This window comes from Nannobrachium achirus, assembly GCF_963921795.1.
Source record: "Nannobrachium achirus genome assembly, chromosome: 8".
NCBI lineage: Eukaryota > Metazoa > Chordata > Actinopteri > Myctophiformes > Myctophidae > Nannobrachium > Nannobrachium achirus.
The window spans coordinates 12,345,161-12,489,339 of record NC_137817.1 but is presented as its reverse complement, the minus strand read 5'-3'; the positions used below and the strand labels follow the sequence as shown (position 1 = coordinate 12,489,339).

General features: G+C 42.6%; 3 protein-coding genes across 5 annotated transcripts in view; 2 read left to right on the top strand and 1 right to left on the bottom strand.

Annotated features, from left to right (window-relative positions):
• The window catches only part of LOC308289925 (cytochrome c oxidase subunit 6B1-like), a gene marked incomplete at both ends in the record, with an annotated part of 2,157 nt that extends 1,364 nt beyond the window's left edge, over nucleotides 1-793 (top strand). Inside the window, 2 exons of the mRNA XM_080731706.1 lie at nucleotides 168-268; nucleotides 740-793. Of these exons, the coding sequence (XP_080587832.1) occupies nucleotides 168-268; nucleotides 740-793 (155 nt within the window). The remainder of the gene's footprint in view (nucleotides 1-167; nucleotides 269-739) is intronic.
• A 34,534-nt stretch (nucleotides 794-35,327) lies between these two features.
• On the top strand, nucleotides 35,328-138,564 carry mark4b (MAP/microtubule affinity-regulating kinase 4b). Of its 3 annotated transcripts, none has more exons than XM_080732394.1 (17): nucleotides 35,328-36,415; nucleotides 64,915-65,112; nucleotides 70,037-70,090; nucleotides 108,009-108,057; nucleotides 108,376-108,441; nucleotides 110,523-110,593; nucleotides 111,545-111,601; nucleotides 112,159-112,395; nucleotides 113,366-113,485; nucleotides 113,861-113,960; nucleotides 115,346-115,455; nucleotides 116,608-116,803; nucleotides 117,179-117,399; nucleotides 119,101-119,204; nucleotides 124,715-125,002; nucleotides 132,500-132,544; nucleotides 134,987-138,564. In XM_080732394.1, exons 1-17 carry the CDS (start codon nucleotides 36,365-36,367, stop codon nucleotides 135,321-135,323), a joined length of 2,304 nt encoding a protein of 767 aa, XP_080588520.1. In that variant the 5' UTR covers nucleotides 35,328-36,364; the 3' UTR covers nucleotides 135,324-138,564. The 3 variants fall into 3 exon arrangements, with proteins under 3 accessions (XP_080588520.1, XP_080588519.1, XP_080588521.1); XM_080732393.1 differs by having other exon boundaries at nucleotides 117,179-117,405; XM_080732395.1 differs by having other exon boundaries at nucleotides 117,179-117,405; nucleotides 132,508-132,544; nucleotides 134,987-135,061.
• A 2,221-nt stretch (nucleotides 138,565-140,785) lies between these two features.
• ckmb (creatine kinase, muscle b) overlaps nucleotides 140,786-144,179 on the bottom strand; it is a gene marked incomplete at both ends in the record, with an annotated part of 4,124 nt that continues 730 nt past the window's right edge. Inside the window, 7 exons of the mRNA XM_080731578.1 lie at nucleotides 140,786-140,964; nucleotides 141,713-141,902; nucleotides 142,454-142,577; nucleotides 142,694-142,865; nucleotides 143,113-143,245; nucleotides 143,365-143,519; nucleotides 143,920-144,016. Of these exons, the coding sequence (XP_080587704.1) occupies nucleotides 140,786-140,964; nucleotides 141,713-141,902; nucleotides 142,454-142,577; nucleotides 142,694-142,865; nucleotides 143,113-143,245; nucleotides 143,365-143,519; nucleotides 143,920-144,016 (1,050 nt within the window). The remainder of the gene's footprint in view (nucleotides 140,965-141,712; nucleotides 141,903-142,453; nucleotides 142,578-142,693; nucleotides 142,866-143,112; nucleotides 143,246-143,364; nucleotides 143,520-143,919; nucleotides 144,017-144,179) is intronic.

Here is a 144,179-nt window from a genome sequence, read left to right as displayed (position 1 = left end):
TCTGTCCTACACCTACAAACACTCTTCATTCTCTCAGCTATCAGGCTATGCAGTGAGGGGGTCATAGTTGTCAAATTATTGGGTTTTACTTACAGACTTATTGCAGAAGAATGGCTTATTTGTTTGTGTTTACGTACGTTCATGTTTTTATTTATTGTTGTTTTTAGACTATCACCGTTGCCAAAAATCTCTGGACGCCAAAGGAGTTGACACCGCCCCCTGTGAATGGTATAAGAGGGTCTACAAGTCACTTTGCCCAATGTCCTGGGTAAATGCTTCCCACTTCTGGACTTTCACAACTTAATCTTTTTCACCAACAGCATATTAATAGCAACACATTTTGAGCTGGCCATATGAGGCCTAACTTTGTTGTTTAGCAGAAGTCAAACAAGTGAATCTTAGTGTTATTAGTGTCCATTGTGCAAGATGGGTTCTATCCACAACATGGGTTCTTTAAGACACATGGGCCTGACTGGGTGTTGTCCATTTCTATAAACAAAATATAAACTACAGCCAATTCAATATGTTACTAAAGCTTAGGGCTGAAATAAAATACCATTTATTCCCCTTGTGCGTGTGACCCAAAGGCCCATTGTGAGCTGATTGTTGGTAAATTACTGTACATAAAATAACAAATTATAATAAAGCATCACAGTACTTTCCCGTCAATTCAAATGTATTATATCAATTATTAACATTCAGGCAAATTAACTTGATTTTGTACCGGTTTGCTCTTCAGATTCAGAAATGGGACGACCAGAGAGAGGAGGGCACCTTTCCAGGGAAGATCTAAAGGAGCAGAAAACTCCATTAACCCTCTTGCATCCCTATATTGTGGTCAAATGTTTAAAATGTTTCATATATGGATATACGTTTTGAAAAGGTTACCATACAGGTACGCTGTATATTGCCAGTACATCAATAAATTATGATAGACTATAATTTGCAAATTCATCGTTTTTCAATTTCATTCATAATTAGAGTTTTATTTTGAAGGCGAATGAATCAAACCGGAAGTCTTGGATTTGGCTTCTCTAACACCGGATATTCTATATTTGCCAAAGGAACACACCTACCACCATAGATACCACCGCATTATTGTGGATGAGGATTTGCAAGGCTTTTAATAGATTTATATCGTTTTTTAAAATCGATTTCTCTGCGCTTCTCACACCTTTTCATGTCATGCCATGGGCCCCAACTGTATTTGACTGAGAACTAATAATAATTAGTTATTTGTTGTTGTGTTATTACTATGGTTATTACACTATATCCATATTTTTCTCAGTTTTTCAAAAGCAGATCGGCTACCCATGTATCCAGAGGTGAACATAGTGGCAATTTAATAATTTAATATTCAGGCCTATAAAGTGCAATATTAGTTTTTATTTTATTTGGGGAGGTGAAGAGGGTTGACTCAGGAAGAGAAACGCCGTGGCCCGGAAGAGAAGATTGTTCGGTCATATCTTTGGCAACAGAGAGGTTCTACACAACGAAGATCTCATCTCATGTTCCCTTCCCCTGTAATAAAGTCTGATTAGTTTGATATAAATAATGGATTGTAGATTTAAAAGTGAGACCGCGGCGATCGTGGAGGCCGCGATGCGAGCGACTCTGCGCGTGTTTGAGGACGCGTGGCTGCGGGAGGCGCGGTGGGAGGACGCTGTGTTTAACAGCACCATCCAACACACACAGGTGGACATGGTCGTTCAGATAAACCAGCTCTTCAGGGACGTCTCCAGCGAGCTGTGGGACGAAAACGAGGCGCTGAGGACCAGAGTGGAACACCTGGAGTTTGTGTTGGAGAGTAAAGTGGGACGTGTCGAGAAAGAAATAGTTACACGAGTGTCCCAGCTGGGGAACGAGCTGGTGCAGCTGGAGAAGGAGCTGAAGACTCTTGTTAATGGTAACACCAGTAATAGGTCTCAAAGAGACAATGCACCGACTCATATTCTGCTACAAAATGGAAATGGGTCTCTATTGGGTGAGTTTTGTATTTTTTTTTAAGGTGCCAATGTAGGTCTAACACAGGCTTACACAGCCATACATTATAACGCTATAGAGCACTTTTATTTCGTAGACATTGTTCACCCTTACTAGCCTTATAATAACGACTGGAGTTAATAGTGTTGGAGAGACTGTACAAATGTACACATGTACAAATGCAAAATATAAGGTACTTATCGTCATGCCCCAAGTGTAATCTATCCATCAGGAAGCTCTCCTGAATGTGTCAGTCCATATTTTTTCAATATAGAAGTGTCACATCTTACTCATGCTACAATCCCTAGTCCTACTATCCTTATGTTATTTGCAGTTGAGTGCTATGAACTTTAATGATTCTCTCTCTCTCTCTCTCTCTCTCTCTCTCTCTCTCTCTCTCTCTCTCTCTCTCTCTCTCTCTCTCTCTCTCTCTCTCTCTCTCTCTCATATTTCATGGTATGGAACAACACAGGCACCGGTCCATTGCTGTTACTGAAACCCAGTCAAGCCACAATCCCCAAACTTGAGGCACCATCAGCAGCCGCAAGTAAAATCATCCTCACCCCTCCTCCACCGGCTTCAGTGGCAACGACTGAAGCTGTCCCCAACCCCACATCCTTGTCAGTGGCCGTCCCAAAACCTCCACTGACCCCACTGGTAGTTGTCAAGCAAGTCTCACCCACTCCGCCGATGCTTTTGATGAGGGGTGGTAATGTTGTCACCAACCCTCCAACCATATCAACAGTGATCCCCAGTCCTGCAGAAGTGCAGATGATTCTCAAACGTGCAGTCGTACCACTGGCGACGCTTCCCAAGACCAATGTTAAAGACAGTGTTGATGACAGTGGGGTTGATTCAAGTAAACATAAGGTATGATATATGACTAGCATTGGATGGTTTCAGTACACGTGACAAAACCCAATCAATGATAATTCAGCAATGTTTAAGGAATAGTTCACTCAACTGAAACATGGAAATCCATTTGGAAATCAAGGGCGTGTTCATTTGGTTACATTTGTACACTCTTGACCGTCTATTTACTTTGTCCACACAAGTTTTGGCCAGATAAAGTGGATACCAGCTTTCTACAAGACCGTGTAAAACAGCCATTTCATTAAAAAACAGAGCTCTTTCTGTTTGTGTGATATTAAATAAATATCAGATAAACCTGAATAATGCTGCATGGGCAGCAACAAAGTTCCCTTCCGTGTTACCGTCTGTAATTAAAGCAAATGTCTTGTATTACAGAAAAACTGGAGCGAACCACCTTCAGACAAAAGGATGAAGATAAGTGATGGAAACTCTGAAGTTGTAATAGGTATTATGCTAAGTTTAATGTTCACTAGTTTCTGGTACCTTTGGAATCAGTGTGGATCTTGTGTCAAATAATTAAATGTCAGGTACCTTTTTTAATCTTTTTCCTTAAATCCCCAGGCACCCCTGAGAACCAAATTCAAGGCAGTTCGACTGAGCTGGAAAAACAGGAGAAACAACTGGGTAGAAAAAAGCTACGGACTGTGAAGCGTTTCTTTTGCAGTGTCTGTAACCTTGGTTTTCACTGGAAAGGCGAACTGCAAAGACACATGATAGTCCACAAGAAGCCTTTCCCGTGTAATCAGTGCAACAGAGGATTCCGGAAGCAGAAATCTCTGGAAAATCACCTTTTATTTCACCAAGGAATTAAAAAACCCAGGCCTTTTTCATGTAGTCAATGTAACAAAGGTTTCCTAAATCAGCAAACACTTGAGAATCACCTGTTGTATCACAAGCGTTTTCAGCAACCAAGGCCGTTCGCCTGCGAGCAGTGTGACAAAACATTCAGGCTAAAGAAGTCTCTGGAAAACCACCTTGCACGTCACGAGGTGTGGAAGAAGACCTACAAGTGTCAGATCTGCGACAAGACATTCAAGACCGCAAAACTACGGAAAAGTCACGAGGTGGTCCATTCCGAGGAGAGACCGTTCAGCTGCACTACGTGCGGGAAGGAGTTCAAGAGCAGAGACACTCTTCGCTTCCACCAGACCGTTCACAGCGACGAGAAGCGCTACAAGTGCAGCATGTGTGACAAAAGCTTCAAATACTCCAATGTTCTGACCGTCCATATGAGGAAGCACACAGGCGAGCGGCCGTTCAAGTGCGACGTGTGCCACAACACTTACAGGACGGGCGTCTCTCTGAAGACACACATGCTGGTTCACACTGGGGAGAAATCATTCACCTGTCACGTGTGTGGAGCGAGGTTTGGTCTGATCAGCAACCTGAAGAGACACATGCGCCTTCACACGGGTGAGAAGCCTTTCCGGTGCCAGGACTGTGGCGAAAGCTACTCCGATAGCAATAAACTCAAAGCCCACATGCTTGTTCATGGCGCGACAAAACCATTCATGTGTGACCTCTGTGGAAAGACGTTCCTCTTCAATTGCAGGTTACTGATACACCAAAGGATGGTACACGGTGAGAAGACGGAGGCTGGCCAAACGGTAAGGAGACAATGGAAAAATAAGATGTTAGACAAGCCGTTCAGTTGCAGAATATGCCTGAAAGGTTTTTGCTCTGCCGCTTCTCTGAAAGCCCATGAAAAGGGCCATGAGGAACCATACAACTGTGACGTGTGTGGAAAGACTTTCCTTAACAAATACTCGTTCAGTTACCACCAGAGAAGCCATTCGGGGGAGAAACCCTTTGTCTGTGAGCTGTGTGGGAAGAGGTTCATGCAAACCAGCAGTCTGAAGCTGCATGAGCGAATACACACCGGAGAGAAGCCATACGAATGTGAACAATGTGGGAAAAGCTTCAGAACGGACGGGAATTACTACAGACACCTGCGGATCCACACAGGAGAGAGGCCTTATGAGTGCGAACGATGTCACAGAACATTCAACCAATCCAATCAACTGAAATCCCACATGCAGATCCACACCGGCGTCAAGCTATACACATGTGACCGCTGTGGACGGGGCTTTTCTGATTCAAGACAGTGGAAAAAACACAACTGTGATGATGGTTCATAGGGCAGCAGGCCTTTAGAAGTGGCAGAAACAATATGTATAAGTATTTCAGTCTTAAGTCGTGTGGTTTTTGTGTGAGGGGAGCCGGTAGAATTACATGTGTGAAGACATCAGCAAATTTCCCATTTTCACATCAGGAATTTAAGTAATTCCATGTTCCTATGTTCTTGCAATGGATCTATGTGCCTTTACAGGGCCATAACCCATGCTGTTTTGTCATCAGAGTGAAGTTGAACTTGTTTTTCATTTGAATACAGAAAAGGTTTTGTATAAATATGTTCTTCATACAGTTCATTTTTTCAGGCCAGGAACAACATTCTATGGAACATTGGAAATGTTAAATAAATAAAATGCTTATGCTATTTCAGTCTATGGTAATGTTAACTCAAATGTTATGTTACAAATATTCAGCCACTGACTTAGGAAACAGTAGTGGCTGACTGGGTCATGATGACAAGGACCAAGCCGATCAGGAATGTACAGGTGGGTGTTATTGGTAATTGTATTAAATAAATAACCATGATAGGAAGTTAAGCCAGACAAAAGATCCAGTAGAACAGTGCCTGGCTGCCTCATTTCACCAGCAGATGGCAATCACGTACTGTGTAAACAAAATGTTCTGAAAAAGAACATTTGAATATTTAATTATATGATATACTACATTTAATAAATACCATTTGTTTAGCCGTTTTTTGTTTTTCTCTCAGAATCAAAGGTTGTATGGTCATGATTCATTCACCAGGTTCCTGGTTTGATTGATTGAAGAGTTTATTAGCAGTTTGCCAGAGAAAAAAGTACAGTTTCATGACAGCACAAATCACTGGTACAAGGTCAACTAAAAAGGAGATCCTAGTAAGCTTTACGGCTTATTTACACAGGAACCACTTTATGTATCTCATATAACATTGAAAGACAGACGGATAGAACAGAGTACTTTCACATAGGATAACATTAATTACAAAATGAGAAAAGGGGACGGGGGGGTAAATGATAGGTGGCTTGATATTGGGTTTGAAATAATGTATATAAATATGTTTCAATTCTGGTCATATTGACCATGGCCCCATCTAAGCAGTTGGATGACTTGGATCAGAAGATGCATTGTGCAAAAAAATAGATTGATTGGCTTGGCACACGCCTTTATTTTGAAAGTTGTATTTTGTGAACCGGAAATAAAATAGATCTGAGACAAAAGGGGTTGGAGTTGTTTTGCCTTGTTCGGGTCGTCGTTATTCCAGCAATAACAATCGTTGATCTTTAATCTAACGTCCCATGTTCAGCTGAACATTAGCTCTTCCAGCATGTCGGCATTGGAAGAACAAGTAAGCTCCATATTGGAGACGATGGTCAGTGCCACTGTGACACGAGTGACCAAAGTTATCATCGGTGGATCCGATGCAACATGTCCCGATGATGAGCCATCATCCACGACTGAAAACACACACGAATCCCCCAACGAGAAGGTCTGTTGAAGCGGTTATTAGTGATCCACCATGATGTTTAGGTTGTCCCTCCGTTTAGGTGTCATTTTGACTTATTGTAGTTGGCAAACTCTGGCTCGATCCTGCACGACTCGCGTTCCATGTTGTGAGTTATGCTCTGTCCACACCGGCGAATTAGCGAAAGCGACGTGAATAAGCGAACCAAAAAGGCGAAGAATTCGCCATTCGCCCTTTTCCATACACACCAAAAAGCGACGCGAATATGCGTATAATATTCGCTTAATTCGCCTAAAAACGAGGGGGCGATATCTGCCTGCATAGCCACAGGAGAAAGGAGAAGGAAGGAGAGAGGAGGAGAGGGGAGAACGGAGACAGGGAAACAAATAAAACAATGGAAACTACATCCGCAAGTGATGATGAGACCTGGCCGTGGTTGTTAGCCTATTAAATAAGAAAAAGAACAGAAGACACAAGTGACAACACGCGTTCTCCGTTCCCCCTCCCCTCAGCTCCGGCCGGGGGCAGAGTAGACAGGGTCGGTCAGTGTTTTATCATAGCCGGGTCGGAATGGCCGCATCACCCTCGGAATACGGGGCTGTCAATCATTATGTGTATTACTACCCGAGAGGACCCGTACTGTGTGTGTACTTTCTACTTTTTATGCAAACTGTAAAGCAATCAATCAATGTGTGTGTGCGCGCTGGCGTGCGCTATAAGGACTGCTGGAGTTCTGTTTAACGTGTGTGGTGTGTTTAGGCTGGCCTGACCTAGGATCATGGTCTGTTAGCCGTGAGGCAGCGAGATGAATGGCTGTGTAACAGTGAGATGATAATGCTGGTCTAGGATCAGTTTAACAGCAGGGGGAAAAGATCAATTGGTGCGTGCGTAATGCATGCGTGATGGTAGCCTGCTGCCAGGATGATGAGAAAGCAGACAAGCAGCCGCGACCGCGTACAAGTTAAACCATGACTTACCTCTCTGTAGTTAGAAAATAGCCTAAAAGTATTCCTTTTAATCTCTGGCTTTTGTTTCGATCTTAATATTATAGATTCCTTGGTAGACTTCTTCTACCTGTCAATCAGTTAACAGCGCACGCTGCACGGCTGCAGTGAGTTGCATAAAAGAGGGTTTTAATAATGATTAAATGATCGGGTCTCTCGGAAATGAAAGGATTTCGGGACAACATGTCACGGGTTTCGGTCTGTAAAAAAAGACAGTGTAAAGTAACTAAAAGTAGCCTACATTTACTTGAGTAGCCTGTACTTGTAGATGAGTCCAATTTCCAGTAGCCTACTTTCCTTCTACTCCACTACACTTCGGATCCTTTTGTATTTAATACCCAGCGATTTATTTTAAAACATTAGTCTTTTTGCAGTTATAAATTAGCCTAAAACATACCATATGCTTTTACCAGTAATACATTCGAGTAGTTTTTACAAGCTGCTTGTAACAAGCAGCCACGCTGCCACACAGAGAGAGACACGGAAAAGGAGAAAAACACCGTTCCCCTCGGCCTCAATGTAACGTGAAGGTCCCTCCACCATTCTCTCTCTCTCTCTCTTGAAATAGGGTAGAGTGAGCTTACTTTGATACAGAGAGAGAGAGGAATTCGCCTTTGAACGTTCGCAAAATTCGACACAAGGGCGAATAAAAAACAGACGCCTTTTCGCTTTTTCGAAATTCGCGTTTGGTGTGGATGCTTCCATTGACTTTATAAGGTTTTTAAAAAAAGGCGAATTATACGCTGATTCGCTATTCGCCAATTCGCCCTCTGTGTGTACGAACCTTTAGCCCTGAATACTTGACCGTCATTTCCCCACCTCAACTTGGCTTCTAGTGAGGTAAACAAAGAGCAACGGTTTGAGCTACAAACGTCAGATTTCAAAAATAAAGTGCTTACCCAAGTCTCATTTCGGTCAGAAATGATGCCGTTCAACCAGAATTACATGTCGCTCCCGGATTGTTTAATAAAAAGCATTTTTATCTGACAGATGTCTGCTTTCCATTGTATTTCCTGGTTTCGCCAGAGAGCCCTCTAGTGGAGAGTCGCGTCATCTCCATTCAGGAAATACAAGGGAAAACCGAAATCTGTCGGATAAAAGTGCTTTTTATTAAACAATCCGGGGGTGGCATGTAATTCTGGTTGAACGGCATCATTTCTGACCGAAATGAGACTTGGGTAAGCACTTTATTTTTTAAATCTGACGTTTGTAGCCCAACCCGTTGCTCTTTGTCCACCTCGCTAGAAGCCAGATTGAGGTGGAAACATGACGGTCTCAGGTACTCAGGGCTTGTTTTGAGTGTGACTCCCTCCCTTCTTTGGCGTCTAGACAACCAGCTGATCATAGAAATAGAATAGCTAGCAAGCTAGCAATATTATAGTATGACTACTACTACTACCGCAGCTAAACAATAGTTGTGACAGCAACCCAGCGTTCATGCTGGATCAAACATTAATTTCTACTTTGGTTGATCAAAACGAGACCATTTTAGTAGCCTGCCTACGCCATTTTGAAACGTGCGAAAGGCCTAGGCCTATCTATTTGTTGTATGTCTATCTATGGACATCAAGTAGTCTACACGCTTTCACATAACGTTACCGTGACATTGATTGATCCCTGATTCCTTCACGTAATACACATTGATCGTGATTTATTGATTGTTCACATAATATACTCATACTGCAAAAAAAAAATAGTATGTGGCAGCGATGGACACCCAGCCTTTCCCCTTTTGCGCAGGCGGTTGTGCTTTTTCACAAGTTGTCTTTTTGTTCATTGGTAATAAATCATCATCACACTCATTCAGCCCAGCATGCATCATCATTCACAGATGTGATGTTCAACACAGTGTTTTACTGCATTTCTTTCTAAAATACGGAATTGTGTATTAGTATTACTCCAAATAATTAATTGAATTAGTCAAAGTTCCTAAAAAAAAGCAAAGTTAAATCGTCTTTTCTGTTTTATTATCCAGTTATTTGATGTATTTTATTTTCATATTGGCCTACTACTCCCTGTTCCTGTGAGTGTAAACTATGGTATTCCCAACAGGTTATTCAGCTAAGTGTCTTCATGACATCTCTGGCCAGAGATGCTGTTCAGAAGATCTGTGAACTGTTCCACAACAGCTCTTCTCTCCTCAGACTAGAAGTATGTCTCTTCACCAGCACTGCTGTAACATTTTAATGCATTATATGGTCTAAAAAAAAGGGAGCAACTCACCGTAAATACCTCTATAAGAGTCAAGCAAAAGGAATGAATGACACAATGTTTTGTTTAGTCTGTTCATCACATTGCAAGTAATTACTATTCTTTCTGATCTAAATGATTTACGGTTACAAACAATTAAATTACTTGAATTTGTGCCAACAAAGTAAATCTAAATATGTTCTTGTAAAACTGAAGAGTAAATTGAACAAATGCATAACATAACGATTGTTTATTTTGTTGGCATTTTATGTACACTAAGATCCTGATTGTTAATTTAACCCATGAGATTATATGAATGTTTGTTTGATTGATTGAAGACTTTATTAGAAGTTTGCATAGGAAAAGGTACAGTTTCATGACGGTACAGTTCACTGGTACAAGGTCTACTAAAAGGAGATCCATGAAAAGACTAAGCTTATTTCCACAGGAAACCATTTAAGTATCTCATATATGTAACCAAATGGACCACTGTATGTAATATTTGTATACCCTTCAGAGTTAAATTAACCAATTAAAGTTTAAAGGGGTTATGTCATGTTACGAAAATGATGACACATTAGGCTACATCACATGTTTTTTTTTCTAAAAACTGGAAAATGGGGCGAGACGAATCACAGATGTATTGCTGAATTCCTCACTCGCACTCCCACAATATCTGAGGAAAATGAGGAAATGACCTCAATATAAATTGTCTTTTATCTGTAAATATGTGCATATAAAATTAAAATATACTGTATATCCTCTTCAAATACCTTAGCTACCACAATCATTTGGGGAACTCTGGTATGTGTGGTTAACGATCCGAATCTTTATGCGTAGGTGACACAGGGGGTTTCAGAGAATGATGACCTGAAGAGGAGACTGGTAGCAGCTGATATGCAGCTCAGACTGCTGCTGGAGCACCATGAAGAACCACAGGAGATGGAGGGAAGTGTGGGCCATGAGCAGAGCCACACGGTCCCAGCCAATGAGAGCTCCTGTGAGGGAGTGCCCCAGACCACTCAACGCTCTGGTAGGAAGGAGAGAGGTGAAGAGTGTTATTATTCTTGTGTTCCTTATTTGGGATTTTTTATTTAGCCTATTTAATTTGAATCCAGCCTGCATTTTTGCTGAGGTCATTTAACATTGTCCACAATGTGTTGAGGTGGTTTGCGTTAACTTTTAATTCGGTCAAGGGTCTTCTGGGGGACCAGGTCACAGGTTTGAATTCAGCTCATAAAACACTTCTTACGCAAATTGTGACTACTATTTTGAATCCTTTTTTTTTCTCCACTCATAGCTATCAGTGAAGAGGTGAAGAGCTCCCCCATACTTCTCTGGAAGGGCAGAGATTATGAGGTAAATTGCAATTTGCTACGGTTATATTCATATAGTAGCCACAATACTGACTTCTTCTCCCTTTCTGAAAACAACAAAAATGGTGGAGCTTGCACAAAAAAAAAAGAGTTTCACCCTCTTCTTTACACCTGTAAACCTGTGATGTGACAATAAAGTAAATTAATATCTTGTGTATACAAGGTGAGGAGAAATAGTTTCAGTTACAGAAAAAAAAAGATCAGTCGCAGGCTATGACCTAGCTACTGATGAGCTATTTAAGCACATTTTCCAATAGACCCTATTCACGGCCCGCACGCACACTCAGCTAATTTCTCAGCATGTTCCTGGTGCTGACGTCAGCTTTAAAGGGTAAATTAATACAGAAATTGCTGGACTTAAAGCCAACAAATCATTATTTCGAACGGTAAAGTAAATTATAACGCTTTGTGCCTTGTGTTCTTGATCATGCTAGCCGTATTTTATACTGTACTATTCGGAAATTGCGTTACATTTGCGATTTCTGTGTTAACTCTATAGGCTTTTAGTAGGGTTTTCCCGTTCAACCGTGACGTCAGCACCAGGAAGTTGCGTAACGTGAATTCGGTCAATTGATCCTACCTTTAGCTTGTAGCGGTTGTTGAGAAAGCAAGACCATACTGGTATAGAATTGTTTAATATTTAGGCTTTTGAAGTAAGAGCTTTGCTCAAGGGCACTCTCAACTGACTAGAAAGCTATCTTGATCAAAGAGATGGACAAATACGTCAACAATACTTATCATTCACTCTTCTCTCGCAGGACAGTGGTATCCAGACTATGATAATAAAAGAAGAGGGGCTAGTAGAGGCCTTCCCTGACCAGGCTTCTCTAGAGGCTGTTCAGTACGCTGATGATCTGGGACAAGACGATGACAATGGTCAGTACGCTGATGACCTGGGACAAGACGATGACAATGATTCAGACTACCAGGTTGACATTCTTTATTTCATCTCACTCTTTATTGTATGTAGTCAGGGGATATTAATACAGTCTGGTAATACATTCCTTACCAAGAAATGTCTTCACCAATATGTGTGTAAAGGTGTCCAGTAAACACATCTAACAAAGTTTGAAATTCAAAATCCCTAGGAGAATCTTTTACAGCTGCTGAAAGTTGGGCTCCCATTGACTTTCTATACACTATACTACAGGAAGGAAATATCTTAGAAAAATAATCTGTTTTAAGTAGCATGTGAGGGGTCTAACTAGGGGTTTGTCATGATTCTTAATCCATTGCATAAAAAAACATTCCTTGGGCTAAAAACGTTTTTTTTTTTTTTTTTTTTTTTTTTTTTTTTCCCACTTCACGGTTTTGTGTGGGCCATTTTTAGCCGAAGGAATGTTTTTCGTGCAAAACAAATGGCCATTTTCAACTGTTCTTATTATATTTTGAAACTTGCTTTGGCAATATTAACATATGTTTTCTCATGCCAATAAAGCTCCATTGAATTGAATTGACAATTATAACAGTATAGTAGCAATGTAGTCTTGTGATAACATGATATAACCTTCATTCAGCTGGATCTAGAAGAGGATGCAGAAGAGCGTGACCTTGCATCTCCAGCCGGACCCAGACGGGTAGTGCAGCCCAAGGCCCGCCGTGGCCAGGCAAGGAAGGAGCTGAGCTGTAAGCACTGCAGAAAAACATTCACCAAGCTGGTCCAGCTCAAAGCCCATCAGGCTGTGCACGGAGCAAACGCAGAGAAACCTTTCCACTGTTCGCAGTGTGGCAGGGGCTTCAGCTTCGAGCGCAGCATGAACGCACACATGTTGCTGCATACAGGTGAGTAGGGATGGGACGATATGAAAATTTCATATCACGATTATTGTGACAAAAGAAATCGCGATTTACGATATTATCACGATAATCAAAATCCATTATCCTGGGGCGGAACATTTGCCAAAAAATAGCTGATCTACAAGCTCACAACGTGAGCTTGTAGATTTCAGCTATTTTTTCGCAAAGACATCTGATAGAGAGAAAAAAAGACTGTATCAAGTACGTATTATTATAAGTAGCTTTTGCCAATTCTAGAGGGTTGAAGTGGTACCACATATAGACGGGTTTCTTGTTTACAAACATTGAGACTAAATGCACAGCTGACTGTATCATGTAATCAATTCCGTCCAATCCCCAAACCTGTTGTTTTGGGGAGCGCTGGTTTCATTGGCTAATTTTGGTACGGACCCTGCGCACGCATCTAGTTTTATTAGTGTAACGTGGACCAGAAACCCGTCTATGCAGCTTGGCAAATAAAAGGTGAATTGATCCCAGTGCATGATGGAGGACGATATCGCGATGAATTAAATCTCCACGATACAATTATTGTAGAGTGTTTTTTATCACGATAAACGATAATATCGTGTATCGTCCCATCCCTACAGGTGAGAGGGATAATGTTCATAGCTCAGTTGAATTATTTACCCCCAAAGTCGTCAGTGTACTGAATATCAGTGTATACGCAATTGCGGGTTGGGGTTCAGAATGCAACATCCATTTAGCCTTTTGCTGGCATGAAAGTATTATTCTAACACTCTTATACAAGGCTGTGCAGCACCACCTGAGAATTGTAATTTCCTCACTAGGTGAGATGAATCTGGAAAGATTATACCAGCACACTGCCACTTGCACGTTCAAGAGAAGTTTGTATTTCTCTCTCTGCACATTTCTCAGAGTTGGTCAAAAATGCTTTCCAGTCGAATATCAAAGCACAATTTACTTCTAATTAATAATTATAACAGTGATTGCAATGCATTATAACAGTGATTATAATACATTATTGCGAACGAAGGTCGCAGTATACCATGAGAAATGTCGCAGCTTGTATATCACTGGCCAGATGGTCAAGAATTGAAAGGGCGAGGTTGCATGTCGCCCTGAGGCGTCTTACTACTGTACTTATAATGTATTACAACTATGAGGATTGTGCTAAATTCCTGTCTTTTATAATGTTTCACCTTATTCATAAGAAATCATAACATGCTCTATAATGTGTCATGATTAGTTGTTTTAAAGCATTTTGAGTATTTATGTGTACTTCTAACTATACTTACAGAGTGTTATAAGCACTTCATGCATTATAAGTATGTTCATAACACATTGTAGACGTGGGATGCATGGCGTGTGTGTGTGTGTGTGTATATATGATACACAAACACAGATATAATATTTTTCTATTCCACAGGTGAGAGGCCCTATACCTGCGATATATGCGGGAAGGGCTTTACGCTGAAACAGCTGCTTAAGAACCATCAACGCCTTCATGCCGAGATCAAGCCATTTAGCTGCGAGCAGTGCGGAAAGAGCTTCTACCGTGCCCACGGTCTGAAGATGCACCAGAAGGTGCACACAGGCGAGCGCTCGTACAACTGCCAGTTCTGCGAAAAAACCTTCACCATCCAAGGTAGGGCTGTCACGATGATGACATTTTACATGACGATTAATGGTCCCTCAGATAATTGCGATTAACGATTTAATTGTGTATTTGTCGTTGACAATTACATTTCTGTTTGGCTTTTAGGCTTTGAAGTTGCACATGGCAATCATGACACATAACTTAAATATACTGCAAAGAAGTTACTGACATATTTGACAATTACTTAAAAAAGAACATTGATGGGGCGCCCGCTGGCCTAGTGGTCAAGGCGCATACCACATATTGGGCTATGATGCCTGCTGGCGTCGCCGGTTCGATTCCCGATCCTGACGACCTTTGCCACATGTCATTCCCCATCTCTCTCCCCATTTCATGTCAGTCTACTATCCTATCAAATAAAGGCATAAAAAGCCCAAAAACAAATCTAAAAAAATAGCCGACGCGTTGTGAGCTTGTAGATCTGCTATTTCCACTACTTTTTTGAAAATGTTTGTAACTATATTAACATTTCTCAACATGGAAACGATTATGACGATTATGCAAAATAATTGCGATTACCTCAAATCATTGCGATTAGACGATTATGTAATAATTATGTAATAATTATGTAATAATTGTGACATCCCTAATCCAAGGTAACCTACAGCGGCACCTCCGCATACACACTGGAGAAAAACCTTTCCGCTGTGAAACGTGCGGCAAGAGCTTCAACCAGGCCGACACGCTCAAAGGTAGGAGTGGGCGATACGGTGATAAATATCGTTGAGACTCAGATGATACAATGTCTCCACAATATGCCTTTTCAGAGTTATCCTATATATTGTGATACAATGAGGGAGAGCCTTGTAACAAAAATCCTGTTGAATTGTTAATAGAGACATTCATTACAGAATCCATTTAAACCTGCATGTTGGTCTAAATCAGTAGTTCTCAAACTTTAAATGTCAAAGTCTCCCCTTAACTCTGACAGTATACAAATGAAACCAAATTACGGGTCCATTTGGTTTCATTTGTATACTGTCAGAGTTACATACTTGTAAGGGTCAATTTAATCCCTGGACCCCACTTTGTGGACCACTGGTCTAAATGGTCTGTTACTCCTTTTTCTTTTAGTTTTTGTTACTTTATATACTGTATAGGAGGTTGTACTGTTAAGTAACTTGAAAAATAACCATGAAAACCAACATGGAAAAAGAATCGCAATAAGATCGCGTATCGTGATAACAGCTTGGAAGAATATCGTGATATTGTATTTTTCTATAATATCGCCCACCCCCTACTCAAAGGCCACCAGCGGATCCACACGGGCGAACGGCCCTTCGGGTGCGAGACGTGCGGCAAGTGCTTCATCCAGAAGAGCGCCCTGAAGATGCACCAGAAGACGTCGCACCTGGGCGACAACGCGCGGGCCTGCGTGGTGTGCGGCACCAGCGTGGCGTGCGTGGACTCGCTCCGCACCCACCTCCTGCAGCACACGGCCACCATCCCCTGCGCCTGCATCCTGTGCGGCTGCAAGCTCAACTCCATCACCGACCTGCGCTCGCACCAGCAGCACCACACGGTGGCCAGGCCCCACAGCTGCGTGCTCTGCGGGAAGAGCTTCAAGTCGTCCAGCTACCTGAAGATCCACATGAAGACGCACAGTGGCGAGAAGCCTTTCGCCTGTGACATCTGCGGTCGCATGTTCACGCAGCACAGCAGCCTCAAGTCACATCAGGTGCTTATTTTTGATTGTGGATCACTCGATACTTTATTTGTCTGTTATTGTTTTGATTTTCTGTTGGTTTCTCTTGCCTAATATAACTAAGTCCGATATCCTAACTCATTAGAGGTCCGCGACGTGTCAACACGCCAAACTCTTTGATGTCTCTGTGTGCCCGTTGACGCGTTTGCCGCGTTTTACAGTAAACTATACTGTACTGTAGCTACTGTACCAGGCTACCACGGTAACAAAAAAGACTCGAAATGCAGCGCGAGATCATGTGACCGGGAAGTCTGTCTCCCTTGTTCACTTCAGTGTATTGCTGCTGCACAAACATGCAGTTTTCTCCTAATCTAACTTTTAAATCACCTTCATGTTTAAAACGCGGCCTTCTCTACCGGCTGTTACAAAAGCTCTGTGGCCCGTGATTGTTTGTTGGGGACTGCCCATTAGTCCGAAGGTTCATTAGTCCGGAGGTTCATTAGTCCGAATTTAGTTAGGGTTACTGAGGTTAGGTTTAGGGTTAGGGTTAGAGTTAGGCATAGTATTCTTAACAAATTCGGACTAATGAACCTTCGGACTAATGAAGATTGTTTAAAAATGGTCCTGACTGAAAGAAAATATTATCGTGAAAATAAACAGGACATACTTGGATTACATTTACTCTGATTACTTTTTTGCCAGGACCTCAAAGGTACGTAGAATGGCGGGTTGCCATGGGCACCTGCCGATTACCGTAAATATTGAATAGTCCTGGGCACCCTAAGTGTTAATCTAACCTGGCCTAATTTAACTAAATGGCCCTACAGTAACTATAACAAATCTGTCCTATGCTTTGGGATATTGAGGGACAGCGAATGCATTTTCCGGCAGCGGCACGTGCCCCGACGTCGCCGGACCTGCCGACAATAGCCGCGGTAATGATTCCTATGCCGCGGCAATTATACCTAATCCGTGGCACAGCCGGACAGACCGTCAATGGAGCCGCTTTTGCCGAACCTCCCCCCCCCCCCCCACACACACACACACACACACACACACACACACCACACACACACACGAAGGCACGCACGCGCACGCATGCACACCCACGCACGCAAGCACCATAATCAGCGTGCTCATATCAATAATGTATAAATAAATGAATAAAGTATTAAAACAGTCACGTCTGCTCCGGTGGTCGCTTACCGACCTTCCGGATCTGCTGGGGGACCACCGGGATCTACCGCGGCAATGTCGCACGTGCCGGGACCGCCGGAGCCGGTGCCTCCGCCGGTGCCTCCGCCGGCCGTGACTCTGGACCCACCGCCGGGCCCTCCGGAGCCGCCGGTTCAGAACCGGAGCCGCCGCCGACAGTGTTGCGCTGACAGAGATGGATCTGTCTGTCTGTCTACTCTGTACCACCCTTAGCCTATAGTAAACCTAATAATCAATGTCTATCAATGTCCCTCCCTCCACCTCGCTGTTTTGCATGCTGCTGGCATCTACCATCTATAGGCTCAAGAACACATTGTCAAATTACAAGGGTCACAGTGACATGGCTTAAATAAATTCTAATCAAAGCTTTATAGTATATGGCTTTGGGTAGCTCACCAAAAGATCTGCAAACTCGCAAGCATGTTGTGTAGAGTCTGTAGACACACCTTGTTGTGAGCTTGTAGATCGGCTATTTTTCGCTGTTTGTGACCAATCCCGACCCTCCGCGGGTCGTTCTGGCTGCAGGGGGTCTGTCATGTTATCAAATGATATCGCCGGCCCAAAACTAAAGGACATGGAATATAGGCTACTGACAAGGCGCACATTCGCACAACGCTATAGGCTCTTATTAATCAGAGGACATAATAGAGAAAGGTGTGTGCGTGTGGGGACTGAACTGGACCCTCCTGTCTATATACTTTCCTGTGCGTCTTTGACCTACTGTACCAACCACAACAGCACCGCACCAGTGCTTATTACTGCCAATTTTGCTTATTTAATGTGCAATGAATTAATTAAACGGACATTAGGGATTAATGGCATCAATGGACTGTTACTGTATCATACAGTATGGACACAAGCGGAGGACACATTTCTTTATGATTGCTTTTGGTTAAAATCGACTGCTTTTGGTTAAAATCAGAGAGACCCACCCGTTAACTGTAAGCGTAAAATTAATTGATGGTATAGCTGGCACGGAGCGCGACGCGTCTGTCTGTCTGTCTGTCCATGCATCACGGCAGCGCTTGCACCCCCCCCGCCCCCCCCCCGCGCGCTATCTATCCATCGGCAACAGCGGCAGACGCAGTTCCATTGGTGCTCGGTCTGTCCGGCTGTGCCACGCCATAGGAATCAATTGCCGCAGCATAGGAATCATTGCCGCGGCTGTTGTCGGCAAGTCCGGCGACGCCGCAGCAGACGCCGGTGCCGGGAAGTGTATTCGCTCCTTCTGGGGATATTTATAAATAAAGAACATAGGATTATATTTTTTTTAAGAAAACCTACTGCATCAGCCCCTTGTTTGCGATCTCACGTCTGATTTACCTTTTTTTAATTTTCATTCCCAAGGTGGTGCACACGGGAGAGAAGCCCTTCCCTTGCGGCACGTGCGGGAGACGTTTCAGCAACACGGGCAACCTGAACCGACACCAGCGCATTCACACAGGAGAGAAACCATTTAGCTGTGAGCAGTGTGGGCGCAGCTTCAACCAGGGCAACAGCCTCAAGGCCCACCAGCAGATACACACCGGGGAGAAACAGTTCATATGCGAGAAGTGCGGCAAGTGCTTCTCCTACCTGAGAAACCTGAAGGATCACAAGTGTATTTATTGCGACCGTCAGGTCGCAGTTACTATCAAAACCTCCACAAACTGTGAGTCCGTCAGTGAGTCCGTCAGTCATATATAAAAATTCTTTATTAGGATAACCCCTTGAGATGTATCATCTCGTTTTCGAGGAGCTCCCACAGGTTTACAAACATCGTACATTTTATACATATACACAGAACTTTCACGTATAGGTAAGACAACATCATCAGTCCGTCCGTCAGTCTGTCTGTCACACGTCACATGTCACACTTTTGCCCTGCTCATATCTCCACAACCGTTGCCCCGATCCATGCCAGATTTTGCACACACACTCCTTGCCTGCCAAACTACAACCTCCAAGGACCCCCGGAGCTCCAGGGACCCCCAGGTCCCTGGGGGACCCCCAGATGTAAAAAATGACCAAATGTGCAAAAATGACCACCCCAACGGGGCTGCTCACGGGGAATTCCCGGGGACCACCGACTCCTGGTGCTCCAGAACGGATGCAAAAGTGGTGGCGCCCCCAGTGGAGGACCCCCTGCCACTGCAGCGCACATAAAATGCCGTAACTCGGGCTAGGAGCGACCGGGAGAGCCGGGGCCGGTACCTATTCGTCCGCCTCGGCGGCGCGGAGACCCCACCCCTCATTTCTCAATGGCCCTCTTCTAGCGCCACCATGTGGCGGATTCTTGCAAAACACATTTTTGGACACTGCTCCTACAATTTTTGCCCTAAAATCACTCAAATCGGTACACAGTATGTCTACACTCATGTCATCAACATGGATCTGTCCCATATAGCGCCACCTTCAGGCCGACTTTTTAAAACACATTTTTGGACACTGCTCCTACACATTTTGCCCTAAAATCACACAAATCGGTACACACTATGTCTACACTCAGCACCACCATCAGGCCGATTTTTTTCAACCACATTTTTGGACACTGCTCCTACACATTTTGCCCTAAAATCACGCTGCGACCTGACGGTAGCTTATCTCCCGATTAGGGAGTCTTACTGGTTCATGACTGTGTGTGGCTCAAATTGATTTACATTGTTCTATCCCAGGAGTCTTCAACAGGGGGTCCGGGACCCATAGGGGGTCCTCAGAGTTACTACAGGGGGTCCTTCCATCCATATTCTGAGAACTTTAGCCGAAAATAGCCGATCTACAAGCTCACAACGCCTCGCGCTGCGAGGCGTTGTGAGCTTGTAGATCGGCTATTTTCGGCAAAGAGGTTTGGTGTAGAGGAGATAAAAGAGCACACTAAGTACAGAGGGAAAGGTCACGTTTATCAAGTATTGACGGTTCAAGTGGTTACATATCTGATAACACAAATTGACATGAATTCAAAATACACTGATGATTGTTCTGTCAAACCATGAAACTATATGGAATCTGGGGGTCCCTGCTTCATATCTCTCTCAGCTAAGGGGTCCTTGGCCTGAAAACGTTGGAGACCCCCGTTCTATATCCAATCAGTGGATGTTTGATAAGGTTCATTGACAGTAGGGCTGCAAGCGAACCTTCGGGGATTCGAACGTTCGTTCGTTACGTTGGCAATCGAAGTTCGAAATTAATGGGTTCAGGTTTTTTTCTTTTTTTTTTGTTCTTTTTTTTTACACGATATTCAGAATATCACAGTAGTAGAGATAGCCAAATACGAAATAAGTTAGGCCTACCGGTAAACACTAACAGTTAATGGTGACCGTTATAGTAGTTATAAAATGCACCAGAACAGCTTGGAGCGATCAAAGAGCGTCCTCCGCTCCAATTCCGCTCCTGTTTGGGGCCGCGAACCATTACAGCGCCTCGCTGACACACGCTTTGTTGACAGTAGAGTGAGAGCAGCTGTGTGTGTGTGTGTTGGTGTGTGCTCTGAACAGCGAACACCCAGCTATCCACGCACCCAAAGATTAAACAGCCTTTCTCCTAAGCATGAGCAAAGATGGATTTCATTGCAACCCCCGGCCTAAAGGATCTATAATGCGATTTCAGGGGTTGTTACATCGAGACCAGTTTAGCCCGAACGAGACGCGCTCCGACGCAGTCACCAAATCTAATCATCATCCGTGCAACTCCGCTATACATTGAGCCTGTTCGTCAACAAACTGCGCAACATTTTCTCCGATTGGGTTGGATTTTCCAATTGTTAGCCTAGGTGTTAATGCGGCCACGCATCCACGCGTTTTCAATGGATAAAACAGCGCATTTAAAACATTTCCTATGCTGTTTTAGCTGGTTAAAGGTACAGTACGTTCGATGGTTCGAACGTTCAAACGTTCGGTTTTTATTCAATTGAACGAACCATCTAAGGTTCGATGGTCCGTTCGGAAAATCCCCCCGAAGTTCGAATCCCTAAAACAGGGCTAGATTACAGCCCTAATTGACAGGCTTGTTGTAAAAGTAGTGCCAGTGGTTGCCGAGTGTTGTCTTTCAGGTTAAGAAAGTGAGACTGGCAGTCTAGACTACTAATAGAAGACATGACTGTATGCTATGTTGTGTGGTGTTTCACTGGTGGGATACATGAAATAATGAATTATTGATTACTAGCTACAGGTAGACCTTCTTAGGGATAGAAATCAATGGCATGTCTAGAGGTGGATCACTAGAAACCGATTGGCACCCCATTACACAATTTGTGCATTTAGAAATACAGCCTGAGACCGCTGCTTGGAGCATCAGCGTTTGAAAATGCGGTGGCGCCTGACCTCTCCAAGTGAAAAGCTGTGTTTTCTGAGTCTATGATCATTTGTGACAACACAGACTGTCGGAGGAAGTTATTGCAAAATGCGATGGTTGTGGATTCTTTAGTAGGCTACTATATCAAATGCCCCACTTGGGCCACCGCTGTCAAATAGGTCTGGACACGCCACTGATAGGAATCATAGACTTTTTATCTAACCCCCCTATTTTGTCTTTTAAGATTTGGATTACATTTATGAGCATTTATTTCTTTTACTTTGCTTGTCTGTCAAAAAATGTCAAAACATCCTGCAGCACATCAGCTTACTACCTTTTTTCAAACTAATTTGTTTTCTTGAGCATAATATGTACAAAACAGTACAATAGAATATCAAAAAGCAGTTTGGCGCTCATTGTGCTGTGCAATGACTCAAGATCACGTGTACCTAATTTGTAGTAAAGAAATCATGTTTCTGTCATGTTTCTGCAACAAACGGTGACATTTGCGTTGTATAGAATCTATTGTATTATTGAATATTGAATCAATATATTATTCAAATCACATAATTCCAGAAATAATGTGTAGCAATTTGTGTGACGTATGGACAAATGGAGTAGCACTAAAAGTGTGTTTTGAAGAAAATGATAAATGACTAAAACTAAAGAGTTCAAGCCAAAATGTAAAGTAGGCCAAAATGTAAAGTAGCCAGGTCACCATGATATGGATAAAAACATTTATTTGAGTGTTTTCCATGGCCTAAGTTCAGTTAGAATTCATGGAGCGTGTTAAATTGATTAACATTGTTCTATCCAATCAGTGGATGTTTGACATTAACAGGTTTGTTGTAAAAGTAGTGCCAGTGGTTGCAGAATGGTGTATTCAGATTAAGAAAGTGAGACTGTCAGTCTAGAAGACTATACTATAATGGACTGCATGCTATGTGGATTGTCACTGGTGGGATACAGGTCGATCTTAGGAAAGGGTATAGTGACATCATGTGGCGGATTTAAACATTTTATTTGAGTGTCCTACCTTCAGTTACATTTCATGGCGCGTAAACAGGACAGAATTATACATATTTTTTTGTCCACCAGGTTCACCATTACATTTTACAATCTTTTACAATAAAATAGCATCACTGATCCAAGTTTGGTTTCCTCACAAAGTGACTGCTAGAGTTTGTTTAGTGGTTCTGGTTGGTGTTTATTTACTGCTTGGACTAGTCACACTAAGACTGAATAACTAACTACATTTGGAGCTTTGAGTGAATGTTGAGCAATGGTTGGACTTACTGTAAAAATGGTTGGACTGTTACTGTGAGGAAAACGGTGAACCCCCAATCTTATGTGACTGTTCTAACTTGAAGTAAGTCTTCATTTTTGTTGTGTGGTTTCATAACCACTGTAGCTATAGAGCATCGCAGCGGAAGTGGTTTACTGGTCCCACTAAAAAAATCTCCCATTCATTTTCCCCGTAGACTTTGACAAAAATATTTATAACAATTATGTTAAGCCTAGAACCAAGCCATCCAGGATTGCAGTGAATCATTACCATAAAACCTTTGATCCTATGTGAAAACATATTTTAATATTAAATTATTTGATATAATACATTTAATAACTACCCTTTGTTTAGCGATTTTCAAAATGTTCTTTTCATAGAAACAAAGGTTTTATGGTCATGATTCACTGCAATCCTGGAGGGCTTGGTTCTAGGCTTAACATAATTGTTATCAATATTTTCATGAATGTCTATGAGGAAAACGAACGGGATATTTTTTAGTGGGACCAGTAAACCACGCCCACTGCAATACTCTATATAGTAACTGAGTTTATGAAGATCTGTGGATTTAACAAGTTGCCTTGTGGTGCTGAAATGGACTGCTTTTTGAAGATACTTTAAAAAGATATATTATTTCTGTAATGCCTTTCATCAATTTATGTTCTTTTTGATATTGATGTATCTCAATATTGTGACTGAGCCAAACATTGAATATAACCAATGCCATTGAAATTGTTTTTCTGATCTTTGTTCTTTTCTTTCCTTGAATTCATTGATGCATGTGATTGAGAACATACAGTATCAGGTAGTTAAATACACACACAACATCTGTGAGAGCATATAGAGGCTAATAATGGCTTGCACAAATACTTACAGACTCTCATCAAAGTTCATGGTATTTATTATTGTCATGCCACAAATACAAACATAAACATAAGGGCAACACCTGTATAGAAACCTAATGCAGTATAGTTAAAAACAAAAGCTAATACATAGAATAATTGCTTAAAAGAATATTATAACCGATCCGTGCAGCATTAGCTGTCTAACAAATAACATTTGCCAATATAATTGAAATGTATTTGGATTGTACTCAAACAAAAAACAATGCACACTGGCCATTGAAGAGAAACAGTCTGAACAAGAATAACTCCATAAGCTGCAGTACAAACCTGATGTCATTAACTATTGACACTCCCTTACACTCCCTAAGGCTAGACACTCCCTAATGTCAATGAATTTGAGATGTACTGTAAAGTTTCTGGGCACCCCAATAGCTGCAGAAATGAGAGCGATACAGAACAATGACACATCTTTAAATAGGACGGAAGAACAAAAGGTAAAGAAATAAATGGCACTAGCTGTTACAGTATCCTGGAAGCTATAGCCAAGCTGGTGAGCAAGTTCAACATTTTGAGGGGGAATTCCGGTGAGAAGACAACAGCGAGGCTCCTAACGCAATGTTCTGACAGTGACTGCGGAGAGAGAGATGGCTGTGCGAGGGGTATGGCCCTGGTGAGAGATGATTCTGCAGAAGAAGAGGTGACGCAGGTGGGTTGGTCCCCTAACCTTTCTCCATGGTTCCTGACCCATGAACTAATATAGAGAATGGACACACAGCTACAGTCCCAGAGATTCCCAGACAGATAAATGGCAGTAAGGCCCCGCAATGGATCTAAAGTCCCATGTTCCACTTCTCTTAGCTGGTTGGATTGTAGCCACAACATCTGGAGACTTGTAAGGCCCTGAAACACACTAGGGTGTAGGTTATTCAACCGATTGCTCTCTAATTTAAGTTCTGTTAGCTTTGTTAATGGGGACAGGAGCCGGGGTTGTAAAACAGCCAAGTGATTGTTCTGTAGCTGGAGCCTGCGTAGGTGAGAGAGGACGAGGAAAATGTTGTCAGGGAGGTAACTGAGCTGGTTGAAGCCTAGATGAACCTCTGTCAGTTTGGTCAAATCCACAAAGTCTTCAGGAGACAGTTCAGAGAGAGCATTATTATTTAGATACAGTGTTTTCAAACTCCCAAGCTGAGCAAACGGCCTCGATGGGAGCCCCGATATGTTGTTGCCATCCAGGTGTAGCTCTTTTAAATTGATGAGGCTGTCAAACTGGTCCGAGTGAAGAGAGGAGAGAAAGTTGTGAGACAGCTTCAAAGAACGCAGAGTCTTCAAATTGTGGAAGACAGAATGATGCATTGACCTGATGTAGTTATTGGCCAGCAGGAGCTCTCTGAGGTGTGTCATTTTGTGGAAGAGGCCTTTGGGAAGCTGGACTACAGCATTATTTTCCAGGTAGAGTTTCCGAAGGGATCCGAGTTTGGAGAACATTCCTGGACGAAGCTCTCGGATATGGTTGCTTGACAGTTGGAGCTCCCTGAGTTTGGTCAATGAGTCGAAAACCCCAACTGCAACAACAGAGATGTTGTTGCTGTCCAGGTGCAGTTCAGTCAGGTGGGTTAGGTTCAGGAACACACCCACAGGCAGTGATGTCAGTGCATTGTGGTACATATCAAGGTGTTCGAGGTTAATCAGGTTGTTGAAGGCCGCAGAGGAAAGCAACTGTATGTGGTTGGAGCTCAAGTCTAGTTTTTTCAGTGAAGCCAGGCCTCTCAATGAGCCCTCAGTAATTGTGGTCAGCTTATTGTCGCTAATATCTAGATCAACAAGCTGTGCTAGAGAGGAGAACGAATCTTTTTCAAGTACTGTGATGCTGTTTGTCTGCAGGTACAGACTGCTGAGGTTGGTGACTTCTTTAAGCGCCTCAACTGGGACAGACGTCAACAAGTTGTTACTCAGATCCAGGTGTTGGAGATGGGCCAGTCCTCTGAAACTGCCCTTCCTAACTTGTTCAAGCTTATTCCGGGACAGAGTTAGTTTCTCTAATGCAGTCAAGTTCTCAAACACACCATCCTCTATTTGTGATATACTGTTACCGTTGAGGTGCATGTCGATGAGAGCAGGGGCTCCGTCGAATCCACCAACTTGTAGCTTTCGAATCTGGTTCCAAGTCAGAATGAGTGTCTTTAAACGACCCAGTCCGTGGAGGAATCCGACTGGTAGATCTTCAATGTGGTTGGAACTCAGATCCAACATGGTTAGGACGGGGAGGTTCTGGAACACACCTTGTTGTACTGGCCCCACTTTGTTCCCAGTTAGGAAGAGTTTGGACAGAAGGGTCATATTGGGCCATATTGGATTTAAGAAGAGGGAAAAGTTTATATGATTACTGGTGAGGTCTAGTACCTATAGACGAGAAAAACAAAAGCAGAGCACCAGGAGTTGTGAAATGCATACTTCAATATATTATTTTAAAGTACAGTATATTGTAATATGTACCTTACCATTTGAACCTTATTCGTATTATATATACTTGTTCATCAAATACTACGTACAAAGCATACTACATACTTATGTACTTGTAAATCAAATAGCAAAAATAGCATATCTACAAGCTCACCCGTGCAAAACATTGTAGATCATTTAAAATGTCTAATAATGTTTGCCTACAATGATGAAATAGGGAGGGACCTCAAGTTGAAATAAAGTGAGTTAATGTATGTTTCACACCTGCAGATGTTCCATCCCAGTCCAGGGTAGGTCCTGTATCTCATTGTAGGAGGCATAGAGCTTCTCTGTGCCTTGTGGAAGCTCTGGTATCTTGTCCAGGTGTTTCTCTTGACAGAGGATGGTAGTCAGGTTGTCCCGACACCGGCAGGGTGGAGGGCAGAGGGCTGACACCGACACCAGCAGGCCCAAGAAGGTCAGGCTTAGAAGCTTTAGCATGGTTCACAGCTGAGTTCATATTGATCATGGAAGTGTGGACATGGACACAGGCACATGGAATAGAAATCAAGTAAATGGAAGAGTTCACTTCCAAAGGGATATGGAATATTCAAGGATGCGAGATAACTAATATTAACCCATAATCAGTGGTGGAAAAAGTACTAAGATGTTTTACTTAAAGTAAAAGTATCAATACTGCAATATAGAAATACTCTGTTACAAGAAAAAGCCCGGAAATCAAAATGTACTTGAGTAAAAGTACAAAAGCGTTGGCATCAAAATGTACTTAAAGTACCAAAAGTAAAAGTACAAAATGTTTGGCAATAGCAGATCTACAAGCTCACAACGCGTCTTTGTGAGCTTGTAGATCAGCTATTTTCAAATAGCCAAGTTATGAAATAGGGCTAAAGTGTTTTTTGTATTTTTTATAATATTATAATTTGTATATGCAAAGTAACTAGTAACTAAAGTTTTCAAATAAATGTAGTGGAGTAAAAGTACAATATTTGGATCCGAGATGTAGTGGAGTACAGGTAAAAGTATTGGAAATTGGAAATACTACAAGTACAAATACCTCAAAATTGTACTTAAGTACAGTACTTAAGTAAATGTACTTACTTTACACCACTGCCCATGTGTAACCAAACAGAGCATAGAAAATATTAAGTCCTTCTTAAAATGTCCTTCATATGGTTAGATTCACAAGATCAGCGTATTTCATAGAGTTAATAGTAATATGTCTGCACATTGATCTAATACAATTTAGAAATGATCATTTTCCATCTTGGATTGGTAATAATTAATTAGCACACATTAATTAGCACACATAATTACTTCCAATCAACACTTACCATTGATGAGGAGGCTATGGTTTAGTTTAGAATCTACTTTGCCACAAACTGCAAGTGCAAAACAGCAGAAGGTATGCAATGATAACCCCTCTTATATTTGAAGGATGTGGTGTATATGTACATGACATGCAACAGGAGAAGGTAACTTCCTGTGGTTAGAACATCTGTTATATCAGACATCAGCACTTTCACATTATCACTATAATGTACTGTATGTACTGAAAAATTCCCAGAATAACTGTCAAGCCACATCAAAAGCTCTAGTTCTCTGTATGAAACTTTGTCTGCATGTTTCTCACACATCTAGACTCCCTAAACCACAGGGACATCTAATGTGTTTGTTACCCACCTAAACTAGCTTATGTTTTCTAAAATAGCCAATGTACAAATAATTGATCCACAGATAAAGACCATGAGGTTAAAAAGAAAATGCTGTGTGAGCATTTTTCTTCCTTTTTCTTTCTTTAATTTACACTTTTGTTCAGTATGCTGTTTTCAAGAAGTCACAATGTAGAAGTCACAATGTAGTTGTGAAGAAAATGCTGTTGAATGAATTATCTCGTGCTTGAGAGATCATATGCAGGCTACACTAATCTGGCATATGGCAGATTATCCATTTCTATGGCAAAAGCCAAAGTAAGTGCCAGCACTTCATGATTTAAGTTTAGGACTGCTTCTTAAGCAAATGTATTTGAGAAGACATCTCAATTTAATTCTGACTAGCCTTGTTTGTCTGCCATCTAGAAGTTACAGTTAACACTCCTGGTTGTAGCCTATAGATGCGGAAATAGTGTTGGATTTGTTTGGAAGAAACGTGATATAAAGACAGTTAAAAACAATTCAAAGCTTTACATTATTAAAAATAGTTCTGAAATGAGTTGTTATTATCTAAATTGTTGATACAGTATGGCTCAAGCTAAAATCACCAGGAAATGCCAGTTTATGTTGCTGTTAGATAGCAAGTATACCCCTACACCACCAGTAGATGGAACTCTAACATTACAACAGGAACACATCTGGGAAACAGAATTTATTTATTTACATTTTAACCTAATTTAGTACAACATTAGGCTATATTAATAAGCACATCAACATTGCGAACAAATTGAAGAAGCAAATTAAGGGGAAAGTTGTCATTCATAATAGGCTACAAAGCAAAGGATTATATTGTTCTTGAATCTATTCTCTCAACCAAAGGCTTTGATTTCAATTTAAGTCCTGTAACATCATTAGTATACCTTGTGTGAGAGATGTTACTCTACACAGAGATGGAAATTTTCAGCATTGATGAATGATGATGATACACACACACACACACACACACACACACACACACACACACACACACACACACACACACACACACACACACACATATATATTTGAAAGGACAGTAGGAGAGAGATGGTCATCAGGATGGGGACTCGAACCCGCGACACGCTGTCATGCATCAGAGCCTATCTGGTATGTGCCTGGACCGCTAGGCCAGCGGGCGGCCCCTCCTATAATTTCTAATAAGAGATTAGCTGTATCTCACTGTTTGTTTTAGTTTTTTTTTAAGGCATTAGTTCTCAAAGTGGGGTCCAGGGACCCCCAGGGGTCTTTGAGGTAGTTCCAGGGGGTCCCCAGCTAAATTACTTTTATTTTTCCTTCCCTTTTTTACATCCACTATATTATATTTGCCAGCTGGTTAGATGTCAGACCTGATGACTGGCAGGCTGGCTAGACAGCTGTCTGTCTGCATGTCTTTCTGTTGGTCAGTCTGGAGGTCTTTAAGCTGCCCCACTAGAAACCTGGCTGAAGGGCTGATAGGTTGAGCGTCTGGCTAGAAGGCCTAACAATCATAATCCCTTCCAGATTAAATCTTAAAACAGCGTGGGAGGAAGTGCGGGGGTTGGCATAGAGCCATAGACAGCTATTTACAGCTGCTTCTCTGTTATAAGTTACAGAGGAAAAGATGGTGTGTGTGTGTGAGTGTGTGTGTGTGTGTGTGTGTGTGTGTGTGTGTGTGTGTGTGTGCGCGCGCGCGTGTGTGTGTGTGTGTGTGTGTGTGTGTGTGTGTGTGTGTGTGTGTGTGTGTGTGTGTGTGTGTGTGTGTGTGTGTGTGTGTTTTAATGTCCTCAGGGTTAGCATGTACCATCACATAAGCTCAATCAATCACTCCTGTCCTGTTCAGAGCACAAATCACTACTACCACACACACACACACACACACACACACACACACACACACACACACACACACACACACACTGCCAAATGTGGAAAACTGCATCAAGCACACCCACCCCATTCGTTTCCATAACCCATTAGGCTAAATGTATTGACTACACATCAAGTTTTGTTTTTTGTTTTTTTGTATTGTTGTTGCTTAAATTGGTTTAACCACAGATGGGGATGTTTGGTCCAGGAACTGTGATCCTCTCTTGCTGTGTGATGTTTGGGATGATTGTCTGATCTCACCAGGGGGCAAACATTAAGTCAGTTGGTGTGGTGCTGACTTGCTTTTTAACAAATAACCCTTTCATTTTCTGGAATTTGGATCAGTGAACTCCACAGCCAGGACTCTGTATGTGACCAGATAGCAGGGACGTGAAGCTACAGGATGAAGCCGTGGTTCTGTTCCACCATAACCAAGACAGCCCAGGAGGTAAGACCACTGTTTCTTGTGTGTTATTTTCTCTTATGTTTTCAGTTGTATTGTAGGAATGGTATACATGTTTTACCCAAACTTCAAATAACTGCTGAAGGAAAATACGGTAAGTTTATACTAACTAACCCTCCTACAACCAATTATAAAAAATCAAACCTCGGTTCGAAGAGAAGCGGCGAACTTTTATTATATGTGTTCTTATGAACTCTGTGATCTACATTCTTTATATGCTGAATGAATGAATGAATGTTTTTATCTGGAGGGCCGAATTGTCATGTGAAGCTTGACCAATCCTCAAAGTATCCAATCATCAGACCGGGACAGACACTACACACATATTCTGGACGTACGGGACAGAATAAAACCTGTTCATTCTGGACTGAAATGACCATATATGGACATGAGGTGACAGACATTTTGTTTTTGATAAAACCTGTTCATTCTGGACTGAAAGATATGGACATGGGACACACAAAGCCACTCCTTGGAAGAGGCTTTCGCCGCTTCAAAAACTAAAATGGATAAAACAACAGAGTAAAACACTGTAAAGTATACAAAAACATTCCTGTGTCCCTGGGAAACGAGAGCATCATCAACAACGCAAGTAACATAATTGCTAGGTATGAAAAGCTGAGTCATACTGTACTATTCTATTTCCTCTGATGCACTCTTCCTTTAGACATTTTCTCTCTTCTGTCTGGCTGTCTTCATCAGAACAACTTTGTTGTTTTCACATCTATTGACTCACTACCTTTGTTGCTATACGGTATATTATTGTTGGTCATATATTATTGTTAACCCTGTCTGCAAAGCATTTGTTATTATTGTAGTTGTTTTGGCCATTCTCTATGTGTCTAGCATGTAAAATAGGTTTTTGAGCGGTGCTCCTGGAACAGGAGCTATAGCTCCAACATCTGGCTTTGTCCGGTCAAAAACCGAGGGGAAAATCTGTTCAAAAATGTCCGGGGCTTAATTAAACTGAAAAGCGCGGCTACATCAGGTCCAGATATGGCCTACATCCTGGCACAAACGTCTCAAAGTTTGTTGTGTGTTCAAAATGTCTGGGGCTCAAAGTTTGTTGTACGCTAGGGTCCCATTGGCCAAGCTTTGCAGGACGCACTGTGATTGGCTAGTGGGACGCTTGATGAAATTAACTCATAAAAAGCACCACTCACTCCACACTAGGTGTGATTTCTAATATCAGTATGACTTCCTGGGGAAATAAAGGTCATATATAAAGTGAAATGGAACTTAAATACTTATTTATGGTAGCAATGAGCTCCAGTCCAGAGTAGACCACACCACAGTGCAGTTGTGTTGTGGTTGATAAAGCCATGGGCTTAACAGTGGGTGGCACTGTATCAATCTGTTGTTATTGTTGTGGGCGCGCTGAAAGCGAGCACACGTATGTTATCTTCATTATTTATCTATCAAGTTCTCCTCAAAATGACGTAATCTATCAGTCAGGTTCTCCTTAATGATGTAATCTATCAGTCAAGTTCTCCTCAAAATGACTTAAGACACTGCCTGTACAGACAGTATAAAGGCTCTCCACAAAATGACAAACCCTTAGGGTCGATTCATACCGTTATAAGGAGCCTAACTAATTTCGGTTCGGCACTAGGCGAACCCAAATATGGTTCGCATCCCCCGGTTCGGGGGGGCGTCAACCGACTAAATTCGGCTCCACGGTGCTGGAGAAATGTTGTGACCTCCCGACTTAATTTCGGTACTCAGCGGTGTCTTCTCATTCATTCATCCCGGCTCCAAGTTCATATTCTCGGCTGTGAAGCCAATGAAACAGCGGTCGTTTGGGAGGGAGGCACGCCGACTTCCAATGCTTGTCTGGCCGTGTATTGATCGTCGCAGAGCGGATACATTGTCAGGTTCTCGCTGGGAGGCGTGCGCGCGAGACACACACACACACACACACACACACACACACACACACACACACACACACACACAGCTTTGCTGCGTGTATCGCTAACGCGTCGCCGACCGTTTTAAAGACAAAAGAAGTGCTTAAACACAACTTTGCTAATTGCTAGCTAGTGTTCCGTGTTGATAGGTTTTCCACTACGAGTTGTGACTGTGTGATGACATGCATGCAGCAAGGAAGGCGGCACGTCTATAATGTGAGCTTGTAAATTAAATGTTTTTGACAGAGCTCGTTTGTGAGTGAGAGAGAGAGAGAAGAGACCCCGCTGGTGCTGCTGCCTACTGGAGCTGCTACTCACTGGACCTCCAGAGTCATTCAGCGTGCAGCGCGAGGGCAAGTCAAATATGTATCCGCCCTGCAATGCTCATTCATCGGCCACAAACGTTGTCATGCCACGGACCTCCAATATTTACAAGCGACTTCGGCACTAGCCGTTAAGAAAGTATGGATGAACTCCCCCCGAACCTAAACAATTTCGGGTCGGGGAGCCCTCCCGAACCGAAATTAGTTAGGCTCTTTATTAGAGTGTGAAACGACCCTTAGCCAATGAGGTGCAGCCAAAGGGTAGATCTGTGTGCCCATATTGGTGTTACATGCGAGCCCACACTGTTTCGTAGGAACAGTATTTCTAGTTATTATAGATAGATTATAGGCCTACCTAAACTGAGAAAATATATCCATGTTTTTTCTCCCATGCTGTTAAATGTCACAACAGAAGTGGATAGCATGTCGCTGTATATATTTATAGCCTACCATACTGTATGTCAAGTGTAAACCATGCCCATGCATGTTAAAAATACACATGAAGTTACAGTTGTATTCCTTATAGCATGATGTACTATGTAGAGTTGGTTATCATCCAAGTAATGGCTTCTGCAAGAAATATCAATATTGTGTAAAAAGAACTGCCACAATTGGCAGTGTTTCCAAAGAGAAGCTGGTGAGAGATGTCCTTGTTGTAGGTGGTGGTACAACACTGACCCACCAATGAATCAGAGACCAGGGTTCCATTCCCGTAAGCAGTGACTGAGGCCTGGGCCGCTGGATGCTCCGAAGGACACAGAGGGTGGGAAGGAATCTGGCAGGGCACCTTGTCTTTGTCATTGCACTAGAGGACTACACTCATATGACTATACTGTAATGCTGTTTCATGCAAGGAACAATTGAATCAAACATCTAAAACCTTTATATATTGTTGTCACATAGACCAACAGCCTACTACTTTACAATTACTATTCTAAAGTAGAAAGAATAAATAAATTACTTTAATTAAAATAAATAAAACACATGCATATCACTGAGACAATACAATAGGTTTTCTTTGTAGTAGGCCTATTAGTAGTAGACAGTAGACCAGGCTTTTGGCAATATTATAATTACACGCACGGACGCATGCACGCACGCAGGCACGCACGCACGCACGCGCACACACACACACACACACACACACACACACACACACACACACACACACACACACACACACACACACACACACTAGTAGTAGTCTTCTACTACTACTGCGACTCTGCTGGCCTGCTGGCGGCCTGAATCAATGGTGTGATTGTGGCTTTAAGAACATGGGGGAAGGGCGCGCGCGCATATGTGTGTGCGGCTGTGTGCGCGCCCGCGTGTATGAGAAAGAGAGAGAGAGCTACCGACGCAGCAGCCCTGCCTATTATCCCCATTCTGACGTCCTTCCCCTCTCTCTCTCTCTCTCTCTCTCTCTCTCTCTCTCTCTCTCTCTCTCTGGGACTCCCTCTTTCCCAGGGGTTTCGCCCAGGTGGGCGTGGTTATTTCCCTAAACCTAGCCCTTACTAAGCTTATTTCCACTGGAAACCATTGAAGTATCTCATATAACATTGAATGACAGACAAATAGAACACAGTAGGCTACTATGCAGTAGATATAAAGAAAAACAAAAAAAAAACAGTAAGTCTAAACAAACAGTATACAAAGAAGGGGCAGGGGAGGGGAGGGTTGGGCTAGGTTCATTTATTTACCAGTTGCGAACGGCTGCTACCTGTAAGTGGTTTTTCAGGGCAATTTTAAAGGATGCCAGTGATCCACACTCCTTTATGGCCTTCGGTAAGGCTTTCCACATTTTGGTGGTATAGCAGAAAAACGAGTTTGACCCTTTGTTGGTTTTGACTCTGGGTTGGAAGTGATCTGTGGCGCTTCCTCTGGTGTTGTAGTTATGGACATCTAATCCTTAATGTTTATAAAGTATTTTGACAGGTACTTGGGTATCATAGTGGTGTAGTGTATCTTGTACACCAGGCCCATTGCAAGTTGCTGTACTCTGTCATCTACTCTGAGCCACCCCACTGTTAACTGGTGAGTAGCGGTGAGGTGAGTCTGATAGGGAAGGGTAAGCAGGACCCTAATTAGTTTATTTTTCATGATTATTCATGATGTCAAGGACCCCCAAATTGACAATTACTTTCAACAGATATGCCAGACTTGTATAATTCTGCTTTTTGAAGAGAGATTTTTTGCTGCTCTAGCAGTGCTTCCCAACCATTTTAATTTCAAGAACCCCCAGCCCAGTTTGACATGCATTAAGGCCCATTCCCACTGGGCCAGATAACAGATAAAAAAATCTCTTTCTCCAGATATTTTTCCATTCAAAGTGGATGGTAGATACAGATAAAAAACAAATATCTACCACAGATATTTGCCACAGATACTTTTATCTGTGGTAGATATTTTTGTATCTGTATCTACCATCCACTTTGAATGGAAAAATATCTGGAGAAAGAGATTTTTTTATCTGTTATCTGGCCCAGTGGGAATGGGCCTTTAGGCAGGCCGGACCCCCATTTAATGGCATTTCTATCTCTGAGTGTGAGACCCCAATTTATATTGTAAAATCAATATTAATTTAACTTGGAGAGTGTACAAATGGAGCCAAATGGACCCATTAGTGCCTTTAGGGTCCATTTGGTTAAATTGGTTCCCATTAGGGTCCATTTGATTCCATTTAGTACACTATACCCATATAAGGGTCCATTTGGTTCCTAACTATAATTTAGCTGGAGACCCCCTGGAACTCCCTCAATGACCCCTGGTTCACTTTGAGAACCAATGCCTTGCTCTTAACCTCAGTAAAACTAAACCAACCAACAGTATGCCTAAACCTAAGCCTAACCCTCAAAACCACGCCCACGCGGGCGAAACACCTGGGAAAGAGGGAGTCCTCTCTCTAGCTCTCTTGTCATAGACGACAGTTTGGGGGGGCTGCCTAGTGCCTGCCTGCCGCTTTCAATTCTGACGGATTCCAGTAAATCGCAATGTTTCCGAAACAAGGGATGCGTTTGTTCCTCTCTCAATGGTTTACTTTTTGTTGTAATAAGTTTTAACAACAAGACAGTGAAAGAAAGAAAGAAAGCAAGCAAGCAGGGCGATGGGATTGCTACAGCGGAGAGAGAAGAGAGGGTCACCCGCCGCACATCCGTCGCTCCTTTATCCGCAATTTGCCATTGATTTCTCAACAAGGCCTATTGCACTTTAACTCTGCACTGAGATGTTGGTTTCCACTTCTTTACCGGGTGTCCTCCTCCTGCCGGTGGTGTTTCTGGGAGACTCGATGTCCTCGTCAACCTGAAAATCTTTTCTCAACTACGGTATACGCGTCCAGTGTGCATGGTCGCGGTGGCGAGGCGCTGGGTAATATTGCTGTGCTGTTTTTTTTGTTTTCATCGATTGTTTTAAATCGGTTACTCTCTCGATGACGATGATGTAGCCCCCCGTTCCTTCTAGGCACACTGAATGAAGATACACCCATGATCATCAAGGGTCGAAGGACAATAAGGACTGTTTTCTGGAGGATATACTTAAACGAGAACTGAGATGATACGATAAGAGAGTCTGTGAAAAGGAAACCTTATTATTTGGGAGTATCTTTTTCATGTTCCAACCAAGATGAGGCTTGGTTGGTCTTCTCGAAAGCCTCTCCCAGCTACATCAACATCATCAGACAGACACGAAGAAGTGGAAGTAAGCAGGGTGCTGCTTGTCCAGCCAGTTTCACACGTCTAATTTTTGCTGTATCACTTGTGACAATGTGGAATGTATAAGACATAATAATAATAATTCCCTAAAAACAGCAACCCCGGGTTATATGTTTACCGGCTGGAAGAAGAGGCAGACCTGATACTTTAGTGTGACTGTTGGTGCGGCCACCGCTGACTGTTACTTAGGGGGTAGAATTTATAAACCCCGCTGAATAGGACAGTATAATCCCATTTTTATTGTCTGTATTGTTGTTGGCTGGACAAGTGAAGACCGACATCTCAGGGACCATGTCTTCACGCGCAGCACTGCCTGGTGGGAACGAGCGGAATTCGGACCACGTAAGTATATAAAACTGGGCGTTCAAGCCTCGACCACATCCAGTAACATTGCTGCTTTATTGTCCCTTTAAAATCTCTGCTGCGGCCCGGGGCTTTAGTCTGCCCTGCCATGATGCCATGTGTTAGAGAGCAGCTGTAATCAAGAAAGAAAGCCCACGTACACCCGTTAATCTCCTCATTTGGGACGATTGCAAATGGGCAGAAAGGCCATGGGCTACCCTTTAGTGAATGTGCATTGATGCACGTTCACGCTGTGAAGAAGAACGTCCAGTTTTCCTCGGCATTTCATCATCCTTGAAAAACTAGCACACGCACAGAGTACATATTGTTCATGAATGTGTGTCTTAAAAAAAACAGCAGACCACCACAGTCTACCGGTGTCCCCAATGCGCATGCCTGTCTTCACTAAAACGAGTAGCTGTAACTGCCACCAGGGCGATCAATAATTAATGCTTTTGATGTAAGAAATACCCATCTCTATCCACTCGTCCATTCCTCCCCCTCCACAAGCTTTCTGTCAATACATCCACCACCCATCCATCCTTCTTCTCTCCATCGATACCCCCACCCTTCCCTTCCCTCGACCTTCCTCCCTCTCTCTAGGTGCCTCCACCCATCTCTTTCCATGCTCTGCACCTCTCCATGCCACCCATCCCTCCTCACACACCCACCATCCTTCCTATGGACATTCACCTCATCTCTCATCTCTCTGTACATCAATTTATCCACGTATCACCTCTTGATGCAGACCTTTCATCTCTCCCTCTCCCTAAACCACCAATCTGTTCTGGTTCCTTCCGCCTGGTAGCCTCCATCTTTTCACCTCTTGTTGTCACCCTCACCATTCTCCCTCCCCCTTTTCCATTATCTGTCTGACTGTCCTTCCATTTGCCCAACTTATACAGACATCCTTCAATTCTTCACTTATTTTTTTTTTGATGATTCCACAAATGCATGGTCTACCTCAGTGGGGAAACAACGCTGCACAATGAATGTGCTGTGTCTGGCTAGGCCAGTTTGTCTCAAGAACATCTCTATAATCTGCAACAGAAATGGGACTTTTGGTTGATCACTGGCCTAAGAATTTATCCAAACAATGCTGTGTTTTATCAAACTCAGAACAATGACGTGTTTTATGAAACTCAGAACTGAACCTCACACATCAGTGGATGCCTGTTAGTGTTATATGCATACACCACTCCAGCCAAAAATGTTATTTTGTAGTATTAACACTTTCATTTTCATTGACTTGAAAACGAAACTGTATTGGACCACTGACCCTTAAAATACATGGGAATGTGTTACTAACTGCAGTGCATTGGTAGGGCTGTACTGATGATGCAGACTGAATGCTATCACGGTCAGATGTTTATTTCCTATGATCCTGGCATAAACCCAGAGCCATAGCACTTATAGATGTGGCAACATCCAGAAGATATTTGATCATCTGATGTGAATCCGGGGGGAGGCCTGTTTTGGTCAGTCTGTGTCAGTATCCACCCAGATACAGCACGCACTATGTTCTAACATCACTCAGCACCATTGAGGGTGCCTAGGGCTGTCACGATATGACATTTTACATGACGATTAATTGTCACTCAAATAATTGCGATTAACGATTTAATTGTGTTTATGTCGTTGACCATTACATTTCTGTTTGGCTTTTAGGCTTTGAAGTTGCACATGGCAGATATGACACATAACCTAAATACACTAAGAAATTACTGACATATTTGACAACTTACTACTTAAAAAATAACACTGATAGTGGAAATAGCCGATCTACAAGCTCACAACGCGTCGCGATGCGACGCGTTGTGAGCTTGTAGATCGGCTATTTCCACTATTTCTGAAAATGGTTGAAAATGTATTAACATTTTTCAACATTCACGATTATGACGATTATGACAAAATAATTGCGATTATGTAAAATAGTTGCGATTAGACGATTATGTAATAATTGTGACAGCCCTAAGGGTGCCATGGCATTGGTCCGACATCCCATTAGTCTGACACTGGTGAATGCTAACCTGGTGAATTCTAACCCTAACCAATGTAGGACTAATGAGATGTCTGACTTATGGGCAGTCCCCCCCATTGAGATGTTCTTTGTGACTTTGTTACGTGTATGTTGTGTATTCTATTTCTAGTCTAGTCTAGAAGTTGATTCAGATGAGCCAAAATCAGTTTTCCAGCAGCAGAGCTGGTCTTATAGTGTGCAAGTGTGGTGCATTGTAAGAGAAATGATATGCACAGTAGTTGTCCAAGTCAGTAACATGGGAATTCTTTATAAAGCCAGTAGGGGGAAAAGTAACATTAAGCTCTAAAGTCAGACAGCAGAATGATTGCTTTGCTCTCTCAGTCACAAGCCACTCTTGTTGGCAACCTCTCCATGGCAACAGAGGGGGGTCTTGAACACACCCACTTGCTCCCTCCAGCAAACACACAAAATTGTTCCCTTTCTTACATCTCTCTGGCACTGTCTCTCCCTCCAGAGAGACAGACAACCAACCAGTCAGGTACACACACACACACACACACACACACACACACACACACACACACACACACACACACACACACACACACACACACACACAGTTCACTTCACATTGAAAAGAAGGGGGTCTGAACAGGAGGAAACTGACACTCCTCTCCCGCCTGGGTCAGCCTATCACATTGCTGTGCATAGGCCTCCCAGAAGGCCTCATTGACATGTGTGTAATTAAATGATGCTAGATTGTATCGCGTTCCTCGTGTCTTGTCTCTGTGGGGAAGACGTTAGTGGATGAATGTATGGGGAATGAATGTGGAGAATGTGCTGTTCTATTCTGGATTTCAACTATAACTTAAACTTATTGTCACATCAGTATTATTACCTGTGTAAAAGATGTGCGTGCACATTTTTCAAAGAAGGGAATAACAATAGAGAAAGAAAGAAAGAACAAGGAAAACAAGTCTGATATTCCTGATATGAGTAGAGTAAAAATACTGTATGTACTGTACATACGGTGCATGCTTAGAAGAAATGCCAATGAAATGAGGCAGATGTATACATGAGGTGACCGTGCAGAAATAGAATTGCAACAGATATAGAACATAGTATGAATGAACAAAGTACTGGAGCTAGTACGGAAGCAGTCGTCTCTTGATGGCACTTCCATGTACATCTTCTGTGGACTTGGGTGGGAAAGGTTACACATTTGCTGTAGCACACTTTCATAGCCACATTTGTGAGATAATATCTGTGGTTGGATGAGGGACAGGTGTGTGTATTTGGATGTGCCTGCTTGTATGTGTGCGTGTCTTTTCCCCCATGTAACACAGAAAGTAAACATTCTGTTTTGTAGCATTCCATTGCATAAACTCCTTTCCTCAACGGCTTTCTCCTCTACTCGTTACACCACTCCTGTGCTTCCGGCATGGCTTGAAGAGCCGAGATCAAAGCCAGACCAGACATGGATTTCTATTCCAAAAACAAACTCTTGTATTTTTCTGTGTATTCTCCCCTTTCTCACTTAGTGATCCCCTCTGCATCTTCCAGTGGTCAGTGACTAAGCATAAGCGTTAAAGATGAGCTAGAAAACCAAATGGAACTCATAGTTAAAGTTGTACCATGTAACTTTTTTTATAAAACAAATCTTAAAATTGTCCTAACTGTTAAATCGCTAAAGTTTTAGAACACCCACTCCGTGAATTTCAGCCTGTAAAGCCTTCTCTATATATGTAAACTGCGATCCTTGCCGGGGACCGGATCTCGCGCCAAAATTGCGTCATCACACTACCGGCCAATCACAGCGAGGGTTATACAACTGCCGGCCAATCACAGCGCATCTTGAAGTGGGGTCGCTATGGCAGCCATATTTGTTGTCGCCCGTTTGTACCATCCCTTCTCTAGGTAATTTCGCTTACCAGGCAGGGTGAAGGAGTCCGTATCTCTGGAATTACTGAACGCACAGGAACAAGGGACCCCTCAAAAGATAGATCTCAGCGAGGTGGAGGCAGACGCGGGGGTCTGAAGGTACGAAAAACGGCCGAAAGACGCGGACGCGACCGCGGTTTGCTATAGGGCTAATGACCACTAGTTGGGCATCTTACACAGTATAGCTTTAAGGGATGTAAGATGCTACACCCTTGTATACCACCTGATTGCAGCTAAGAAAATACCTCTCATCCACATTTTGTATAATGTGTAGGGTTCCTAGCATGTAGGTTACTAATGACGGCACCTTTTAAACACTTAAGCCCTATATACTGATACTAATGTATGACATATTGTGAAAATAGACTGTCTTCAAGCTCGACGTGAAGCTCTGCTGCAGTATATCTACTATACAAAGTGTAATTAGTGTTGATGCATTTTCCATGTAATGATATGCCCAAAAATAGGGACGCCAGAGCTAGTGTGGTTAACTGCTTCCCAAGTGTCCCTATTTGGTGAAAATATGCAAGTTCAACAACTTAAGCTTGTAGATCGGCTATTTTCACCGTGTATAGGGTAAAAAGGAGCAGACGTAGTATAGAGCCCCAAGAGTTTAAGTCGTTAAAAAGGCTGAGCTTTATAGACATCAAATACGTAACATTAGGGGCACTGGCCAGTGACTTATTTCCATAGCTGCTCCTCCATCTCTGCTCTCCTGCTTCTCCCCTCTGCTTTGTCATAACCTTTGACCCCTGACAGCTTCAGGTCCTGATATGATTGCATGGTGCTTGCTTAAAATAGTCATGTGTCATAACAACCCCATGAATCAAGTAACTGAACTGTCACTTGGATTGTTTTTCGATTTAGTGTGTTCCTTTTCGTCCAGAGTCCACGTTTCCTCTCGCTTGTGATTGTGAAGCTGTTTGATTACTGCTCACAGGACATCACTGTTCATAACCGGCCGATCCTGCAGCAGCAGTGCCGGCTTAATGCAAGGGCTTTTAGGTGCTGCAGCATAGGACACCAACCTTGAAGGTGGCCCAAAAGTGAAAGAAGACTTAATTATCGCCGCAAGAGTGCCAAATCTTTGAAGCAATGGCTGCTGATGGAGCGCTAAACCGAAATGACATTTAGATGATTGTGCAACTACTTGTTTGTGTGTGTGTGAAAAATGAAAAGTGTGTGCTTGTACACACATGTACTACTGCGTGGATTTGTCAATAAACCAACAGGTCTTTCCTGGTGGAGCAAGACTATTGTGTACCCCAACAACAGTGACAGGTTCATTAGCGCGCTGCCCTGACTTGTTAGTCAAAACCTGGCAGCCGTTTCTGATCGCCCTGGTGGCATTCAGTCGAGTTCACCTTTGAACACGGCAGGTAGTAGTTGGTACAGTTATAAACAACTTGGAGCATTTAATTAAACGGCTCAGTGAGTTGAGTTTAACCTTGTATGATCTGCATGGAATGAGCGTAATAGGTGACACTTGCTGGCACACAAAGCCCAGCTTCGGTGCATTGTTTGCAAGCCAGCCAGTTCAACTGAAGTGAGAGTGAGTGATGGGTGTAACGGTAGCCTAAAGGTTGGAAAAAGGAGATTATGAATAGAAGGTCACCCTTTTGCATTCCTGGATTGCTGGGGAAATGAAGGGGGGCGATGGCGATGCACTGCCTTCGGCAGCTACTTGTTTACTGTTTGAACAAGGCACGCAAACCCTTAAGTTCTCTAGTGGAGCTACTCTGTAGCCTGTTCTAAAATCAGTTGGGCACATCACAGGGGTGGATCTGTATAATTGTGTGTGTTGCTGAAAAAGAGCAACCAAATCCATGCACTTTCCCTGCACAGATTAGCAGTGGATGCATGCACAGACACGTTCCGTTTTTAAATGATTGTCATTAACAGTGACACTTATTCACAAAGCTTCTTTGATTTGCATGACATTCAGATGGTATGCGTTCTGTCATAACGGGCTGCTTTCCTGGCAACAATTATAGAATTGCCAACAAAATGTTCGAACCCCTTTAATAATATAGATGTCGGTACTAGTTTGTTTTATATTCATTTTATCGTTAATTAGTGAAAATCCTTTACAATGAGGTACATTAAGGATTGGGCATTAGTGGAATGAGCAACACAGCTTAACGTGTGGGTAACTCCCCAAATATCCCCTGCAATATTGCTCCATTGGTATTCACCCTTGTTTTGAGTTGCTTGGTGAATTGGATGATTGCACTCTCCCACAGTAGTAAGGAAAAAACAACACACACTGGCCATTTTTACACTATTAATTTTACTCTCGGTGTCAGGGACCTCAGTAGTGTGTGGAGGATCCATATACAGCCACAACAGCTTGGCACCACCTTCTTTTCAGACAACATGGTTCTGTTGGTCACAACTGTTCATTTGGGTTAAGGTCTGGACTCACCTCAGGTCATTCCACCACCCTCTCCACTCCCAAGTTCATGGGACAGCCACTTCACGGTCTGTCCTTGACTTCACCAGTCTCACGGAACTTGGTCCTAAGTTTGGGAATGGTACCAGTCCGGGTTGACAACAAATAATGCTGCCACTCTGACTCTGTATGCTGGAACACCAGCTTCCAGTTGCCCTATTGCGCGGGCCTTATCCTGAAGGGACAAACGTGGCATCTTTCCACCAGCGTTGCTGCTTTGAGCATACAATACACAAACTCAACAAAGTTGCAGGAGCCATGCTCAAGGGGCCAGGCACACACCTGTGACTGGCACGCACATGCTCAAAACGAGAGTGAATGCCAACAGAACAATATTGCAGGGGATTTTGGCAAAAGATTTTGGGGCCGCTACACCGCTACCCCCACGTTTAGCTGTGTTGCTCATTACATGGATGTCTGATCCTTATAAGCTGTACCTCATTTTAAGGTGACTAATCAACGATAAATATATATATATATATATATATATATATATATATATATATATATATATATATATATATATATATATCAGTGATGTTACTAGGTTTTCAATGTACAGTAATGGGTCCCGGGACCCACAGGTGGTCATTCAAATGGGTCCCAGAAATGTTTTATGAGTCCTCAATACAATGTTTTCGAGCGATGTGAGCTTGTAGATCGGCTATTTTCAAAATGTTGCCTATTTCTTATATTTATTTTACAATTTGGCTAATGTTTGAACTTAGAACTACTAAAACTACTAAAACATGTGCCCCTAATGAATTCGGGCGCGCATAATGGCGGTGGACGTCGGTGGAATCAAAACATTTACGTTTCTATCGCCTGTTTAAGACTTTCTACGTGGATTTTATTTGTGTTAACGTAGGGTAAAGTAGGATGCTTTCACCCATGAACAATGGTGGTGTCTGTGGAATTTTAAAATGTTTTTGCTTTTACCGCGACCCGGTAAATTATTTTTACATGGACTCCAATGGAGGCGCATCCCCGGGACCCCAGGACCATGACATGAATGAGTCCCTGGGCGACTTGAATGAGTTTTTGATGCGGGATGCGCACGTAATGACATCATATATATATATATATATATATATATATATATATATATATATATATATATATGTATGTATATATATGTATAAAACACAATACCAATTGGTATTATTCAAGGGGAGAAAAAGTCAATATTCCAAACTTTGTGTGGGCTGTTTATAATTATAGAGACTGGGTGATATTGTTGTCAGTTCAGTTCACACCCACTGTCGCATAACATGTGGACAAGCACATACAAGCAAATACGAATACGGGCAAAAGCAAATCACACAAAAGCCACAAATATACAGACAGGCTGATCAACGGGATCAAACATAGACTCATACACAATACACATACACTGTTACACACAAAGATATAGTAGGTGTGTCTGTGTGTGTGTGCGTGCGTGCGCGCGTGCAATGTGCTTTGCGTAATGGGGATCTTCCATTCCTTAGGCTCCCAGGTGTCACCTTACTCTGTTGTGTCTTCACAGGCATAAGTTACAAACGTAATCATGACACAATATCCGTGTTTGTGTGCATTTTTGATGAATGTATGTATGCTGAAGCTCCCTTATGTATGAATAGATATGCAAAAGGTCTGCTGACTTAGTTATTTTCATTGTTTGTTCTGTGTTGAGAATTTCACTCTGTACTGTAGTCTGTAGAGGCAACAGTGTTAACTTTAACTCTTGACGGTGTAAATACAGTATGTTGTGGGTCCATATAGTATGTGGAATAGGCCTATATCCTATTTTATTGAAACTACCCACCACAAGAAGAACCTAATAAAGGGGAAGAGGGACGTAATAATTTGTTTGAAGTTCTTTGCTTGAAAGAACACATTTTATCAAATTTGCACATTGTGAGTGGAATATTGATCACAGACACATCCACATCAGGAATGTGACATCCATGGTGACGGCTTAGGCTCACAATACTTGGGAATCTGGAATGTCCCTTTGTGGAACTCACTATGCTGGGTAGTTATTGGCCGATTGTGCCAGTTCACCATCATCAAAGAAAAGGCCTCAGTGTGTGTTGACCTCTGAGTTATGGGTCTGTTATCGATGCAATGTCACATTAGTAGCAGGAGCCACTGTTTTGAGCACAGTCTAGAGATAACTTGACTCTGAAATAAAATGAGACTAGGAAGCTAAGGAGAGATAATATTTATGATGCTATATGTATTATTTAGCATTAGGAAGTAAATAAACGGCTGGAAGATGAAAAAGAAGGACAACATAGCACAGGACATGATGGTAATACACTTAAAGGAGTAGTTCACACCCAAAATGACTTTATTTCTATCAATTACTCACCCCATGGAGTTCAATAATATATTTTAGTTTTTGTCGCAGATTTAGATTTTAACGGATTTACTGTTACTGACTGTCAGGACGCGATGGGTAGAGTTGGGGGGGGAATCAAGCGTCACTTTTTTGCGTCGTTCACGCCGTGCCTGGTCGCACATCGTCTCGTCTTTGCATTCACTGTATGTAATCGCGCCGCTCGATCTATCCATGTTTGAATGCAACATAAGAATGGGGCTCATAACCAGCCAACCACCAATAGGCATGGAAATGTTTTGTGAAATCAAAGATAAACATACTAGTCCCTTTAAGTTCTTGTTTCTTTTTCCAGCTGAATATGTCTGGTATGGAAACCCTTTGTTTCAACCAATTCATCACATTGCCAGTGCTAGTCTCACAGTAGCCAGAGGATTAAATATTAGACATTTAGCGACCTCTGGGTCACAACCAGGCCTAGAATTTCATCATTTTAGGGGCAAGGCCACTTGGCCTTTGAGGTTTTCAATTTTTTGAGGGCACAAAGGCCAAATGCCAGGGCAGGAAGGCCATTAAATAAAACAAGATTTTAGTCCATTGAAATAATGAATTGAATTTAAGGGTTACATTTAATATGTAGAATATCTGCTGTGAAATAAATGGGTATTTACAATCTGATGCTCAGCCCTGCACAAATCAAAGATACTGGATTGGTTTAAAAATGGGGACTCAAAAGACACTGGTGTCTACATGACAAGAAAGACACTGGTGTCTACATATTGACAAGACAGAGACAGAAGAGAAAGTAGTACAGTCAGCAAGGCTGGGTCATTAAGGCCACTGTGGCCTCAGGTCATGCCATTGTTTTGAGGGGCACAAGGCCAAACTGAGGGGCAACGACGGCCATGGCCTTCATGGCCTCCCTGAAATTCCTGCCCTGGTCACAACTGTAAAAAAAAAAAAAAGAAAGAAAGAAAAGCTTGACAAGCCACAGAATTCCATTACAGCTTATATGCCCTAGCTGATCAGAGGACAGATTGACATACTGACTGACTGGAATTGAAGATGTAAGACAGTGGGTTGTGACCACATGAGACTAGGTCAGTGCTAATCCTTGTAACATTCACATGTAGACACACACAAGCTCATAACGCATCACATGATTCTTCTACAGTAACATGGAAGTAGATGTGTGATATAGCCTACAAACTTAACACTAGATTATTCTGTGAGCTTTTTCTGCACTTTTTTGTCTTGTCAAACTTGTCCCTCTTAGTGAAATTGCCAGCACGCAACTTGAGGACACGAAACATCTACTGCACGCACACACAACCAGGTGTGCACTCACTCGCACAATTGTTCGCTCTTCCCTTTGGAATCAGTAGCTAGTTTTGTATTTTTTAACATTTAGAATTGCCGATTTTGGAAAACAGTAGTTTTAGAACATGTATGAATCGGCCAATAAATATGTCTCAATTTCTACTTTTGGAGTCGACTGGAGCACAAGTCCAAAGTCAGTTGTTGAGTCGACATATTCTTCATATTCCTAGTCTGGATGTGTTTTTTTTTACAGAGAAAGCACCTCTAGATCTGTATTGTTGTTGGCTTTTTCCCATGCGTATTGCTTTTGGAATGAGGAAAAGGAATCATTGAGGAAGGTTGTGGAACATGCAAACCTTGCCTAGTCATGTTGCGTGAGACAGACAGGCGTGGTAGAAGAGTGAGGGGGAGTGAGATAACACAATCAGTTTGTCTCACAGAGAGAGGTGAAGAGAAAGACATACACGGGGGCAGAGAGAGTGACAGACAGGCAGATGGAGAGAGAGAGAGAGAGACACACACAATGAGTGACTCATCACTTTAATCCATTGCAGCTGATTTCAACAAAATAAATCTGTTTGTCTGGTCTGATGACCGAAGCCCTGGGGTGAGGGAGATGCTGAATAACGTGGCAGACCTCCAGAGATACAGTGAAAGTAGCACTCTGTCTGTGTGCCCGCATTTTAGCTTTAGTCTGTCTAACAGTTGAGCTCTCTATTTCCCTGTGTACAGTGCATCTCTCTATCTGTCCTCGTCTATCGCTGTTCAATCAGGACAGTTTTAGTCTGTATGCACCTCGGCTCTGTGCTAGGACGATCCTGTTGCACTTTGCATACTGGAGTCAGACCATGCCAGGCCAGCCCAGGGGAGGGCAGTTAGCTTTTGACCTATGGTGTCAGGTGGTTGGTTGTCCTGACATCCCCATGTTGGCCATAGCACATTAGATTTAGCTATAATTATAAGCCAGAAATACAGACTCCTCTTGACTCCTCTAAGTCTCCCCACATCGTCAGAGGTCCAGGAGGTGGGGTTACTGTACATGCCCATTACTGAGGAGATCATGGAGGCTATTTAACATCTCCCTTTTGGTAAGCCCCAGGCGCAGACTGCTTCAGTGCAGAGTTTTATAAGGTATAAGGGGCTTGCCTTTTTACATTTTATTATGTATTATGATACTTTAGAAGAGGGAAGCCGAGCCATCATCTCTGGCTGTCTGTAATATTTCTTTAATGATAAAAGACTGGCAAGGATGTGCTGGAATCAGTGGTGTGATATGGATTTTAGAAGTGTGGGTCATCTAAATTCATGACGTCATGCGTGCACGCTGTTTTTATTGTTAATTAGTGTGTGCATATGAGACGTGCGTGCGTGCAGCAAAATAAGTCACGCGAGCCCATGGCATCTCACCCCTGGCTGGAATACAATAATTATAGACCTATTATAGCTTGATTGGATACAATAGTAAAAATTCCTTGTTTTAAATGAGAAAAACTTGATATTGGAATTTGTATTTATCTTTTGTATTAGTAGCCTACACAAACAAATGAATAGCCTAATGAGCACTCAGCAGAAATGTTTCTTATAGACATTATTATTCTTTAGTGCCTTGCCTTATTAGTTTGCACATCAAGCTAAATTTAAAAGCTGACGGCTAAATAAGAGCCGCTGAGTAATTGTGGCATTCATAATCTGATTAGTCAGAATAGTTAAATTCAATAATCAGTGAATTAATCAACTATCCAAATACTTGTTGGATGCAGCCCTAGTACTGTAGCTATGCCGCCGACAATATTAGATTAATATCATGTGGCATTCTCGGAATGAGTCAGCCCCTTCAGCAGACCTTTCTTTGGATGCAGAGAAGGCCTAAACGGGGTGGAGTAGCAAAATCCTTATACCCTGGAGTCGTTTGATTTCACCTCAAAGTTTATTGGAGGACTAAGCTCTTATACCAATCCTAAGGCCTCCATGAGAACAAATGGGGTTATTTCGCAGCCTTCTGCGCTGCATAGGGGCATATGCCAAGGCTGCCCTTTTTCATCATCATCATCTTGGTGCTTGGGGAACAATATAAAAGCTCTTAAATCTTTTAATGATGATCTGAGGTGTCATCATGACCTATCTCAACATCGTTTGTTGAAGTTTACAGCTTAGACACTTGGTCTACTCTAAATCTTTTGGGTCTGTCCTAACACCTCACCCTAGTATATCTAGTATAGGCTTGTACTGACACAATTATTGGATGGCTCTGGTAAAGGGCTTGTGGCTGAAAATCTCAGACAACAAGGCCCCATCCAATCCTAGAATAACTTGGGAGACAGAACTTCATGTATCACTCACAAAGGGGGAATGGAGTAGAATTAACTTCAAAAAGATGTCCAAGGAATTGCCTGATTCAATTCAAGATTTTAAACAGGATTTAATGGACCCCAACCAAATTACATGGGAGTCTAATTTTCTAATGTTCTGGGTTTGCCCCAGAAGAATCCAAGATTTTTGGCAAGAGATGCGTGAAAACGTTTTGCAAGTTGTTGAACGTGATATTCCTTTTCCCCCCTATCATATCTTGGGCTACCCTGTTCCTTTGGCTGACGAACCATCGCGGGATGCATTATGGGTACAGACGTCATTAATGATGCACTGTAAACTCTGCCCCTGCTGTGAAGTGTGAACCTAGGGGGAGATTAACTGCGATGGAAGACCTACTGTAATATTCAGACTTGTGACTTATTTTGTGTGTGTGTGTGTGTGTGTGTGTGTGTGTGTGTGTGTGTGTGCATACAAATAAATTACGTAAATGAATATAAATAATCATTATTTATTATGGGAGGAAGTCTCTGTGTTTCCATGTACAAATATATATATATGTCAGCATGGATGTGAACAGACAACTTGGAATAATGGAATAGTGATCATAGTAGTATCTCACTGATTCTGATGGCAGGATTACTCTTGTTTTGAACACATCAGTCCTGAAGCCATACTTACAAACACCATCGTTGTCATCTTTCTGTCAATGCACACTTCCTGGTCTCGCCTACCAGGAAACGCCTCTGGTGCTTTGTTAGGAGAGCATGTGACCATCTCCAACGTCAGTGCAGGAAATGAAGCAAGTCAAGTTTGCACAGTTTCCTGCAGATTTCACTCTATCCTAAAAGCTAGCAAGCACAGATAAAAAAAAACAATAAGGCTTATTTCTTGTCTGATTTGAATGAAACCACCCCAAATAAATAATGAGCTTGAGCACTACTCTAAACGTTGCATTTCTTCTTTATTGAGACAGTGTAGTTGGGAAGGGTTAAATCACAGGGGAGGATGTGACCATATGACTGCAGATACTATTAGAAATAATTACAACGCTGAGGAAGACCTACCAGGTCGAAACGCGTACGTTGTCCTGTCCAGAGAGGTAAATAAATTATGTGAAAAGGATTCTTCTGTGCTGGTGACTTCTTCTTTGGTTCATGATACTGTTGAGCCGTGCGCCAAAAAGATTTTATTTAATTTGGAGTATGGCGTGCTGTCTGCTCTGTTGCAGTCTCCTCTCTAAGTGTTAGAAATAATGCCATCACCTCCAACGGCTTAAGTGCTTGTTATTTTTATTTAAATATATATATACATATGATTTATTTAATTGTTTAATAATAATTTGCACTGCACAGGTTTTTCATCTAGCTTGTCAAAACACAAATCCAAGTTGCCAGCAGCTGCAACTTGAGTAAAACACTGATACACTGTGTGTGCCTCTCCTTGTCCATTTGGACAACACAGTAGCTACTGTAGTTTTATTTTGAACATTTCAGAAAACATCTATTTAAAGCAACACACACTTTTTTTTAAAGATTCTGCTTTTATTTGTAGGTACAGTAGAGATGGACAGGAAACGGGGAGAGAGAGAGATGCGGAGAGACATGCAGTAAAGATCGTCGGAAACAGGACTCAAACCCGTAATGCACTGTCGCTCCTGCGTCTTTCTTGAGTACATCCACGTATGTTAGTGTGGGACGTCCTCGTGACCGGTGCCCATGTGTTGGTTCCCACAGCACCAGTTTGCTGGCTGGCAGCTCCTGGTGTCTTTAGGCAGTCTTCTGCAAGTCTCATTCTCCTGGCTGCTATTTTGTCGCTCACCCTTAATATTCCAGCATACAGATTTGTGTTGGTAACATGATGTGTACTCTTGCTGATGTTGAGCACTACACATAACATTCTGGTGTAGCACCCGTCTAGAGACTTCCATTATGGTAGAGCAGACACCTAGGGGTATGGCACGCAGATGTACTACAGGGAATATGTGAGAGAAAGTGGAAAAAGTCAATGTGCCCAGGATGCTCTGAAGTCTTTCACTCCTTTTCTTATTTGTAATGTTATACTCTTCAATATATTCTTCAAAGGTGCGTTATTGTTCATTCACACAGCATCGGGTATATACTGTATACCGGTATGTCCAAAATGGCTACTTTTCAGTGTTCAAATTCATATGATACATATGGTTCATATGTAGTATGGCAAAGTAGGGCATTCATTTACAAAAAGAAAATATGCTAGATATCGTTTTCTCTTTTTCTAAGCAACATGTTGTAGTCGGGTAAAGGGCGTACTTTGATCCAGAAATCAGGAGAAGGGGGTACTGAAGTCAAAAAGGTTGAGAACCACTGGAATAAACCGTCACGGTGTAGCTATACAGTGTTGTTTCTGAGTTGTGGTGTGGTAATATTGTTTTAAGCGGTTGTGCTAAGGTGAGTGACATTTTTAAGTGGTGGTGACGTCGTGTTGGATTGACAGTGTGTCAAGTGGTGTTGTGTGATGGCAGTGTGTTAGGTGGTGTTGCTGTTGCCCCTCTGACATCATGCTCTGATGTCACTGTGATGTCAGGGGAACCACTCTAACAGAATGGGTTTGCCTCTCTGACATCACACTCTGGCTTCATTGTGATGTCACACTAACAGAGTTCCCTGATGTCATCAATATTAAGCCCATATCTGACAGGACTTCATATGGGAAGGCCCATATATGGAGGCCACATACTACACTAACAGAATCCATATATGGCCAAGACAGCCCATATCCGTGAGGCTGGTTCTACAGACAGGGATCTCCATGTATGGGTATAAAAGGGTATGATGTCCGATGGCATAGACGTCATAGGACTTTCACATAACGAATAGTAAGCATGTTTGGGCTCTCACAGCATATCTCCATATACAGTACATGGATCTCCATATATGGGTACCTGGTGGTCCGATATACATCACTGGCCAGATGGCCAAGAATTGGTGCGGCATGTCGCCCTGAGGCGTCTTACTAGTGTCGTGTGATGACTGTGTTAAGTGAAGTGGTGTTGTGTGATGATGACGGTGTTAAGTTTTGTGGTTTTGTGGGGTGACAGTGTGTTAAGTGGTGTTGTGACAGTGTGTGTGCAGTGGCGTTGTTAGGGTGACAGTGTGTTTGTTGTGCGGCGTTGAGAGGACCAGTGCTGCTAGCCTGGGGGCAAAAGAGGTCAACAGTCAGCACAACTGGAGAGAGGAAGAGGAAATGGACTGGCGCTGGGGGGGGGGGGGGGTGTGTGTGTGTGTGTGTGTGTGTGTGTGTGTGTGTGTGTGTGTGTGTGTGTGTGTGTGTGTGTGTGTGTGTGTGTGTGTGTGTGTGTGTGTGTGTGTGTGTGTGTGTGTGTGTGTGTGCATCATTTTTGAATTAACTATTGTCTGTGTTGAGTGTCAGTTACAACTGACGGCATTCATGTTGTGTGAATGCGATGTGCACATGTTCTGTTTGTCTACATGACTGTGTGTCTGTCTCTGTGTACTGTATGTATATACGCATGTGTGTTAAGAGTATGTGTGTCCCAGGGGTTAGCCCTTTGACTGTAACGATGAGATGACTTGACTACAAACTTTATTTGTATAGCTGCACTTTTCATAAAGAAAAAACATGCAGATGAAAGTGGTTTACTTTCAAGAGATTACAAAAACGATAAACTTAAAAAGAAAGCAGCTACAATTGTTAAAGCACATAATCAGTGAGAAAGTTAAATGGAAAATAAAATGTGTTGGCTGTGTGTGTGTGTGTGTGTGTGTGTGTGTGTGTGTGTGTGTGTGTGTGTGTGTGTGTGTGTGTGTGTGTGTGTGTGTGTGTGTGTGTGTGTGTGTGTGTGTGTGTGTGTGTGTGTGTGTGTGTGTGTGTGTGTGTGTGTGTGTGTGTGTGTGTGTGTGTGTGCGTGCGTGCGTGCGTGCGTGCGTGCGTGCGTGCACTAATGATTTATCGTTCATGTGTGACCGAGTGTGTGTGTGTTTTCTGGACGTGTGTGTACCTGCTCATGTCGTTGTCAGCAGGCGGTATTGTGTAAAGACAGGATGTGTGACGCTGCCTGGCACCCTGCAGTGTGTATGTAACCTTGAGCCATCCTCGAACATCACTCACACACACACACACACACGCGCACACACGCGCACACACGCACGCACGCACGCACGCACACGCACACACACACACAGAGGACTGTATCCTGGCCGCCGCAGGCAGGACTCCTCCCTTTGGGTGGAGTCCATTGTTTTGAAATCTTTTTTTGTTCGTCATACTGCATGTCCTGACGTAACGGTTATCAGCTCTCTCTCTCCTCCACACTGAGAGATGTAGAGGAGACATACAGAGAAGGTGATACTTTTCAGTGAATTGTTATTCACTCAGCCGATGCCATTCGTCCAGGGCATCTTGGGAGCGTCACAGGAAACCAAAGCCAGCGTAATTAATATGTTGTTGTACAACAGTGTCGCTTGCTGAATATGAATGATTTTTTTCAACTAAATCGGTACACGTTGCTGCACAAATCACTTATCCTGGATGATGAAGCCAAGCCAAGCTATGTTGGGGTAACGAAACGAGACGAGACGAGACGGGTGAAAAGAGTATTTGCAGAGAGAACCCCTTTTGGGGTTGTTATGTGAACAACATAATAGGATTCAGAAGGCGTTTTTAGAATCGACTCCAGGTCTAAATGGGTTAAGTAGAAAATGTAGTAGTGTACCTGTTAAAGTCATGTAATGTGTGAACAGTCACAAGACAGAACTTAAACATTATGGAGGGTAATGTGGCTGTGACTCGCCTTTTCCTATTCAGGCAAGTTATGTTTTTTGATAAATTATTTGCATTTGATTTCCTTTTGCTCAGCAAATTTGTGCTTCTATTCCAGTGGAAATGCTGCATGAGAGAAGCTTTTCTTGTTTTCGGAATCAGGTAAAGAATCTAGGCCCATATAGCTTCCACTGGTTTATATGTTTTTGAAACGGAGAGGATAAGAGGAAACATTCCTAATGGACCAAATCATTTATGAGCGAGGGACAAAAAAATCCCATAACAACAAGATTGATGAATGTGTCCATTCATAACACAGTAGCAGTGCATTTCTATTGAGGCATACGCCCACACAGACAGATACAAATGGAAGATGGTTAATGTGCACAGCAACTGTTGGAATGTAATACATGTTGGTGGACAGTGGACACGCTAAAACATCTTTCTGCATTATTATTTATTAATGGGTAATTTAATATTTTTTTAATGTTTGTGCTTTCAGGGATGCCTCCCCGCAACCCAGACGTACAAAATACATTATGAATTAATTTACTTATGCCCTATTTCAAATGGTGAACAGTGTCTAGCCTACAGTATCCACAAGCTCACAACCAAAGAATTTGTCACGACCCTTTGTTTGCACCCTGGCCACAATAGGCGATGTAAACGCCATTACTGAAGTGGCGGAAGTGCTGCGGTTAAGGGAAGTTGCGTCACGCAGTGCAGGTCTGTTTACATCTGCCACGACTGCCAGCGAAACAAAATAAATAGATTGTAACTGTTAACTCACTCTTAACACATCGGATGCCCACGTGATCTCTGATGTCTTATTTGCTGGTGCCCATGGCTACGCGTCATTTTACCTACCGGCGAGAGTACTGCCGAGAAAAGTAATCCGAGTAAATGTAATCCGAGTATGTCCTGTTTATTTTTCGCGAAAATCTTTTCTTTCAGTCAGGACCGTTTTTTATCATTTCTAAGCCACAGTGTTTGTGTTACGGCATGTAGAAGAGGCTGCCGTTTTGAGAAAAAAATGAAAAAAGGAAGAGAATCCGGAGAAAACAGCACTTTTGTTTTGTGCAGCCGGTAAACAGGAAGTCAACGAGCCACACAGCACGTCCGGGTGACGTAATTGCGCGCTGCATGTTGGGAAATGGAGTTGTTTCATCACCGCGGTAGCCAAGTGCAGTAGCTACAGTACAGTATAGTTTACTGTACAACGCGTCAAACGCGTCGTTGGGCACTCGTAAAGATCAAAGAGATTGATGCGTAGACACCACGTGGGCACCCGATGTGTTAATAGGTGTAACTTTGTGAGAATCCAATATTTTTGTTTGGATATTGTTTATTACAAGCGCAAACAAAGGGTCGGGAGAAGTAGAAAGAAATCGCGTGCGCGGGAGTGGAGAGAGGCGCATTCGAGAGACCTGGCAGAGAGTGCTGATTAGGCTGGCAACGGGTCTGCGTCCTGGCCTGTTCACTGTTCAGCGTGTTGGTTACTTACTTTGTGATTTTTTTCACTTCCACCTACAAAAAGGAGACCAGAAAAAAAGACGAAACATTTCTCCCTCACTACTGCCCCCACGGTTGACAGAGGTTCGCCACGGGTAGTTCATGTGTACGTACGTTTTTATAGGTTTTAATCCGTCGGGTTGAGTGAGAAAGACGGAGAGACCAACGGACAAAACGGATTAAATCTCTTTCCCCTCCGTTTCTAGTGTAGACTTGTGGTCCTTATGTATTACTATGCATGGTGCCTGGCTACGCGAGGCTACTTTGTATGTGACTCACTGGTTTAAACAACACAGACCCTATTGGTCTCTCTCTCTATCTCGCACACATGTGTAGGTTTCAATACCTTCCTGCCTTACTTAACACACAACTGAGGTTGCAACATAACAAGAGGCTGACAATATATTGTTTGTTAGTTTGCTGGTTGTTTTGGTTGTCCTAAGTAGATTAGAATGAGAAAACGCTGCTGTCATGAGCCATGTTAAGTTATTGTTCCACGCTAGACAAGATGGCCTTAAAGGTTGCGCAAAGGGACAGTACAAGACATATTGTGGACAATAGGCAAGACAATCCACAACAATATCTTCCATGTGAGGAGATGTAACAGATGATAACGATGATGATGTGGATGTTTTCCGTTTCACATCAGGAACATCTCATCTGATTGTCATCCTCCCATGACAGTCATGGTTCATCTATTCAAACCAGCTGCTTAATGGTTTATTTGCAGCAATACTGTAGAATGTAGATGAACCAAATGCGAACCAAATAGCTTTAGCTGCTGTGTTCAGGGAATTCATGGTCATATGATGATAGATAAACCTTGTCACATTACATATACGTTAGAAAGCCTGTGGTTGTTGCCTGTGGTCAGGATGAAGGAGGTAGGAGAGTTTGTGCTCTAAACCGGGGTCTTCAACGTTTTCAGACCAAGGACTCCTTAGCTGAGAGAGAGCTGAAGCAGGGACCCCCACTACATATTGCGTAAATGTGTGATGCAGATTTTCATCGATAGAGATGGATTCATGAACTTGTTTGACAGCACTGTCATCGGTCTATGTTTGATTCATGTTTTTAGTAAACTTAACCTTTCCCTCTGTACTTGGTCTGCTCTTTTTTTTACCTCTACACCAAACCTATTTGCCAATAATAGCCGATCTACAAGCTCTCAACGCCTCACGTTGCGGGCGTTGAGAGCTTGTAGATCAGCTATTCTTGGCTAAAGTTCTCCTCAGAATAGGGACGTGAGGGTTCAAGTTGTTCATTTAAAAGAATGATTCTATCACAACGATTTGGAGGCCCCCCTGTAGTAACTCTGAGGACCCCCTGTTGAAGACCCCTGCTCTAAACTCAAGGCTTACTATAGGGCTGTAAACGCCACGGGTGCAAGAGGACAGCATGAAGTCAGTGGTCAGGATGCAAATATGATATGCAGAAACTGCATTTTAGTCTTAACTTGCAGCCTTTATGAGTAAGGAGGTTATTAACCTTTGACTAGGATTTAGTGAACATCACTAGCAACAAACAATTCAGTGATATTAATCATTGATGAAACTTTTCACAAATATAAAAGGTTGAGTGATAAAAGTTGAGGAAAAAAAAAGAACTACCAAATATGAAAATAAATAACCTTTTTTCTGAGCGCTACTGTGGGAACTTTGATGCAGTGTTACGCCCAATTACATATTTGACAAAGGACATATTGCCAACACTACTGCTGCGCTGGTGACAGGCTGTTTAGAACAATGATTGTTTTGGATAGAGGAGGCAGAGTGAGCCCTGAAACTAAGGGGATTGTCACAGAGAATGGGATTCTTTTCAATATTCAAGGACAAGGTACGCCTTGTGCGCTGCTGAATGTGCAAATTATTCAGTAAACACCCCCTCCATCTCACTCTCCCCCTCTATCTGTCCTCTGTATTAAATGTCATCCACCCTATATGTATTATCACGACTTCACCACTCTCTCCAATCCTCTCTCTCTTCTGCCTTCAATACTTGAACACATAGGGCCATCGGATCTCCGTGCCGTCGGATTTTCAGGCCGTCGGAATATTGAGATTTAGCCGCTTCACTTTACCATGAGCTCTTGATGAGAACGGCGTTCAAGCCACAGAGCTTTCCATGTTGGTATCATAGAGGTATAAGAACGACAGCTTTTCACTCTTTTTGCAGAGTATAAGTTATTTTCCTCACTACTGCTGCCCCTATGGTTGACAGCGGTGGCCGTGGGTACTTCTCTCTACGGACGAATCCAGTACGTTCAGTTGAGAGGTGTACGGTAGGGTCCGTGTACGGGCCGTAATCATACGGACAAGTACGGACAGGGAGAAAGAACGGACATCAAGCGGACCAAACGGAAGAAATCTCTCTCCCCCTCCGTTTCTAATGTAGACCTGCGGTCCTTATGCATTACTATTCATGGTACTATACATGTACATACGGTATGAGGAGCTATAAGCTGAAATTCCTGGATTGCATGACACAGCACACCCCAGCCCTCTATGCAGGGGCGTCACAAGGGAAGGAAAAGTGGGGCTGAGTTACTAGGGCCCAAGGTGGAGGGGCCTGAAATTTTATTTTATGCTTTAGCTATTGAAAGATAGCAGATATACAAGCTCACAGCGAGTGCCGCGCTGCGAGCTTGTAGATCTGCTATTTTTTAAAATTTGTGTAAATCTTTGAATATATGTATTTTTTAAGCCAACATTTGTAACTCAAATTTTGCTTCGGGGTGGGGGGGGGGGGGGGGTCCCTTGAACTAAATATTTTGAGATGGGGGTCCATGGCCAAATACATATCATTTTGGGGGTCCTTGACATGAGCACCACTGACGTAGAAACAGTTTTTTTTTTTTTTAAACCTTAGAAGGATTTAAAATATTCAAAGAAAAATAGCACATCTACAAGCTTGCAGTGCCGCGCTGTGAGCTTGTATATCTGCTATTTTTCAATAGTTAAAGCCCCCAGGGCCCAGAATTAGGTGCGACACCCCAGCCCAGCTCTGTGTATGAATAATACCACATGGCAGTAAAGAGCGTAGAGTACATTCACAGGCTGTCCTTGATACAAGTATGTGAGGTGGGGGAGGGGAGGAGAAGGACGCTGCTGGAAGGAGGTGGTGGGGGGTTTGGGTGGGGGGTGTTAGTGAGACCTAAATTGATGTGAGGTCACTGAAGATGAAGATACTGTCAGGGGGAGACAAAAGGGTTGGGCGTCGCCCCGTGTGGAGAGAGGAGAACACTGGAGAAGAGAGCGGCACTTCTATGGATGGAGCAGGGGTGTCGCACCAAATTCTGGGCCCCGGGTACAAGGATTGATTCACTGTGGGGGCCCCTGTGCTTTAACTATTGAAAAATAGCAGATATACAAGCTCACAGCGCGGCACCGAGAGCTTGTAGATCTGCTATTTTTGAAAAATCCAGAAAATCTTTGAATATTTCAAATCCTTCTAAGGTTTTTTGACAAATCTATGTTTCGATATCAGTGGTTCTCAAACCTTTTCATGTGAAGGACCCCCAAAATGGTATGTATTTGGCCACGGACCCCCCATCTCAAAATATTTAGTTCCAGGGGACCCCCCAGAAGCAAAATTTGAGTTACAAATGTTCGCTGAAAAAATACATATATTCAAAGATTTGCACAAATTTTCACGACTTTTCAAAAATAGCAGATCTACAAGCTCGCAGCCGCGCTGTGAGCTTGTATATCTGCTATTTTTCAATAGCTAAAGTATAAAATAATTAAGGCCCCTCCACCACCTTGGGCCCCAGTAACTCAGTCCCACTTTCCTACCCCTTGTGACGCCCCTGGGATGGAGGGGCGTATAGGAAGACACCATGTATGGAGGTTGGCAGCACAACAGAATGCCGTGGCATGGAGAGTCATAGGATTTCAGGGTCAGCTTTTATCCAATGTGCCCTACGGTCATGTGAATCTGAATAGAGTGTAACTCGAATTTTTGGTCACGTTTATCGGCCGGGCTACACCAAGCCGTTTTGCGCGCGTCAGTGCGTATGCGCGTATGTGCGTTTTGGATAGATCCAATGTATACCAATTCAGCCGGCTACACCAGGCGTACGGATAGCGCGAACCACGGATACGCATTCCCTAAAAATAGGATCGGTTCTATTTTTTAAGCACGCGTATGCGTTTTGTACACAGACTATCTGGTCTTCCTCACATATACTCCCTCCGTCTTCACGGACAGTACGCGCGTATGCGAGCATTTTTTGGTGTAGTCTGGCTGTATCGCTTGAAAAGCCATGCTTTTTTGTTTTTACAGTCCAAGTATAACAGTTGTGGTTGTGTGGGGTGAATTTTCTTTTATCCACAACTTTCCAACATCCCATCGTGCATTGCGCAGAAGTTGCACGGAGCTTTCCGGCGCCGCAGCCGAGTGTGATCTAACAGCTCACAGCGGTTGCATCTGCGACGCGACGTGAGCTTGTATGTCTGCTGTTAACCGGAAGTGTCCTACACATAATGCTCCAGTAAATGTTTGCAGAAACAGGTGGATACATTGTATATAACATAATGTTGTCTCTGTCGGGTGGAAACCTCATATGTCCAAAACTGTTACTTTTCACCATTCAAATTCAAAGATAGCTAGAATGTATAGAAAAAATCACACCCGTGTGAACTGAGCGGTGGTTTACTGTACTCTACTGTACCTAACTGTACTGTACTGTACATATTCTGTGTTCTATATCTATGAATTCTATGTGTTCTAGATCTATGAATTCTGTCGCCCCCCCCCCAGGCTAGTCTCAACAGCACCCTCTTACCCACCCCCTTTCATCTGGTTGTCAGTGATGTTTTGAAGGTCAAAGTAAACTGAACATCTTGTATAACTCTTTCTCGTGTCAATGATTACCACACCTCATTATATCATGTTTTAAAGAGAACAGCATTGCTTACAATTAATAATCGCCTAATCGCAATTATGAGATGATGTCAATTAGTTTGCATAATCGTTTCCATGAAATATTCATACATTTTCAAAAAAATAGCAGGAATTGCAGATCTACAAGGTGTCACGTTGTGACTTAAATGATTACAGATATTATACACAGTTTGTCAATATCTGCTCTGTGCAATCTTTCATAAAGAAGCCTAAAAGGCAAAAAAACACACCTAAAACACAATTAAATCATTAATCGCAATTATTTGTGTGACAATCGTCAACTTAAGTTATGTAGTTGTGACTTGTGACAGCCCTATTGCTTACTAGTATTCACTTTTTTAAACTTTGGCCAGCTCTCAAGTAGAATAACAACACGTCGACACATTTCCTCTCCAAGCGGTTAACTTCAAAATAAGAGCTCCCTGTCATTTGATCAAGGCAACTTTCAAGTCACGTGAAATGATTTTATTTTTAAGTCTAGTTTAAGTAGTAGGAAGTATGGACTCAATAAGAATTACATGACAGTCACAGTCCAGCGCTCTCATACCGCACCACAGTAACTGGTGTGATAAAAAAATTATATGTTTTTGACGGCTCGACTCAAACAATTGGCGGCGATTCCGGGGGCTTAAAACGACGCGTCGATTCGTCGATTTTTAGAGGACAGGCCTAGTGGTTACACTTTTGTACGCTCCTAGAGCTGAAGTAACGTTGAGGATTTTACTGTGCACGATAGCTTGTCTTTTGTCTGTTGAAGTATTTATGTGTCTGTATGGTGTGTGCTGTGTGGTTGCGTGGATGCAGTACATGCATGCAGCACAGCGAAGGTGTGTGAGCGTGTGAATAGTACTATCTGACTGTGTGTGTGGGAAAGTCACTAGACCTTGTGATCTGAACTCACTGCTACTGTTTAGTGTGTACTATTCATGGACAGATAGTGGTCCAGAGTCACAGCGGGGGCATGTCAAGGTGATGTGGTTTTATCAGTCCTCAGATCTGTGTATGTGTGTGGTCATCAGTCTGTGGGAATAGAGAATAGCTTGTGCCGAAGACTAATTATGAGATTCCTAGTCTATTTATCTCAGATGAAAGTCTCCCCCTCACCATGTAGTTATTGCATATTTAACTGTAGGGATATTCATGGTGTCTAATCTGTATATCCCGCGTGGGGCCCCTGTTGAAACAGTAGGGCTCCGCCGATGGCTTAATGATGTAGTGATTTATTGGACGGAGGGAAGTCTACATTTATTGTCTTTTAGCTACTTTTATATCCCCAAGTTGGCCAGTCGTCAGGATGCAAAGTAATCAGCTGATTACATTGATGACAAGCAATCAATCTGGCGTGATGGGACGTTTTGGGAGGCTAGAATAAGGCCATTCATTGTAAGATAATATGTTATCCCTACTTGAGTACTGTAGTTCTCAGACCCAGTTCTGCAGAACCCAAAGCACTCCTGGTTTCCATAGCAGTTTACTTATTCATTTAGACCTGAAACAACAAGGGAATTCAGTTAACCTTCTGTCTGGTAGAATAGAAAACAAGGAATAGTCTCATTCTGTATACTCAGCATTGGAGTAGGGATGGGACGATATGAACATTTCATATCACGATTATTGTGACCAAAGAAAGCGATTTACGATATTATCGGGATGCATTGTGAGCTTGTAGATCGGCTATTTTTTGGCAAAGACATTTGATAGAGTGAAAAAAAAAGACTGTATCAAGTACGTATATTGTAAGTACCTTTTACCAATTATAGGGTTTAAGTGGTACCGGATATAAACCTCGGCAAATAAAAGGTGAATTGATCCCAGTGCATGACGGAGGACGATATGACGATAAATTAAACCTCCACGATACGATTATCGCGAGTGTTTTTTATCGCGATATACGATAATATTGCGTATACATCGTCCCATCCCTATCTCAGACCCAGTTCTGCAGAACCCAAAGCACTCCTGGTTTCCATAGCAGTTTACTTATTCATTTAGACCTGAGACAACAAGGGAATTCAGTTAACCGTCTGTCTGGTAGAATAGAAAACAAGTAATAGTCTCTCTGTATACTCAGCATTGGAGTTGCAAACCCACTGGTTTGTTAACACCATGTTGCAAGGTGATTACTGACAGAGCTGCGCCATCAGTCTGCCCTAAATACCAGCGGCTGCCACTGTGCTCTGTCACTTCCCTGTTTGGAGCATGTGAAAGTGACTGTTTACTGAGAGGCAGCAACAACCTTCTGGATCTATGATTAGCCGTCAGCATCAGGTAATAATAGGGTTTATGATATAGCCTCTATCTATCAGTACTATTCCTTATTGGCAGGTTGTTCCAGTAAGGCCTGGTTTACACTTATAGGGTGCATTTATATAGCGTGTTTATCCAAGGTGCTTTACATAGATGGTGCAGTACATTCACCCATTCACACGCACATTCATACGTCGTTGGCGGAGGAAACCATGCAAGGCACCAACCTGCTCACCGGGAGCAACTAGGGGTTCAGAGTCTTGCTCAAGGACTCTTCCACATTAACTCAGGGGGAGCCCGGATTCGAACTGGGAACCCTTTGTGCTCTAATGACGGTTCCTCTACCCCTGAGCTATGCCGCCCTGTGATGGTGTTAGTTGAGTGATAGTGTTGTGTGTCGAACATGGCTGATCTACAAGCCCACAACATGTCGCATCCTTGACGCGTTCTGGGTTTGTAGAGCTATGTTCAGTGTGCAGCATAAGTTTGGCATAGGTTTGTGTTTATCAGGCACTGGGAGTCCATGAACCTCAGACGTGAACTCCGTATACGGTATACGTATCTCTGTAGTTTCCTCAACTTCCTTATGTGTTTGTGTGCTGGATTCCAAACCCTCTACAGATGTCTCAAATGTATTAGTTAGTTTCCTGGGGAAAAAAGGTTTTTCTCTGCTTTAAGCTGAGAGGGAAACAGATGGATGGATTTGAGTTTGAGTTTGTCATTTATTCTACGCTTAAAAGTGATTGGACCCAGAGGCCTTGGATCAGGCTGTGCTGAATTTGTCATGGTTGAGTTTTGGAAATATAGAGAGAGAGATTTGTCATTTATCTTCCAAGGAAAAGCCTTTCTGGCAAAGTTCAGAAGGAAAACTCACCCGGGAATATTTTATTATCAGAGTTGGTCTTTGAAGCAGAAGATGATAGAAAAACAACAACAACGAAACAAACGTGTCTTTTTTTGGGTTCCAGTTGTCATAAACCCATACCCTATTGTTTTAGCCCTGCTTTGCATATAGTCATTAATTGGAGTCTATTAATATCTCTCATTTGAGTGGATGTTAAAGATTGTAATTAACTGTTTTACTGCTACGGACGTTACCATTCGCCCCAATTCTGAACGTCGCTCGTCGCCAATACGGCCGTTCGTTCGTTTACCTTGTTGATGTCCGTAAGCTGATGAGGGGTCGCGCCGCCGTGTACAGTGAACACATCTGCCGCAATGATGGTCTAAAAAATCCATTATGCGTTAACATCAACGGAGACCAATTCACTTCCTTGTTGATTTCTCTGGCCCTGTGGCTTTGTGGCGAGTGACTGGTCTCAATGGATGGCAACTCAGAACGGCCAAATTCACATTAATTCTGGCATGACGCCGCCCTCTGCTGCCAGGTCCGCCAAAGTGCATGTTGCGCAATCAAAAAATAAAATAAATAAAATAAAAAACGTCTATCTACTATAACATCGCAAAGGTAAGCCGCTTTTTGCTGGCACCAGACCCAATAAATAAATAAAACATCTGGCAGTAATAGAGTTAAATATATCTGCCATGTATTGGTGAAGAGAGTTTCCTGTTAGTCTACTTTTAGTTCCTTATTTCCCTGATCAACCTCTCGCAAGCGGTCAAGGACAAAAGGAAGGAAGGAAAGAGTATTGAATCTTGGCCCAAAGTCACATTAGCGTGTGAAGGGAGCTAGCCCCATATGAGTGAGTATTATTGGGCAGATCAATGGGGCTGTGCCAACTCGCCTCTTCTGTCCCATGTCACGTGTCTCCCACTAATGACCTCACACATGTGAGGAATGTGGGGTCATGGGTGACATTTAGGAAGCTTTGCACTTTTCCACTTACACTCACTTTCTCACTCGTCTTCATTACTTTCAGCCATTGCATTGTTTGCATCTTGTCTTTGTTTTTGTCTGTGTGACGCATACTGTATCTCTGTCTGTAGAACGTTGCAGTGTGAAAGTTGTCTAATTGTCTGTTGAAATTGTTGAGATTTAACCACTTCCTAATTTTTTCCTCCACATTTTTTGTCTTCGTTACTTGCTGATGGGATCAAATTGGTATCACAACCTGAATTCTTTTTTTCTGTTTACTAAAACGCTAGCGAGACAGGGAGACCCCTGTTACTGAAGTGAACAGGCACTATAGCAATGGAATATAGAGAGCTATTTACACTTATTTGAACAAAACTACAAAATCACTTAGAGCACCTTTTTAGTCTTCTCTGAAAACTCTTCTAGTTCTATTATAGAAGTACCTTGAGGGAGTATGCCTTGCTCAACTGTCCTATGCCTTGTCCTTGTGACTTTATTTAGGCAACATTTTGATCAATAGACCTTATTCAGGCATCAGATAAAGAAGGTCTATTGACCAAAACGTTGCCTAAATAAAGTTGTCCTTATTGTGCAAGTGTAGACTGTGTTCCGGGTAATTTTATTGTATTCTAGAAATCCTTCAATTTGATATGAAAATGCCCTCAATCGTGGTACCCGCTGGCCTACTGATCCAGGCGAATACCACTTAGGCATTGCCACATAGGCATGGATGCCTGACCGCGTCGCCGGTTCCATTCCCGATCCGGAGGACCTTTGCCACGTGTCACTCCCCATCTCTCCCCCTATTTCCTGTCAGTCTACTGTCCTATCAATAAAGGCATAAAAGCCCAAAAAACTAAAAGATGCCCTCAATCAAAACAAACAGTTGCTTTGCTATACTCATGATCTCCCTCTCTTTCTTTTTTCTCCTCAGCATACCTCCCTGTCGACCAGCCGCTCAGAGAAAGGTACCGGTTGGTCGAGCCGGTCGCTAGGTGCACGATGTCGGAACTCCATCGCCTTGTGTTCCGACGAACAGCCTCACATAGGGAACTACCGGCTGCTCAAAACCATTGGCAAAGGCAACTTCGCCAAGGTCAAACTGGCACGCCACATACTGACTGGCAGAGAAGTGAGTTTGGTCTTAATCAACTGGTTTTACTTTTGGCCTGTCATAGATTTTCATTGAGATGAACCTAAAATATTTTGCCATTAAATCACAATACATTCCTTAATTGTATAAATTCATGTTATAATTACATGGGGGGGGGGGGGGGGAATATGTCTAAGATTGACTACTAATAAGTGCTTTGAACATCTGTATGATTGGCTCTTAAAGTACTGAAATGATTTCAAAATGGGTTTGAAACCCTTTCCTGTGAGGACACTTAGACAGTTTTGAGATGCATCTGTGTGTGTGCATTTGGATGGGGTTTTAATTGCACAGCGTTGCATAATGTACAGTATGTGCGTGCGTGTGCCTACCTATTCACGCCTGTGCGTGTCTTAACTGCTACTGTCTGTTGACTTGAATCACACTGTCGTCTGCCAGGCTCATAAAGTCTTGACCTACATTGGCTAAGTTGATAATTCCTTGAGGTCTTGAGTAGACTTCATCCCTCTGCCTCTTTGCTGGATCATGTGAGCTCTGCTGTCTGTCATATAAAGAAGAAAAAAAACTATATTGTTGCTTTACAGTGCTAACTTTGACCGGGTCACAGCAAATTGTTAAGTCTATTATATACCGCCTGTGAGGTTTGTTCGGTCGATCCCAGCATGTGCGGACGGTAATTGTTGTCAGATGAGACTTTTGGTAGGGCTCGGCGATGTGGACAAAATCAAATATCACAATCTTTTTCTAAAGGCCTCATATTGTGAGGGTAATTGTATTTGTGTAAATGTCTTTGCCTAGCCCTTATTTTAGGTCACCTTGTGTATTCTGTTACAGAGTATTGTTAGTCTGGTTGCCCCTGCAGGGCAACCAGACTATAGTAAAACAAAAAAAAAGTGTCCGACAGTACAAAGGCAGGGCCTTTGGCCAATGAGGGAGCAGTGAGCCCACACTGTTTCGTAGGAACAGTATTTTTAATTAATATTGTCCCTGTCGGATGGAAACCTGGTGCTCAATCGGATTGCTTCCTGTTAGATTTAGATTTTTTTTTTTTTTTTAGATTTGTTTTTGGGCTTTTTGCCTTTATTGGATAGGACAGTAGACCGACAGTAAATGGGGGAGAGACGGAGTGACATGCGGCAAAGGTTGCTCGGATCGGGAATCGAACCGGCGACGCCGAAATGGCAATGCCTATATTAGGCTCTATTGCGTGGCTGGTATCGTTCGGTTTCGTTCCCGCCCCATGGGCACTACATAAACTTTGCTTCATTAGAAAGATCTATTGATAGTAAGTAAGAAACAAAAAGTTCTCCGCGTGTCACTTGCACAATCTTTGTCACCAGCCAGAAATGTGTATAATGGGAATAACAAAAAAAACGAAAATCTTGTGCTGCTGTTTTTGCTTGTAAAATTTGCTATATTGATTTTGGCAACACAAAATCTTTCTCAAATGTCAAGTATTGGTGCCTTAGTATACTCATATGCAAATTTAGATCATGTAATGTAGCAAATTTGTTGAAGGAAACGCTTCAATGTAAGTGATTGTCTGTGACTGTAATTTTGTTATAATGACAAGTAAACTTGGGGTCTATTTCATGGTTTCACATCAAGAGAAACTCAATGGAATACTTATCTTCATGAGTGGGTGTGTCTGGATCTTTCAATTACATATTTCCAAGATGGACGCCCCCCAAAAATGAGCTTTACTATGACTTTTACAATGACACATTTTGGTCAGTTTTACCTCAGATTCTATCAAGAGTTGTGGGGATGATTGCGGAGAAAAATCTGAGAAAACGTACATACAGCTAAATTTATCTTAAAGATGACATTTTAATTCATCACATTACTGAACCACCTACTCCCAAGTGTTTCTTGTCAGCAAGCAAAGACAGACAGAAGTCCAGGTCTCCTGATCTCTGGGAAGTTGGAGATTCTAGAGACGTCATCAGATGGCCTGGCTGAAGACCTTTTACTTGTGTGGCACCTACTGTAGGTAGAATAGCTTCAAACATCACAGTTGCCGAATTCTCCTCCAGATGCAGAAGCTGGTTTACCTGGCTTTTCAGCATTCTGTGTAAACTTTCACCCACATGCTAGCATTATTGGCTACCTTCCCACTCATCCCAGCATCGCCAACTGATCCTTCTGTCCTCAGAAAAGAGATGAAACGACTCTTCATTACATAAGTACACCATTATCACCAAAATGAGTTTGGCAATGTAGTCCTGTTGCTGGGAGGCTTCCACCAAGCTCACAACTACTGAACATGAAGGCTATTTGCAAGATTATCAGGGATGCAGGGGCAGATGATCTGCTTGTTGCAGCAAGTCTTTGTTGAGAAGGAACTGTCAAGAAGATGTTTGTTGAAAAGACATAATACTACCAAACTTTACATGCCCTCAAAGTCCTGTTTGAAAAAGAGATAACTGGCAGAAGTTAGAAATGACGAGGCATCCAGAGATGGCAGTCTTAGGAGATCAGCTGCTGCTTTTCAGGAATCATTCAATGGGCAATCAACTGCAGTCCTCTGGGCAAACTTCCTGGAGTGTCAGATGTTCTCCAAAGGTTTATCTACTACGAACGGGAAGGTGACTGGACAGGACATCTCTGTGAATCAGCAAGAATGCTACCCTACCTCTCTTTAGTAGGCCACAACAAGTACGGGCAGCAATCTTTACCTTTGTATTTGCCTTAGATGAAGAAATGACCGGAAACAGCTTCAGAGGTACATGAAGCACTGATGGCAGGTGTATTTGTTGGCTGACGAGCAGATGGCAGCCACAACAGTAGTGTTTCTTTTGACATGCTACTGGAACAGACATTATGCTGATGCCAAGGAAGCAAGGGTTCTGGATGGCATTACACTCAGCCCTGTCTCTGCAGAGCTCAAGTCTATGCTCCACCTCCACCCCTCCAACCCACACCATGTCAGCAGTGGACACTAACCCATCTACAGTGACCACATCATCCTTTTGCTCAACATATCTACAGGACAGTGTGCTGATTCCACAATCAAGTCTTTTGCATGTTGTTCACTATAGTTGAAGACAAGCAAACCTGTACAGTATGTCTGCAAGACTGTCTTGTACTGATTTATTTCAGTGCCAGAACAGTGAGAATGTTTCAAAAGAAACAAGCTTTATGGGATGATGACTCTGATTAAGCAAGGGTCATTCATCACCATGCTGGCTTTTGGTGGAGATTTATGTCGAAATATCTTTTTTGCCACGGACATACTAAATGAGTGGACAATAATATCTACCAGAAACACATAGAAGAGCAAGCCCTGAATTACCATAACATGTGTGTAACTCTGAGAACCATTTGGTTCCATTTGTACAATCTCAGAGTTAAGGGCGTACTAGTACTGGTTGGACTCCTAATATGCCAAAATGTCACAATGTCATAGATATTCTGAAGAAAACCTGTCGACTTCGAATTCATTAATTGGGTCTTATGATCAAAAACAAGACATTATAAGATATAAAATCAGCCACTGACACATTTTGTCCGTAGTACAGACATATTGATGACCCCTGGATGAACGTGATAGGGATGAGTAATATACGCACCATGTCAGCATGTAAAATTAGCTAAATACTTGTTTTATTTCAAGATTTGCTTATGCAATACATACATGTGGGAGGAAAAAGCTTAACATTTGCTGTATTTTGTCACAGCACAGCCTTACGTTTACTTATGCTGCCAACATTTGTATGCGTTTTTGTTTTGGTTGGGGAGTAGTCTCGCGTAGCCAGACAACTATTCCACAATCTCCGAATGCTATATAGAGTCTGGAACGGCAGCTCCCGAACGGCGAGTATCGGAAGTAACCAGTGCTACACTGAACTGTAGTCCCATTGGAAACATAACAGAAACACAATAGCTCAGACAAAGTCATTCGAGCGGCCTATTCTTGTTATGGGTGTATAGTTTAAGAAAACGTTTGAAAACATCATGGAGGTATAACACCAACAACACCAGAGAAAGACGAAATAACGCCCCCAGAAATATTGAAAGGAGACCTAACGCTTAGTAGGACATGTTATTGCTACTGCACCAAATGAGCGGTTCCGTCACATCCGCTTTATCTCGCACTCATTGTTTCTATTTCCGTTTGCCAGACTGTATGCCGGGAGCATTTGCCCAAATCGCGGAGGCAACAGTCTGGCCTCGCGAGACTAGTTGGGGGGTGTCTTGATGTAACCTACAAATGACAGATGTTGGGACACTCTGTGGTACTTAAATACATATTTTATACCTGACATGACCTTTTGTGCATTTATTATAGTCTTGTCCATTTTGGGATTTTTTCCAATTTAGGGGGGTGTGATAGCAGTTTGATTGATTTTCATCCATTTCTGGCCAAGGTACCTTTCATTACACAGTTGGCTGTGAGATGTGTTATGTATGAGACATAAACTTTTAGCTAAATTTACTATGAGTATGTTTCATTTTGCTGGGTGCCAATCACATACTGTACATTGAGGTGTTTTCTTCAACACATTTGCTATATTTCATGATCTAAATTCACATATGAGAATACAAAGGCACCAATACTTGTTTCAGATGTTAAGTAGATGCATTTATGACATTTGAGAAAGATTTTGTGTTGCCAAAATCAATATAGTACATTTTACAAGCAAAAACAGCAGCACAAGATTTTCGTTTTTTTGTTATTCACTTTTATATACAATTCTGGCTGGTGACAAAAGTCGTGCAGGTTTCGTGCGGAGAACTTTTAACCCAAAGTCCACTGGGGTATTGTCTATGGAAAAATGCATTGAATGAGTAGTGCCCAGACGTGGGAACGAAATTCATTTTCTAAGCACTTTTCCTTATAACGCAATACGGCCTATATGGTATGCGCCTGGTCCACTAGGCCACCAGGCGCCCCAGATTTAGATTTTCATTCTAATTTTCTTTCCTTTTCTGTCCTCAGGTTGCAATTAAGATTATCGATAAAACCCAACTCAACCCAACCAGCCTACAAAAGGTAAGTGTTTGTCTGTATTTGTGCACTTTGTACATGTCTGTGTGAGAGAGCGTATGTGAACGAACTATACAGTTCAAAGGTAAAATATTAAAAGATCTCGGCAAACAACAATAAGGCATTAACAACCACAATTCTCACACACACACAAGCCATTGCAGTTAAAACATGTCAGACATATACGGTAATTGCGATGATGATTGATAGCAGAATGTAGGCCTGTTATTAGACTGTACCCTCACTGATCATTTTCAAGAGCTTGCAAGATCATTTGGTTCTGTGATTGGGAAGTCTTACCTGTTAGCTATCCTGTATAATTTGCCAAAAACGCCTATACACGCACAGCATACCCAAAGTAAATTGATTGCTGATCTTGAACCATTTGGAATAGATGCATGGGCATGGTCTCATTTAGAAGGTAACACCTTTTCCCCCCCAGCAAAAATAATCAACGCTATGTGCAACTGACATTTAGTAATACAAGTTTGAACTTACTGGAATAGAAGGTTATTAATTCTGGCCTAAATATCTTCTATAAAAAGATGCCCGCATAACACTGTTATTATCATACATGAGCTGGAAAACACACAGTATGAAGCCTTACCTAGCCTAGCACCATGACTATAAAACATGCCTTTTAGACTGAATCCAATGTTTTATGGTTGTGATTCACCAGCAGCCTGGATGGCTTGATTCTAGGCTTAACATAATTTATAGGTAAGGTGACACACACACTTGTGTACACTGGAAAAATGCAAGAAAATTCCCCAGGATTGTTTAAGGGGTACAAAAATTATAATTATGATTTAAGAATCGATGCTTATTGTGTTGCTATGTATTGTAATGGTGCGTTCAAGCCAGGGACGTGCTGGCCATTGGGAAAAGCGGGACAACTCCCGAACGGCCGGTTCATTCCTGGCCGGTCCAGGCCAGCCATTAGGAAAAAAATCAAAATAAAATGTCAGCCTTCGTTCCATTTTGGGGCCTGGGCGGCCAACAAAGTAAATCATCACTGTCGGGCAGAAACCTTGTATCTCCAAGTTTCAAATGTATACATTTCTTCACAAAGCAAAGCCTTGCTTCATCATATAAGGCCGTTGCACAAAAATAGTGAAAACAGCAGATCTACAAGCACACAACGCCTCGCGGTGCGAGGCGTTGTGTGCTTGTAGATCGGCTGTTTTCACTAGTTTAACTCTTTTTTTCCCGGGCTGAATCAGGGGCCCAGCACATCCCTGATTCAAGCAACAGGCTTTAAGTCATTTTAAAATGAAGCCACGCAGCGACATGAAACATTTCCACGCCCAGTCTCTCTCCCCATAATTCCTGCTCCTTTTCATAAATGGAAGAAAAATCCTTTTCATTTGCACAGTGTGGCTTGAGCAACACTTCAACAGCGAGCCAGGGACAGTGTAGCTGGGCACAATTAGTCGTTTTGTAGGGTTCATCGGCCCTAGTGTGACTGTGAATGCAGCATGAGTCACTCTGTATAAAATGCTCCATCTACGGCATGGTCAGCTGAAGCTTTTAGCCTATAGCTGGAGTAGCTTCTATTAAAAGTGATGATATAACATGTTTTCTTATGCACGTAGACACATGGAACCATAACGTCTTTCATAAGCAGTCATTTACCAAACACACAGCTGTCCATGGTGTAACTCAGTGGTTCTCAACGTTTTCTGGATCTCGGGGCTCACTTGAAAAATCTCAAAAGCGTTTGAGATGGCCCACCAATCTGTGGCCCACCAATCTGTTGACTGCGTGTATTTTCAGAGGGTGTTTACTGCGACCATAGGTCGCAGTTTACTATCAGAACCGTCACATCTTGATCGTATCTCTCACACTCTGACATCTGAGTCACAGTGATGTGGCACAGAGTCAGAGTGATGTGGACATCAGGGATTTCCATATATGGGCATTAAAGGGATTTGGTTCCCCTGGCATCGCAGGGGTCTCCATATCTCCATGTATGGGCATGAAAGGGATTTGGTCGCCCCTCGCATCACAGGGATCTCCATATATGGGTAACTGGTCCGATAAACATCACTTGCCAGTTGCCAGATGGCCAAGACATGGTGTGACCTCGCCCGAGGTCGCTTTTCGCCCTTAGGCGTCTTACTGGTTAAAACGATCAATCAATTTAAAGGAATACAAAAAATACTGTACTATGACTTTGATGATTTACATTTTTTTTTTTTTTTTTTTTTAATTTTAAATTATCATTTCATAACAGTTCTTTTGATAATTATTTGGGAGCCCAGTTGGAATTTAATCACAGCAGTGGGCCCTGGCCCATTGGGTTGAGAACCACTGGTGTGACTCACTGTATGAGTGTGTTTATTACTGTACATTGCATCAGGAGTCCTCATCACACACGCTGCAGTAACAGTAACCTCTCCACCTGTTGTTTCCCTTTTAAAATGTGAAAATGTCCGATGACCTAGTCTGGTGTGTGCACCAACTTTGACCTTTCGGCAGTCATGTGAGCTTTAGTTCTCAGGAAGCTGTTTTTGGCATGCTGGCTGGGCCATAGAAACCAGCAACAACAAGTCCACTGGAAGACTGGATATGTCAGTGCAATAAACTATGCAAAATGATATTGTTTTCCATACGCAGTCAAATCCTCAGTGTTCTTTCGTCCACGCGTGACACTTGTGAGTGTGTGAACATTTTGTACACAGAGTTAAATTAAGACCCAGGATTTCACTAGTGGACAAGGTTTAGCATTGGGGAGGAAGCTCCAGGGCTGGTGTAAACAAGCCGTAAATGTTGGTAACGTGGTGTCTCTAAAGAGAGGGTGGAGTGGTAGACCCTGACCACTGGAACCACCCTACTGGCCTGTGAATGAATCCAACTAAAAACTCCCTTCCTCTCGCTCTCGCCAAGCCTTGCCTTTGTCTTAACAAAGAAGGAACCGTATTGCATGCACTTGCAAACACGTTGAGAAGATGGTGAAATGTAGAAGTCATAGTGTTGTCATACTATAATGCAGGGGTTCCCAAACTTTTTTGTCTCAGGGTACCCCATAAATATATTTTTTTAAATCCAAGGCACCCCTACATTATAATTTTCACTCCCAGCACCTTATATTTATAGCATATCGTCGTTGTCGGGGGGAAACCTTGTACTGTATGTCCAAAACGGTTTGTTTTGTATTTATCGTCTATAAAATGTACTAAACTAGTGAAAACAGCAGATCTACAAGCACACAACGCCTCGCATCGCGAGGAAAACATTGAGATAATAGCCATTTTGGTTAGAACTGACTGAAAATAAGTTATAACCTTGTACTTCAAGTTTAAAATGATATTAAATATATATAAATGTCCAAATAAATTCCAAATATTATCAAATGATCTCGCGGCACCCCTGGATTGCCGTCACTGCACCCCAGGGTGCCCCGTCACCCACTTTGAAAACCCCTGCTATAATGAATGACATACAGTAATAGCAAGCCTGAATTTAAAGTGCACAGAGATAGTCTGGGCACTATGTCTCTGAACTTTGGCAATACTCTCTTCTAAGCTTGTTGGCCATCTGACATTTAGGCTTATTCTGCTATGGAACACACTGCACATACTCTATGCATGAAGGGGGTGAATAACTACATTTAAATGTTAAATAATGACAGCCTGACAGAGTGTAGAACATATCAGGAACTCAAGGATCAAGGTGGATTTATTTGTCAGAGTGGGATCATGATACGTACATAGAGTAGGCCTACATAAAGTGGGATACGTCTTCCATAGAGGAAGACGTATGGATGGATCAGATTATCAAGCATCATATTAGCTTCACTGTGGAAGAAAGAAAACACTCCATAGTCCACGTTGTCAACCTGTTAAAAGTGCAAATCCTGGAGAAGTGGTAGGTTTAGTTAGTTGTCAAGTTAATGTCAATGTAATGGCATACTGTATGGAAGGTCTATTTATTTGCAAGCATTGGGTTGTTGGTTATTATGTGTCCTACTGGAACTGACAGGGGCACTGTATGCTTGTCTGGTGTAATCAGGGAGATATGCACTATATATATATACACACAAATGTACACAGACTGCAGTGCACTCGTGGCTTTAATGAGATTAGTCCCACTGGCACTCCTGTCCTAGACATGCCTGACTCTCTGTCTTTCTCTCTCTCTCACTGCGTGCGTGCGTGCATGCCCTCATATCTTCGGCACCGTTGCCCCAATCCACACACACTCCTTGGCTGCCAAACCACAACCTCCCCCCTCATTTCTCACATGCCCCTCTTCTAGCGCCACCATCAGGCCGATTTTAGCAAAACACATTTTTGAACACTGCGCCTACAGATTTTGGCCTAAAATCACGCAAAGCGGTACACAGTATCTCTAAACAAGTCACGTCATCAACATGGATTTCCCATATTCCCTCCTAATTGGCTACGATTGCCTTCTAAAGTTTGTGTATGCGACATGACGGTCGTTTATCTCTCGATTAGGGAGTCTTACTGGTCTTTAGTGATGACGCTCAATGTGTAAAGCATTGAAGTTGTTGCAGGATCCCGTGGTTCAAACGTATGGCGATGACATTGATCTGCCACGGTTCTCATTCACTGTCAGAGCAAAGAAATATCATCGCTGTAATTCCCTGAGATTACCTTCTCATCATTTAAACACAAACAACAAAAACAAAAAGAAAACCAAATCCAAACGGTATTCAGTTTAATTCATGCATACATTAACAGCGTAGGATACATTTAGTGCAATCTACAGCTGTATCACCTGGCAGAGCACAGTGTACAGTGTTCCCTTGTCCAATTCAGTTTAATGCTTAGTGCATTCAGGCATTAAGCATTATAATAAGGCATTCTTAGAGTCACAGAGTAAGTGAAATTATTTTACGTTAATGTACAGTACAAGTACAGTATGGCTAACTGTGGCATAGCATGAGTGTGCTGCTCTGTGTGTGTGTTTGTATAAGGTATAGTTACTGTAGTTATCGTGTGTGTGTGTGGTATAGTTACTGTGGTTATCCTGTGTGTGTGTGTGTGTGTGTGTGTGTGTGTGTGTGTGTGTGTGTGTGTGTGTGTGTGTGTGTGTGTGTGTGTGTGTGTGTGTGTGTGTGTGTGTGTGTGTGTGTGTGTGTGTGTGTGTGTGTGTGTGTGTGTGTGTGTGTGTGTGTGTGTGTGTGTGTGTGAATGCGTGTCTACACCATGGTCAAATATTCACGCCTTTTATGCACACTTCATCTTTACTCTCTTGTTTGCTAAGATATTTCCTGTGTGTGTGTGTGTGTGTGTCATACCATGGTCTTGTAGATACAGTAGTTGAAGAATTGCTCTTTCTTTAAGGTAGACGTTGTTAACCAAACTTTGGCCTTGCCTGGGGACATATCTGCTTTATCAGCAGCAATGACACGCACGCACACACACACACACACACACACACACACACACACACACACACACACAAACAGCAGTTAGATCAATACAGTAACATACACATAGACAAACTCACCAAAACGTACAAATTATTGCACACACAGTACATACACACACACACACACACACACACACACACACACACACACACACACACACACACACACACACACACACACACACACACACACACACACACACAGCAAGGTTATTGATAGTAACAGCTAGCAAACCAGTCCAGATTGGGTTATCGTACTGTGGATATCACATAGCACAGTTATTGACAGTGTGTGGCTTTATATAATGGGACGACATTTCTCTGTCTGGGAAATATGTTTCTTTTTCATTTATTTATTCAATCTGTTGAAGATGACATGGTACTGGCCTGGGTACCACGATGCAGGCCAGCGCCGCACTGTGGCCAAGAGAACGGCATACTTTCAACCTGGGGATTTGAACTGGCTACCTCTGAGTATAGTATATATCTGAGAAGCATACATCTTGTTTAATAATGTGCTACAACAAGTCATTTTGTCAGAGTAGGTGTGAGCTGATTGAAATTCCTCCGCTCTTGACAGCTCACTAAATATTGTTCTTTTCGTGTCTTGATAAACTAGCCTTTGTATTAGCAGACATTTCATGGAGGCCATGAAGGCCATGGCCACAGTTTGATACTGCGTGCCCTGAGGCCATAGTGGCCACATCTGATTTATCTCCTCTGCCTCTTTATTGTCAATATGTTTTTTAGTCTCTGGTGTCTTTTGTTGAAATTCTGAACTTTACCTGACTGCTCAGTGCTCATTGCCATCTTCAATTAAGTCCTATGAACGTTCGACTTGGGAGTTCTTACAAATATTGGTAATTTGAAAATACCAATACATTATTTTGCGACGTTTCACTAGTTGTTATACTATTTATGAAATCCTTAACCTTTAAGTTCAGTTCATTATTTCAGTGGAATTAAAATCATAGTTTTAATTGGTGGCCTTGCTGCGCTGGCATATGGCCTTTGTGACTTCAAAGAATTGATGGCACCAAAGGCCAAGTGGCCGTGGCCCTACGTAAAATGATGAAAACCAATCCTGATTAGCAGGGTTGACAGACGGGTTGTGTGCGTGTGTGCGTGCGTGTGTGTGTGTGTGTGTGTGTGTGTGTGTGTGTGTGTGTGTGTGTGTGTGTGTGTGTGTGAGTATACTACAGTCAGCAGTGTGTAGTGGGATGGTGCTGCATAGCTCAGTTACGTCTGTACGGTCCTGTCCATTCAGCATTATCCTGTACATACCGTGCTCTCTCTCTCTCTCTCTCTCTCTCTCTCTCTCTCTCTCTCTCTCTCTCTCTCTCTCTCTCTCTCTCTCGGCCTGTCACAGTGATTACACTGTCGCCTAATCGAAATTATTTTACATAATCGCAATTATTTTGCATAATCATAATAATCGTTGAGAAATTGCAGCTCTTTTTATAAAATTATAAAATGTCAGGAATGTATTTTTATATTAATAATCGTGACAGCCCTATGTGTTCCCTAGCTGCAGCAGCGGCGGTTACAACTCGACGTACAGTAACAGTATAATATATCATTGCTTTCTTCAGGCAGAAACATATTTTAACTTAAAGTAGCAGATCTGCAAGCTAGATAGATCTTCTACTTTTGCTATTTTTGAGCGGTGGTCACAACGCTCCTATACGTGGCCGTGTGTGTGGGTCTGTCTGTCTGTCTGTCTGTCTGTCTGTATGCGTGTCTGTATGTAGCCTACAGTACCTTTTGTGACCACACATGTTAAGGGAGGGGCGCTGTTGTTCAGGCCAGGCCAGACACCCACACACACACACACACACACACACACACACACACACACACACACACACACAATATATATATATTTGTTTTGCTGTTGCGCAGCCTCCACGACCACCGCTCAGTTCACACGGGTGTGATTTTGAATATGAATCCTGAAAAGTAACAGTTTTGGACATATGAGGTTTCCACCCGACAGAGACGTGTTGCGATGAGCTTTGATCTTAATGTACACATTTACTAAACGCCTTAATTGGAGCTGTGAGAATTAATTATAGATGGACAGATAGACCTTTATTAATCCCCATGTGGAAGTTCAGTTGTTGTGGGTAATTTGTAACCTAGAGTCATTTAATAATTATAATATTTATAATTTGAATTGGGAAAGTGTTCAGAAGATTAGAATAGATTGGATTAGTATTCCTTCCTTTAGCCAAAGCAACTAACACAGGGGTCTTCAACAGGGGGTCCGGGACCCCCAGGGGGTCCTCAGAGTCACTACAGGGGGTCCTCCAAATCTTTGTGTGATAGAAACTTTTTTCCTCCTTTTTTATATTAACCACTTGAACCTTAGAGTCCATATTCTGGGAACTTTAGCCAAAAATAGCAGATCTACAAGCTCACAACGCCTCGCAGCGCAAGACGTTGTGAGCTTGTAGATCGGCTATTTTCGGCAAAGAAGTTTGGTGTCGAGGGGAAAAAGAGCAGACTAAGTACAGAGTGAAAGGTCAAGTATTAAGAATTGACGGTTCAAGTGGTTAAATATCTGAAAACTCAAATTGACATGAATCCAAAATATACTGATGATTGTGCTGTCAAACGATGAAACTATAATCTACGAAAAGGTTGTTGGGGTCCCTTCTTCATCTCTCTCTCAGCTAAGGGGTCCTTGGCCTGAACACATTGAAGACCCCTGAACTAACATATTGCTCTTCACATTGGTGTGTGTGTGTGTGTGTGTGTGTTTGACTATGTAGTACTAGTGTAGGGCCTCATCCAAAGAAGACCAGTGCTACTTTAAGAATGTAATAATTTTGTACGCAGCCATCCAGTTGTGTGTGTGTGTGTGCGCGTGCGTGACGTGTGTGCGTGCATTTGTTGTACCCACCTCATCCAGGCCCCTCGGCCACTAGTAGGTGAATTCCAGACAGGCAAACAAAAGGGACAGCCGAGCGGGGGGGTTGGGAGGTCTGGTGCAGGGGGCTCTGTGGGGCCTTTAGAGGGCCTTGGCACTGGAACAGGACCCTGAGAAAGACAAGACACTGAACAGAAACAAAGAGGACGGACTGTGTGCGCATGCACGCTCACATGTGAGCTAGGGCATTCACCAAATATTAGAATATTCGAATATCAAAGTCACTATTCAACGTGATTCACCGAAATCGAATATTCGCGTATTTATTTTTTATTTTTATTGTTTTCTCTTTAAAAAATGTATAGTTTATAAAGCTTGGCTAGATAGGAAGTCATAAGAATGAGTTGTCAATGCCCCTGGTGGATGAATTTGTTAATGCTCTATACCAGGGGTTCTCAAACCTTTTTAGGCTGTGACCCCCAAAATAAAGATATTTGAACTGGGGACCCCCACCCTGACAAGCACTTGGAATTGTAGGTATTACATTTAATGTGACTCGGTTCCACAGATAAATATTGTGAAAATAGCAGATCTACATGTTGCGAGGCGTTGTGAGCATGTAGATCGGCTATTTTCACAATGTTCGCCTCTTGCTTACTTAATATTTGACAGCTTGGCCAGTCCTGTCGAATTTTCAACTATTCGAATACTTTGAGGTCGAATAATTTGAATACTAAAAATAACTATTCGTGAATGCCCTAATGTGAGCTAGTGGATAAACTCAGTCTCTTGAATTGTTTATCTGTATGTATGTGTGAGAGAGTTGTTCCTTAATGTGTGTCGCTATCAGGTATTACATATTGTGCGCGTGCGTGTGTATAATTACATTGTTGCCATTGAGTGCATTGTTGTCATTGTGTAAATTGTGTAAAGTGTATAATTAGTCCATAAAGGAACAGCAGGATGCACAGTGCGAGGCCACAAGGTTTTTCCCACACGTCGGCTCTTCAAAGGAACAAGCAGAGAACAAGAGGACAGAAGTACATCATCTCCCTCCCCTCACTCCCTTCATCCCTACCAGGGGCATCACAAGGAGGGGGGGGGGAGTGGGACTGAGTTACTAGGGCCCAAGGTGGAGGGGCCTTAAAGAGGTGGTGCCATAGTTTTGTACTTTTTCTGTTTTTCATGTGTCTAGGAGGTTGAAAGTACATCATTGGACCCCCTGGTGTGGTTTTTATGAGCAATTATGTATTCTCTTGGTATTTGTTTGTTTTCTCTTGGAGGCTGCCACCTTGTGGTCAAAAGTGTCAGTTAAAAAACACAGATACTTTTACATCACAGAATCAATCCCCTAATTACCATTCACCCAACACTGTGGGGTGTGGCTAACTTCAGCTGGGTCACCACCCACCATGACATCCATGCATACTTAATGAACTGGGGGTGTGGCCACATAAAAACCCAATTTTAACTCTTTCTGTATACTTTTTTGGAAAAAATCTTCCTCCTAGTATAATCATAATACCTGATAATCATGTTTTAGAGGGGGGAAAAATCATGGCACCACCTCTTTAATTATTTGATACTTTAGCTATAGACAAATAGCAGATATACAAGCCCACGGTGCCGCGCTGCGAGCTCTGCTATTTTTGAAAAGTTGTGAAAATGTGTGCAAATCTTTGAATATGTGTATTTTTTTTTGTACATTTGTAACTCAAATTTTGCTTCTGGGGGGGTCCCTGGAACTAAATGTTTTGAAATGGGGGTCTGTGGACAAATACATATCATTTTGGGGTTCCTTCACATGAAAACATTTGAGCACCACTGACATAGAAGGATTTGAAATATTCAAAGACTTGCACAAATTTTCGCGGTCTAATAATTTTCCGACTCTAAATGGGTTAAACCCCTATGAAGAGCATTCATGGGGGGCCTCCTTGTACCCAGGGCCCAGAATTTGGTGCGACACCCCTGATCCTCACACACTGTAAAAAAAAAATCATCAGTGGGAGAGTGATAATGGACCCAAAGTGTTAAATCAACACTAAAGTGTTTTACTATGCACCCCCTCTCCCCTTTCTTTTGCCCGGTTTCCCCTCTCTCTCCCTCTCCATGCCCTTTCTCTGCTTTTCACATCTAATGTCTTTCCTCGCTCCCTTTCTTCCTCTTCGCTCCTCTCTCCTTGTGCAACGGTCACCTTAAGCCGTATTCAATTTCACTAATTCAATAAAGTGGAGCCAGACTTTTTGTTTATTTATTTTACTTATCTAGGTCAAACAGTCGGGCCGCGGGAGGCCAAGAGATAGACTCCAGCTACTGTTTATCAATGATTCATCTTCTTTCATTGACAGGCCCTATAGCGGCTCCCATTACTGCTATGCTGAGGGTGCAGAGACATACTAGTACATGCAGACAGTAACCCACTTTACCATGCAGGGACGTGCTGGCCATTGGGAAAAGCGGGACAACTCCCGAACGGCCTGTTCATTCCCAGACGGTCCAGGCCGGCCATTAGGAAAAAGATTTAAAATAAAATGTCGGCCTTCGTTCCATTTTGGGGGCTGGGCGGCCAACAAAGTAAATCGTCACTGTCGGGCAGAAACCTCATATCTCCAAGTTTAAAATGTGTACATTTGTACAAGTATCATACAAGGCCGTCGCACAAAAGTAGTGAAAACAGCAGATCTACAAGCACAAGGGCCTCTCCAACTCTTTTCCCTGGGCTGAATCAGGGGCCCAGCACGTCCCTGTTACCATGCGCAGTAAATCCTGAGAGTTAATATTTCACTTTTTTATTATTCCACTCGTGGTTGTGCGCATTCTGCTCAACATGATTTCTTACATATAACAATACATCAATAAAACATATTTTGCACATTGCACGAAGGAGAAAGAGTAGGAGGATTAAAATCATATTTTACCTGCCCTGAACTTGACCATAAATACAAAATTGAAATAGTCCATATTGTGTATAACAGTGGAAATTGAATTGGAATGAGAAGTATTGCTGTTACATGTGCATAGAACACCGGGGGTTAAATGTAGAAACCTTAGATGGTTAGGAAGACGTGTACGGGTTCTTTTGGTTACATTTATCCACATCGTTACAAATGGGTAAATTAACAAAGGGTTTATGTGCGGTCATGCGTACACAATGTATTATACACACACATTCAAAGATTTCTTTGATATTGAAGTAATAATTCTTCTGAAGTAACTTCTAGGAGGCTGTGTCCTTCAGAACGGTCACTTTGAGGCTGTTTGTCTATTTCTCTTTAGAACTGATAGTTCTTAAAAGACTCTAGATGTACCGTCAAGAGAATATAACAACACGGTACACTAGATGTGCCTTGGGGAGCGGCTGTCATTTTCATTTATACAATATTTTAAAGATTGGTGACAGTGACAGAATGGAGACATACACAGTAACAGAGTCATAATATGGCTGCAGTTGAATCAGGTCATACATCAGTGTCGCTCATTGGACTGGGGCTCATTTCACAGCAGCACACACAGACTCATTCACATGCATGGACTACACACACACACACACACACACACACACACACACACACACACACACACACACACACATAATCACAACACAAACACTGGCTTATTCACTGGGGTTACTCAAACGTGGGCGAAGGTAAAGGAGCCTGTCTTTTCATCTGGAACTCTTCCCCCCACACTTTGTCGTTCATTGTCTCCGCATCTCTCCCCCTCTTCTTCAAGTGTGTTTTACAGTGTGCAGCACACTGGTCTTGTGTGTGTGTGTGTGTGTGTGTGTGTGTGCGTGCGTGTGCGTGTGTGTGTGTGTGTACTAACTGAGTAGGAGTTTGGAATTTTGAATCTGTGGGTTAGATAAGTATTTATCCAATGTACATTTCTCTCTCTCTCTCCCTCTCTGTTACTTTCTCCTCTTTCTCTGTCATCTCTCTCTCTCTCTCTCTCTCTCTCTCTTTGTATTTGTTTATACTGCATGTGTGTGTGTGGGTGAGGGAGAGCTTGGACACAAGGCTGGGATTAATAGGTCAGATGTCGGGACGACTCTGTAGACTTCTGGACAACCAAACACATTTAGCACACACGTACGCACGCACGCACACACACGCACGCACACACACTTTCTCTCTCTCTCTCATTCACTGACTCACATAACATACAGTGAGAGACACATACTCATTCATAACTCGGCAGGTCAGAGCCCACAGTAGACGAGCAACAGGAGTTCACGCTCTGTGGTCTATAAGGTAGAGGAGGAGAACACTCATAAATTGATGGATAATCTCTCTCTCGGTCGTCCTCAGACGAGCTTCCATCGGAGTCTCCAATCTTTCCGGTTCTCCATACACCCGGCCAGCTCCGAAGAGCTTTCAGCTCCCGCATCTTTCTTCAGGACGTCCACATACGTTAACGCGGAACGTCATCGCGATCGATGCCCGCGTGTTGCTTCCCACAGGACCAGCCTGCTGGCCGGGAGCTCCCGATATCTGTGGCAGTGGCTGGCCAGCTTCATCCTCCTAGCTGCTACCTTCTTGCTGAGCCTCGGCAGTTTCCTGCCCTGTACAGGTCCTTGTTGGTAATGTGGATGATGTGGCATGGAATAGGCTCAGCTTTATGTGTCGGGGGAGATTCGCGCACCACACTCTTGACATACCGGTCAGGGCCCTCCACGCTAGTGCCTTCCTGACCTGACTGGATGGAAGACACAACCAGGAGATAGGTGATGGTTGCATCATTCACACTGTGAATTGGGTGTAGGCAAGATGAACAACATCTCTTCAGGGGCTGGTTTTATGTGCGTTCTTTTACATCTTGTGTCCGGGTAGCTCAGTTGGTAGAGCACTCGCCTCTTGACCACAAGGTCATCATGGGTTCGATCCCGAGCACCTCCAACTAGGGGTGGGCGATATGGAAAAATACAATATCACGATATGTTCCCAAGCTGTATCACGACACGTTTGTTTTTATGATTAATTTTCAAGTTACTTGACAAAAACTAGACTCTCTGGGTTCCTTTTGGGAGGTCTAAATTGAAGTATGTAACTCTGACAGCATACAAATGAAACCAAATGGACCCTTACGGGTCCATTTGGTTTCATTTGTACACTGTCAGAGTTAAGTGGAGACCTTGGACATTTTAAAGTTTGAGAACTACTGATTTAGACCAAAATGCAGGTTTAAATTGAATTCTGCAATGAATCTCTGTATTAACGATTAAACAGGATTTTTTACAAGGCTCCCTCAATTGTATCACGATATATACGATATCTCTGAAAAGGCATATCGTGGAAACATCGTATCGTCTCAACGATAATTATCACCATATCGCCCACCTCTATCTCCAACTCAGCGAACGAGTAGCACGGCCTGCGTGTGCAACTTGTGCAGTAAGTACTGGGAGCTGATGGTAGCAATCCATCTCCCGTGGATCTAGCGCGCTCTGAAACTCCCGCTATCTGGCTGATACCGACAATAAGTCTCTCCGACCTACTTACTTACTTTTCCATCTCTGTGGAATTTGCATTGCTTTTGCATGTTAATATTGTTTAACCTACTTATTTTCATATCCTGTGAAACGCATCTAGTTTCCCTGTGTAAGAGTAGTAGCCTTTTTTTTTAAGATGTATATTTTTTTGGCTTTTGCCTTTTTTATGGATAGATTACAGTAGACTGACAGGAAATGGGGAGAGATAGAAGGGGAGTGCCCGGACCGCCACCCTAGCCTTCCGGGCCATAAGAGTGCATTTAGAATCTACAGTAAACAGTAGTAGGACTTCATTGTATGAGGTGACCAGATAGTGACACACACATCGGTGTGTGGTGAGTGTTAGCAGGAGGCTGGTCTCATCAGTATGAGCAGAACAAGAAGTTAAATTTGTCTTTTTTAACTCTTATCCTTCCAACTATTTCTTGGGCGCTCTCTTTGTGGTTTGAGAAAGGAATTTAATGTGGAGATGAGAGGAGAAATATAATATAAGTATTCAAGGAAAACAAAAGCTTATTTCTGCGTAATAGTGAATGGGAATATGAGGCGTGTGAGGTCTTACCATGTGTTGTCCGCTTATTATAAGCGCTGACCCCAGAAAATATTTTGTGCCATTATAGATCTCACCCCTCCTCCCAGGATTGGTAAAAAAAAGTACCTATTTTTTTGGGGGGAAACAGCAGATCTACAAGCTCACAGCGCGTCGTAGATTGGCTATTTTCAAATAACCCTAGCCTAGTCGCTTCTCTTGGGCTTTGTTTTCATAGACCTGGTTGCTTAATTCTCTCACAGAATCTGGCAACACTGGTTATGTGACTTGTTGCCACAACCACCTGGGGTGCAGCAGAGCCTGGTACAGGATTAGTCCTCTGGTTGGCATGGCAACCGTGACGCCAGGCTGTCACCACAGGAGACGACTGGAAAGAGATATAGAGGGAGGGTGAACAGAGCAATATGAGCCTTTAAAATGGTATTTATTTATTGTATTTTGCTGTGTACAAACGAATGCAATAAATAAAATGGCGCATTAGACGTTAATTCAGACCATAATTCCATACTTCAGACCATCAGACAGTGGCTTTTTCGCTGTTACTTAATTAATACTGGTTGGAGTTTGATTGACCCCAGGCTTATTCTTCAGACCTTTGTTGCATGCTATCCTGTCCAATATATGAAAACAAGAAGAAATCCCTTATAAAAAATAATAATAACTTAGAAGGATTTAAGGGGAAAGTGTGATGAAAGATTAGAAGATGCTAGGTGGGTAGAAGTGGAGAGATGGTCTATAGATATACATAACATAATTGTTGGTACATGCACAAATCAACATATACAGCACACAAATACTAATAACCATTTCAATAGCCATGAACTGAATTTGACTACAGTATCCAATCCAACTGTATTCATAGAGCACATTTTAAAACAACAGATTTGACCAAAGTTCTGCATAGTTAGGCATAACAACAATAAAAACATAATGTAAGACAAAAGTACACACAATACAATGTATTAAATATGAATACAAATATCAATCAGGGTTAAAAATGTGTTTTAGATCGGTTTTAAAAACGGGTAACCATCCAGTCAAAGGTTGAAAGCTGTGTCCAAGCTTTTGACTGGTAGGGTATGTTAAAGGCATGTGGCAGTGTTTTGGACTAGCTGCAGGCGAGAGAGGGAGGCTTTGGGCCATAGAGGGCATTGCAGTAATCGAGGCGAGTCATTATAAAAGCATGTATCACCCTTTCAAAGTTACCAAAAGACAAGAAGGACTTGGATAAAAGCTGTAATTGGAAGAAGGAGGATCTTATAACAGCATTGATTCAGTAATGTACATAGACCAAGAGTGTGGAAGAAAATGTGAATGCGAGTGAGAGAGATGACATTAATGTAATAGAGAAAGCGGAGAGGAGGGGAAGGTAGAGAAGAGAAAGAGAGGAAATGAGTGTGTCTCGGTCTAGCGGAGAAAGATGGGGTGAAGAGTGTAAAGGAGAGGGGGGAGGAGAGGCTTATGTGATTATTCTCTTTAAAGCTCAGGTGAACAGCTGATGCACCCTGCTTTCAATTCAATTACATTCTCCCCAGGGACCTGTGTGTGTGCCCATGTGTCATATGTGCCGAGTGTTGCATATGCGTCCATGGGTGCATGTTTTACATATGTGTATATTCATAAACGTATACCAATGATGTGTGTGTGTGGTGTACCTGCGTGTGCGTGCGTGCGTGTATGTCGGTGCACAGTAAGTGTGTGTCAGTACATTATATGACCATTCCCACTAGGAATTGGATCATATAATGGGATGGGATTGAAAAGGGGTCTAAGAATAGCTTTCTCCAGTGGCAGCAGTATATCCGGCGTAGCGGTGAGCTGAAATCGATTTATGTACAGTAAGAATCACAATTCTTATCTTCTGTGATTCTCAATCGACTCACACCTTTCGAAAATCTTTGAATTTAATATTAAAATGTTCTCCTTTCCAACTAAGTATTCAAATTTTATTTATATAACAGCATTTTCTTTTAGTTTAACGTTTTATTCTCTCAGTCACTGAGAATTGAGCAATACAAAAACCTCTTTGTTGAATTTTCTTTGAATAAATGTTATATTTATCTTAGGTGCGCCTTTGTGTGTTTACATTATTGCTATCAGTAGATTAGATACAACCTTTTCAAATATAAAAACGACAATCTTACACACACTTTATTCTGCTTTCATTCATGCCCTCATTTGCCACACCGCTTTTCCAGAAGCCACCTAAATCCTGAGTCAACCATACATTTTGAATCAGGAATCGTTTTAACTGAGAATCTACCCCAAGAATCTAAGAATCTAATCATGAGATACTGTTTCTCTTATCCTGTGTTTGTCTCTCTATAGTCCAAAATCACGCCACGGTAGCTCCTTGCTATAGTGACTGACTAAGGTTGCTAAACGAATACATCAAACAAACAGAAACACACAGTATATGTGTGATATATCTGGCTTCTGTCTGTGCACGTGTTTTGATATGCGCGTGTGGAAAACCTGTTTGAATACTAGTGTGTTGTATAATTTAAAAAAAGAGCAGCTGTGCTGTACTGCGTGTCCCAGCTGCAAGTCACTCAGTCATGCTACATTCCGGCGTGCACGTGTGTGTGTACATCTGCTTTTGTGTAGTATGGCGCGGCTAAACTGGTCTTTGCCGCATGCCATGGCCCAGTGAAAACCTGGAATCTGTCTCCTGTGACGTCTATGTAAAGACACACAACACACATACACACACACACACACACACACACACACACACACACACACACACACCCACACACACATATGCGGACACGCACATATAATAACACACAAAAACACAGTGCCTCAGGGTACTGTGAAAGTTATGTCACCATAGCTGTTACTTATGTATGAGGAAGTGAATTCTTGGTAAACATAGTCTAGCATGAGCACTGAGCATTTTTAAAGGTATTTAAAGACGGGCTCATAGCGTAATCAAGTAACTATTCTGTCATAACCTATTATAACTATTATTAGTTCATATTATATCTCTTCCTGTAAGTGCAAATGTTCCTGCAAAAGAATTCCACACACTCTTTAACACCTTGTGTGATGTGACAATACATACAGTACATTCTTAGTAAACATAAAGTTTGATGAAAAATATGTTTTTCATACCTTTGTTTTAATGTAAATTAATGGATATGAACTAATACGTATTTTTTAATATAAAGTTAACTGCTTCTTGTCAAATAACAAATGTTTGCTTAGTTACATCGGCATGTCGGGACCAATTTCAACCAATGATATGGATGACGGGGGGTTTTCAACCTGATTAAGAGTATCCACTAGATCAGAACATACTGTACAGCATTAGAATGTGAGGGGGAAACGAGAAAGGCCACCAGAGAGGTAGAGGGAGGGTGAGAGAGGTGGGATGCTGTGACAGACGACAGTGAAGGTAGGAGCAGAGGGGATTGTCTCCCATGGTAACAGGGCATGTTGTTGGAGAATGAACCTTTTTATTTTTTCTCAGGTTCCTCAGCACGTTCCTGCTTCTCTGTTCGTTGCTCTGGGGTGGAAACCTTGTATGTCCAAAACTGTTCTTTTTTTAGTTTTAACTGATGTCAACAATCAGCTCCGCTTACGGTGATTCCGAATGTTTCGCGCCGGTTCAGGAAAACCGCGCGTGCCGAATCTGAAGCCGATGGGACGAACGGTTCTCGAGATATGCGGATTACATACATCCACCCATACACGCATGCACACTGCACGAGATTTGTCGCATTTATTGTATGATATGTCTAAACACTGATTATTAGTGGAACTCAATATTCTATCTTCGACTTAGCCTATTTATACTGGTGATTTGGTATTCACCATATTAGGGAAGTGCTTGAGCATAATTGCTTCATACATCATTCATAATTATATTCCTCCTCTTAAGGAAATGTCCATACAACTTAAGGACAACATCGCTGTAACACTAGTCTTGTAAAATACAATTAATAATGGGTCTGTTGTTACAGTAGATTCAGGCGTCCCCAGAGCCATGGGTGTGCCAATGTGCAAGCATAGATGGTTGTCAGTTCACATTGACACACCTGAATCTTAACGCACCCATTTATTGATTGGCTGCAGCTACAGTATGTTGCTTAGTAGTTAACATGTTAACATGAAATGGAAAACACACTACAAAGTCAGCCACACACTCGCACACACACGTGCACGCGCGCACACACACACACACCACACACCACACACACACACACACACACACACACACACACACACACACACACACACACACACACACACACACACACACACACACACACACAGAGTGTCTCTCTCTCCCCTTGTCAGTCTCGTTTTCTATTTCTATCTTCATTTCCTGTAAATAAACACCCCTTCCTGCCATCCTTGCGACACACAGGCTAGACTACGTGTTCCCTGTGTACCACACACACACACACACACACACACACATGTTTGTATGCATCCATTACGGGGACCAACTGCAGGGTCATCATGTATGGGGACACCACTTTCCTGTGGTCCCACAGGCCTGGAAAAAATCAGGCAAGTTCAGAAAAAAATCCTTAACAAGACTATCACCTCAGATTCTAGATTGGATGAAGTATTATCACAGACTTGTCCTGAACGTGCATCTTGGGGACTTATATGAATCCATGGTTCATGGGGACTTAATTTTTATACACACAGATCTGTGCATGAAGTCATGGTTCATGGGTACCTCATTAACATATCATTTAAATAACACACACACCTGTTTTTTTACACCAAAATGGGGACTCAATGTCCTGGGTACATTTAATATTGATGAATTGTATGCAGGAAGCTTTGTGTACAGATACAGACTTCCAGAAAGCAAGTCAGAATTCAGAGTGGGCCCTGTAACCTAACCCTGAACTTGTCTGAGGCTGTCTCACAGGAGACTAGAGAGGACAGCGGGGAACACACAAGGACACTGGATGCTTTAAGGAAAGGGCATACAATATAAATGCTTATTACATGGCTTGGTTGAATGCTTGATTCTGATTGGTCAGTCGCTGAATTAATCGGTCAGTTATTTCTGGATAATGACTCTATATCAGACCTCTGCCTAATCAAACCCTCTCAGCACTGCGGCTGCGCCCTGCTGATTTACTGCTGTTTCCAACATGACAGCCATGTAAACACACACACACACACACACACACACTGTGACACACATTGTCATTTACAGCTAAACATTGTCTCAAAAATGTTTTTGAAAACATTTGAGCAAGAAATAGACGAAGCAGTGCCCGAAAATGGATTCTATTTGATCAACTCACTTCCTTGTTTTCCAACAGTGCAGATGGGCTGCATGCAGCTGGGCTGACGCGGCCAGCGTGAAACTTAAGGAATACTTTTTTTTTATGTGTTTTGGGTCAATTTATTAATTTATGTTAGGTAGCCATGTAATAAGCGGGATAATATCTGGCTTCAGGAAGGTTTAACCGCCTCGGTGGTTGAACTCCCTGTCGGTGAATTATCTGCCGACAATGACCGGAGATATTATCCCTTACATACTGTATGTTCACTACATTTTACTTGAGTTTGATACTTTACATTCTCTTTACAATATTTTAATAATTTAGTTGCATACCAAATACAGATCAAATGTAGATCATTTTTCCATGAAAAAAAAAAAAAAAAAGCTTGATTCAAGAATGATTCTCAGTTCAAAATAGCAATATTTATTAGGCAATATCAAACAAAACTGTTTTCAGGAACTGTAAACATTCAGGAACTGTAAACATTACAGCGAATCATTTCAAGGAGCCGCAGTTTTACATGCATTTAGGCTGCGGACCTCCCATTTAACCTGCCAGGGTCCATTTGGTACTATTTGTACACTCTCTATACCGACCCATGAGGGCATTATTTAGCTAGGTACCCCCTGGAACTCCTGAAACCTGAAAACATGAACACATGAACCAAGGTTCATGTTTTAGGTTATTAGAGAAAGTAAAAGGTGAGTGTTCATTATTTTGCATTTGGTGCCTTCTTTTGTTTTAGGGATTTTAGCCACACACACACACCTACTGTGTCCTCATCAGGACTGGCAGGTACAGTATGCTCAGGTGTTTTCTTATGGCTATGGTAACAACATAATGGGGGGAAGAAGGAATATAAGTTATAAAACAAGTTAAACAACACAACTAACAAATTAAAAACAAGTAACAGAAAAGCATAATTCTGTGAATGATTCGTAATCCATTTCATATACAGGCCACAGAGCTGCCAAACAGAAGAGGCCGTGGGAGACCAAAGAAATCGAAGCAGTGGAGAGGCACTTGATTAGATTCATCAACTCCTTACGTGTCCCAGGAAAGATGGAGTGTGTCCAATGCTTAAAAGCTGAGCCATTGGCTCTTAAAAACAGAGATTGGCAGTCTGTGAAATTCTTTGTCTACAACCGCATTCTAAAGATAAAGAAAAATATCTAGATTTGCACAAAAATATCTAGTTTGCAAAGTTGAACTAGTTGCACTAAAATGTTCCACAAAAATATCTAGTTTGCAAAGTTGAACTAGTTGCACTAAAATGTTCCACAAGTTGCACTAAGTGTTGAGAATTTATAGTTTTACTTAAAGGACAACTTTATTTTTTATTTTTATTTTTTTTAACATTTTTTAGGTTATAAGAGAAAGTTAAAGGCGAGTTTTTTTTTGTTTTTGTTTTTTTCCCATTTGCTGCTTTCTTTCGTTTTAGGGATTTTAGCTGCTTTTGACAGAGGGCGGGGGCATTCAAACAGGGGCCTACATATGTATTTCTTTACAAAATGTAAAGAAATACAAGAAGTGATCGTCTTGGCAGTGACTGGATCTTGCCGTGGTGCTGTGATGGAGCCATGCGTGTCTGTGTCTGTGGGGCAGTTGCCATCACCTGCTGCACACACGTCATTCAATGTCTGTGAAGAATAAGATTCATTAAATATTTAAAAGTCAAAAGGTAGGCATGTCAAAATCACCGTGTGACCCCGTCTGGAGTGGATGATATTGCTACGTCATGTTGTAGTATTGTTTTGTAGTCAGACAGACCGGAACATTCAATCGATACAATGGGGGAAAGGAGGAAGGAAGTAAGTATGGAAGGAATGTTCCTGTCTGTCTGACTACACAACGACACTACAACATGATGTAGCGATATCATCCGCTTCCGACCTGATAACAAACCTGAAACTGAATGCTGCCCAGGCTAGTTGGACAGTAGGTATTTCAAACACATTTGGTGTGCGGTCTATGAGTATGTGGTCTATGAGTACTTTTTAAATGTACACCTTATTATGAAATCCCCATTTAAGCAAATATAAGATAAACAATCAGATGTGAGATCAGATAATGTTCTCACTGGTACAGTAGATTATAATCAACAACCAAAATGCACTTTACAATACCTACATAGCCATAAGACAACACTGGAGAGAAAGTCTAGGGATGTGATCAGTGTGGACAACGCTTCTCTAAAATGAATAGCCTTAAAATGGATCAGATAATTGATGCATTCCGTAAACTTACACACACATACACACACACACACACACACACATCAGTTTTGGGGACCCTGTGGTAATGTGCATCATGGGGACACGTCTTCTGAAATTTCAGTTCTTCTGGAACATACTTGCTTAAATACACACACACACACATTTTAAAAACATGGGTTTTGGGGACCCAGTGTCAATGTGCATCATGGGGACATACAGGACTTCTGAAGATTGAATTATTCTGGCTACAACCTTGCATAACACACACACACACACCTAAAAACATGTGTCTTGGGGACCCTGTGAGGCCTACCTTTTAAAGTGATATACTAGACATTAGGAAATGATACACTAAAAATAATTTTAAGGTGTGCTCTCCACATTTACCTTTTCAACGGAAGTGGACGTCTTGGCAGTGACTGGATCTTGCCGTGGTGCTGTGATGGAGCCATGCGTGTCTGTGTCTGTGGGGCAGTCGCCATCATCTGCTACACACATGTCATTGAACATCTGTGAAGAATAAGATTCATTAAATATTTAAAAGTCAAAAGGTAGGCATGTCAAAGTTGTACACTTGACAGATGTTAAGTTCACATGGTAAGTTTAATATCACTAGTATGTCAACATCCTTATGTAGCCCAATACACCATTCTGTTGGACAGTAACCTCGCGTCACCAGGCTTCCCACCCACCTCGGAGGAAAGCCTGGTCTCTGTTTCAAAATCACTGTGTGACCCGGTCTGGAGTGGAAGATATTGCTACGTCATGTTGTAGTATTGTTTTGTAGTCAGACAGACCGGAACATTCAATCGATACAATGGGGGAAAGGAGGAAGGAAGTAAGTATGGAAGGAATGTTCCTGTCTGTCTGACTACAAAACGACACTACAACATGATGTAGCGATATCATCCGCTTCTGAACTGATAACAAACCTGAAACGGAATGCTGCCCAGGCTAGTTGGACAGTAGGTATTTCAAACACATTTGGTGTGCGGTCTATGAGTATGTGGTCTATGAGTACTTTTTAAATGTACACCTTATTATGAAATCCCCATTTAAGCAAATAGAAGATAAACAATCAGATGTGAGATCAGATAATGTTCTCACTGGTACAGTAGATTATACTTAACAACCAAAATGCACTTTACAATACCTACATAGCCATAAGACAACACTGGAGAGAAAGTCTAGGGATGTGATAAGTGTGGACAACGCTTCTCTAGAATGAATAACCTTAAAATGGATCAGATAATTGATGCATTAGGTAAACACACACACACACATCAGTTTTGGGGACCCTGTGGTAATGTGCATCATGGGGACACGTCTTATGAAATTTCAGTTCTTCTGGAACATACTTGCTTAAATACACACACACACACACACACACATCTTAAAAACATGGGTTTTGGGGACCCAGTGTCAATGTGCATCATGGGGACATACATGACTTCTGAAGATTGAATTATTCCAGCTACAACCTTGCATAACACACACACACCTAAAAACATGTGTCTTGGGGACCCTGTGAGGCCTACCCTTTAAAGTGATATACTAGACATTAGGAAATGAAAATAAACTAAAAATCATTGTAAGGTGTGCTCTCCACATTTACCTTTTCAACGGAAGTGATCGTCTTGGCAGTGACTGGATCTTGCCGTGGTGCTGTGATGGAGCCATGCGTGTCTGTGTCTGTGGGGCAGTCGCCATCACCTGCTGCACACACGTCATTCAACGTCTGTGAAGAATAAGATTCATTAAATATTTAAAAGTCAAAAGGTAGGCATGTCAAAATCGCTGTGTGACCCGGTCTGGAGTGGATGATATTGCTACGTCATGTTGTAGTATTGTTTTGTAGTCAGACAGACCGGAACATTCAATCGATACAATGGGGGAAAGGAGGAAGGAAGTAAGTATGGAAGGAATGTTCCTGTCTGTCTGACTACACAACGACACTACAACATGATGTAGCGATATCATCCGCTTCCGACCTGATAACAAACCTGAAACTGAATGCTGCCCAGGCTAGTTGGACAGTAGGTATTTCAAACACATTTGGTGTGCGGTCTATGAGTATGTGGTCTATGAGTACTTTTTAAATGTAAACCTTATTATGAAATCCCCATTTAAGCAAATATAAGATAAACAATCAGATGTGAGATCAGATAATGTTCTCACTGGTACAGTAGATTATAATCAACAACCAAAATGCACTTTACAATACCTACATAGCCATAAGACAACACTGGAGAGAAAGTCTAGGGATGTGATCAGTGTGGACAACGCTTCTCTAAAATGAATAGCCTTGAAATGGATCAGATAATTGATGCATTCCGTAAACTTACACACACATACACACACACACACACACACATCAGTTTTGGGGACCCTTTGGTAATGTGCATCATGGGGACACGTCTTCTGAAATTTCAGTTCTTCTGGAAAATACTTGCTTAAATACACACACACACACACACACACACACACACACATTTTAAAAACATGGGTTTTGGGGACCCAGTGTCAATGTGCATCATGGGGACATACATGACTTCTGAAGATTGAATTATTCTGGCTACAACCTTGCATAACACACACACCTAAAAACATGTGTCTTGGGGACCCCTTGAGGCCTACCCTTTAAAGTGATACACTAGTGACTAGACATTAGGAAATGAAATAAACTAAAAATCATTGTAAGGTGTGCTCTCCACATTTACCTTTTCAACGGAAGTGATCGTCTTGGCAGTGACTGGATCTTGCCGTGGTGCTGTGATGGAGCCATGCGTGTCTGTGTCTGTGGGGCAGTCGCCATCACCTGCTGCACACACGTCATTCAACGTCTGTGAAGAATAAGATTCATTAAATATTTAAAAGTCAAAAGGTAGGCATGTCAAAATCACCGTGTGACCCAGTCTGGAGTGGATGATATTGCTACGTCATGTTGTAGTATTGTTTTGTAGTCAGACAGACCGGAACATTCAATCGAAATGAAACTAAACTAAAAATCATTGTAAGGTGTGCTCTCCACATTTACCTTTTCAACGGAAGTGATCGTCTTGGCAGTGACTGGATCTTGCCGTGGTGCTGTGATGGAGCCATGCGTGTCTGTGTCTGTGGGGCAGTCGCCATCACCTGCTGCACACATGTCATTCAACGTCTGTGAAGAATAAGATTCATTAAATATTTAAAAGTCAAAAGGTAGGCATGTCAAAATCGCTGTGTGACCCGGTCTGGAGTGGATGATATTGCTACGTCATGTTGTAGTATTGTTTTGTAGTCAGACAGACCGGAACATTCAATCGATACAATGGGGGAAAGGAGGAAGGAAGTAAGTATGGAAGGAATGTTCCTGTCTGTCTGACTACACAACGACACTACAACATGATGTAGCGATATCATCCGCTTCCGACCTGATAACAAACCTGAAACTGAATGCTGCCCAGGCTAGTTGGACAGTAGGTATTTCAAACACATTTGGTGTGCGGTCTATGAGTATGTGGTCTATGAGTACTTTTTAAAAGTACACCTTATTATGAAATCCCCATTTAAGCAAATAGAAGATAAACAATCAGATGTGAGATCAGATAATGTTCTCACTGGTACAGTAGATTATAATCAACAACCAAAATGCACTTTACAATACCTACATAGCCATAAGACAACACTGGAGAGAAAGTCTAGGGATGTGATCAGTGTGGACAACGCTTCTCTAAAATGAATAGCCTTAAAATGGATCAGATAATTGATGCATTCCGTAAACTTACACACACATACACACACACACACACACATCAGTTTTGGGGACCCTGTGGTAATGTGCATCATGGGGACACGTCTTCTGAAATTTCAGTTCTCCTGGAACATACTTGCTTAAATACACACACACACACATTTTAAAAACATGGGTTTTGGGGACCCAGTGTCAATGTGCATCATGGGGACATACAGGACTTCTGAAGATTGAATTATTCTGGCTACAACCTTGCATAACACACACACACACACACACCTAAAAACATGTGTCTTGGGGACCCCGTGAGGCCTACCTTTTAAAGTGATATACTAGACATTAGGAAATGATACACTAAAAATAATTTTAAGGTGTGCTCTCCACATTTACCTTTTCAACGGAAGTGGACGTCTTGGCAGTGACTGGATCTTGCCGTGGTGCTGTGATGGAGCCATGCGTGTCTGTGTCTGTGGGGCAGTCGCCATCATCTGCTACACACATGTCATTGAACATCTGTGAAGAATAAGATTCATTAAATATTTAAAAGTCAAAAGGTAGGCATGTCAAAGTTGTACACTTGACAGATGTTAAGTTCACATGGTAAGTTTAATATCACTAGTATGTCAACATCCTTATGTAGCCCAATACACCATTCTGTTGGACAGTAACCTCGCGTCACCAGGCTTCCCACCCACCTCGGAGGAAAGCCTGGTCTCTGTTTCAAAATCACTGTGTGACCCGGTCTGGAGTGGAAGATATTGCTACGTCATGTTGTAGTATTGTTTTGTAGTCAGACAGACCGGAACATTCAATCGATACAATGGGGGAAAGGAGGAAGGAAGTAAGTATGGAAGGAATGTTCCTGTCTGTCTGACTAAAAAACGACACTACAACATGATGTAGCGATATCATCCGCTTCTGAACTGATAACAAACCTGAAACGGAATGCTGCCCAGGCTAGTTGGACAGTAGGTATTTCAAACACATTTGGTGTGCGGTCTATGAGTATGTGGTCTATGAGTACTTTTTAAATGTACACCTTATTATGAAATCCCCATTTAAGCAAATAGAAGATAAACAATCAGATGTGAGATCAGATAATGTTCTCACTGGTACAGTAGATTATACTTAACAACCAAAATGCACTTTACAATACCTACATAGCCATAAGACAACACTGGAGAGAAAGTCTAGGGATGTGATAAGTGTGGACAACGCTTCTCTAGAATGAATAACCTTAAAATGGATCAGATAATTGATGCATTAGGTAAACACACACACACACACATCAGTTTTGGGGACCCTGTGGTAATGTGCATCATGGGGACACGTCTTATGAAATTTCAGTTCTTCTGGAACATACTTGCTTAAATACACACACACACACACACACACACACATCTTAAAAACATGGGTTTTGGGGACCCAGTGTCAATGTGCATCATGGGGACATACATGACTTCTGAAGATTGAATTATTCCAGCTACAACCTTGCCTACCCTTTAAAGTGATATACTAGACATTAGGAAATGAAAATAAACTAAAAATCATTGTAAGGTGTGCTCTCCACATTTACCTTTTCAACGGAAGTGATCGTCTTGGCAGTGACTGGATCTTGCCGTGGTGCTGTGATGGAGCCATGCGTGTCTGTGTCTGTGGGGCAGTCGCCATCACCTGCTGCACACACGTCATTCAACGTCTGTGAAGAATAAGATTCATTAAATATTTAAAAGTCAAAAGGTAGGCATGTCAAAATCGCTGTGTGACCCGGTCTGGAGTGGATGATATTGCTACGTCATGTTGTAGTATTGTTTTGTAGTCATACAGACCGGAACATTCAATCGATACAATACACACATACACACACACACACACACACATCAGTTTTGGGGACCCTGTGGTAATGTGCATCATGGGGACACGTCTTCTGAAATTTCAGTTCTCCTGGAACATACTTGCTTAAATACACACACACACACATTTTAAAAACATGGGTTTTGGGGACCCAGTGTCAATGTGCATCATGGGGACATACAGGACTTCTGAAGATTGAATTATTCTGGCTACAACCTTGCATAACACACACACACACACCTAAAAACATGTGTCTTGGGGACCCCGTGAGGCCTACCTTTTAAAGTGATATACTAGACATTAGGAAATGATACACTAAAAATAATTTTAAGGTGTGCTCTCCACATTTACCTTTTCAACGGAAGTGGACGTCTTGGCAGTGACTGGATCTTGCCGTGGTGCTGTGATGGAGCCATGCGTGTCTGTGTCTGTGGGGCAGTCGCCATCATCTGCTACACACATGTCATTGAACATCTGTGAAGAATAAGATTCATTAAATATTTAAAAGTCAAAAGGTAGGCATGTCAAAGTTGTACACTTGACAGATGTTAAGTTCACATGGTAAGTTTAATATCACTAGTATGTCAACATCCTTATGTAGCCCAATACACCATTCTGTTGGACAGTAACCTCGCGTCACCAGGCTTCCCACCCACCTCGGAGGAAAGCCTGGTCTCTGTTTCAAAATCACTGTGTGACCCGGTCTGGAGTGGAAGATATTGCTACGTCATGTTGTAGTATTGTTTTGTAGTCAGACAGACCGGAACATTCAATCGATACAATGGGGGAAAGGAGGAAGGAAGTAAGTATGGAAGGAATGTTCCTGTCTGTCTGACTACAAAACGACACTACAACATGATGTAGCGATATCATCCGCTTCTGAACTGATAACAAACCTGAAACGGAATGCTGCCCAGGCTAGTTGGACAGTAGGTATTTCAAACACATTTGGTGTGCGGTCTATGAGTATGTGGTCTATGAGTACTTTTTAAATGTACACCTTATTATGAAATCCCCATTTAAGCAAATAGAAGATAAACAATCAGATGTGAGATCAGATAATGTTCTCACTGGTACAGTAGATTATACTTAACAACTAGGCCTGGGGCGGTATCGACATTTTGTTACCGCGATTACCGTCTTCCCATTTACCGACGGTACTGCGGTAATTACCGCACCCCCGTATCTATTAATTAAGGTTCGGCGATAAGCCAAAATATTGCAATCATCTTCCCTAAAGTCGCCTCTCCACAGTGGAGAGGCGACACAGCCTGACCGCCCGAGTTATACTTCTCCGTACAGCACAGCGGGTATGGCTTTGAAAGGAGCAGATCTACAAGCTCACAACACATTGCATCCGCGACGCGTTCTGAGCTTTTAGATCTGCACTGTCGGGTTACCATAGTAACGTAGGCTAGCTAGTAGGCTTTTCAGACACAAACAGCTGTGTGAACAAACCAGAAGAGGACGGGTAGTCAGATCGTGTACAGTGATTCTGTAAACTCGTCACGTCTCAACTCTCAAATCCCAGTGATTGAGTGCTGCTATACAGGTTTTAGTTACAAGACTTGACAGAAAAGGTTATAAAATCTCCGACGCGCCGCCGAACGGACAACGCTTCTCTAAAATGAATAGCCTTAAAATGGATCAGATAATTGATGCATTCCGTAAACTTACACACACATACACACACACACACACACACACATCAGTTTTGGGGACCCTGTGGTAATGTGCATCATGGGGACACGTCTTCTGAAATGTCAGTTCTTCTGGAACATACTTGCTTAAATACACACACACACACATTTTAAAAACATGGGTTTTGGGGACCCAGTGTCAATGTGCATCATGGGGACATACATGACTTCTGAAGATTGAATTATTCTGGCTACAACCTTGCATAACACACACACCTAAAAACATGTGTCTTGGGGACCCCGTGAGGCCTACATTTAAAGTGATACACTAGACATTAGGAAATGAAAATAAACTAAAAATCATTTGTAAGGTGTGCTCTCCACATTTACCTTTTCAACGGAAGTGGACGTCTTGGCAGTGACTGGATCTTGCCGTGGTGCTGTGATGGAGCCATGCGTGTCTGTGGGGCAGTCGCCATCACCTGCTGCACACATGTCATTCAACGTCTGTGAAGAATAAGTAATTGAATATGGATAAGATAAGAGGTATGCATAACATGTCGGTAGTACATCTGGGGTGCAAGTGCATGCTGTGTTGCTGTCCTCTCATCACAAACGTGACTGTCTGAGAACAACAAGGATTTGTATTTCATTTTCATGTCCTTACTACAACCTGCTTCTTTTGTAGAGCCCTGCAAGCCCGACGGGACCCGACCAGGGCCCGGCCCGGCCCGCCAAAACGGGCCGGGCTCGGGCTCGTTTAGAAACTCACCAACGGGCCTAGGGCCGGGCCCGGGCTCAGAACCATGCTCGGAACATTTCGCGCTGTGAATTTCACACATGACGTCTCTGTGTGTGCGCTTAGAATGGAGTGTGGTGTGTGTGCGTGAGTGAGTGCTGCCTCAGCCTGCCTGCCTCCCATAGCCTTCTAGGCTAATAGCCTTCTAGGCTATGGGCTCTATCCGTATCTATAGCAACACGGCTCTTGATTGGTCGTGACATGAGTACATTGGGAGAGCCAATGGAGAGCCGGGAGAGCCGCAACGAGCCGAGGGCGACGGGCACACAAGTCTACTCTGCGACTCTGCGTGTACATACACAGCGAGACTATAACATTAGGAGCACTACTGTAGTTTCACCCATTTCACCGTCATTTCTCAAATAAATCGCCCTGTAATGATTCCCCGACCTCCCGAGTCCCGTATCAGTTACGGGATGCGTGCGTGCGTCTTTACTCTTTAGTACTGGACGATACTCTGTATTTTACGATGGCTTGAAACCACGGGCGGCAAGCCGACAATAATATCAATATCTAATTGCAGTGAAGATATACAGTAACATAACAAACGGTGGGTGGAGGAAGATTTCTTGCGTTGTGAATGATGTGTGTGTAATTACTTGCTGTGCTGTTGTGTTGTGTTGACTTCTTTCTTTTAATCAGAGCGCAAGACGAGCACAGCTATAGTATAGAGGGCTGTACACGTCTCTCAGTCTCCGTCCTCTCCGACCATAGTTTTCGTCGGAAAGTTTCGACTTTCTGACGTGCGTGCAGCTTTCCGAACTCAAATTATGAGTAATCCTTTTCAGAAGTTGCAAGAGATGTCATTTTGTAGTTGAACTGGACCTTTCCGACGCAAATTTCGGTGGGCTGTGACAGTATGGACTCCCCTTGAGAGTGCAGCTGCAGCGCACAGCAGTGAAAGCCACGCACACAAATAATTAATTAATAATAAGGCGACGGGCTTCGGGCCGGGCTCGGGCTTTAAATAGCGGCACCAAACGGGCCACGGGCCGGGCCTGGACTGAAGTCCACGGGCCAGGGCCGGGCCCGGGCCCACATTTTAGGCCCGTGCAGGGCTCTATTCTGTTGACATTAGACTACATCTCACTTTGAACCTACATATGCAAGTCAGGCATAAATGTTTAAGTATGTGTCCTCACCTTAGTCCGCCATGGCCAGTTCGATTTTCCGTAGTTGTAGTTCAATTCTTCACCTGGTAAGATGTCTCTCGCAGCAAACAGACAGAGGTGAGGTTTTCCCTCTAGGGCAATGACTCTCAATTTACAGTTGGGAGTCCGGTGCTCGTCATTCACAAGCCTCCCAAGTGAATTATCCTCTTTAGACGCATCAACACTAAAAATGTAGGAATAGAAAAACAATTCAGGTCTTTAGCATTAAATGTAGTCATGGCAGCCCTACATTTTGGGGAACAGTAAAGCACCTTTCAGATGGGCAGTGATTAACACGCCTAATAGTAGCACATGCAGAGAAGTCGAGGTGCAATAAAGCAGTTGTGACTGACTAGACCTGGATTGTGTTTAGTTTTTATTTTGTAGCGGCCCTCATGAGCAGACCTGGAACAGACCTGTGTTAATTGATGCCCATCTGAAAGTACCTTAATGAATAAGGTCAGCAAACAACTACTTGGCATAAAAATATATTTTAATAATAACTTACCACCAATACTTTCCATTCCACTGCAAATCAAACAGGAATACAGAGGCTGCCTTGGACAGTTTCCTGGCATGAGACTCAGCTTGTGTTATAAGTTCACCACGATACTCCACCACAAACTCTCCTTTAGAAATGTCTTTGGTAGCAAAAACGCCTCGCCCTTTTGGGGAAAAATAAATAAACACGTCATGAACTAGTATAAAACATTTGGTTAATTGTTTTTGCAAACAATTCAAGGTAGAGGTAATTTGAAATCTTGCCTATAGGGCTTAATTTGACTCATACCAAGGTAACGTGAATAGTCTGATACTCTAATATGTGGGGAAGTAGAGCCCTGCAGTCTATAAATAACATGAGTGGCCTATAGTGCAGGGGTTTTCAAAGTGGGTGACGGGGCACCCTGGGGTGCCGCGACGGCAGTCCAGGGGTGCCGCGAGACAATTTGATAAGATTTGGAATTTATTTGGACACTTGAAAAAATATTTAGTAACATTTTAAACTTGAAGTACAAAGTAATTTTTTCTTTTGGTAAAGCAAAGCCCTGCTTCATCATACAAGACTGTCGCACAAAACGAGTGAAAACAGCCGATCTACAACACCTCGCGACGCGAGGCGTTGTGTGCTTGTAGATCTGCTGTTTTCACTAGTTTAGTACATTTTATAGATTATAAATACAAAACGAACGGTTTTGGACATACAAGGTTTCCACCCGACAACGATGATATGCTATAAATATAAGGTGCTGGGAGTGAAAGTTATAATGTATTTATATTTATGGGGTGCCCTGAGACAAAAAAGTTTGGGAACCCCTGCTATAGTGGACGCCAAAGCGCTGAGTTCTCTGCATTAGTTGAACAGCAGCATCAAACATGTTCTATAAATTGCTCACCTTTGTATGTACTGATGAACCGTTCTTCAAGTCCAGGTTTGTCAGTTCCAGACTTGATGTAATTTAGAGCATCTGTCTCTGGAGAAACTCGTCTCCTTGCAGTTCTTCCCATGTTTATTATCTGCCACCTAATCAAATGTATTCAAGTTATAAATAGGGCGGTAGTTTCCAGGGTCTAATTTGCTCCCTTTCTGACATCAGTCTTCTCCTCTTTTTTCTACCGGGGCAGGGGGAGCTAGGCAGGACCAGTAGAGACTTACTACCGAGAGGGACAGCCACTCTTGACCCTCAAACATGACAGTAAAATCTATATTTATATAGGCCTACGTACATTTCCTATTCAAATGAGTGCCTAAATACATATAGCCTTCAAGTAAGACCCCATTACTGAATGTCAAGTCTACAGGTTTTTTCAGAATATGTATGACAGGGGTTTTCAAAGTGGGTGACGGAGCACCCTGGGGTGACGGAGCACCCTGGGGTGCCGCGACGGCAGTCCAGGGGTGCCGCGAGATCATTTGATAATATTTGGAATTTATTTGGACACTTGAAAAAATATTTAGTATCATTTTAAACTTGAAGTACACAGTTATTTTCAGTCTCGCATCGCGAGGCGTTGTGTGCTTGTAGATCTGCTGTTTTCACTAGTTTAGTACATTTTATAGATGATAAATATAAAATGAACGGTTTTGAACATACAAGGGTTCCACCCGACAACAACGATATGCAATAAATATGAGGTGCTGGGAGTGAAAATTATAATGTAGGGGTGCCTCGGATTTTAAAAAAATATTCACGGGGTGCCCTGAGACAAAAAAGTTTGGGAACCCCTGATGTACGACACTATAGCTATAGCATAACAGGAGGAGTCCAACTAGTAGTGGTTCTCAAATGTATTATTTGCAATGACCCCCTTAACTCTGTAAGTGAACAATGCAGGTAGTCTATGAGTACATACTCAAATGTATATTACATGGGTGGCATGAGAAAACAAATATAAAATCAATAAACACTGTGGAATGAGAGCATTTGGGGTGTGCATTCCACAGGGTTTGGGGCAGCAATTTTTGTCTGTACCTCTTATTTGCATCACAAGCGGAAACACCCTGAAGAGGTCTCTGGAGAAACTTGTTTCCTTGCAGATGTTCCCATGTTTATTATCTGCCACCTAATCAAATGTATTCAAGTTATTTGCAAATAACATACAAGAATAACCAGTAACAATCATCCATGCAAGGACTACCATCTCTAATGAAAACCAATTGCTTAAACCAATTGCTTTTAGCTTGTTGGAGTCGGGCTAACATTATCCCCATATGGCAATGGTTCCCAAAGTGGGGTCTGGGGACCTCAGGACTACTTGAGGGGAATACATGAAAGGTCGACCTAAAACAAAGTCAACCCAAACTCGTTTCCCAATGGGTCTGTGGCCTTAAGCTAGATGCAGAATAGACCGAAATCTAATCTTTGCTTCTGGGTGTCCCTGGAACAAAATATTTTGCAATAGGGGTCCATCCGTGGAACAAAATATTTTGAGATGGGGGTCCGCGGCCAAAAACAACATTTTGGGGGTCCTTAACCACTGATAGGCACATTCTACAAATGTCTTCTAAATCCTAACAGTTTTCCTGAAAAAACTTATGTTGCTATCATTGTTTTTCAAACTCTGTCATGTCAAGGACCCCCAGAATGATATGTATTTGGCCACGGACCCCCATCGCAAAATATTTAGTTCCAGGGACCCCCAGAAGTAAAGATTAGATTTTTGTCTTTTCTGCATCTAGCTTAAGGCCAAACAAAGTCGACCCAAACTCGTTTCCCAAAGGGTCTGTGGCCTTAACCTAGATGCAGAATAGACTGAAATCTAATCTTTGCTTCTGGGGGTCCCTGGAACTAAATATTTTGCTATATATATATATATATATATATATATATATATATATATATATAGCAAAATTGCGCATATATATATATATATATATATATATATATATGCCGGGTAGTGTGTCCTCTTTTTGGGTTTTCAGAATATGGTCACCCTATACTCCACTAGGCCTTCATTTATTTCAAAACTTTAGTTATTGCTTTGTAGATTTTGATTTAGGCCTAGAAAACATACATTTGAATAGCTCACATACTTCTTATTTTATTTACATATCTACTGCATAGTACTGTGTTCTATTCGTCTGTCATTCAATGTTATATGAGATACTTAAATGGTTTCCAGTGGAAATAAGCTTAGTCTTTTCATGGATCTCCTTTTAGTAGACCTTGTACCAGTGAACTGTACCGTCATGAAACTGTACCTTTTCCTATGCAAACTTCTAATAAAGTCTTCAATCAATCAATCAATCAATTCTACTTGTAACAGAGTAGTGCAGTAGGCTACTGATACACAGTTCTATAGGGCACCGTTTTCGTCTAGTACACGTTGCTTGCGCTTCTATATACGTGCGCAACACCAGAATGCGTGCCCTATTGAAATGGGTTCCCCGAGCTTAGCTAACTGTAACATCATGTGTTTGTGGTATATTATCAGGGTCAGATTATCCTTCTGACTAAAGTTACACAATCTACACTTAACCGCCTCGCACTGTGAGCTTGTAGATGTTTGGCAATCATAGATAGATAGAGCAAAAATAGAGTTGGGTCGCGTTTTATTCCAGATGTGTATACATTGCCTCTGTTAGCCTGCAGCGCTAGCATTAGCCGCTAAGCTAACGGCCGTCAATTGTGGTGTAACAAGCTGTTTTTCATGGCTTCTTTTAGCTTCAATAGGTAGTTTCTATTGACATGCAGCATATGATTGGAATGGAAATTAGCTGCTGAAACCAAAAATGCAAACCCCGAGACTCTAAAACATTCCCTCGAGCTACAGCCGCCAAATGTATATTATTTATTATGATATTATTATTTTTACATGTATATATACAGAGCTACAGCCGCCAAATGTCGGCAAAAATAGCTGTTCTACAAGCCCGGTGTTTTTTTTACATGTATATATACGGACACAACCGTAAATAATATTAATAACCACATTGCTTACCAGTTTAGAGGGTCTTTGAAAGTCCTTGAAAGAAAGTCCACCATATGTGCTGACTTGAAGCCAACGTCATTGTATGCAAATATCTGACCTGTGATTGGCTAGTAGTGTGTGAAGCTCTCATTCTCCCATTCTCTCACACACTCACACACAAACTGCAGTACCAACTATCGTCTGATGGGGGCTGTCCCCACTGTGTTAACACACCTGTCATATGACATGAAAACGCGAATTGAGGGACTTGCTTAAAAAAAACAACCAGACACTTCAGCAACCTCTCCCCTATCTTCCTGAATGATAATAACTATGGGGACCTACGATTTTGTCCCCACTGTGTCAGACGTCCCCTGCGCGTGACTGTGTGAACATGCGGTTGGTCCCCATAGGTATAGCTAGACAAACGCACACACACACACACACACACACACACACACACACACACACACACACTTTTTTCCCTACTCTATGAATGTACTGTACACACACACACACACAATTGAGCATTGTCACAGTATTGCATTTGCAATTCACTTTGGCAGCCCATATAGGCCTAACTCAGAACGCAGGCCTCACTCAGAACTCAGCCAAAGTCCATTTTGATTACATTCCCATTTAAAGAGGCACTTAGCCTCTTTTTCTTTTTTACTAGTTTATAAAAGTACATTAACTAATTAACGACTGAAGCTATCAGAGCAGCTGTCTGGAGCTCTGTGATGGATGGTGTGGGAGGCTGGGGCAGAGCTTGCCCAGGGGAGAAGGCCCCGCCCCGCTGTCAGGCTCCGTCTAGTCAGGGCTGGGTGGGTCTCTGGAGGTAGTCGGTGATATGAGCATAAGACTACATCCTAGAGATGGGACGATATGAAAATGTCATATCACGATTATTGTGACAAAATAAATCACGGTTTACGATATTATCGCAATAATCAAAATCCATTATCCTGGGGCTTAACATTTGTCCAAAAATAGCAGATCTGCAAGCTAGATCGGCTATTTTTTGGCAAAGACATTTGAAGAGAGTGAAAAAAGACTGTATCATGTATGTAAAGTACCTTTTACCAATTACAGAGGGTTTAAGTGGTACCGGATATGCAGCTCGGCAAATAAAAGGTGAATTGATCCCAGTGCATGACGGAGGACAATATCACGATAGATTAAATCTCCACAATACGATTATCATGAGTGTTTTTTATCACGATAAACGATAATATCGCTTATCGTCCCATCCTTACTACACACACTAAAAGGTTCCCCTTTTACAGTTATTCAGGTGTTTTTGACTCCAGGAGTATTGCCTGGACTGACAGAAACAGAGACATGATTGACCTGATTTATTGTGAGTGGCCTTCAATGATTGACCACATCCTGTGACCGTTCTCCGTAAGAAAACAAACCACATCAGCGTATTCCAGTGGTTAATTCAACATTGACAATGAACGCGTTGCTGACCAGGTTGTCTATGCTAGCAGCTGTTGTGTGGTTAAATTCTGCTTTATATATGGATAATATGCATTTTTGCTCTTCCTCCATAGTATTTTCTGCCATGAAGCGCATGCCCAATGTACATGAATGGTCAGGTGATATGGGTTTCAGCAGATCATTCCTGAAATGGTGCTTTTAAAAAAGCACTTGTTTGGATGGCTGAACAGAGATCATTTTCACCTTAAAATGCCATTTTAAAAGGAAGTGAGGGGAGTGGATAAAGGCAGCAAGGGGGGCTTTGAGGGGTTTTATGTGCCAGGCTTGAGGTCGGTTATTGTTACAATCAATTTTCGGTCACTGAGTTCAAGATGTGAAATTGCACTCATACATTGATCTTTGAAAACCGGATATACGACTGTTTACTTCTTTTATTTGAGTGACTAGAAGGTGAATTGAGCCTAGCCGTGTGTGCCAGCTGATCCTCATTATGATGTGATGGATGAGAAAATGCTGTGATAACTCAATAACAAATTGAGTTCACACGTACGCACAGTCGCACACAGGCACACCGTGTTTGTGTCCTGTACTGTGCCGTGTTCTACCTGTGCTGCCAAAGCACCATACAGTACATTTATGTTGTTCCATAACGCTTTCCACAGCCTTTGGTTTCATACTCCCTAGCTTCCGCCGTGGTCTGAAGACTCACCTCTTCAGACTGCACCTTGGCCCATAGCACTTACCGTAGCACTTGCCTTCCCCCAATGACCATACATGTCATTTTGATATCATTTTATATATATATTTTGGGGTTTTTGTATTGTTGTATTACCTTGTAGTGATGCTTATTGTAAATCACTCTGGATTAAAAGCGTCTGCCAAATGCCTAAATTGTAAATTGTATGGATGTTGTAGCTAGTGTAGCTAGTCGTAGTTCAATTCATGTACTTTGAAAATGCATTTGGTCAGTAATTGTGCTGTTTTTTTTCGCCCCCTAAATATGCATATTTCCATGATACTCTGAAATGCAATGTGAGTGTGTGGTTTACAACAATGTTGTAGCAGTGCTAACATTCACTATCTTGTTTTGTGTGGTTTCAGCTCTTTCGAGAGGTACGCATCATGAAGGGCCTAAACCATCCCAACATAGGTGAGCTACACTACAGAACGTGTGTGTGTGTGTGTGTGTGTGTGTGTGTGTGTGTGTGTGTGTGTGTGTGTGTGTGTGTGTGTGTGTGTGTGTGTGTGTGTGTGTGTGTGTGTGTGTGTGTGTGTGTGTGTGTGTGTGTGTGTGTGTGTGTGTGTGTGTGTGTGTGTGTGTGTGTGTCCTACAGTAGAGGGATGTGAATGCATACAGTATATGTTTTTTGGCTGTCTGTGTGTATAAGTGAGTGTGTGTCTGTGTACTGTGCATCACTATACTTCTATGTTGTATATTCTATATACTCTTTTGTATCCGCGTTTACAGTGCAGCTGTTTGAGGTGATTGAAACAGAAAAGACTCTCTACCTGGTCATGGAGTACGCCAGTGGAGGTGAGTGATACCACCACCCTCTTCATCATCATTATCATCATCCTCACATTCGCTTACTCTTTTCGATGAATGGCTTAAAAAGGGATTCATTGACTTGTTAAGACCAATTCAGACCAAAGATTTGCAATGAGATGAAAACCTTTTTTCAGACCAATTTATACTTGGTTGTAAAATGGTTGTTGCTTGTGTGCGAAAAGAGCAGATCTACAAGCTAAGCTTCAAGCTTGTATTTACCATACAATTTCCCCTTTAAATGTCTTTCTGGGTACTACTGTATATCGTCTCTGTTGGGTAGAAACCTCATAATTATGTCCAAAACTGGGACTTTTCAGGATTCAAATTCAAAAGTAGCAGATCTACAAGCACAAAACGTGGCACTTAGTGACACGTTTGAAGCTTATGGATCTTCTACTTCTGATGTTTTTGTGTGACGCTTTAGTATGATCAAGTAAGGGCATTAATTTACGAAAAAACACCATCCTTGGATCCTCTAATTCAGGGGGGGCTCTTCAACGTTTCAGGCCAAGGACCCCTTAGCTGTGAGAGAGATGAAGCAGGGACCCCCACATATAGTTTCATTGTTTGACAGCACAATCATCAGTGTATTTTGGATTCATGTCAATTTGTGTTATCAGATATGTAACCACTTGAACCATCAATACTTAATAAACTTGACCTTTCACTCTGTACTTAGTCTGCTCTTTTTCCCCCTCTACATCAAACTTCTTTGCCAAAAATAGTTGATCTACAAGCTTGTAGATCTGCTATTTTTGGCTAAAGTTCTCAGAATATGGACGCTAGTGTTCAAGTGGTTAATATAAAAAAGGAGATTTCTTTTTTCTATCACTCAATGATTTGGAGGCCCCCCCCCCTGTAGTTACTCTGAGGACCCCCTTGGTGTCCCGGACCCCCTGTTGAAGACCCCCTGCTCTACTTCTCTCTGATGTTCCATCCCTCGCTCTCTCTTCAGTATTATTTAACCTTTTCCCATGCTCTATTTTTACCGTTCTACTTCTTTATTTTTCTTTCCTGTGTCTGCCCTTCATCCCTAAAATCCCCCTCCCCATTCCATCTCTCTCTCTCTGTGGTCTATGAGCTCTCGTCTCTGTCTCTGCTTCTGTCCAAATAAGGAGGAGCTCGCCGGTAACATGGTCCTCCGCTGAACTTAACCTCAACCTCTCTTTCCACTATTTGGGCTTAGGGGTGGGCGATATGGAAAAATACAATATCACGATATTTTCCCAAGCTTTTACAAAAGAAGCAAAAATAGCAGATCTGCAAGCTCAAAACGCAACGCTGCACGATGCGTTTTGAGCTTGTAGATCGGCTATTTTTGCTTCTTTTGAATTGGAATCCTGAATTATTTGTTGTTATTTTTTAATTGGAATCCTGAAATGTAAAATTTGTATTTAATTTCAAACGCATTTAGTTATATATGTTAACTTTATGAACCTAAATACAAATACCTACATTGGACATAAAATAAATATATTTTAATACTACTATACTAGTCATTAAGCTACGAATATAGAAAGAATTAAAGCAGGTCATGTTTGGAATTGTAACAGCTGAAATTAATAATATATCAGTATTCCAGTATTAACCTGCGGGCCGCATTAAGTGAAGGTGGGGGCCAGATGTGGCATTGAAGTTTGGAAAAGACAAGTCTCCTGATTGCTGTAGGACATGGAAAGGGGGGGCATTTGCATTCCTTTCTTCATGGTAAAAGCATGCATTCATGGTCTGGAGAGGGCACTTTTTTACAGCTGGGTAAAAGCGCTCACCAAGCCCCCTTTGATGTCTATGTGTGCACGTGCCTGTACACACACACACACACACACACACACACACACACACACACACACACACACACACACACACACACACACACACACACACACACACACACACACGTGTCTGTACACACACATACACATAGTATACACACACCACACCACACCACGTTTTATTCAGGCAGATGTTTTTCTTAACTCTCATACGATTTCACACCACAGCACGCTGATTTGACATGACTTCACCCGGCAGGAGTTTGTTTAACACCAGTGTGGTCTGTCTTGCAGGGGAAGTGTTCGACTACCTCGTGTCTCATGGTAGAATGAAGGAAAAGGAGGCCAGAGCCAAGTTCAGACAGGTCAGTTTAAAAGCTCTGAAGCAGTGTGGCGCCCCCTGTGGGCATACGTTGTGGTGTGTGTAACAGCAGCAAGGGAATTTGATCTTTTGCAATACTGCATCATTGTTTGTTTTCCACCAGTATTTGTCTGTGTGGTTTGTTGTGGTGATTGCGACCGTAGGTCGCATTTACTACCAAAACCTCCCCGGGCTGTCTGTCTGTGAGTGAGTCCGTCACACTTTTGCCCTGCTCATATCTCCACAACCGTTGCCCCCATCCATGCCAAATTTTGCACACACACTCCTTGACTGCCAAACTACAACCTCCAAGGACCCCCGGAGCCCCAGGGACCCCCAGGTCCCTGGGGGACCCCCAGATGTAAAAAATGACCACATGTGCAAAAATGACCAAATGACCACCCCAACGGGGCTGCTCACGGGGAATTCCCGGGGACCACCGACTCCTGGTGCTCCAGAACGGATGCAAAAGTGGTGGCGCCCCCAGTGGAGGACCCCCTGCCACTGCAGCGCACATAAAATGCCGTACCTTGGGCAAGGAGCGTCCGGGAGAGCCGGGGCCGGTACCTATTTGTCCGCCAAGGCAACGCGGAGACCCCACCCCTCATTTCTCACATGGCCCTATTCTAGCGCCACCTTCAGGCCGATTTTTAAAACACATTGTTGGACACTGCTCCTACAGTTTTTGCCCTAAAATCACGAATATCACTACACAGCATGTCTACACTCATGTCATCAACATGGATCAGGAAGATTTTGGAAAAACAAATCTTTGCCCTATTTGTGGAGATAAACCACCTACGGTCGCTTATCTCCCGATTAGGGAGTCTTACTGGTTTAAGTTACGTTATGTTGACTGTAAACTCTGGCTACAAATTGCATTTCTATAATAAACATATAGACATTTCTATAATAAACATAATCATTGCGTTTTTGTTTGGTTTATTCTTTCTAGATTGTATCAGCAGTCCACTACTGTCATCAGAAGAACATTGTTCATAGAGACTTGAAGGTAAGTGTGGGATTCTGATCACACTCGGGTCAAATAGCATTTGTCAGTAAGTGTTGGTGTTTGTTTTAAAAACTCATAGTGATGGAGAAGTTAAACGGTCACAGCTAAGTTTGTCTTTCAAATGCTTCATTAACAATGGAAGACGGAGGGAAGGTTTTGAATGGCATCATACCCAAAGTTATTGTGACTGTGGGTGACTATTTTTCAACCTCATATCTCTTAACCCAGTGGTTCTCAAAGTGGATTCCAGGGAATCTGTGCGTTCCTTTAGGGGGCTTTAAATTGACCCATACAAGTCTGTAACTCTGACAGTGTACAAATGGAACCAAATGAACCCTAGCGGGTTCATTTGGTTCCATTTGTACACTGTCAGAGTTAAGGAGAGACCTTGAAATATGCAGGTTTGAGAAACACTACCTTCAATCCGGGAAAGCATCGGTAATTTTAGATTTTATCCTTATACATCGCATATCTTAAGATTTAGATGGCATCTTTAGAATCAGGTCTAAACGGGTTAAGAGAATTATTCAACAACTGCCTTCGTGCGTCTCCTGCAGGCGGAGAACTTGCTACTTGATGCCGACGCCAACATCAAGATAGCCGACTTTGGCTTCAGCAACGAGTTCACCATGGGGAGCAAGCTGGACACCTTCTGCGGCTCCCCTCCCTACGCCGCCCCGGAGCTCTTCCAGGGGAAGAAGTACGACGGCCCTGAGGTGGACATCTGGAGCCTGGGGGTCATCCTCTACACGCTGGTCAGTGGCTCGCTGCCCTTCGATGGACAGAACCTCAAGGTGGGTGTGAGGATATGTGGCCCCAAACAATTGGCAAAAAAAAAATCGAATCTTTTTTTATTGGTATTTTCACAACAAATATAATAATCAAAATCAAAGGCATACATATTTTATTTAATGATTATATAACATTAATTTTAAAAAAAGTGATACTTAACTCTTTTACTGCTATGAACGAGCAGGCTCGTCCGTTTATTCAAGTAGCTCACGGCCATGAACGAGCGGCCGTTCGTTCGTTCTTTACCCTGTCTGATCACTGTGAGCAGATGAGGGGTGGCGCGGGTCTCTACAGTAGAAACGGCTCCCGTAACGCTGGTCTCAAATCTCCACCACACATAAACAACTGGACGTTTTCTATGCCTGGATCTAGTTTCTCCATTTCTATGCTCTAAACTACTGGTGTAAGTGAGGGACATTTGCGAGCCTGGTGCATTGCAAATTGCTGCGCTCAGCCGTCTGTTTTGACCGATGACAGATACAACTGTATTTTACAAAAGATTGCGTTTGGAAATAATGGATGGATATTTTTCTATAAAATGGCAAAGGTAAGCTACGTTTAAGCTACTTTGATGGCAGTTTAAGACCTCCTACGTGGCAGTAAGAGAATTAAAGTATACTATGTCAGTTTCATTGATACACAGTAGAAAACAAAAGTTGATCAATTGATTGATCATCATTTAATTGATCATTAAAATAAACATCCTCTGAGAATACACACAGCCCATCCATCTGACCACTTAACTGCTGTGTTTGTGGTCAGGTGGGTGAGCCATGAATGCTTTCAATCTTTTCAAGTGGCCCCTGATCTAGAAAAGGCCACTGGTAATAGAGGAAGTATAGTAATGAAGACTGGCGGGATAAGTTACTGCCCCCTCAGTGGTTACATTCAGCTGGTTCCAGTTGAATGGTCATTCTGCTTTCAAAACGCACCCCCTTTTCTTATTAATGTGTGTTGGTGGTGTCTTTTCAGGAACTGCGGGAGCGTGTTCTGCGAGGTAAATACCGCGTGCCCTTCTACATGAGCACAGATTGTGAGGGGATCCTAAGACGCTTCCTGGTGCTCAACCCCTCCAAACGCTGCACCCTGGAGGTAAGGAGGACATACTACACATATGAGAGGCTTCATTGTAAAGAATGTAAATACACTTTTTGAAAAGTGGTTATAATGTGAAATTCATCAGTAATTTAAAATACTAAAGATTCAATTCAAAACATTTGTCAACAATGGATGTAAGGTGGCTTATATTTAGCTTCAAGTATGATTATTCAAAGTGGTTTGTACTTAGTTGTCAATAGCAATGTAAATTGGTTAAATAGTGTGTAAGTTAGTAGTGAATTTGTGAATAAAGTTTATTTGCACTTTCAAAGAATAACCTGTCTCCTCACGTCTCCCCTTCATGCCTGGATTTAATCGGACGCGTCTTGATTAAACCTTACCGCCCTTCATCCTGTGTCTTCTCTTCAGCAAATTATGAAGGACAAGTGGATAAACGTAGGCTATGACGGAGATGACCTTAAGCCCCATCTAGAGCCTGTGGAAGACCACAACGATGCCGGCCGCATTGGTGAGGAACACTGCAATTCCCCAGAATGCAATAGGTTCCCATGTTGTTTCACTAGCTCAGGGGTCTTCAACGTTTTCAGGCCAAGGACCCCTCAGTTGAGAGACAGATGAAGCAGGGACCCCCACAACCTGTTCATAGATTCATCGTTTGACAGCACAATCATCAGTGTATTTTGGATTCATGTCATTTTATGTTTTCAGATATTTAACCACTTGAATCGTCAACACTTAATCAACTTGATCTTTCACTCTGTACTCTGTCTGCTCTTTTTTCCATCTACACCAAACCTCTTTGCCAAAAATAGCCAATCTACAAGCTCACAATGTGCGTTGTGAGCTTGTAGATCAGCTATTTTTGGACGCTAGGGTTTGGACACTAGGGTTCAAGTGGTTAATATAAAAAAGGAGATTTTTTTTCCTATCACACAAAGATTTGGAGGACCCCCTGTAGTAACACTGAGGACTCCCTAGGGGTCCTGGATCCCCTGTTGAAGACCCCTGCACTAGCTCATATTAAAGCCCTGTGTATTATACATAATTTACAACTATACAACAGACTTTGGGAATAGCAGCATTCCAGCCCATGGTCTGTTTAATTAATCTTTCCATTACAAAGCTATTGTACACATAAACCTAAGTACATATAAAATGTACATCCACATGTATGTAATAATATGTATATACATACATATACATATATGCGTACGTATATGTTATGTATTCCCTGCACACAACACTTTCAAAAGCACCTCAAAGTGAGCTGTGATTACTGTACATACTTTTCTATTTACTGATTCTCAGGGCGGACACCACGACGCTCCCACAGTAAATTGTCACGCACAGGTACGGTACGGGTGTGCACGGCGTGTGCACGCTAGAGCGCGTGTCCCCCTCGATTCATGAGCCAAGTAAATGGTAACCCCAGTGGCTTAACAGGTTTACCAGCGAGTGTGCAAATGCATCCTCATACTTCGCATGCACTAAGCAACACAGCATTTTGGCTTCAGTAGGGCTGCTCCCAGTATCTGCACGCAGCAATGCCATCGTAGCAGGAGAGGGTAATATTCTTTTAGTTTCAGCTTTAGACTAAAACTAAAACGAGTCATTTCTTATACAAACATGTTTCCTCCTACTATTCATACACCCGTAAACCTAAGTAAAGATCATATTAATCATACATTATGTAGGCGAGCGCGCGTGCATGTGACGTCATTAAAATACCTTTCCCCCGTGGGGGAAAAAAACTCACCATTACACCACTGCTAATTCTTTAACCTACTACTTTCTAACAAAACCAAAGGATCATACTCTCATGTTCTTGTATATGAGATGTAACGAATAAAATGTTGAATCTTGAATCAAGTCTGTTGTGTCTCTCCACTCCAGATATCATGGTTGGCATGGGCTACACCAGAGATGATATCAAAGATGCCCTGACTACCCAGAAATACAACGAGGTCACCGCCACTTACCTGCTGCTTGGGCGCAAGAATGAGGTCAGATATTCAGTCTTATTGGCTTGGTCCACTGTGTCTTTTTGGTTTGGTCTGTAAATGTTGAATTAACTCTGTGTGTGTACAAATGGTACAACCGGTTTATACTCTTAGAGTGTGGATAAATTAGCAGTTCTGTGTGGAAAGAAGTTTCAAAATGAGTTTGATTTGATGAGTTGCTCTCAGTATCTAATATATACGTCGTGACAAATAATGATTTTGGTGTGATGATATTAGGATTTGATTCAATGCCTTTAACATTGCGAACAATCCCACTGAGAACAAGGTTATCTTTTAGATGAGAACCTTGTGTGTACCTTGTGTGTACAATGTAAACTTGCCCTATCAGATCAGAAGTATTTTTCAAATAAAATGGAACATGGTGACATAAAGCAAAAAGAAAGACATTACTGAAAGATGTGGAAATAGCCTAGAAATACTATCAGTCTTTCATTCGAACACGTATGTGAGCATAATGTCAGTCCTTGGTATGTGTTGCATTAGTCTTTCAATACAGACATGTTGGCTCCGGCAATTTTCAAATTCTTCCACCTTACCATCTGTGCTTCAAGGTTGGGCTTTATTGTTACATCTTGTGTACAGGTACATACGTGACGTGCATATGATCTTGGTATATTGTATACACCAACAGCATTTTTTCAGTAGCTGCCACATTATGTAAGCAAGTGGAAAATAAGTCCCGCCTCCCCTTAGTCCCCTACTTCTGTTTCGCCTGTCTCTGTTAATAAGTCCTACTGGAAGTGGAAGCCCAATTAGCTCTTCCCCTGCCTAACCCAGCTGAAGTTGCCATGGTAACCAGCTAAACAGACGCTTGCTGTGGGTGCTGGTGAAAGACGCTGGTCCATACGTCATGACACAACACGGCCAGAAGCTAAATGGAGCGTCTATTCTCCATTGACTCCTGTTCTATGCTGTAACATGAAAACGGCTCTGAATACGGTGCAAATAACACCGGAAAGGCCGAAATAAAATGACAGTCTATGGTGGCAGACAAAATGTTAGTTGAAGCTTAGCTAGCTAGATGCTTTGCAGAAATGTTAAAAATGCTGTTGTGATTGGTCGAATAACCTTCTGTTCTGAAGAGCAGATGACAGCCCTCTGTTCTAAATGTCTCTGTCTGTGCTTCTCTCTCAGTCGGAGACTGGCACAGAGTCTCGGACAGGCAGCACTCTGAGTCTGGCCAGGGTCCGAGGGGGCACCATCACCAACGGAACCAGCAAACACTCCACTTCCTCCACCTCCTCTGGCCCCCCCTCCGCCTCCTCCTCCGCCCACAAGGCGCAGCGTAGCAGCTCAACGTATCACCGCCAGAGACGACACTCTGACTTCTGTAAGCGCGTCAAGCCTGAATTATACCGCGATCAAATATTCTTTTATCTATGCAATGCTGTCAACTGCTAGATCGGTTTGCGTAATTACTGTTGTCCGTTTGTGGTGAATGCTGAAAATTTAAACTGACTTTGAATAGGGAAGATTACTTACAAAGTAATCTGGGAACCCATCCGCAAAAAAAACAACAAGAAAAACATATTTTAGCTCTGAATCTATCTTAAGAGATTACTTAATAAATGCTGTACTTTTTCTGTCTGTTTCTTTTTTTTATCTCCTTCTATGCGTTTCCTTTCATTTTCACCATCTCTTTTTTTATTGTCCCTCTTTTCTGTTTGTGTCACTGTCCCCACATCTCTCTCTCTCTCCCTCTCAGGCGGTCCTGCGCTGCCAGGGACCACCCACCCAAAGCGTAGTCCCAGTGGCGTCGGTGAGGCGGCGGGGCTGAAAGAGGAACGCATGTCCATCCGAAAGGCCAGCACCAATACGGTTGGCTCCCGTAGCATCCCGCCCCCCTCCAGTCCCATGGTTAGCTCCGCCCACAATCCAAATAAGTCCGAGATCCCTGACCGCCGAAAAGAAATTAACACGACGACGGTAAGTGTGAGTGGATCTAAGAACATTTTTTATCCAAATCCAATCCTTATTGAAAAGACGTTCCTCACCACATTGTCATCATCCCCGTTTCTCACATCACAACTCATTTAGGTTGAATTAACAGGGATAGACTAGAGCAGGAGTCTTCAACAAGGAGTCCTCCAAGTTACAGGGGGGGCGCAAAATCTTTGTGTTAGGAACTTTTTTCTTTCTTTTTTACATTAACCGCTTGAACCGTAGAATACCTATTCTGAGGGGAACCCCAGACGAAAATAGCCGATCTAAAATGTATTTTCAGCGAAGAGGTTTGGTGTAAAGGGGGGAGAACACACCATGTACAAGTGTTCTAAGTATTGAGGGTTTAAGTGGTTAAATACGCATTAACATGAACACAATGCTACACAATGATAATGCTGTCAAACAAGTCTATGAAGCCATCTATGAAATCTATGAAAAGGCTTTAATATGAAACACAATTTTATACTATACAGTATGTAGTGGACGTCCCTGCTTCACCTCACCTCTGTCTGACCAAGGACCCCTTGGTCTGAAACACTCCAGGCCCCTGGACTAGAGCATGAAGTAAACATTCTGCTTACATTAGTACAGAATAAATCAGATGCTACTCAATGACTCTGTCACTCACTCAACTCATTCACACAAAATCTCACTGACACACACGTACAATTCTTTCACTCTGTCCTCTCTCTCACCCTCTTTTGTACACACACACTGCCTTAATTCTACACAGATTAATAAAGAGACATAATCCAGACGGTGAATATGCAGCTCACCGCTGCTCAGATTAACATTTTGACAAAGCAGTTGCACAATAAATGGAGTCGGACAAGACATTTCCGGCAGATTAACCCCAGATTACCCCCATAAATGTGACACATGGTGAGCAGATATGAGCAAACATGACACCACATGGGGTCAAATGGCATTTTCATATCCATGTAGTGTTTGTTTTCATCCTGCTTGGAGCACCAGCTTACCTCGTCAGAACAACTTTGTGTCACATCAGTGAGGTTAACTATAAACACTGCCACTTGTTATGTCATCGTCCATGCGAAGCCCTGCAGTTAACCTTGCAAAAACATCACTAATCTGCTCCATATTAGGGGCAGCTTGCATTGGGCTAGGTTTTGTCGATGGCCATTATTTGGACTAATGTCTTGTGTTTGATCAAATTAAGTCAAATTGTATGTGCTTTATTTGGGTTAGTTTAGCTCAGTGGTTCTCAACCCCAAGTGGGGCAATTATTGTGTGGGGTTCCCAGATGATTAGCTTAATGTATTTTTTTTTTCTCCCTCAATGGTAAACAAACCAACACACAGTGTAAGTGTATACAGGGTATCTGCACATTTCTAAAGTGACAATTTAAGGACTTTCAAGAACATTTAATACCAAACTGGCAAACTGTAAAATATGAAGTAAGCTAGATGCGAACATTGTGAAAATAGCCGGGTTAGGGTAGATCAGCTATTTTCACAATATTTATCTGTGGAACCGAGTCACATTAAATGTAATAGCTACAATTCCAAGTGCTTGTCAGGGTGGGGGTCTCCAGTTCAAATATGTTTATTTTGGGGGTCATGGCCTAAAAAGGTTTGAGAACTCCTGGTTTAGCTGAATTGTTCTGCAACAACGTGATTGCAGACAATAATTGCTAAAAGTTTCAATTTTTATCTCTTCCAGAACAACATCCCAGCCAGTGCCATGACTCGTCGGAACACCTATGTGTGCACAGACCGATCCAGTACAGACCGACACTCATTACTACAGAACGGCAAAGAGAATAGGTGAGTGGTGTGTGTGTGTGTGTGTGTGTGTGTGTGTGTGTGTGTGTGTGTGTGTGTGTGTGTGTGTGTGTGTGTGTGTGTGTGTGTGTGTGTGTGTGTGTGTGTGTGTGTGTGTGTGTGTGTGTGTGTGTGTGTGTGTGTGTGCGTGCGTGCGCCGGTGTGAACAAGAGAGCATGTCAGTCTCAGAGCATGGTAGTCTCTGTCTCCATCTCTTTACCTCTCATTCTCTCTGTGCGTTTACTTCTTTCTGCCTCCGTCATGGTTCATCGTAGCTGGTCTGTGTTCCCTCTCCTGTAATCCTGTCTTTTGGTGGGTTGAGCCAGAATGACCTACAGTCTTGCATCCCTGCAGAGATGGGGGTGCTGGTGGTGTAGGTGTTGGGGATTCTGCACAGTAGGAAACAGATGAAGTGATGAGACAGGATTGGGGGTTGCAGGAGAAGATTTAGGGAGTGAAAAAAAAGAAAAACAAAAAAGGTTGAGCGAGGTAGGGGGAAGATGGGGGAAAAGAACGGAGAGAGGGAGAGGGAGCAAGGGAGGTGTATAAGGCAGAGATGATATACTCTGTTGTGCATGGTGTCGAGCACCGAAAATAGATCTACAAGCTCACAACACCTCACAGCGCAACTAAATATAAGACCGGCTTGAGGGGAGCTACAGTACTAGTGTAATATAATATTAAAAAGTGATACCAATACATGAATAAAAAAAATATATATATGACTTCATTAGTTGAAACCCATTTGATTGATCATTAAAATAAACATGCTCTGAAAATGCACGTGGCCCACCCATCTGACCACTTGACACAGCATCAATTTGTCTGCCGTGTCAAGTGATCAGAAGGTGTGGGCCTTTAGAGATTTTCAACTGGGCCCTGATTCAGAGAACGTGGGATAGAGAGAGCTGAGACGGAGTTGAGATGGGGAGGTGGAAGGGCGGTCAGAGAGCTGGAGGTGATGATGGATGGAGGAGGGACTGGGGAGGGAGGCAATGGACTGGGGACAGAGGCAGGATGCTCTACTTCCCGACCATAGAGCATTGTTTTTCAAACTTTTTTCTGCCAAATGCACACCGAACAGCAAGTCAAACATCTCAAGAAACGATGTGTATTTGTATCGCTGCAAAATAGTCCCCCTATTCCGGGGTCCTTGACATGAGGTCACTTACTGCAGGGGTCTTCAACAGGGGCTCCGGGACCCCTAGGGGGTCCTCAGAGTTACTACAGGGGGTCCTCCAAACCTATTCAACAGGGGCTCCGGGACCCCTAGGGGGTCCTCAGAGTTACTACAGGGGGTCCTCCAAACCTATGTGTGATAGAAACCTTTTTTTCTCCTTTTTTATATTAACCACTTGAACCCTAGCATCCATATTCGGAGAACTTTAGCCAAAAATAGCAGATCTACAAGCTCACAACGCCTTGCTATTTTTAGCAAATAGGTTTGGTGTAGAGGGTAAAAAGAGCAGACTAAGTACAGAGTGAAAGGCCAAATTTATTAAGTATTGGCAGTTCAAGTGGTTAAATATCTGAAAACAATAAATTACATGAATCCAAAATACACTGATGATTGTGTTGTCAAACGATGAAACTATATGGAATCTACAAAAAGGTTGTGCTTCATCTCTCTCTCAACTAATTGGCCTGAAAACGTTGAAGACCCCTGACTTACTGAATCTCTGCAGTAAGTGACCTCATGCAGTGACAGACATACTGAAGCATGCAAAACATTAATTCCATCATTGGCATCACTAATGCACACTCTCCTCTCCTCTCAGTGTGCTGAGCTTGTGTTCTGCAGCGGTCAGCTCATTCCCATTTGAAGTTAAATGATTTTGCTCTGCAGCGGCTGCACATCAACTTAACCCACCTAATGGCTCTGGCCCTCTTGAACTCTGTGTGGGTGTTGTTATCTAGAGCGTTATGGAAAGCAGCCTCCGGCCCCCGCAGACAGCCGGATAACCCAGGGAGGCAGGGTGCGAGGTGTCCGGCGTGTCTGTACTGTATGCTGTACTTGTATTACTATACTTGAGTACAGTAGAATTTGAGAAATAGACATTGTGAGGACAAGTTTCCTGCTCCTTACAAGAATGGTAAGGCAACATTTTAGATGTTAAGATTTAGGCTTGATTTATACTTAGAAAAAGGAAACGGTCGGGTGCCCGCTGGCCTACTGGTCCGGGCGCATACCACACAGGCTTTGTGTAGCCTGCAGCGGGACGCTGGTTCGATTCCCGAGCCCGACCAGATTCGCTGCGTTTCACTCCTCATCTCTCTCCCTGTTTCCTGTCAGTCTACTGTCCTGACAATAAAGGCATAAAAACACATCTTTAAAAAAAAAAAGGAAAGGGTCTGGGTGCTCGGAAGTTGAAAAAGAAATTAGGCGAACTGGGCTCTTTGGTGGAGGACTGAAAACTTGCAAATAAGAAAAAAGAAACCAAGCCACTCTTCTGTAGAAACAAGTTAAAAGGGCCTTAATTGAAGTTAAACACTGGGATAACCCACACATAGCGGCCAGCACAGCAGCACTTCTTCAGGCTATGATTGGATATTGATTTATACTTGCACTGCTGTCACCCACCCAAAATATTTTGGGTGTTTGACACTGGTGTGCAATTAAACTCTGGCTTTATGCTTAGAGTTAAAAATGACAAAAATGGGGGGAAAGGCCATTTACAAAATGACTGTATTAAAATGTAGTCATCCTCACAAGTATGTAATGCAAACGTGTATGGTTTTGTATTTTAGATCGAATGTCCTAAAAATGCTGGAATAAAGTTAATTTAAAACGAATCGGTGAACGTGAAGCTTTGGAGATAAATGCTAACTTGGTTGATTAATTAGAGACTTTATTATAAGTTTGCATAGAAAACAGTACAGTTTCACGACGGTACAGTTCACTGGTACAAGGTCAACTAAAAGGAGATCCTAGAAAAACACTTGGCTTATTTACACAGGAAACCATTGAAGTATCTCCTATAACATTGAATGACGGATAGAACACAGTACTATGCAGTAGATATATCAGGAGAAAATAAAAAAGAGACTAAAAGAAACAGAATTTGAGATGAGGAATGGAAAGAAAGGGTGCGCGTGGGTGTGCAGTGAAAGGACAATAATCACCGGGAGAGAGGATGGTAATGTAAAGGGTACAATCCTATGAAGGAAGGGTTTTAGGCTTCAGGGAGCTCCGACAATGACAACATTCTGGGTCATTCGGTCGACAATAGAAACGAGCTGCTGGTCACGTCTGGAGGGCTGTCCTCTGTCTCACTACTAGCTGTTGCTTTTCATTACATCTCTCTCTCTCTCTCACTCCATGCCCCTCTGCATATCGTCGTTGTCGGGTGAAAACCTTGTATGTCCAAAACCGTTCGTTTGCATTTATCATCTTAAAAATGATTTAAACTAGTGAAAACAGGGCGCCTGGTGGCCTAGTGGACCAGGCGCATACCATATAGGAATTGCCATTTCGGCATCAATGCCTGTCGGCGTCGCCGGTTCGATTCCCGATCCGGCCGACCTTTGCCGCATGTCACTCCCTGTCTCGCCCCCATTTCCTGTCAGTCTACTGTCCTATCCAATAAAGGCAAAAAGCCCCAAAACAAATCTTAAAAAAAAAAAAAAAAAAAAAATAGTGAAAACAGCAGATCTACAAGCACACAACGCCTCGCGCCGCGAGGCGTTGTGTGCTTGTAGATCGGCTGTTTTCACTACTTTTGTGCAACGGCCTTGTATGATGAAGCAGGGCTTTTACTTTGCGAAAGAACATACACATTTTAAACTTGGAGATACGAGGTTTCCACCCGACAACGACGATATTTTCCTTGTTTCTCTCATGTCCTTTCTCTTGACCTCTCTCCGGGCAGTCAGACTGGTTTAATTAATTTATGTTTTTCGAGGGAGAAAAGTGTCCTTTCCCCTTGTCACATCTCTTATTCCTTTGTTCCCTTGTACTTGCCTTCCCCTCTCTGCCCGCCCTTGTCCTTTATTTCAAGTCATTTATTTCCGCCATGGCACTCTGGACCAGCGCCGGTCGGTCACTCACTGCATGGCCATCCATCACATCAAATGGGCCTGGCTTTACCAGCCGCAGAATATTGGATGTTGAATGTCAATATGTGGAGTGATATGTACACTATTATGGACAGTCACGTAATGCACTGTATGTGTCAAGGTCCCTTTGTCCTTGGCTTGTCCTATCTGTGTCATTACTATGTCCTACTGTGGTGTGTGTGTGTGTGTGTGAGCACACAGTGTGTGTACCGTATGAAAGAGGTTCATACCTCTCTGTCTGGCATTGTCTAGACACGTCTGACATGCAAGCCCTTGACCGGGGTTGGTGAATAGCGTCACCATGCCTTGTCATGTTAAGTGTCTTGTATATATAAGCTCTATAATTCAGGAGTTGAGACTACTCCATGTTGGTGAATGTCCCCAGAAGGATTAATTCTATTTCAAAATGCGAAACCTCTGATGAATACAAGTTTAATGGTGATAGCGAAAGAAAAGGCATTTTGAATTATTTCTTCATATATTTTACTTTTTAAATCCTTCATTCCTTCTAAAGACGGAGATCTGGAGGATGATCGCGTGCGTGCACAGTGCCGTGCGTCTTCTCCGTTTGCTTGCGGTCATTTCTACACCCTTGGTGTGTGTCAGTGTGCAGTAGTTTCGTTTCCCTGTTCAAAGTACTCCTAGTGCCGTGTGCACAAATTCATGCGGGCCATTTTCCCCTCTCCAAACCTAGGGGCGGAGATGTAGCGCATTCTTCTTCTGCAGTTGAATGGGACCGGATGGGGAACGGATGTTTTGTTTCCGATTTATTTCGTCTTCCAGCAACTATTAGCAACGGTAGCTTGATCGAACAATAGAGAAGAGCGATCTTAATATGTTTCTTTGGCAGAACTTATTAACCATAATTCACAAACCCCTGGCAGGAAATGCCGTATTATGCCTTGAAGTGACTTTGTATGCCTAAAGCTGTGTCCAAACCTGAAGCTATTTCTTCTATTCTAGTCGCTTCTATCGCTTCACTTTGTTCGCGCAGGTCCGCTTTGGTAAAGAAATCATGTCCCGTTGGAATCAAGGCGAAACACCCAGAAAAAAGGAAGTCCCAACTCCAAACACCAAAAACATGTCTGTGTCTCCGGACAACATCAACGGTGATTGGCTGTCAGGGCTCGATGGGCGGAGTCAGGGGGAAGCGAAGGACGCTTCAGTTCGAAGTGGGGCGGTGCGAACGAGGCGGCCATTCGCGTCGTTCGCGCCGCCCTGTTCGGATCGTTCGCGCCGCGTCTGTTCACGCAGTGCCCGGTCGCGCGTCATCTCGTCTTTGCATTGACTTTGTATGTAATCGAGCCGCTCGAACCATCCAGGTTTGAACCCAGCTTTAAGTGAATATGTCACTTTGAATTGCCTTTCTGTATGAAATGGGCTGTAGCGTTAAACTTGCCCTGCTTCTTGCAGCATTTTATTTATGTCTGTCCCCGTCCCTCCTTCTGTCCCCCCAGCTCCATGTCCCACCGCCTCCCGCCAGCCTCCCCCTCTACGCACAGCATCGCCGGGGCCTCGGGGGTGTCCTCCTCCTCCTCCTCCGCGCCTTCCTCCCGCCTCACGCGGGGCACCACCGTGAGGAGCACCTTCCACGGCGGCCAGATCCGCGACCGGCGCTCCACCGCCTCCTCCCACGCGCCGCCCACCTCCCCCACGCTGTCCCACGACGCGGTGCCGCTGCCCCACGCCAGGACCCGCGCCACCACCAACCTGTTCAGCAAGCTCACCTCCAAGCTGACCCGCAGGTAAGAGGAGAAGCTGGGCTGGAAGGGAAGGAGATGATGGCAGAGCTGCAGACGTTTTGACAACCTCGTTTCTACTTGTCTTATTTACAGGGTTCCCACGGTCATGAAATTCCTGGAAATATTTTGAAATTAGATTTTTTTTTTTCAGTACTGGAAAGGTTTTGGAATTGATCAAGGGTCCTGGAAGGTCCTGGAAAAAATTGCTATGCATTGTCTTTGGTTATTGATTTTGTTAATACCTCTGAAATGACAAATTAAACATTGGCCAAATTGTCAAATATTAGAGGCAGAGATTGTGAAATTAGCACAATAGAACCGTGTTATACAAGATTCCTCAACTCTTAGTGCTCGTCAGGGTGCCGGGGTCCCCAGTTAAAATATGATTATTTCGGGGATCACGGCCTAAAAACACTACACTACCTGTCTTTGGGCATTGCGCATAGGAGTAAGCGACCTGTTATTGAGCTGAATTATTGTTATATAGACCTCGAAATTGGCTTAAATATTCTGGAAAAGTTTTGGAAATTAATTGGTAAAAATGTGTGGGAACCCTGTATTTAGCTGGTCAAGTGTCATTTTCTGATTTTGTGGGTTTTGGTCATGGTGGAGATGGTGGGAGGCAGATCAAATAGAGTGGAGAGTGGGGGTGGTAAATAAAATAAAATAAAATGTTTCTCAACCACACAGGTCTAAACCCTTACTATTGTGGTGTGTTTAAAATATTATTTACTATTAATATTTAGGCCTAGAATTATTGAATGCTTTAACTATTGAAAAATAGCAGATATACAAGCTCACAGCGCGGCACCGAGTGCCACGCTGCGAGCTTGTAGATCTGCTATTTTTGAAAAAGTTGTGAAAATGTGTGCAAATCTTTGAATATATGTATTTTTAAAGCAAACGTTTGTAACTCAAATTTTGCTTCTGGGGAGTCCCTGGAACTAGATATTTTGAGATGGGGGTCCGTGGCCAAATAAATATCAGTTTGGGGGTCCTTCACATTAAAAGGTCTGAGAACCACTGACATAGTAGTCTCTCAAGAACAGACTAACTGAGCTCCAGTTAAGTGAAAAAGACCTTTTCTTTGACAATGGCTGGCCAGATTGCTGACATAGAAACATAGGTTTTTCAAAAAACCTTTGAAGGATTCAAAAGACACAAAATTCTAATTTTCACAATTTTTCAAAAATAGCAGATCTACAAGCTTGCAGCGCGGCACTCGGTGCCGCACTGTGAGCTTGTATATCTGCTATTTTTCAATAGTTAAAGCATAAAATAATGATACACAATAATGTGTACCCGTTCTGAATGGGTTAAATGAGACCCATGCTATGGTTGTGATGGCTAGAACGAGTGACGAATGGGAACAGAAAGAGGAAGATGATAGGAGTGTTCCCACACAACGTACTGTATATGATTCTTATAATTTATTTCACATCATTTACTGTTAGGCAGTTGTAGTTGGGTTAAAGGCCAAAGATTCATGTTGTAAAAAGAAAGGTGTTGGTTAGCCTCATAACTGGAGGCTGACCCCTACTCTATTTCTCAATTGACCCTATTCACACAGGGGCCAATTTGCTCATACTAATTAAGAGAATACAGTTAGGTGAATATGGTCTGTTATTACAGTGTTGAAGGGAAAGCCTAAAGCTATTCTTGCATCCTCTGCGCCACTTTCTTTCCTTAACGTTGTACTAACCTACCAGGCTTCCTTCTCTAATGATTAACCTTTACAGGCTTCAACCCCCTCCTTCACTACACATTTCCTTCCTAACTGTCTATTTACAAGACCTGGGTCAAATAGTATGTACAAATATTTAACGTTGATCGCATTAGTCTGCTTGAAGGCCTAGATGGACGGGGTCTACCACCATAGACCAATATGATGAGCATCAGCATGTTAGAATAACAGAGAGGTACTCACTACTTACAGTATTACACAATTGTGTGTACTTTCGGTGACTTGACAGCTTGTACACTAACATCTTGAGTGTTAATTTAGCTCTCGAGTGTGTACAAATGGAATGGGTCCATTTGGTTCCATTTGTACATTCTCAGAGTTCGAAAAATGTGTTCCTCGGAGGCTGATATGAAAAATGTAGGATGACCTTCCTCAGCCTATAGTGGTAATGTGCGTTCAAAGTTTCACGGCAATCAGACGATCGTGATTTGAGATATTTTTGTTCAAAGCGAGCCATTCCTGCAAACTTCGGAAGCCAATCTTAGCCAGTTAAGGATGGAATTGAAAAATGGAGTAATATTAGTAATATTCTCGGCCAGAGTCTCGGCCACGCCTTCGGCCTGGTGGAGACAATGAGCACTCACCAACAGGGGTGTCGCACCAAATTCTGGGCCCTGGGTACAAGGATTCACTGCTGGCCCCCCCATGAATGTTCTTCATAGGGGGTTAACCCATTTAGACTGGGAACGCATTATTATGCATTACTTTGTGCTTTGACTATTGAAAAATAGCTAAAGTATAAAATAATTCCAGGCCCCTCCACCTTGTGCCTTAGTAACTCAGTCCCACTTTTCCCCCCCTTGTGACGCCCCTGGCCCCACCCTTCTGGTACTCCAAGCAGATTATAACAAACACCCAACAACAATTTGCAAATACTGTTAGACTCAGGCATGCTGTCCATCGATGTCTCTCATAATCTTAATCTGGGCTGTCTATTGGAGCTTTACATGTTTGTTTGTTTTTGTTTGTTTCTTTCTTAAATACATTTGCTTTTCCTTGCTGATGATCACCTGCCTATCTTTTGTCCTTCCTTTTCTTTCGTTTCCATCTGTTTGTTTCAATCTATATTCTGTCATCTCTGTCCTTACTGTCCATTCTCTCCATTTCTCTCTCTCTCTCTCTCTCTCTCTCTCTCGTTCCTCTGTTGTCGCTAATCGTTGTATGTTTTCCATCCTTCTCATCTTCATCTCCTTCTCTTCTTCCTCCTCTCTCTCTTCCTAGGGTCACTCTTGACCCCTCTAAGCGTCAGAGCTCAAACAAGTCCATCTCGGGCTGCACCCTCCCTCAGGGGACAAAAACAGTTAGTAAGTCTTCCTTTCCGGTGTTTTCTGGCTGCTTCCTGTCTGTCACTCTGTCCGTCAACTCTGTCAGTTGTTCTCTGTCTCTCTGTCTGTCTGTGCCTGCCTGCCTGTGTCTGTCTATCTGTCTGTCTGCCTGACCGCCAGTGCCCTGTCATCCCTCCTCCTCCCATATTGGCTTCCTGCCGTGACCGTATATGTCTCTCCCATTGGTTGTCTGTCTCAGCTGACTGACTAGGCTCCGTGCTATATCTCCTCCTAGAGGCTGTAGATGGAACAGCAGCAGCATTACCTGGTCAAAAGCAAAATGACAGATGGGTGGGTTCTGGATGGAACAACAAAGGGTGGACATGGTTCATTGTCTGATATTGGATTTGCTTTTATTTTGTAGTGATTAGGACAAATGTTAGACCTCCTTAGGCTGTCATTTTGAGATGTTAGGACAAAGTAAAACACCATCATCAGCCCTAAACAAAATTATGTCATTTTAATTGATTCATGTGCATTACGGTTTATTGAATGGATGTACATTAGCTAATGTAAACGGTAATGGGCCTCTTTGACACACACACACACACACACACACACACACACACACACACACACACACACACACACACACACACACACACCTTTTAGCATGAAGAACATCGGTACAAGGTTTAAACCCCGAATAACCGAGTGCAATGGACCACCAGAGTGTACAAATATGTGATTTTAAATGGATTAAAGTGCATTAGGTTTTATTGAACGGAAGTACATTAGCCGAGGTAGGCATTCATGCAGCCCTCGTACACACACCACCCTGAGCCTCCTGGTGTCCCAGGCTTACTGTACCACTATGAGGCATTTGGTCACTGGTGGACGAAGTATATACCGTACTCTAATACAGTGGTTCTCAAACTTTGAAATTTGAAGGTCTCCCCTTTGACAGAGTACAAATGGAACCAAATGGACACGTTGGGGTCCATTTGGTTCCATTTGTACGCTGTCAAAGTTAAAGACTTGTAAGGGTCAATTTAGACCCCCATAAAGGAACCTAGAGAGTCCCTGAAATCCATTTTGAGAACCACTACTCTGATAAAGTATTCAAAATGACAAACTACAAAGTACATTTTCATAATTAAAAAAAATAGATAGTTAAAAGGGCAGATGTACATCTGCTATTTTCTCTATACTTGAAATAGGGTTAATCCAGGTGGTTCATTCATAATATCTTTTAAGTTTTGGTCCCTTAGAGTCCCTTTTTAGAAATGTAGTGGAGTACAAAAGTACACTATTTCTTTTTAAAATATAGCGTAGTGAAAGTCACCAGCTTGCAGAAAAGGAATTCCCTCAGAATGTAGGTACAGTACTCACGTAAATGTACTTAGTTACTGCCCACCACTGCATGTAATGAACACCACATGTTTTCCCGTGCTGTTAACAAATACTACTCGCCAAGGCATGTCTGTGTCTCTGTGTGAGGGACGGACCTGCGATGGACAGGAAATGGAGGGAGGGAGGATTGAAGAGCATAACAGGGCGTGTGGGGGGGGGGGGGGGGATCAGAGGATCAGGAAGTAGACAACATATTCCTGTTTAATCCTGTCATAAACCAGTTTCATGTCAAGAAACCCCAAATTGATTGCTTGATTGAATACCTTAGAAAGTGTAATGGCTTATTTGCTTTGAGGTCCTTTTGTAATCAATTCATGAAAACATTAAATGGCAGGCAAATAAACTACTGTGCGGAAAAAACATAACACAATCAGAAAAACAAGATAATTGATATTTACAGTAAAAAGGGTCAGGGGGAGGTAAGGATAGGATTTTATTTTTATTTTTTACCAGTTTCGAGTTGCAGCCACCTGTAAGTGACTTTTCGAAGCGGTTTTAAAGGAGAGTAGGGATTTACAATCCTTTAAGGCTATCGGCAGGGCATTCCATTTGTGCGGCATAGCAGGAGAACGAATGTAACCCTTTGTTTGATATATTAAATCAATTGATATGTACTTAACCGTTTTGTGCCCGGGTCCTCCGTAAGAGAAAACTGTTTATAAATGATTCCACATTTTTCAGTTTTTAAAACGCTCACTGCGCGTTGCATCGTGACGTTCTGTGAGTTAGTATATCGACACATTTTGAATAACCAAAGTGCTGGTATGAAATCGGGTTAAATTGGTGCTATATTAACTCATTTTGCCGGGGACTCCATTCAAGGAACCCTGGGGGTCCCTGGACCCCATTTAAGTACCACTGTGCAAAGATTCACTGAGTGTGTGCGCTTTGTTTGACTAGTAAAGTAACGACTGGCTACTCGTATTCAGCCGTGGAGCTTTGCAACAAATGTCCCTTTTAAATATCAGACACTGAGCCTCTACATTCTTTCAAAGTGCTCCAAAGCATTTCCATTAAGATTGCCCCAAGATCACCTTTGTCATATCATATGTAGGGCAGACCGATGACATCCTTCTGGTCACACAAGCGCGTTTCTTTACTCAGTCATCAGACAATCTCTGTAGTCTGTTGATAGGAAGATCCTCAGTCTGCTGAAGTTATCCTGAATTGACACGCTCGCTAAGCATCATTGACATGTTAAATCAGGATTAGTTATGTAACCCAAGGATTTCTCTGCTTCTTAAAGAAGAATCTTACTCTAATTCTCTCTCTCTCTCTCTCTCTCTCTCTCTCTCTCTCTCTCTCTCTCTCTCTCTCTCTCTCTCTACAAAGCATACGTCCTTTTATGCTCTCTCAAGAAGCAAAACCTCGGGGGCAGATTAAAGTCTCTACTACACAAAAAGGGCCCTTATTATACTTAGTGACTGTAATGCATGTGTGCACATACTGTATGCACACACAGCCAACGCACATAGTTCACTGATGCTATGGTCAAAGGTCTGGCCAAGAAGAGCATAGTTTAGGTCTCACGACACAAAAATGACTACTGGCCACTGTACATAAAAGACGACTCCATTTATTCATAAAACGGATAGATCTATGGAGGCTATTGCACATACAGAACAAACAGTAACTGGAACTATATTGTTGCTGTCAGGCAGAAACCTCTTATCTCCATATTTCAACTTTTTTGTAAATGGGTTTTTTTCTTGCAGACCAAAGCCCTGCAATAGTGTCACACAAAAGGAGTGAAAATAGCCGATCTACAGGTTCACTTGTAGATACAAGGACACTCTCTGCCGTTCACTCTCTGAGGATTTTGTTAACTCTGAGAGTGTACAAATGAACATGATATAGTGCCAGGGATCTTCAATTTTCAAAGTTCAAAGTTTGTGGATTTGTAGCTTAACCATAGTCAAATCTGATCTGTTTTGTCTGATCTGTATCACCTAAAATATCTCTCTATTTTATTTATTTATCCCATGGGGGAAATTCAGTTCCAGCTGCTTTACCCATGTGATGGTCAGCTCAGGGGGGATCAGTTGGGGTGTCTTGCTCCAGAACACTCCAACACTTACGGAATATGTAGTATCTCTGCTCTAGTAGAGAGGCAGATTGTGTCTCAATCTGTCAATGAAAGTTTTACATCTCCCTCAGGCCAGAAGGAGATGTAGATTGGTTGCTAGCTTGGCCGTAAAGCCACTGTTAAAATAGGGATTCCATGTTGAAAGTGGTTAAATGTTAGCCTAGCCAGCTAGACATCCCGACCCATGTTAAAACAAGGAGGGGATGTTAGCTGCATTAGTATATAGGCTGGCTCCAGGCTAGTTAAATGTCACAGTAATTACAGTAACAATGACCCCTGGTGGTAGTTTGTGGGTAATGCATTATATTGTGTATAAGTCAAGAAGAAAGAAAAATACTGAATTTCCATCTCGGGAGGAAGTAGATAAGCGACAAAGATCACCCTCCGTGCCTGAACACGCCCAATTGTGTTCGTAAAGAAATACTCTTGGCTAAACTGGCTGCATCGCGGTTCGATTAGATTCTAATCGACATTAGAACCCCTGCACCATCCACATGCCCAATTAAAAAAAATGGAGTGACTGCATTTAGTCTTTCCCATTTATGAGGAGAAGCTGCTGGGCACAGTTTGATATTTGTTGTGATGTAAGGATTTGAGTGACTGGTTAATTTACAGAATGGTGTCATTGGAGCAAAGGAAGCTTCTATGCTTTCAGACAGCCTCTGGTCTCCACCCCTACCTATTCTAGCATCACATTATACTTTCTTCATTCACACCCGTCCTTTTGTTAAACCTTTTCCTTTCCATTCTGTTCTGTTTTGTTGGTGATTCCGATATCCTGTTTTCGTGTGCTTTCGGTATAGTAAGCGTAGGTTGGTGATGATCCATCTGTGATTTGGAGTTTGCATTTATATTGTGGTGTCCTGTGTTGTGATTGGGTGATTGACTGATGTGGCCTTGCTGCTGATTGGAGCATTGATACGGGAAGTGGTCTGTAGCATGTTGTTATTGGCTGATGTATTCCTAATGTGTAACTTTGTTTTCCTCTTGAGGGTCACAGACGAACCTGAGAGACTCAGCAGATCTCCGGTCACAAGGTGAGTTCATGGTTTTATATTTTACTCTACGTGATATATATTTTCATTTCATGAGAATGAGTACACAGCCAGGACTCATTCAATGTCCTTTTCATATGGACTTATTTTTGCCTCAATCAGAACGATCGTTTCAACCTTTCAACCTTCCTCAGCGTTGTGACAGACGTATTAGCGTCCGTAGCAGTGCGTTCTCTTTATACATTAACATTTCACCACCTTATACACACTTATCCAAAGCGATGTCAGTAAACCGAATAACTGACCGTAAAGTCATTCCAGGTACAGTAATATCGATAATGTCTTAACAACAAAGTAAGTTGTTTTATTTCTAAGTTGAATGTATGATCGGTGGAATTAGCCAGTAGCTATGCCCCTCCCAAAAAGCTTTTGTCCAATGCTAGCTTAGAATAACTTCCTGCTTGCCAAGGTTTGCCTTGGCAAGCTGCCGGTTGCTAAGCTAGCATTGGACAAAAGCTTTTAGGGAGGGGCATAGCTACTGGCTAATTGAGGGGTGAAACATCGAAAGGAACAAGGAGATGCCGGACTAGTATCAAACTTTGTCTGGTTCCTCAATAACATTATACCGGCGTAGTTCAACCCTTTGTTTTTAACACCGGGGACTGCCCATAAGTCCGAAGGTTCATTAGTCCGAAGGTTCATTATTCCGAATTTAGTTAGGGTTACTGAGGTTAGGGTTAGGCATAGTATTCTTAACAAATTCGGACTAATGAACCTTCGGAATAATGAACCTTCGGACCAATGCCATGGATCGCTGTTGTATTTATTTGAGAGGGACATGACAGATGAAATAGAGATACAAAGGGATTCTACCGGCGTGCCTCATCCTAATGCAGCTGGTCCGGTGCGTCACAGGAGCAGGGAGAAAGAAACCTTGCAGAAGCGATTGGCTTTGGAGCAGCGTGGACAATTAAAACCTTTTATTTAGGTGCTATTACTAAAAATGACTAGTAATTATTTCTTTGTTCTACCACCTAAATAAAAGGCTTTAATTATCCGAGCTGCTCTAGTGTCAATCTCTTCATGACATAGAGATACTCTGTAAAGTCCTCACTGTTAATTTATCCATTTGTAATTCATAGGTCATGAATACATCCACCCAGAACTTTAATACCACGCAGTGATCAAGTGAAACAATTCGTATTCAGAACGCTATTTTACATTGCATTTAAAGGCATCAACCTGTATGAATGAGGCATCAACTATACAGGTCCATTTGATTCCATTTGTATTCTCTCAGAGTTGAGTTGTTAAAGAGTTAAGTGTCTCTGCCTTCCTCCCAGCCACGGCCTTGACCCAGGTTATACCTTCATCTCAGTCTCAGGTTAAAACCAGCAGGTAAAACAACGGCAGCACGGACTACTGTAGCACCGCCATGCTAGCCTTAGTTACTGAGTTATACTGTAGATACTAGACAGTGAAAATGGTGCTTTGTGGTAGATGATGCCTGTGAGTGCGTTGTGTCCGGAAATCAACTTGTGTTTAATCAAAACTTAATCCCTTGATGTATGTTTGCCCCTGCTCCCCTTCATTTGTACCCTACTCCTCACGGGTTGTGTACGTATAGAATATAGAAAGGTGAGTTGGACGAAGTTAATCTTGTATATCGTCGTTGTCGGGCGGAAACCTTGTATCTCCAAGTTTCAAATGTGTACGTTCTTTCGCAAAGTAAAGCCCTGCTTCATCATATAAGGGCCGTCACACAAAAGTTGTGAAAACAGCCGATCTACAAGCACACAACGCCTCACGCTGCGAGGCGTTATGTGCTTGTAGATCGGCTGTTTTCACTAGTTCAGTTATTTTTTTAAATGATAAATGCAAAACGAATGGTTTTGGACACCCAAAACCTTTTTTCACCCGACAACGACGATATGCTGATGGTGAAAATATATTTTGTGTGAACATACCGTAAGTAAGAGCCAGAAAAATTAACCCCAAACTGTAATATAGCTGACTGAGTAGCCTTACCTAAAGTTTGACTAAATACTGGACAGATAGTATTACATTGGCAACTCTTACAGACATTCCCTTTGCATAACCATTTTATTCACAGAAAACGGGTAAAATACAAACTGACATGACTGTTTCAATATCACAGTGATGAATCCCTGAGCTCATATATTTATCAAATTCTCAATCATACTGGATCGTATCCCACATTGATACATAGAGTACATTCACACATACATTTAAAAATACCAAGTTACTAGTAAATAAAATAATCAAACACACTAATATATTATATTAACTTATTTTCTTCTTCTCCTTCATTCCATACACACACTCTCTCTCTCTCTCCATGACACATCTGTGCCCCCTACCTCTGCACCAAACCTCTCAACCCTTCAACCCCTCACCCACCCCCTTTCTTTTCATCTTCCTTTCCATATACACTCCCTTCCCCGGTATTTTGTCTCCATCCAGTCGCCATCTATCTGGGCATCAGAAAACGGCCGAGCCCCGGACCCCCAGATGCGGCTGGGATGTGAGGGTACGGAGCCAACGGGACCCCGCCGAGGTGGTGCTGGCACTGCGCGAGGCGGCCCAGGGCTGCGGGTGCCAGGTCCACCTGGCGGGGCCCTTCCTGCTGTCCTGCACCCACGGCGCGGCCGGCGCCCGCGTGGCCTTCGAGGCCGAGGTGTGCCAGCTGCCCAGTGGGCCGCCGGGCCAGAGCAGCGGCGTGCGCTTCAAGCGCCTGTGGGGGGCGCCGCTGGCCTTCAGAGACATCGCCACCAAAGTGTCCAAGGAGCTGGAGCTCTGAGGTGGGGTGGGGGCGAGGCCGGGGGTCCCCCAGGCTCTGCAGAGAGGAGGAGATGAGGACGATGGGAGTGAGGAAGGATAAGGATGTGAAACCACCACTTCTTCTTCTTCACCCCCCCCCCCTCACCCTCTCTGTGACTTAGCTGGCTTCGCCTCGCCTCCATTAAAGACTCGTTGGTTACCCCGTTGACAGACAGATGGATGCACAGCCAGACATGCATAGACTGCCACCACCGGCACACTTATGGATGAACTGCTAGTGACCTTTGAAACCCCTGCTTAGAGTACGCCACCTCCTCCATAATCTGTGAACCAGAACCAGTCAAACTGTTATTTTTTAATGATTTCATATTTGATGACGACGACGATGGTTATGGAGATGCTGGTGGTGACGATGAAGACTGATAACTTGTTGTGTCAACATGGTTATTCCTATTGTATCATATTTGTCATCATTCCTTTTTAAAGAGCTGCTATTTAAATAATTGTTTCAGATTTAGATTTTTTTCCCCCAATAGTTTTTCTTTTTTTTCCCCTCGTATGCTTTTAAAATGGGCGGTTGATTGACCCCCCCATTTAAATTTCTTTTGGTTTGCGTCAAACAGATTTTGCCACAAATATTTAAGAAGTGAGGCCGCAGTCTTGACCTCCAGGCTCCAGGGGGGAGACATGCAGAAATGCAGAAGCTTGACGGACTGAAAGAAGCTGCAAGACAGAGTGCTACAGTTTTGCCCAGCAGCCTGACAATGCCCATTTCCCTGTTAAGTTGGACAGTTACCGTACGTTGCACGTTGATACCATTTCTGGTATAATTCTGACTCGTGTTTGGCCACCATCCTAACTGAAGTCTGTTAGTTGTACCAACATGGCTTCTGCGTTGGTCACCGACTATCAAAGCTGCCTAATGTCTGAGTCCTGAGCTGAGATGATTGTGAGGAGTACTGCTACTCTGAGCCATGTGTTGAGGTTAGAATGTCTTGCTCTGATCCTGTGCTCTCCAATGTCAAAAGTTACCTTATTCTCTTCCTCTGGAATACAGTAATTGTTGATAACGTTATTGACCCTTAAAAGCCCAGTGGCCTCTCAAGTAGAGAATCATTGTGTACTTCTTTGAGATACTTGATCTTTCACAGATCTGTCACAGGTGGTTTATGTTTTCCATCTTGTGTGCATGCAGAGACTGAACCAAATAGTATTTTTTTAGGGTTTATTTTATCCTACTTATGTAGCAGAGGAGTGGGGTTCAAAACATAGAACAACGGAGTAACAGAAAGAGTAAAAAAAACAACTATTCACAGCATTTTAAAAGACAATTAAATATACTATTAAGTGATATACTTGATATAATTATGTTAACTGTCTTGATGCCGTAAACCCCACCACCTTGGTACTTGTGTAGTTTAAAGCAAACTCTAAGGCTTGATTTATAATTCCTTGCGCGCTGGCTGTGACTTGTTGTGAGCTTGTAGATCTGCTATTTTCGGTTATGTGACACTGGCAAGCAACTAAGTATAAATCAGGCTTTTAAGCATCTGACCATTTGATTCAGGCATGCTCATTAGATTTGTAGAATGGGGTTGGCAAAGAGGATGCACCTTTATGGGAAGTGTTGTAAGTCTTACTATGGAGCATACCAGGAAACAATTTATAAAGTTGTTGTTTTGTTTTGTTTTTCTCCCAAATTTAGTGATTGCCAATTCCCGCCATGTTTGTACGGTATAGTCTCTGTCACTGTCAACTCCTACTATTTGGACTGGGAATGAGTAGACCAGAGGTCTCTCAAACTTTCACATTTTTAGGTCTCCCCTAACGGGTCCATTTGGTTCCATTCGTACACTGTCAGAGTTACAGACTTGTAAGGGTCAATTTAGACCGCCTAAAAGGAACCCACAGAGTCCTGGAATCCACTTTGAGAACCACTGGAGTAGACGACCACATCTCCTCTGATATGGAGTCACCAGCTGATTATTTTCACTGCGATCACGTTAACGCGTGCGGAGGAACACGCTATCCCTCCTCCCTGTTCCACTCCCGCTGAACAGCCGCACTCTCGGACCACCCTGTAGGAGTCACTTAGTGCAGTGACAGAGAATGCCGTCCTGGCTGGCGTTCCGCCCACCCAGGCCAAGCCTGAGGCATCGTGGAAGAATTGAACCCCATGCAGTCTCCACCGTGGTTAACAGGTACTTTACCTCTTTGCCACCTGGATGTCTGAATAACAGATTGGCATTCTAGATTTTATTCTTATCTATCTCTTTTTTTCCCCGTTTTTTTCCTGCTTTTTTTTTTACTGTGCCAGCTGGCCAGGAAGCCGTGGGCATACAATGCCAAATTCAGGACACTCATGGTCAAACTACAAAGGCATCTGCGCAAATCTGCTTTGATAGGCACGTGCCTATGTTCATGATGATGTTGTTTTCTTTTCTTCTTTTTTTTTACACCAATGTAATGTTGTCATTCAATGCCCATCTGCAACTGGGTGCCTTGCTAAACGGGCCAGAGAAACCACGTGACGTTTCCTGCGTGTTTAGACAGCCTGGTCTGAGAAGATCACATCAGTGCCACAACTAGGTTTCTAAAGTTGCTGTTCCTATGTAAACATAGTGTTTGATTACTGGTCGGATGGCTCGTTCCTGTGAACTCCACTAGTCTCCTTATAGAACCTCTATTTGACTTGATGGAAATGGACCATAACGTCGTACTGTGTTTTTTTTAGGATCCTGTCTTTGGGACAGCAGAGCATACACCAGCGTTGAATGTCTGCATTACAAGGCCATCATACTAAGACAAGAGTAAAAAAGTACAAATACAAACTGTGATTACTATACTATTCTTGGGAAATACAAGTTAGAAGGCATTTGGCTTCAGTTCACAGTAGATCTACTGTAATTGTATACAACACCGTACATACCAGTTCTCTACCTGTTGGTTTGAAGGCTATAGTAGCACGAAACATGCTGTCTATTTTAATTGTTCTATCGACTTGCAGCCAAATAAAGGTGTTTTGTCTTGTCAAGAAGATCCCTTCCAAAATTGTTTTTGTAACACTACACAGGGTTCCCACGGTCATGAAATTCCTGGAAATATTTTGAAATTAGAAAAATATTTTTCCAGTACTGGAAAGGTTTTGGAATTGATCAAAGGTCCTGGAAGGTCCTAGAAAAAATAGCTATGCATTGTCTTTGGTTATTGATTTTGTTATTCCCCTGAAATGACAAATTAAACATTTGCCAAATTGTCAAATATTAGAGGCAGAAATTGTGAAAATAGCCGATCTACATGCTCACAACGCCTCGCAGCGCGAGGCGTTGTGAGCATGTAGATCTGCTATTTTCACAATAGAACCGTGTTATACAAAATTACTCAACTCTTAGTGCTTGTCAGGGTGCCGGGGTCCCCAGTTAAAACATGATTATTTCGGGGATCACAGCCTGAAAACACTACATTACCTGTCTTTGGGCATTGCGCATAGGAGTAAGCGACCTGTTATTGGGCTGAATTATTGTTATATAGTCCTGGAAATTGGCTTAAATATTCTGGAAAAGTTTTGGAAAGGTTTTGGAAATGAATTGGTAAAAATGTGTGGGAACCCTGACTACAGTTCAAATCCGCTTCCTAAACAACATTTTTCTTTGCTGATATGGTAACGTGACAGTAGGTTTTTGTATCAAACTGTAATCTGTAAGTGGAGTTAATTCGACTTTTCTTGATTCAGTCTGAAAAGGCATCTTACACCAATCATGGCATCTTGCTTTGTAACGATTTTCAGTTGCAGCGGTCAAACCTGTTTCTGAGCACTTGGTTGCAGATTGTTACATTTGTGTTTTCTCTCTAAACCAAATGATCATGTCACACACTCAAAAGAAATGTAATTTCTGCGCTCCATAACATTTGCCCTAAACCGTTGCTTTGCAACACTCAGACATTAGTCAGCCCAGAGCTTGATGTATTCATTGCAGTGTTGTGCAACATGTTTGATAAAACAAAGCATCAATCAGGCTGTATAAAAACACCGTAGCCCACCCAGATGACTACTCTGGCTTTAGTACTGCAGAGGATATGACTGTTGACCAATCAGATTCCACTAGTGCTGAATGGTATATGACTGTTAACCAATCATGCCAGTGAATAATGTCAAGCCATTCTACAGTTTTGAAGTACAGTATGTACCCAGGGTGAGAGAGGGCTATATTGAACTGCTCTAAGACACTGGGTTATGTTAAGAATGTGACTTTGAATGACCTGGCCGAAATACAGTCTTTGGAGAACGTTCTATAATTGACTGAGGCCCTCAGCTGCTCAGTTACAGAAGATGGCTACGAGACAGAAAAAACCACATCCACATAATCTGTTGTCAATGCCCACCAAGAATTACTTGTATGTACTCCAAACACTTTAAATTACCGGTAATCAGAATATTGTTGCATACCATCAACTGGTATTTTCATAACTCGAAGGTGAAACAATTCTTTTTTAAAGTATGCAACCTTTAAGAAAACATTGAATTTTAATGGAAATAATGGTTAGCAGACTATAGAAAACATTGAATTTGAATGGAAATAATGGTTGGCAGACTATACAGCAGTACAAAACTACAATGATGTTTGTTTGCTTCATGGGTTTACTTCAGTTGCAACAGTTGGCCACCAATGTCTTAAAATGTGAACGTTGTGACTTAGGGCTGATGTTTTGCAACATTTTGTCTCACCTGGGCCTAACTTTCTGAACTGTTCCGATACTTTTAGGGCCATGCTTAAAGACTTCACTAGAGAGTTCTTGTAGTGTTTTGAAGCAGTTGCTATTATCAGTGAAACATACTTGTGGGCTGAAACTACAGAAATGACCGACCTGCAATCCTGCATGTCTCCAAGGATATATTGTGTGAAGCAAAAAAATAAAGACTTTCAAATTCTTTCCATTTTTCTTTTTCTTGTTTTTTTTCTTCTTCTCTGTAGATATGTTTTGATAACGTAGTTTTTGTTCATGTGTGCAGTGCATACGGTGTGTCTGTGGCCGTGCATGGCTCAAACATGTCAAAAGAAGAACACTGTAAAATTGTTTGTTTCTTGGGGCATGTTTTAATTGTTCAATTTCATTTGTACAACCAAAACAGTTGTTAATTTAAGGTGAACACACATAGCCATGACCAGACTATGCATAAGGTTGATCCCAGGATGTTACACAGGAGAATAGAGGGGGGAGGAAATGGTAAAGGAGGAAAGATAGATAAAATAGGAAAAGGAAAAGATAAGCTTTTAGGTTTTAAGAGTCATGAAAGTAAAAAGTCAGGAATAAGAAAGAAAAGAAGCAGAGATAAAAGTGGAGTGGTAGCCAGTCGGCAGATACCGGGAATATAACTTTTACAACGAGGCTAGATCATTTATAATATTATATAAAAAAGCACAGAAATTTTGCGACAGTGATTCAGTCAACACAGTAGAAGTCTGTCCCAGTCTGTCCGCTTTACTTCTGGGCGGGGATCATGCCGTCGATGGCCTCTCCCTTCTCCAGCTTCTTCTCCATCTCGACCATGAGCTTGACGCCGTCAACCACCAGCTGGACCTGTGCCACCTCGGAGGAGCCCAGACGATCAGCGTTGGAGATGTCGAAAATGCCACCCACGGAGGCAGTGTCCACACCACCTGGAGAGAGAGAGAGAGCAAGAAGTTGGCCGTCAAGAACAGTGTTCAGGGTTCCCACTGTCATGACATTCCTGGAAATATTTTGAAATTAGAAAAATATATTTTTCCAGTACTGGAAAAGTTTTGGAATTTATCAAGGGTCCTGGAAGGTCCTGGAAAAAATAGCTATGTATTGTCTTTGGTTATTGATTGTGTTAATACCTCTGAAATGACAAATTAAACATGGGCCAAATTGTCAAATATTGGATGCAGAAATTGTGAAAATAGCTGATCTACATGCTCACAACTGGAAAAATGTTGGAAAAGTTGTGGAAATTAATTGGTAAAAATGTGTGGGAACCCTGAGTGTTGCCATGTTATCAGATGAACCACTCATAAGTCAATCTGAATAACCATTGTCAAAGAAAAGGGACAGTGCCCTCTCTGTTTTGTTCCTTCAGAGAGTCTGTTCTTTACCGGTGGATGGAGTGTATATTTCAGTGACACAGGTTGGTTCCATACTTTTCTACACTCCGTGTAAGTAAAGTCACCGTAATTTTTTTTGCCATTTATTAACTTAGATTTTTGCTTCTGGGTCGCGGCCCAATAGGCCTACATATAATTCTGACATGGGGAAAAGTTTGATCACCACTGACATGCATTTTTCAGAAAAATATCTAGAAGACATTTAGTAGACTCGGCCTCCATGTTCTCATTTCACGGGTAAAAAAATCTATAAATGTCATGCTTTTGATGTTTCTTCCCGTACCTGTGCCGCGCTTCTGCAGACGCAGCCTGTTGAGGATCTCCTCGAACTTGGCGTGTACGCTGAGCTTGGGCAGCTTGACGTGAACGCCACCGCGCAGGCCGGTTCCCAGGTTGGATGGGCAGGTGAGCACGTAGCCCAGATGCTCGTTCCACATGAAGCCGTGGTTGTGCTTCTTGAAGATCTCCTCAATCTGGCAACGAGAGAACAGGGTGAGGAACATTCAGTTTTTTTTTTGTGGTTAATGTCAAAAGACAGAAAATGTAAAAAAAAGAAATGGTAGTGAAGTGGGTGTGTGTATACAGTAGCTACTATGCAAGGCTATTCTAGTTAATAAAAACAAGGCTTTACAAAATAACGATAAGTGTTTAAAATAATAGATACAATGTCCTTAAGGCCTGTCTACACTTCGACCGAAATGTTCGGTCAGGACCTTTTGACCGAAATCTTCGGTTTCGGTCGAAGTATGGAGAGCCCTTTAGTTTTTGTCTAAAATCGTCACGATCTACACGCAATGCCTCGCAATGGAATCTATTTTTGCAATTTGTCTGACCGACCTTGTTCGATCTTGCCCCCAAACGGTCCCTATATTACAATACAAACTAAAAACGAATAGAAACTAAAGCAAACCTATTCAAAAACTAAACTAAACTGGTAAACCCACAAACAAAAAGTCAAAACTAAAAACGCCAAACCAATGACCTTGGTGGTACTGTGTACATGTACAGACAGTAGGCTACATACCTTCAGCAGGCCAGTGCAGAAGCGTCTGAAGACCTCCTTCATGTTGCCACCCTTCTCCATGGAGATGACACGCAGGTGATCCTCCTCGTTCACCCAGACAAGGAAAGACTTCTCGTCGTTGTGCCTGATCCAGGGAGAGAGTTTACACTTGAGTTTCACTCGCAAAATACATTAACAATGTGCTGGACATTTAAAATATTTTTAAAATGTATGTAAAAAATGTAAGTATGGTTGTCTCACCAGATGCCTCTGCCGTCGGGCCAGTCACGGGCCATACCAGCGCAGGTCAGCAGGGGAGACACAGGCTTGTCAAACAGGAAGTGGTCGTTGATGAGCTGGTCCTGCTCGGCATCGGTCATGCCGTTCAGGGGGTAGTACTTTCCCTTGAACTCACCCTCCAGAGAGGCCAGGGCTGAGAACGCGAAGAAGACAGACAGAGACATGTGTATCGATTAGAATTAGTCAGAAATAATTTACTCAAGAAGACAAGGAACTGTCACTTCTTGTCAAGCTTCTAAATGCACATGGCATCTTCGAAACGTGTCACCCGAGAATAAACGAAACGTATTTAGACTAAGAACAAGTAACCACGTTGAGTTAAGTAACCTCGTTGACTTAATTTACTCCATGGCTAGCATGATGTGTTGTTTCGTACTCACCCTCAATGGACAGCTTCTCAATACCCCTGCGCTCTCCACGGCTGGTGTGGGGTGGCAGAGAGTATCCCTTGATGCTGCGTCCGGTACGCACACGGCTGGACAGCACGTAGTTGGGGTCCATGTCGTCTCCACCCTGGTGGCAAAGGGTGAGAGAACGTTAGGTTGCGTCATCATCGTTCACTACAACTACTGCTTAAACCTCATGAGGCATGCATAGAGTTGTGTGGAGGTGATCTTATTCGGCCTGCATACCTTCAGGTTCTCGAAGTTGAGGTCGGTGGCGTGCTTGTCGGTGGGCTTGTATCCGCCATGACGGTCGGAGATGATGGGGTCGAACAGATCCTTGAAGACCTCGTAGCACTCCTCGTCACCAGCGACAGCGCCGACAGTCATGATGAAGGGGTGGCCTGGAGGGGACACGGATCAGATAAAAACACCTGTTAGCATCACATGAACCATGTTTCACCTCACATTTCCTGTGTTAGCACTGCCAGATTCCTCTGGCACCATTGACTGCATTTGTTGTGTTGTAATGTCAATATGATACAGCACATACAGTATATCTTCATATCACAGCCCATATTCATGGACGTGGGGTGCCCTTGTGAGACATGGGTACAATGTTGCCAATGGAGCGGTGAACTGACCAAGCGGTGTGGTCAGCCCTATTGAGAACTCCCACTGGCGCTCATGTAGCGAACCACTAGTGCTGAACGAGACCATTTTGTTGACTGGTCCGCCAGTCCTCCGATAAATCCGCACAACACTACTGTATACAATGTATGTACAGGTGGTTTTGTTTCTCACCGGGGTTGTCGACACCGGTCTGGATGCAGTCGTCCAGGGTGAAACCGCTGGGGGTAGACTTGCTCCTCAGCTTGGCGTAAATCTCCTTGGTCAGCACCTGGAGTACACATCACATAGAACAGTGTTTTTCAAACTTTCAAATTTCAAGGTTTCCCCTTAACTCTGACAGTGTAGGCTACAAATGGAACCAAATGAACCCTGACAGGTTCATTTGGTTCCATTTGTACACTGTCAGAGTTACTGACTTGTATGGGTCAATT

Bases quoted from the DNA above. Each gene is read 5' to 3' on its own strand.
- mark4b (XM_080732393.1), top strand. From the start codon at position 36,365: ATGTCTTCACGCGCAGCACTGCCTGGTGGGAACGAGCGGAATTCGGAC. The intron at 36,416-64,914 runs GTAAGTATATAA...TTTTCTCCTCAG, and splicing joins ACGAGCGGAATTCGGACCAC to CATACCTCCCTGTCGACCAG. The intron at 70,091-108,008 runs GTAAGTGTTTGT...GTGTGGTTTCAG, and splicing joins ACCCAACCAGCCTACAAAAG to CTCTTTCGAGAGGTACGCAT.